The 144,179-nt window shown below is 38.8% G+C and overlaps 2 protein-coding genes across 2 annotated transcripts; one reads left to right on the top strand and one right to left on the bottom strand.

Moving 5' to 3' along the window:
• Positions 1-43,074: 43,074 nt before the first annotated feature.
• On the bottom strand, positions 43,075-116,563 carry LOC149179878 (signal peptide peptidase-like 1). The gene is made up of 3 exons (XM_089415832.1): positions 115,499-116,563; positions 90,281-90,481; positions 43,075-43,702 (listed from the first exon to the last, which is right to left on the bottom strand). Exons 1-3 carry the CDS (start codon positions 116,294-116,296, stop codon positions 43,586-43,588), a joined length of 1,116 nt encoding a protein of 371 aa, XP_089271958.1. The 5' UTR covers positions 116,297-116,563; the 3' UTR covers positions 43,075-43,585.
• LOC149179879 (uncharacterized) lies at positions 81,516-82,465 on the top strand. Its single transcript, XM_089417952.1, has 2 exons — positions 81,516-81,919; positions 82,024-82,465. Exons 1-2 carry the CDS (start codon positions 81,561-81,563, stop codon positions 82,463-82,465), a joined length of 801 nt encoding a protein of 266 aa, XP_089274078.1. The 5' UTR covers positions 81,516-81,560.
• Positions 116,564-144,179: the final 27,616 nt, after the last annotated feature.

Here is a 144,179-nt window from a genome sequence, read left to right as displayed (position 1 = left end):
AACATAAATGTTCATCCCAAAGCTTGGGATGCTTGCTGCAATAGCCCCTGAGCAACTGGATCACTGTCCTGTTGACCACCTCTGTTTGGCCATCTGTTTGTGGATGAAATGTTGTGCTCTTCTTCAATCTGGTGTCCATTAACTCCCATAGACTTGACCAAAACTTCCCAACAAATCGGGAATCTTGATTAGAGACAATAGAAGTGGGTAACCCAAAATGAACCTATACATGGTGAAATAACAACTTTATTGTTTGTTCAGTTGTAATCTGCTTGTTACAAGGTATTAAAATACACATTTTGTTGAACCTGTCCACAATAACATATAAATAGTCATGATCTTTTCTAGATTTTGGCAATCCCCCAACAAAGTCCATGGAAACACTTTCCCAAGGATGAGAAGGAACTGGAAGTGGAGTGTACAAGCCTAGTTTTCTATTGCTGGGCTTGCTTTTACCACACATGGTACACCCTTTAATATATCTAGAAATTGTTTCATGCATTCTTGGCCAATAACAAAACATTTGCAGCCGTGCAACTGTTTTACTTACACCAAAATGACCTGATATTAGAGAAGTATGTGCTTCTCGGATTATGTTAACTCTTTCAGTTTGAGGAATGCATAACTTTCCCAAATGATACAAGAGTTGGTCCTTAACATGATAATCCAATTCTTCTACTTGTTTGTCATGACTTAAAGTTGCATATACACCTTTAAAATCTACATCTTGAGCATATTTTTCAATGTAGCTTTCATGCAATACTGAGTTATGCTCAAGTATAGTAGATGCATTTATAATTGGTCTAGATAACATATCTGCAACCTTATTGTGTATGTCTTTCTTATATCTGATGACAAGATGAAACTGTTGTAGAAAACCCATCCATCTATAGTGTCTTGATTGCTGCAATTTAGTTTGTGAGTGCAAATATTGAAGTGGTTGATGATCAGTGTGTATAATTGTTTCTTTGCCCAATAGGTAATGTTTCCACTTTTTCACAATCTGTACTAATGCATACAATTCTTTATCATATGTGGGATAATTAACTACTGTAGAATTAAACGTCTCTGAATGATAAGATATGGGTTTACCATGTTGCATCAACACTGCTCCCATGGCATAGGCACTGGCATCTGTTTCAATCTCAAATGGTCTTAGGCAATGGAAATGCTAGTACTGATGCTATACTAATATTTTCTTTCAAGGTGTCGAAGGATTTTTGTTGTTTTCCTCCCCACTGAAACACCTTGTTCAATCCTGTTAAAGCATGCAAGGGAGCTGCAATCAAGGAAAAGTTAGCAATAAACTTTCTCCAATATTGTGCTGCTCCTAGGAAGCTCCTAACTTCTGTAGCAGATTCGGGTTTAGGCCGGTTCACAATGACTTCAACCTTAGAGGGATCTATCTTCAATTCACCACCCCTACAATATGACCTAAATAATTCAAATATGTTTTACCAAATTCACATTTTGATAGCTTAACATAGATATTTTCTTTTTTCAAAATATCTAGAGTCTGCTTTACATGCTTCAAATGTTCTTCCCATGTATTACTGAAAAAAAGAATGTCATCTAAATATACAATTACCAAATCATCAATAAAAGGCCTGAGTACATCATTCATAACTCTCATGAAAGTGGCAGAAGCATTAGTTAAGCCAAAAGGCATAACTAGCCATTCATACAGCCCTTGCTTTGTTTTGAAAGCAGTATTCCATGCATCTTGTTCTGCTACTCTGACCTGATGGTAGCCACTACGCAAGTCCAACTTGGAAAAGTAAACATCTTCCTTCAATTGATCCAACAGATCATCTATGCGAGAAAGAGGATAGCGATTCTTGATCGTTATTTTATTCAGTGCTCTGTAATCAATGCACATCCTCCACGAACCATCTTTCTTTCTCACCAAGACAATTGGAGATCCACAGGATGATGTGCTTGGCCTTATGAAACCCTTGTCGAGCAGATCATGTACCTTCTTCTTGATCTCTGCATTCTCTAAAGTGGATAACATGTACGTTCCGATGTTAGGCAATGGAGTATCTTGCTACAAATTAATATCATGTACAATTTCTCTTTTGGGTGGCAAACCTTTAGGTTCTTGAAATAGGATATCATATTCTGAAACAACTTTTTCTAAATCAGTTTTTTGTTTAGCATCACAGCCTTCAAATACATTGGTTTTATTAGGGGTCTTTTCCTTTACAACCATTAGTAAAAATTGCTTGCATGAATTTACGATTCTTTTCATCTACCCTGAGTTAATGATAGTGTAGTTATTTTTGAGCTGATGAGCTCTTACAATATATTTGATTCCATCTTTCATGAGTTGATACTTATTTTCAATTCTATAGAAAATGGATTTTCTATCATACAAGTAAGGACTTCCTAAAACAATACCACATATATCCAAGGGAACTATATCTAACTCAACCTCATCTACAAAAGTTGACCCAAAAGCAAACCTAAGTTTACATTGTCTAGTCACTTGTAGCTTTGCTTTATCACATACCCAACCTTATGGCTTCTTGTGAGGTGTGGTTAGTAGTCCCAACTTCTTTACAATTGCTTCAGAAATCAAGTTTACTTGTGAACCACTATCAAATAAAGTATCAATCTTTTGATGCTTGGAAATAACTCTAATATGTAAAAGCTCATGCCTTTTCCTATCGTTTTCTTCATTATCAATAGATTGTGCAGAATTACTAGTAGATGCTTCAGAATTTTTACCTTTTATACCTGCAGTTGTGATTGTTGTTTCATCACCTGAGTCTAACCCCAAATATTTTTGAATAGCAACAGTAGTCTTCTTCTTCTTGCCATCGAACTTCTTGGGTTTCAACTCCAGATGCAAAGACCAACAATGTTCATCATCATGTCCATCCTTCTTGCAGTGAGTGCATGAAGGTTTGTCTTTCTGTACAGCGTTTGTCTTTCTCTCCTTCCATTTTTGCTTCTTCTTCTCCTTGTTCTTGCTTGCAATGGGTTTTGATGATCCCCCAATCTTTGGGTTCACATTCTTGCCTCTAGCCTCTAGATGTGTAGCCTGAATGGATACCTCATCTATGCTAGTAGGGTTAAACATGAGAATGGTGTGCCTTAAATAGTTGTGTAGACCACCTATATACTTCAACAAAGTTTCAGGTGAGTCTAGAGAAATGCCTAGAATTAAAGCTCTTTTTCTAAATTCCTGGGTATAGCTTTGTACACTTTGGCCCTTTAGCTGGCGAAGAGTTTGCCAACTCATCATTGCTTGTAGCATATAAGCTAGTGGATAGATTTTTTTTTAATGGCAGAAACAAATTCACTCCAGGTAGAAAGAATTTTACCATGCTTCTTCAAATTAGCTTGTGTCCTGCCTTCCCACCACACTAGGGCAGTTCCTCCAAGGCGAACGCTGGCCAGCTGAATCTTTCTCCTTTCTAAATTGAGGTTCTGCACCCTGCAATATACATCAATCTGTCTAATCCAGTTATCTAGCTTTTTTGCATTTAATTCTCCATCATATATTGGCAAATCAAATTTTACCTCTAATTTAATCAAAGGGCTAGAAGGAGGTGTTGATAGAGCAGGCTCTTTTCCTTTCACTTTGCCTTCTGAATGGCCATCTAGAAGAGGTTCCTCTGTTCCTTTGTCTTGTTTGGAGGTTGAAGTATCTTCACTTCGACCTTTCTTAAATTCTCTATACACCTCTTCTACCATGGCTGTCATGTGGAAAGAGTCAATTTTGCGGACAAAACCGACCTCTCTAGAAGCTAAGGCTTTCTAGTGACAAACAAGACAATCAAGCACTATCTTTCCCTAAATATGCATTTAAAATAAAAGCAACCAGGTGTACAAAGCATACCTTTAGTCCAACGCTATTTGTAGCAGCCAAGCCTCTCCGATCCAGATGAGCTCCTCCTTCTCCTTGAAGCCTGCATTCACTAACAAGCAAACGATTACATAGCACCTGAATAACTCATATAATAAAACATATTCATCATAAAGACCAAGGAGTATATGAAACAAATTATATATAACAACTTGTTGAGAAAAATGAACTTAATTGTATTAATTGGAAACAAAAGAAACCATTACAACCAGTGCCTTGGTGTTGTGCAGGTCCCTCCCAGGGTCCAGCAAGAGTTCTCCTTCACTTTGATCAGCTCACCCACTTCCAAATGAAGCTAAGAAAGGACGGGAATCTCTCCTCTCAAGCTCTAAAAGGGAGTCCTAATTTCAGCAGCATCTACCCTTAGGAATGTTCAGCTTTCAACCTCTCCTCCCTCTGGCCCAATGCCTGTATTTATAATGCTTTGGAGGAAGTTAATCAGGTCCACCATCAATGGGATAAGCCCCTCTTTCAATGGGATAGCTCCCCTCTTGATGGGATAAGTTCCTCTTTCTTTGGGATGCATGAACCATCTAGAGGCACTCAATACACGTCAAACCATCTTCTAGAATGCTCTAGAATCGACCACAAGTAAATTTTTTGAAGTAAAACTTGCACCTTTTGACCTTTACAGGAGTACGCACCCACCCCTTTACAGACAGAGCGTACAAGTACGCAGGTATTATGAACTTGAGGTGCGTACACGTAGGTAAGGGTAAGAGAAACTGCGTAACCAGAGTTATATTGATTTTTTTAAGGACTTTCTCTCTTTCTTGGAGTTTGACATGAGGAGCAGAGGTATAAGACTTTCCAAGGAGGACAGTATGACAATTAATGGAGCCATACTGACTGCAAATAGTCATGGTGACAAATTTTAGTGTAACAGATTGCCCCCTAAAGTGCAAAGCCTGTAGTAGATTAGGGTTTCATATCATCTAGGAAGGGTGAAGCACTTTATCATTTCAAGGATTATCTTGTGGAGAGCGTAGTTGGAACCTGCAAATATTCAACACAAAATACATATATGAGATCATATCATCGCTGAGGTAGGCATTCCCATACTCAGATCAAAAACTTTAACTAACAAACTAACTACTGCTCTGATACAGGAATGATTTCGCGGTGCATCATAATCATAGACTCATGTAGACACAGTATGGACGCAGCCATCTGTTTATGATTAGTCTACTATATAATGAATACAAAACTCCTCGCAGCCTGGATGGTGGAAACTAGATCCAGGGTCTTCATTTCTACTTCCCGAAATAGTACGATTCTATCCATGTGAATAAATGAGTTGATGTCGAACATGGTAGAAACCACTTGATTACCAGTCAATGATGTAAACTGTTAACAAGTGTGAGAGAGACCACTAGTGATGTCAATGGTTCTCAAAGTACCCAGTACAATCCATGAGATGTGAATAGATGTGTTGATGTCGAACATATCACGGAATCCTTCGATTGAAAGTCAATGATGTAAACTATCGTCAAAGGCGAAAAACCTACCATTGATGCATGTAGATTTCAAGGTACTGACAATTCCTAGATCATCTTTCTAGATAATGTGCTGATGTCGATAGAAAGCGATCCGTTGCAAGGAAGCCCACAACACGAAATCATAGATCAAGTTGAAGAAATGTAGCTGTAAGGACTAACTCAGGGATGGTCAAGATGGATGATAGGTATTTTGATGATGAATGGTTTATTTGCAGTGACCTCTTGAACACATAACGACACAACAGATGGCTTGGTGACAATTGACCCAAAGTTAATACCCGGAAACCGGCTGAAGATTTTCAATGTGGTTTGATCAACTATTAGGCAAAGGATTTCCCAACCCAGGTGAATGAAAAAGTGTCGTGTTCAAGAGTGGTGATAAGGTTTTTCTGTGACAAAGGATAACAAATAGGCTCATTTTTCTCTCTTTTCCCCCACCATTTCTGGCAAGTACCTCTTTATTTTTTTACAAGCTTGAGGAGGATAACATTTGCTTGATTATAAGCTCATCCTTCGGATGAGTCCAACTTAGTTTAGATTCGAACCCTAAGAAGGAGTGTTCTGTTCCTGTTTGTAATCGAACAGGTCCTTTACTGTGAAATTTTAACGAGTCCAGTATAGGAGAAACTCGGCGTTTTTCAATTTTAGAGAGTCTGGAAAACTTAAGAAGACTCCAGGGTTGACCTTTTTCGTAAATTTGTGTCTCCCAAGCCCAAAAAAGTGTAAAATAATACTTGAGAGAACCGCTTGATCTTTACGACCAAGGAGTACTTTCATGATTAGTGTCCCTGACCTGAAAAGTAAAAAGCGATCAAGGACACGTCGTTTTATTTCCAATATCGAATTTGAAACGACAAAAATCCGGCAATCTTTTCATGTTTTTACGGTCAGAAAAGGGCTATAAGAGGACCGTCTTTTAATTCCGTTTTAACGAGTGTAAAAGAAACGCTCGGCAATCTTTTCATGTTTTAGGAGTCAGAAAAGGGCTTAAAGATGACTCTGATGTTTTTGTTTGTGAAAAATGACAATTTTCCCTGAAAATGCTTTATCCTGCACAAAAACCAACACATTACTCATACCTGTTGAAGATAGATAAAAATACTTTGAAAAATACCTTTTCATGGTGAAAAATAAACAAATTTACCATTTATTTACCCAAAAAAACCTATAAAAAGGGCTTTTACCAATTCATTTTTACCATTTTACTGTTGAGGAGAGAAAAAGGGCTTTTGGCAAGAAACTTCCCGTGGACATTGCAGAGAATCCGACCGTCGAAATCGAACGCCGTCTCTTTCAGGTATTCTACAACATCCTCCTCTTCATTTCCATCCATTTAGAATTCGTTTTTAGGCCCTAGATTTCATTTTTTGGAGGCTTTGGGGTTTCAAGAACCGCCTTTCGGGGTACGCAGGTGCCACACTAGGGACCCGCGTACCCCGACATTTTCTCAGTTGGGAAAATGTCGGGCGTACGCACCTTGCCTTAAGGGAACCTGCATACCAACGCTCTGTTCCTAAAGGCAGGGTGCGTACTCCGCGAAAAGAGTTTTCAAACCCCAAATTCTCTAAATTGGACCAACAATTTTTTATTTCATGGATTCTAATGGATGTTTTCTAGTGTGTAGATTGTTCACCATGCTTGATTGGCGTGAGAGAGAGCACGAAGATGCTGATTTGGCCACCATTAATCATCAACCGTCAATTGATGCTTTGAAGGCATGCGGTCTTTATAAATACTGGGCCATACCTGGCATGAGGGCCCAAGTGCGCTTTCTAGAGTGGCTGGTAGAAAGATGGAACGTTTAGGACCAGTGTTTTTATATTGGAGGGCACCAGCTCGAGATAGAGCTCGCAGATATCTACTTCCTCACTGGTTTGCCCAAGAGAGGCGAACACTTGACTCTGTTTGGAACTAGGCCGGGTGGCCAGTCCATCGCTAGTCTCCGACTAGAGTGGTGTAACACTCAGACTCAGGAGAAGGGGATAGAGATCAAAACTATATCCCGCCCTGAACTTATGGTGATTGCTTTTACAGTTACCAGACTTTGTGGGGCTGCCGCTTTACACATTGCCACTGGATCCCAGATGCGGATGGCGATTGATTGCTATCGAGGTACCATTTTCAACTGGTGTGATGCTGTGTTGGCCAATTTAAAGGGCCAACTGACTAGAGCCAAAAACGGACAGCTAAAGACTTTTGGTTATGGGCCTTTAGTTGTGAGTTTTGGCTTAGAGAGGGTTCTGATGCTGATCCCACAGCAGCTCACTGTTGAGGCTGGGCTTCCCCGAGAGCCCAAATTGATGCGATGGGTTGCGGTTATGGCCCGTCATCCTGATGAGGGCACGGAGGTTGTCCGATTTACTCTGGAGTACTTTCACTGGTTAGAGGACCAGGTCTTTTCTATACAGGATTTTCCTTATGTCGGAGTTGATTTTCGTGGAGATCCGGACATGGTTCTTCCACCGGGAGAACAATGGGATGACACAGGTAACTTCATTTTCCACAAGTTTTTTAAACTATCTATTTTTTTGTTTGTTTTTATATCGTCTCAAAATTGATAGTAATAATTTTCAAAATGCAGATGTAGGCCCACGTCGTCCAGCCAATCTCCAGCCTTTCGAGAGGAGACTACCAGTTGCAGCGGCACCGGCCCCACAGGACGAGGCCACAGAGACTTTAGCTGAGTTGGAACATGACCTAGAGCGTCTTACAGCAAATATACCGGAGACTACCATAGATGATATTCCTATCAGGCTTCAGCGCTATGTAGTCGGGGTCCCAGGACCTTTTAGGAGGTTCTTGTGTAGGGTGGCCCGTGCAGTGGTGTCATATAGAGATCATCACCAGTGACTGGATGGTCGTTTTGTAGACACATGCGACATTTTGGTTTTTTGTACTTATCATTTTTGCCGATCATAAGGTGTTTTTCAACCTATGATCGAAGACGATGTATTTTTTGACACACTCCTATCTATATATATATCATTATTACCGGCTTATCTTGTTGAACATGTGTGATGAAATGTTTTTAAATTTACATGTATGATTATTGCAAATGTCTATTTAACATTCGAGAAGCAATTGCATCTGCTAATGTATTTAAAGACCTTGGAATATGCTGATATTCAATGTAATCAAACTCACGTTCCAAGAGACGCACTCTCAAAAATAACCTTAATAACACTGGATTTCTAATGGCATACACTCTATTAAGCTATAATACAACGAGTTCAGAATCTAACCTCACTATCAAACTCCGAATCCCAAATGAAATAGATTCAGACAATAACTCAATCACTGCATTGTATTCGGCAATTTTGTTTGTTGTTTGACCGAGGCTCAGCCCATGCATAGAAACTAACTCGTCAGAGGGCGAATAGATAACCCAAGCTGCGGAAGAGATATTCTGTGTACTACGACAAGCACCATCAGCGAAACCAATGTATGTTTGGAGAGGCATCGACATCTGCAAACATCAAGAGTAAAACCAAGATAAGCAGAATAACGACAAAAAACACACTCTCTAAGCTAAGCACACTGTCTAAACTAACAAACACACCAGCTAGAAAGAAAAACTAACCTAACTAAAAATTCTCCATACCCATCATTTAAGCATAATACCTCTTTACGTAAAGTCCATTTCTGGGTTTACCCAAAGAGTCCCCGTCAAAGTCTACCAGCTCATAGGCTCCTTTTGCTAGCTTTCGCTTGACAATATAGGGCCCATGCCACATAGGAACGAATTTTCCAGCACCTAATTTATCATTAGCTTGATCATATAATAACACTAGGTCTCCTTCCGAAAAATTTCGAGGGGTCACATTTCGATCATACTGAGCTTTCATACGTTTTGCGTGAGTCTCGATCGCCAATGCGGCATCACGTCGAGTCTCATCTAATTGAGCTAAGTATAATAAGCTCTTTTCCTCTTCGGAAGTAGCTGGAAGTAACTCGATGGCCATTTTCAGTGACGGGATTTCGCATTCAATGGGTAGCATAGCTTCCAAACCATAAACTAGTTGGAAAGGAGTGAACCCTGTTGATGTTTTCACTGAGGTTCGGTACGCCCAAAGCGCTGAAAATAACATGTTGTGCCAATTTGACCGATGAATACCAATGATTCGTCGGATCATGATAACTAAAACTTTGTTGATGGACTCAACCAGACCGTTCGCTTGTGGATAATAAGGAGTTGAACTATCGTGACGCAAGCCAAGCTGGCCTGTAAGTTCTGTCATCATAACGTTTCGAAAATGGCATCCATGGTCAGTGATTATCGTTGGTGGGACACCAAACCTAGCAATTATATGATTGAATACGAAAATTGCAGCTGTCTTGCTGTCTGCCTCAAATGTAGGCATCGCCTCGGCCCACTTAGTAAAATAATCTACCGCAAGGATGATATACGCATGCCCCCCGGCCGAGTGAGGGTTACATGTAATAAAATCGATATTTGGCGAAAGGACCAATGACAATTATAGGGTGGAGAGGAGCAAGTGGAGCGCGCATCTTTCGATCAAACACCTGACAGTTGTGGCATTTTCGGACCGCAGTAATACAATCTTTAAACAAGGACGGCCAGAAGTAGCCAGCGCGCAATATCTTTTGGGCTGTGGCATACCCAGACATATGACCGCCACACGCTCCAGAGTGACAGTCATTAAGAACCCTTTTAGCCTCTTCGTGAGTTAAGCAACGTCGAAAAATAGAGTCCGCCCCACGGCGATAAAGAGTATCTCCAATAATTTTGTACTGTTGGCACTGGAATCGAATTTTCTGACGCTCCGACTTTGAAACTTCGGGCCGAAAGGATTGGGTCTAGAGATAGACGATGATATCTCCATACCACGGATCTAAAGTGCTGATTAGAAACAAAGATTCGTCCGCAATGGGCTCCTCTGCCACAGTTTCCGTGTCAGCACGCGGGAAGTCACACATTAACTCTGCAAAAACTAAAGATTTCTTAGACTTAGATTTCTCAAACTCCAAGTCGAACTCCTGCAGGATAACAATCCATTTAGATTACTTGCCCCCTAGCAATTGTTTAGTCAAAATGTAGATCATAGGGTTGCAATCCGAAATGACTGTAGTTTTACGGAGTAGAATGTAGTGACGAAAACGTTGGACAGCTTGAACGGCTGCCAATGCCAATTTCTCCACATGTGAATATTTTAGCTCAGTTGGGTTTAACGTCCGACTAAGGTAATATATCACATGTTCCGTTCCGAATTCATCTTCCTAAACTAAGACCATTCCAATGGTGGAATGAGCGGCGGCGAAGTACAAAAAGTAATCCTGGTTGTAGTTGGGAGGATGCAACAACGGTGCATGGGTCAACGCGTGTTTGAGTGCATCAAAAGATTTTTGAGCTATCTCATCCCAAGAGAATTGAGTGTTTTGTTTCAACAACCGTGTAAAACCCTTGGTAACCTCAGTGTAGTTAGGAATGAATCATCGTAAAAAGTTTGCTTTCCCCTGCAAACTTTGGAGTTGGCGAAGACTCGAAGGAGGAGGCAATTTGATGATAGCTTCTACCTTCGAGGGATCGACGCGAATGCCGGCTTTCGAAACTACAAATCCCAGTAATCGACCCACTTCTATACAGAAGACACATTTGTGTGGGTTCAACCGAATACGATAATGCCTACACCTCATGAAGATTGCTCGTAAATGGACAAGGTGGTCAACTCGATGTAATGAATGAGCGGGCAAATCATCGAGATACGGTTGTACAATGTGCTTGATGTCATGAAACGCATAAGACATCGCCCTTTGAAAAGTTGCTCCGGCATTCTTAAGCCCAAAAGGTAATTTGCAATAAGCAAATGTCCCCCATGGACAAATGAAAGCCGTTTTCGGTTGATCGGCAGGTAGAATATTGATTTGATTGTAACCAGAAAAACCGTCCATAAAGGAAAATATTTCACTGCCGGCACAATCATCAATTATTTGATCGATATAGGGCGTTGGGTAGTTGTCCTTTGGACAAGCTCGATTAATGTCCCTATAATCGATGCATATTCTTATTGTTCCCTGTTTTTTGTTAACCGGAACAATATTCGATACCCAATCCGTTAACGGGATCGGATAAATGAACCCTGCTTTCAACAGTTTCTCAACTTCTACTTTAATTGCAGCCGCTTTTCGTGGGTGAATCTGACGCAAACGTTGCCGGACGGGTTTAGCGTCCGGGTAAGTCTTGATCTCATGAACAACAATCGCGAGATCAATTCCTGGCATTTCCTCATAGGACCAGGCAAACATGTCACGAAATTCTTGAAATAGGGCCTTATATGTCTGAATTTCGTCATTTGTACACGAGGCACCTATATGAATGTTCTCAACAATTCCAGGCTTAACTGAAATGTCAATGGGAATAGTTCGAGAGATGTTTCCCAAATTCAGCTCTGAATCAGGATGTTTCATTGGATTCTAAGCTTCTTTTACATATTCAGCTATAAAGATTGATGAGAAATCATTTTCAAAACAATCATCCTCAGGTAAAAACGAAGATCTGTGATGGAGATCTTCCCATGGTAAATCGTATACACACAGGACTTCACGAAGTTGCTCGTCAGATGACACAACTTCGGGAAACGCTATTAACTCCGAGGTTGACGTGAAAAGTGATTCCTCACGGACCACATTCATTTGGTCGATTTTGGTTGAACACGGGTCGGTAAAAGACTGCACGGCTTTATAGGGAATTTCATATGGACTCAAAGGCATAGCATCACCAAATGAGTCTATCTCAGATTCAGAAGGAACGATCCAAGGATCATCATAAATAATGGTGTCTGATGTAATCATATGAATGGATGCAAATGAAGACAATGCGTTGATTGGAGGAAAAGGAAAAGTTCCCAGTAAACTGGCATCTTTAACTAATCCTACTCCAACATCCTTATAAGGGATAGTCGTTTTACCGACATGTTGAATACTCTCTGAAGAGGCTGGGTCGGATGAAAAATAAGCCAGCTGGTCTATTGTCACGATCTTTCCATTATGTGGGAACTTTATTACTCGGAAGACCGATGAAACGACCGTTGTCATAGCGTAAGACCAACTTCGACCCAAGAGAAGGTTGTAGTCTAGAGGGGCATCAACCACCTCCACATCTAGACTAACGGTTTTTCCTTCAACCCCTATAGGCAAATCCTGAAGAATGCCAAAAGGATGAAACCCACGGCCATCAAAGGCCTTAAGAATTGTCGGGGATTGATTTAGTGAAGGAGACCCAAGCGATCTCCAACACTGTATCGACATAATACACGTGGAAGCTCCCTCATCAATTACAGTCCGATGAATAGGCCTGTTTTTTACTATCACTGGGATCTGGAAAGCCATTTGATGAGGTAAACGCGGTGTACTATTTTCTAGATCAAAGATTATTAGGTTCGGGTCCTGAACATCAACAACTCCTATAGCCGACAAAAGTAATTTACGCTGTGCTGGACACGATTGCAGCACTTCCAAAGCCGACATTGCTGAGGGTGAAACAGCTAAGTCCTCAACAATGTTATAATTCCGGGCCGCTCTCGCATGTGGATTGAAAGCAGACTTTCGAAGTATACCCTTGGCGGGCGGTTTGATTACTAAGTGCGGGTTAGGCTTCTCGATCTGTAGCGGATCAGAGCCGAGAGTTGAGGTTGATGGATTAGAATGAGAAGATTCTGCTTCTTTGCCATCAACAGGACTTTTACTACCATAATCTTGTGATCGAGTCGCAATCCTTACATGAGACATCATCAATATGGGTTCTTCACTGGCACTCGAGGAAGAACCTATCATCTTACTCTCCTGCTTTGGAAATGGATCCTTCAAAACAGTAGGAGTTTGGGAACCTTTAACAATCTTCGCAACCTCTGCTCGATGAGGGCAGTCTCTTGTAAAGTGATCCTCTTCACAAATAAGACAAGGATATCGAGGTTTGCGTTTTTCGTCATTGGATTCCGCCTTTTCAGTTTTCTCCTTTGGAGTTTTGTCTGCTTTATTCTTCTTCTTGCCTTTCTTCTTTCCACCGGATTTTGATTTGGCTGTAGATGACTCTACGGCGTGAATATCGGTGGAAACCTCAGCAGAAGAATCTCCTGTCGAGGAGTCTGGTAAGGTTATAATAGGAGAAGAATTCTTTGAGGATTTCTTCTTGCTTTTAGTGTTTACCGTACCAATCATGCGATCAGCGGCATGAGACCCCGAAGGAGCAGCAGCGATTTGTTTTGACTTAGGAAGATCTGGGATCTTTTCGTGTAATGTACCTGACTGAGTATAAACTAAGTCAAGGTACTGCGCTTGAGCAATCACTTGCTCCTCAGTAGCTACTCCGGCCTTAGCTACGTCTTCAGTAATCTTCGGTAACAATGATTTAACAAACCATTCAGCTAAGATCTGGTCCGGGATAAAAACTTTCACTAACTGCCTTCGACGTCTCCATTCATGAATATGATCGGAAATATAAGTGGACGTCGATTGTTTTAATGAAGTTAGTAACTCCGTGCCATTATCATATCTGACCGGCAACTGAAAATGAGTTAAAAACGAGGTAGCTAACTGGCTAAAATTATAAAAAGAGGCCCGTGGTAACTCAATGTACCACTTGGCCGCAAGACCAATGAGAGTACGCTGGAAAAGACGTAAGCGGATCGAATCATCCGAGATGGAATTAGAGGCACACCAGAGGTGGTAAGTCATCACATGATTTGACGGGTCCTCTCCAGACTTACCTTCGAACTTGGGAATGTCACTGGGAAACTTCTTTGGCATTGGCGGCCAAAACGGAAGATAATTTATTGGATCGTTCGTTAGGCGCGACAAGTCTGGTAAATCCAAAGTTGCGATAAATGGTAACTGCCGATTAGGATCCCTAAAACTCTGGGTCACGAGACCAGTCCCAGGAGGAGGATATCCAGGATAACTAGGAATAGGAATCGTGTTCGGGATATTATATCCTCCTGGAAAACCAGGATTAACCGGACTGTACTAGGGTTGTTGTGATTGTTGATAAGTGTACCTAGGATACGGTTGATACTGGTAAACTGGCTGCTGGACAGAAGGACCGAATTGGTACTGTCCCTGGTACGGTTGATAAGTGAATTGTGGTTGACTAGTGACAACCGTACTTAAACCAGGTTGCCCTACAGGCATCTGAACCGTAGTTTGAATCGTGGATCCTGACGATGGTAAAGATGTCTGAGGAGTAGATACAGAGACAGTAGAAACCGGAGCTGTCGATACTCCAGAAGTAAGTGGGGTAGATTGAACAGATGATGCGGTAGTTGCAGCAGTCGTTAGAGATGGAGTACGAGGCGAAATAGGCCCAGACTGAGAAACTACCGAAGGTACAGAAGTTTGAATATTAGACTGGACTGGTTGCTGGGGTGAACCAAAAACTAAGGGTTGTCCAGTTTGAGATGACAACTGTACACTTGGCTGCAACACCTGTTGAATTTGCGATGGATCCCACACTATGTTCATTCCGAGGTATTGACCCATAACAAGTTGAGGATATTGAGATCCATAACCGGATTGAGGGTAGGATTGATAATTGAAAGGTACATTTCCCATACCTTGAACATAAGATTGACCTTGGGGTGGCTGGAAACCTTGACTCGAGTACTGACCTTGGGGTAGATACCCTTGAGGTAGGTACTAATACTGGGGTTGACCTTGAGGTACAAATTGATACTGAGGTTGACCTTGGGGTACATATTGAGTCTGGGATTGACCTTGAGGAATGTATTGTACCATGGGTACATACTGTCCTTGAGGTTGCCCCCCAGACACAATTTGTGTACCTTGAGGTTGCCCCCCAGACACAATTTGTGTACCTTGAGGTTGCCCCCCAGGCGTTAATTGAGGCTGCCCCCAGGCGGTAACTAGCCACCTTGAGGTTGAGAACTGGGAATTGAACCTGACATCATGTAAATGTCTCCTACGCTCAACGGTTTATTACCATTGTTTCCAGTTAATAACCCATGTTCAATGGGTTGAGGAGATGCTCCCGCAAAAGTACCAGAAAGTGACTGATACCCAGAGGGAACAGAAGGACCACTGTACAAAAAAGATTCAGGCGATTGAGTAAACATGGACGACTGACCTGACATATTTACGGGAGTATAAAGACCTCCAGGTGGATAAGGAGTACGAGGTGGTGAAAAACTTAACCCTGAGTTGTCCAAATAATTAGTTAAAGAAAGATACCAAGTAGTACTTCTAGGTGGACTGTAAAAAATGGATTCACGCTCCCTTAGATCAATAGTAGGTTGATTTTCAGGGATAGGGACACCTATTTCTTCTTCCGGAGCAAGTTCTTCAATAGCTATCAAACCAGAAGGAAGATTTTCGGTGATGACTCTTTCTACCCTAGGTGAATCAGGAGCACTAGAAGTTGGAGTAACAGGTTCAGATATCTCAGGTTCTTCGCCTATATCACTAGTAGATGAAAAACTACCAGCAAGTTTGGAAACCGAAATAGCTTCAGTATTATAACCTGTTTCTAGAATTTGGTAATCAGGATGAACTACCAACGAAGACTCTCCTTCTTCAGGTGAACCTACTTTACTGCCACTAGGAGTTACGAGGACTTTCAAACCTTCGTAATGACCCAGGACATCTTCAGGAGGTTGGCCCCGAAGTCTACGGGACTTCCTCAACAAATCGGCCATGGTTACAACCTCAGGAGACTGGCCCCAAAGTCTACGGGACTGTCTCGGTAATTCAGCCACAGTTAAAACTTTTAACTACTGCACACGCAAACAAAGTAAAATCTCAAAGCAAACCGCCTAAAGTCTCTAAAGAACCAAACAAATTCGAATCACACGCCTAAAGAATCTAGGGCGTCAAACCACACACAAATAGTAACCTTCCGGACCGAAAACACTAGTTGGTGATGAAATCCAACATCGCAGAATTCAATACAGAAGTGGCGGGTGGAACAGTTACCCCGACAACCTGCTTAATGAATAGACTGGACCAAGTTCCTCCACTTTAACCGTCTCGAGTGAAGTGAACCCCCCAGAAAATCCAAGTGAGTCTAGACGACGTCTGCTCCAGGTACAGTGGGATCTTCCCTCCACCGTCACCTTGGGTAGAACCCTAAAGATAATGGTCACTAAGGTTACCAACAACAACAAATATACCTGGGGGAACAGTCTACGATCCGATAGCACGCAAGGGCAGAGTAACAAGCTCAATCCCCTTGCCAGCTCCTTGACAATAATCCAAGGTTTACCGACAAGTGACCCCAGGCTCCTCGACAATGGTTAATCTGAGGTTTACCGTTTGTAGTACATGCATATCTAGCGTCGTTCCCAATGAAGGAGGATTGATCCCCTCACTGGTTCGGACACGATCTCGTGCTTCTCCTTTAAGAGGAGCTTTCCCAGAGCATAAATGTAACTATTGGATTTATCCTACCACAAGATGAGCTACTTGTTTGGTTTTGCTGTCTTGGAGAGTTAATTACTCTCCTACTCCAAGACACTAGCCTGATCTATACTGGTGTTTCAGAGCCCTAGTAAATAAAAAGTTACTAAGTTAATTTTACTTTAAGCGTTAATTTTATGGCTTTTCTTTAGGACAAAAGGTAGTGGAGATGAAACTGATGGTGTGTAGACTCGACTCAAATCCACTAAAAAGATGCACCTAAGATGATTTAAACTATCTTTCCTTTTCAATGAATTCCCTAGCTAAGAGAGTTGGAGAATGCAAAATTTATAAAGACAACTTTCTTGGCAATGAAAATCAAAGAAACAATCTCTTTATCTTTTCCAAAGCACACAACACATGACCACTAATTATTTGCACGAAAACTTCCTTTCTCTTTTCAAAGACTTCAAATGCTACTAAAACAAACTTTCCTCAAAAGAGATTTTTGTATTTTTTCCTATTTTAACAAAGCATGTAAAACTACTTAACAAAAATCAACTTTAAGATCTATGAAAATCTAAGAGAAATTTACCTAAAAGCAAATCTAATGAGGTAAAAGCCTACAAAATATAATTCCAGGATGTTTTACTCAGTTACAATTCAACCAAGGACTAGTTCATGCAGAATCATAAACCAATCAAAAACAAAAATGAAAAGCTTTTGTTCTTTTTCTTAAGAATGAAATTCACAGCTTTAACAAACAAGCCTTCTCGAAATTCCGCAAAGAGACAACACAAAGGTAGGTTTCTCACAAAGGTGATTTTACGAAAGGTCTAACTCCTAAGAAGACTGAAAAGACCAGGGATATCCAAGGTTTTTACAACTTCTAAAGCCAGAGTCACTACAAGACCAATGCAAAAATCAAACCTAGGGCTAGAATTTCTATGAACTTCACTAAAACCCTTGATGCTAATGAAACAAGCTTAGATGAAAACTTTTGACAGGTAACCAGTGGATCTGGGCAGCAAAAATAAACTATAAACAAAATCTAAGAGGTAAAAAGGAAAAAATGGAAAATTTCTAAACTTTTGACAGGGTACGCAGGCAGCCTGTTTGCACAGGTGAGGCCACGCTCTGTGTACAAAGCAGAAGTGCGTACAGGTACGCATTGTGCTTAACGCAGAGGGTGCGTACTGCTCTCAAAAACAAGAAAAATGAAAACTAACTCAATCCTAAGCTATTCCACCCAAATTCACAGTCAGTCAGTCAAAAACCAGAAAGAAAACAACTTTTCTCAAATCAAAGTATCAATCAAAAGAGAAATCAATCAGATCCATGGATTCCCCAGCGGATTCGCCATTTTGTCATGCGGAAAGAGTCAATTTTGCAGACAAAACCGACCTCCCTAGAAGCTAAGGCTTTCTAGTGACAAACAAGATAATCAAGCACTATCTTTCCCTAAATATGCATTTAAAATAAAAGCAACCAGGTGTACAAAGCATACCTTTAGTCCAACGCTGTTTGTAGCAGCCAAGCCTCTCCGATCCAGATGAGCTCCTCCTTCTCCTTGAAGCCTGCATTCACTAACAAGCAAACGATTACATAGCACCTGAATAACTCATATAATAAAACATATTCATCATAAAGACCAAGGAGTATATGAAACAAATTATATATTACAACTTGTTGAGAAAAATGAACTTAATTGTATTAATTGGAAACAAAAGAAACCATTACAACCAGTGCCTTGGTGTTGTGCAGGTCCCTCCCAGGGTCCAGCAAGAGTTCTCCTTTACTTTGATCAGCTCACCCACTTCCAAATGAAGCTAAGAAAGGATGGGAATCTCTCCTCTCAAGCTCTAAAAGGGAGTCCTAATTTCAGCAGCATCTACCCTTAGGAATGTTCAGCTTTCAACCTCTCCTCCCTCTGGCCCAATGCTTGTATTTATAATGCTTTGGAGGAAGTTAATCAGGTCCACCATCAATGGGATAAGCCCCTCTTTCAATGGGATAGCTCCCCTCTTGATGGGATAAGTTCCTATTTCTTTGGGATGCATGAACCATCTGGAGGCGCTCAATACACGTCAAACCATCTTCTAGAATGCTCTAGAATCGACCACAAGTAACTTTTTTGAAGTAAAACTTGCGCCTTTTGACCTTTACAGGAGTACGCACCCACCCCTTTACAGACAGAGCGTACAAGTACGCAGGTATTATGAACTTGAGGTGCGTACACGCAGGTAAGGGTAAGAGAAACTGCGTAACCAGAGTTATATTGATTTTTAAGGACTTTCTCTCTTTCTTGGAGTTTGACATGAGGAGCAGAGGTATAAGACTTGCCAAGGAGGACAGTATGACAATTGATGGAGCCATACTGACTGCAAATAGTCATGGTGACAAATTTTAGTGTAACAATGGCTCTCATGGTCATGAAACTGTCATGAACTTAAATTCCAATTCCAAGGGAATTTCTTCTGCCATTTTCCTCCTAGGATGGACTCTTCCAATTGCTGGGTTAGTCTCAACTAGTTCTCCTTCTCCTAATTTGAGCTTTGACCTAGTCACCATTCAACAATCTAGCACAAGCTTGTCTAACCTTAGCAAACCTAAAGCTTTGATACCACTTGATCTGATATATGATCTTAGACAATTATTAAGGTATTACATACTCATGTGCATGGATTTGCCTATGTTACTTTGTGCAATGGATCTATAAGATTGCAAAATACATAGACAGTGAAGCAGTAAATGAAACATAATAGACAACACACAAAAACACAAGTAGTTTAATAAGGAGTTCACCCAACACTCCTGGGCTACATCTCCTAGTCCAGCCTTCAGTGGTGACCTCTCTATTATGTCTTCAAAATAGACTTTTACAATAGTGAGCTCAATTTGAGCCTCACACAACAGATACAAAACAATAAGGCTTTACTTGGATCCCCCGAGTCTCTTCTGAGTACACAGACTCTCCTCACTAACTCTTTGTCTCTGTTGCTCTATCTTAGCACTGCTTCTGTTCCTGTTTTCTCTCTGTTTGTGGCTTTAAAGCCAATCTGCATTGTCTGTTCATTTCTCCTTCTCGGGCTCTCTGGCTTCCCGAACTTTGTCCGCTCAAATCCCTTCCTGAGCATTAGCAATCATTGATAAATGCTTTTAGGGATGGTGGCTACCTGTTCTATAACGAAATGGGTCATCGGGCCTTTGAAATCCCAAAATTGGTCATTTTCTGTTTACACAAAGAAACACTACAGAACACAGGAAAATCTGCCAAATCATTGTTCATCGGATTTGAAATATTATAAGTTTCGCCTTATAACTCCTATCAGGTCCGCCTATACACCAACATCGCATCTCCACCGTTGATTTGGGAGATCCAAATCCAATGACTAAGATCCATTTCGGTCGGCTCTTTCGTATGGGAGTTAACCGCCCGAAAAGAGTGGTTTTCTCTCTCCAGGGCCTAGACATGTGGCAACGGATGTACGGGCTCAGGCAGAGCCCAGCCAAAACCTCTTTCCGCCTTCAGTCCTCCCGAAATACCACTTGGTTTCTCTGTATTAAAGAAATACATTAATAATTGAAAAATCTCATATTATGGCTTTATCAGACTTGAAACCATATATAATAGCATTAATAAACCCCTTTCGGGTCTGGTTCATTGCATCGGTGCCTTTTCCTTTGTATTTCATTTACTTAACGAAAATGCAAAATACAAAGGAAAACCTTGTTTTCCGGATCTCAAAACATATATAATACCATTTATAATATTATCGGGTCTGGCTATCGCAGTTATGGTTGTTATCGACCCCGATCCTTTACATAGTTCCAATGCAATATTGTGATCACAATCGCATATCGCACATATCCCATGCCGATTGTAATCGCTCCACTGTGGTTTGCCGACACGATATTGCAATGCAACGTGGGCCATCGATCTGCGCGCTTGATCGACAGTCCTCATTGACCCCGTTGATCGTTGTTGCATATTTTTAATGGTCTCTGCCGATAGCCTCCCTTTGCCACCACTGTTTGCGATTCATCGATCAGATCTGGACTGTTGATTGTCCAGATCCGATGGCTCCGATTCAAAGTTACTTTAAACCATCGATACTCTATTTTTCAATGATTTCTCTTTGTTTTTGCCTCCCGATAGTGTTATCCGCCTTTTCAAGAGTTTATCCTCATGCGATAGTTTTGATCTTTTGAAAGATTTTGAAGACTTAGAGGGTTTTGGGATCCATTTTGGATCATGCATCATCTTGATATCATTCATCTCTAACTTCGAAGCAAGGTCATCCTTGCACATCTCTATGAGCCTCTCAAATCTTGTCAAAAATAGATCATCCACATAGAGCACCAAGATAAGTGAATGATTACCAACAATTACATAGTAAAAGTTGGAATCTACCTCATTCTTGGTGAAGCCCAAGCAGCAGATACCCATTAATTCTCAACTACCATGCTCTAGGTTCCCGCTTAAGACCATACAATTCCTTCTTCAACCAACATACATGAAACTCCCTCCCATGCACCTCAAATCCCTAAGGCTATTCAATATACACCTCCTCCTTAATGACCCCATTGAAGAAGGTTTTCATCACATCCATCTAATGTATACTCCACTCCATCTTTGAAGCAATGGAAATAACAACCTTGCTAGATGCATATCTGACAACAAGAGTAAATGTCTCTTCATAGTCTATCCCCTCCTAGGAGAACCCTCTTGCCATGAATCTCTCCTTATACTTCTTAATACTACCATTAGTAGTGTGTTTGATCTTATATATCCATTGATATGTCACCATTGATTTCCGCTCGTGCCTCGACACAACCTCCCAAACATCATTCTTCATGATGGAGTTGCAGTCCTCCAACATGGCATCCCTCCAAACATGTTCGTTTGTTGAAAAGTGTACCTAGGTTCAATCTTCATAATGACATGTTTAATTGTGATTTTATGTAATTGATGAAAAGAAAAAAGAAAAAAAAAAATTATTATTGTAATGCTTGTCTCATGAATTTCATGAGCAAGGAATTTTATCTTAGTGATGGCTCCCATTGTGAGCCTTTAGGATTTGTCATCTAGTCATAAAAGTCAATTTGAGTCTATGTCATGTAAGAAGGACCCTTCTTGGGCATGTTACATTTTATATGAGTCATTTAATAGGTATGAAAATCCCTCCAAGACAAGCACAAGACCTCTCCTTCATGTCGACTACAAAATAAAATAAAGATCTCCTCCAATTGACATGTCGGCTCACCCTCCAACAAGTCAAATTATTTTGATAAGGAAACAACTATAAATAGGGTTGCTCGGCATCATTTCTGAGAGATTTTTTGTCATCATACGATCTGAAGCAAAAAGGTGTGAAGTATAGCGAGGAAGCCTAAATATAAGCAAAAGGAGAAGGAAGTAGAGCGAAGTTCTAAGCTTCAGGTTTTGGGTCTGTTTTAGGGTGCTCTTGTTGTCAGACATGCGAAGAAAGAGGAGATAATCTGCTACAGTAAGGCCAAGTTCCAAGGCAACCAGATTGAAGTCTTAAGGAAGGTCGATTCAAGCTAGAAGGAGACTCCATCACAAGAGAAGTAAATCAAGGCATAAGGAAAGGTCTTATGTACAAAGTTAATATTTTTGAATTAGGATTGCAAACCTAATTCTAGGAGGTCGAAGGTTTGAAGTAGAAGAAGGTTGAAGTGGAAGAGGAGTCGAGACAAAGGAAGGAGTACAAGGTTGAATATCATCAAGGGAACTTGTGTCTTGGTCTTGGAGTGGAAAATAGGTCAAGGGTCTTGGTCTTGGTATTTGTTAATTGGAATCTCTATAAGAAGAAGAATTTGTTCGGGTTTTCCTCTCAAGAGTGAGAGCTTTTGGCCCTGGTTGATAGCCTATATTCTGTGTCTCTTGTCTCTTTATGGTTTATGCATTGGTATTTGTTTGATGAAAAAGAACACTAATAATCTAAGTAAAGGAAAATCTTAATCTAAGAAAGTAAAAAACCTTCACAAGTGGTTACTAATCAAAGAGAAATCACTTAAACTCTATGCCCTATATTTCTCAACATGGTATCAGAGCTAAGGTGACTAAGTCAAGGAAGGGCATCATATCAAGGGACACTCAAAGCCAAGATCTACAAATAAAGCATCAAGGCCCTAGATCAAATAAGTCTACAAAGAAGAATTGGGATCATCATCAAGAAAAGAAGGCCAAAACCCTACATCTACTCAAGTTGAAAAGATCTACGAATCAAATTGAAGTGTTTTGAAGATCAAAAGGTGTTGTCATCAAGGCTCTAAGGCGGTATCTTTCAAGAAAGATCCCTACCATTGAAGACATCATCATCATCAAAATATCCAAAGGACCTCCCTATTTATGGGATCAAGGATCATTATTGAATAAAACTATCTTCATCAAGGAGAAGTTTGTAATCCTCTACATCATCATCAACATGAAGGAAGCAACAAGAAGAAGGAGCATTCTATCATGTAAGTATATTTATCTGAATATGTCAAAATGTTTTTGCAAGGAAAGCAACAAATTGGTTGGGGCTTCAAACTATATTTCATGGAAGAAAATGACAAATCTGAATTGCATTGAAAAAGAGATGATGGAACATGTCAAAGGATCTATCACCAAACCAGTAGAAGAATATGCTCAAGCTCTTGTAAATTATATGAAAGGGGAAGTTAGGGCTCAAAATATTCTCATAGAATCCATCAAGGATCCCCTAATCCCATATGTATCTAAACTCAAAACTTCAAGAGAAATCTATGACAAACTGGTAGAGCTGTATTCTATAAGCATTGTTGGAGAATTGATCTCACTAGGACAAGAACTCTACAAACTGAAGATGTCAAGGGAATATGGAATAGCCTCATACTTTATGAGGAAATCTTAGATTCAAGATAAACTATAAGATATAGGATAATTCATGTGTGACATAGAAATGACTACAGTTGTATTAAATTCACTACCGAAGGAGTGGGGTAACTTTACTTCAAGTATTTATGGGAATAAAGAAGCTACTCCATTCCAAGATCTATGGTTACTGTGAAAGATTGAAGAATATAGACTAAAGGCCAAATCGATGTGGAAGAAGGTGAGCAAAATCAAGCTTATGCTGCAAGGACAAAAAGAAAGGGACAATTCGGAATGTTTGGTCCTCTTAAAAAGAAGAATAACATGGCTAAAATTCAATGCTATGGGTGTCAAGAATATGACCACTATAGGAGAGATTGTCCTAAGCTTAAGAAAGATAATAACAAAAGAAGAAGAGAAGAAGCTCACATCGTCCAGGAAGTGGAAGAAGCTGAAAAGAAGAAATCCAAAAAATAGGAAGTAAGAGATATTATTACTAAGATAGTCTTCCTCACATAAGTTATTTTCAAGTTCCTAAGTCTTCTGTTGTAAGATATGGTTATCATGATTCACTCAATAAAATAAGGGGATGCATCAAAGCATCATGGAAGCATTGAAAGCAAGATCTCGGGACATCATCATAGAGAAGCAAGAAAGATGGATAGAATCTATGGAAGTCAACAATATAGCTCTTGAGAATCTCATTGGAATCACAAGCAACAAGGTCGTCTAGTACAAGGTTCATCATACAGCTGTCAAAAGGAAACATCTATTGACAGGGATAATTAGATCCTAAGGATTCTTTGATGGAATCTTCATTGAAAGGTTCACCAATCATGAGGCGAAGCAAGTGTTTCATCAAGAATTTCAAACTTGTGGAATTCATGGGATAATGGTATGATGACATAAAAGTGAAGCAGATCAAGGATTGAAGCTCTTTCAATCAAGGAAGTTGTTGCAAGAAGTATGGATGGCCCAAAGGAAAATGAGGTATGTATGCTTACAGTCTATATTGAAGAGTCATGACATATGGTTGTAGGTAGCATGGACCAATGCTCTATCTTAAGAGCATGATAAAAAGAAAGGATATCCTCACTCAAAGAGATCCAGGAATGCATGGGTCACACATTCAGTAAATGAAATCAACATAATATGTCCTCATATTAAGTATGAGGTGGTTGACTACAATTGAGGAACTCTATTTGGAAGCTCTTGGGAATGAAATGTGTGAATAAAGGAAGGAATATATTGTGGAATATGAAACCATGGTAAAGGAAATCAGTATCCGAAAGACCAAGAATATTTGACCAGGATATCTCCATGGAAGATATGAAGACTCTAATGGAGTCTAAAAAAGAAAGAGACCCTTGACAATTCATATCTTTGGGAGATGTGTCGATATGTATGTAGGATGTTGATACAAACTAGAAGATGGCATGATGAAAGACCATCACAAAGGTAATGTTGATTTTAATGTTCATTCCTTTATTTTTGAACAAATGCATGGATGGGTTTATACAGGTTTGCTAAGGGAATATCTATGGATTTCTTCCACCATCAATGCACATGTAGTAGGATGAAAGGTCCTTAAGTAAACATGGCATGAAGAAAGCAGGATGGCATGAAGGAAGGCTAGATATGGATTGATGGATCACTTTCCGATCATGACATGACTGACTCATGGATGAAAGTGATGGATGGTCAGTACCCTATGTAGAAGTCCATAACATGAAGACTCCTAAATAATTAAAATAATCTCACGACATCGTGAGAAGGAGTTCTTCAAATAGCTAGTTATCCCATCATCTCCACCTAAGGAGCTGTTGTAGGTCCCTAATTAAGAGGGAGCCTGGAAACAAGATTCTTACATGGAAGAAACTTGGAAATTCCTAAGCCAAGAGGGAGCTTAGGTACATTCCTTCCGTGGGAAAGAGTGCATTCCTTTATTGGAATAGATATGTCCTCCCTAATTAAGAGGGAGGGATATACATCATTCTAGTCTTCACTTGGGAAGACAAAATGGAGGATCGGGTAAACATCTGGCATCTGATGCTCTTTGAGGACGTGTTAGGGCATCCAAGATAAGATTAGTTGTAGAGGACCAATATTCTTTGAGGATTGGGAATCCAAGATAAGAATATTCCTGGTGGAACACACCCTGAGAACCTGGGTGGGGTATGTTACAAGAGAGACAATGATGAGGGTGTCTATACATCATTGGTCTCGCTAGCATTAAACTCATATTTCATGGAGAGATAGAGTTGTTAGTCAAGGCCTTGTTATGTGACAATGTTGGTTGATATGATGCTAACCAGATGGGTTACCAACCTAACTCTTCTTATGAGAAATTCTTCAAATTGAGAATGACCAAGTGCCATTATGAATACCCCCCTAGTTAAGAGGGAGTGTTGAAAAGTGTAACTAGGTTCGGTCTTCATAATGACATGTGTAATTGTGATTTCATGTAATTGATGAAAAGAAGAAAAATAAAATTATTATTGTAATGCTTGTCTCATGGGTTTCATGAGCAAGGAATTTTATTTTAGTGAAGGATCTCATTTTGAGCCTTAAAGATTTGTGATCTAGTCATAAAAGTCAATTTGAGAGTATGTCATGTAAGAAGGATCCTTCTTGGGAATGTTACAATTTATATGATTCATTTAGTAGGTATGAAAAACCCTCCAAGACAAGCACAAGACCTATCCTTCATGTCGGCTACAAAATGAAATAAAGATCCCCTCCAATTGACATTCGGCTCACCCTCCAACAAGTCGACTTATTTTGATAGGGAAACAACTATAAATAGGGCTTCTCAACATCATTTCTGAGATAGATTTTTGGTCTTCATACAGTTTGAAGCAAAAAGGTGTGAAGTATAGCGAGTAAGCCTAAAGATCAACAAAAGGAGAAGGAAGTAGAGTGTAGTTTTAGGATTTAGGTTTTGGGTCTATTTTAGAGTGCTCTTTATGTCAAACATGTGAAGAAAGAGGAGATAATATGTCGCAGTAAGGCCAAGTTCCAAGGCAACCAGATTGAATTCTTAAGGAAGGCTGAGTCAAGCTAGAAGGAGACTCCATCACAAGCGAAGTAAATCAAGGCATAAGAAAAGGTCTTATGTACAAGTTAAGATTTCTGAATTAGGATTTCAAATCTAATTCTAGGAGGCCGGAGATTTGAAGCAAAAGAAGATTGAAGTGGAAGAGGAATTGAGACAAAGGAAGGAGTACAAGGGAACTTATGTCTTGGTCTTGGAGTGGTAAACAGGTCAAGGGTCTTGGTATTTGTATTCTTCAATTGGAATCCCTATAAGAGGAAGAATTTGTTCAGGTTTTCCTCTCAAAAGTGAGAGATTTTGGCCCAGTCTGATAGTCTATATTTTGTGTCTCTTGTCTCTTTATGGTTTATGCATTGGTAGTTTAATGAAAAAGAACAATAATAATATAAGTAAAGGAAGATCCTAATCTAAGAAAGTAAAAAGCATTCATAAGCAATTACTAATCAAAGAGAAATCACTTAAACTCTATGCCCTAAATTTCTCAACAGTTTCCTCCTCAAAAATGGAAGGTTCAAATTCACTAATGATTCTCATCAACGCCATGTAGCTGGAAAATATCCTTCGTGGTCTACTCTCCCTAAAGATGTTTCTAGGAACTTCCACATGCTCCTTATCATCTCTCAAGGTCTACTTAACCCATCCCGACTTCCACTCGACAAAGCTGGAAGGAAACTCTCACTCCTCATGATCAGAAGATTGAGTCCCAGTTACTAATGTTGTTGGACCTTCCTCAACCTTCCAAGCCTCTCGCTCTCAATCTTCTGTGCTTGTTGGATCTGTACCATGTGACCTCCTAAAGGTCCTACCCTCCTCAAATCTGACATCCCTACTTACGATAGTCTTCCTTTGTGTTGGAATGTAAACCCTGTGGGATTTTGAAATCCCATTTTATCCAACAAATATGCACTTCTATATTGAGGGCTCCAGCTTAGTCTTCTTCTCTAAAGGTATGTGGACATAAATTGAACTACCAAAGATGTAGAAGTGGCTCACCTCCAGTTCACTCTTGTGAAATCCTCCTCAGGAATGTTGTGCTCCAAAATCTTGTGAGGAAACCTATTCTCCAAAGAGACAGTCGTGTTGCACGCCTCTGCCCACAAAAACATAGGAAAATCTTAATCATGAATCATAGCCTTCGATACCCCAATGATGGCTTTTTTTTTCCTCTCTACAACTCCGTTATGTTGTGGATTATATTGCACTATTAGCTTCTTCTTAATCCCTACCTCCTCATATAAATTCTTAAATTCTTTATAGGTATACTCATCCACATCATCCAAACTTTGTGGCCAACTCATCCATCTATGCAGATGCTACCATAGATTCATTTCCCTTACTCTTCTTCATGTTCAAACATTGACCTACAAAGTGGCCAAACTTGTGGCATGCAAAGAATTTCACTTTGCTCGTGTCTCTCTTTTTATCAGCTTGTGAAGTAGCTACTCCACTCAGGTTTTGTTTGTCATTTTACTTACCTTGCCTTTCCTAACTAGCAAGTGCAATGTTCTCCTCATTCCTGCTCTTGCATTCTCTGCTAAACAATGACTCCTTCCCAAAATTCCTTTTAAGTGAATCATCCCATAGTTTGTCCCACTCAAGTAGGTTTCTCTCACGCTAGAACACATGTCACAAAAGTATTCCACTATTTTGTGAGCCCACTTAAGGTTATCCTTACAAACTTTTCATATAACATGGCTACCCCAATTGCTCCAAGATTATCTCAAACTTGTTGAATACTAGTGAGATATGTCACTGTAATTGATCTAGTCATCTTGGTGTTAAATTTTCCCTCAACACCATTTTCCGAAACTGGGAATCAATCTAGTATAAAATCATCAGAGCCATCCACATCTCATTAGAACTCTTATTTCCTTACATGTGAGGGATCACATGATCCTTCACCATATCCATGATGAAACATTTGTCTTTCACATCTTCAAATTATTGGCAACCAATGTTGTTGCATTTGTATGAGGTGTTACTTGAGTTTTTTCAAACTCCCAAATATTGCTCTCCATGAGAGCTAATGCTATTCTCTCCTTCCATGGACTAAAATTTGATGCCCTTTACAGTCGATATTCATACCTCAACCTGGTAGACGTCATTCTCCCAAATCAAACCCTCAACCACAAAACCCTTCAACTGAAAAAATAAAATATGTTATTGTAAACCCTTGTGCTATTGATTTCCCTCGTCACAAAGCTTAAGGTTGTTTTGATACCATGTTAACTTTTAAATACGAGGTCTGATTTATTTCACAAATCAATTATTTTATACTCCGAAATTTATTAAACCAGTTAATTAATTTTCTAAAGTGTTGAAAATAAACACATTGGTGTTATAGCATCATTTACCACCTTTGTATACTTGATGCTCTGAGTCATGGCCTTGGGCAGCCCTTTCCCTTCAGACTTGGTCCAAATATTAAAAAATATTATTTTAAATTCCATACGTGACTCTGCCCTGCAAAAAGCATGTGCACACGCGGGTTTAGCTATACCCAACCTACGTATATGATTTAAAATATGAAAAAAAATATAAAATCACTATTTTTTGGGCGGGGTTTATGGGTTACACCGGAAACCTACCTACAGGAGCCTGTGGCCTAACTGTTTCCCAACTAAAAAAATTGTTTTGAGGTCATATAAATACACCTCATGGGGAAGGCCTAAGGGGAGAGAAAGATAGGATATTGATATTATATCCAACTTGTCCCTGATCAAGTCTGATTTATCCTTGTGCCTCTTGCACTCCCAACTATAGGAAACCCCTGTTTCCTCATTGTGATGTCCATCTCCTTTATATGGCATCCATGTGTATGTGTTTGAAAGAGGATTGTTGAGGCTTGGGCTGGACGGATCCGAAGGAAGGTTTCGCTTGGAGCCGGAGAAGGATCAGGTTGTATTCTTCCATATTCTTTTGTTGTCATCAATAAAGAAGCCATGTCTTGTTCCTGATGTTTAGATCTTAATGCTTTAATTCATGTTTTATACTTATATGCTTATATGATCTAACACTTATATCATGAACATGCTTTCAATTATTGTTGTTGTATATGCTTTTCTTGAATGAGTTGCAGGTTTTAAAGCATTGGAGGAAGCAGAGGGTTTAGACCCTACGGGAACGACCTCAAACGTAGGAACTTTGAATAATACTTCTTCTTCCTACTTCAGTTGTTCAAGTATTAAGGTTTCTTGTTTGTTTGCTTCTTGTTGGTGTATGCCCTTTGCTCTGTTGGGGTGCTCAACCCATACCCTAGGGTGTATTATTCCCGTAACAGAATTGGCAACTCCGCTGGGGAATACTTCTAGTATTTCCTAGTTTGGGTTGTTTCTTGCTTGATCTGGGCTTTCTTGTTTGGTTTCCTGTCTTTCCAGTATCTTTGACTTATCTGCAACCTAGGAAAAAAGTATGATCTTCTATATCATACCTAAAAAATTTATTTTTCCTTACTGACTTTAATATACGCGATTTTTAGTTTACATAGTAGCGTATACATGCGCTTTTGTCCAAAGAAACAGAGGTATACGCGTGTTTCCTTGATAACGGTGGTGTATACATGCGGGTCTGTCACTACACAGTTGCGTATGCCTCTTTTATTTGAAGTTTCCAAATGTTGAGTCTAGTAAAGGGTTTTTCCTAATGTTTCTTGCTTCTGTTTAGTCATTGATTGTCTTGGAAAGTTCTACTTCTGGCAGATTATCAGTGTCTTGTCTCTCTTTGTGAAAAGACCTAGTCAACCTAGGGTTTTCTTTTTGGTATGGTGTTGGTTTCTGTGTTTGGGTTCAAGGTTTCTCAATGAAGTTCTTGGTTGTTCTGAGTCTTTGGAACAGAGAATTGGTTTCAATTCATTTATAACCCATCATTTGCATTACTTTGCCTTGTTCTCCTGAAAGTTGGTGTTCTTGGTTTTTTTCTTGGTTTTTGAGAAAGTTTTCTTGCAATATTGAAAAAATTTCTTGGTCTTCTTGAATTCTTTCTTGTTTCCTGGAGTTAGTGTGTTGCTCTTCAGGTCATTTCATTTGAGTTTGTAGCCTCTTGTTAATCTAAGTCTTATCATGCTTGTGATATATGTGGCTTGTGAAGTTTGAGGTTCTTTATGCTTGAATTTGATTTTGAAGCCTTTAGTAGTTTTTGTTTTCTCGAACTCTTTTGTGTCCTTAAAAAGAAAGAGATAAAAACATTTTTTTGTTGCCTTTCTTTTTTCTTTCTGGTTTTGTTTTTGGTTTCTTTAGCATTTTGAGCAAGTGTGAAGTCTTTTCATTAGGTTGAGATCCCTTGATTTTGGGAAGAGTTTGTGAGTGAATTTGTTCTTCCTTTTGTCAAGTTTGGCCTCTTTTGAGAAACACATTTACTTGTTTTTAGAGTAGTCTTTTGAATCTTTCATTAAGCATTTAGTTTGCATTAGAATAGTTGCACTGTAAGAATTTTTAGTATTTTTTTAAGATTTTGAATGTGTGAGTGTGTTTTGAAAAGAAAAAAGAAAAAAAATGCTTTCATAGTTTGTTCGTAGAACCTTGTAGAAATCTCTTTTCATCAAAAGAAAAAAGTTGCATGTGCATGTAGCAAGTTTTCTATTGATTTATTTTGCATCCATAACATCATAAAGTTGGACTTCCATCTAACCCTTGACCTAAGAAAAGACATTAAAAGCAATTGCTTAATCTAAAATGAACTAGAATATTTTGATTTGCCATAGTAACATCAACTAGTGTAGGTCATATTAGGGCCTTAAAATAGGCGAGTGGAGAGTTAACTCTCCAAGGCCACTCTAAATTTAAAACGTAGAAGTTGATTAAAAGAGTGAAATCCAATGTCGTGAAGTTGACCAGGAAAGCTCTTCTCTTCTAGGAGTTAAGCACAAGGGCGAGTGAAGGTAGGAAAGAGAGATACCCCCTCTCCGACTTGTTGGATCCCGACCAAAGATTGTTCCGCCCAGCTGCCGATACGAATTGGTGACCATAGTTGCCTTTCCTAGGGACCACATAGGTGACTTCGAAGGGGAATACCCATGGTACCTAAGGCAGACGTTGTATCACTCTCATTAGTACTTTTGGAGGGTGCCCTTGCGAAGCTTGGGTACTTGCACCGGAAAAGGATTTTGATTGGAGGTCAGCATAATTGTTTCTGTTACCTTTGCTGGTAGGCTTGGGCCGTCATTATCCCAAACTATCTTCGGAAGGTCCTTTATATCACTTTCTTGTATTTTGGTGTCTAGTCCTAATCACCTAGAGCGGAAATACCTGAAAGTAGCTTGATTGATTGTATCTTTAGGGACATTTCAGTGAGTGCTCTTTGCTCCTAGATTGCCATAACTTTATAATTTTTTGAGTCTTTACAAGTTCTCATAATAATTAAAAGTGGTTGATCAACCAGTTCGTCGGTCCAGGAGGCTTTGTGGGCTCTCACCTACGAGTGTTGAGCCTTCTTCTAGAAGGTGTAGGAGCAATTCTGCTGGTGATTTTCAATCAGTAGCAGCGAACGCATCAAAGATTGATCCTCTGCATCAAGCTATAGTTTCATAGGGTAGACCTAGTGCAAGTCATGATTTGGATAGGGATACCCCTGTCCTTTCTAGGGTCCTCTTCCAATCAGAAGACGAAGTTGAGGTTGAAGAGATTCCTGAGTCACCTGTGACTCCTTCTTCACCTCTTCCTCCTAATTATCTAAACGTTATTTTGTACGTTGGGACCCCGACTCATAGGCTGACAAGCCCTGGTTTTTATCGTCCTTTTCCTTCGATGGCCACTATTGGGAGCATGAATCCGGCTATGAGTGCTACTAGTGAGCATACTCCTCTTTCAGTTCAAGGAGGAGGTACTATTGTTATATCTATTGTCACTCCTAGTATTGCAATATTTGGCTCTACTTCCATTCCATCTTCGAGTGGGGGCAACCAAGCTTTTGCTTCCCACATTGGTTCCTTCCCCTTTGGGATGCCTTCTAGTGCAATTCCCTCGGTTCCTCTATCCATCCCATCCGTTGTTTCCACAACCATGACTTCTATGGCTAGTGGTTCAGCCTCTTTTCAGGGTTTTCCTTTTGGAAGTGGTCACATTCCTCATTCTAATCCTTCTTTAGGATCTCTTCCTTTTTCCACTCAAGGTCAAAGTTATAATCCTTTTCAAGGGTGGACTAACCCTGCTTTTAGTGGCTTAGGAACCGGGAATCAGTTTTCTTTTGGTCAACAGGGGAACATGCCTTACTCCTTCGTAAGTTCCTTTCAGGATTTTTCTCCCTTCGCTAATGCATGGAACCCTTACCAAGGGCTCTCCTCTCCTTTTAATACTTTGCTTGGGGGAAATATTCCTGGTTATGGTAACTTTTCGGCAAGAGTTGGTCAAACTCTGAATTTCTCTGGACCACAAGGTTTTCCTTACAATTCAGTTTCTTCTACGAGCAATCCTTGGCAACCTGGTGCCTCTACAAATCCAGGATATTCTTTTCAGACTATTGGGAATCCATCTCATAGTGGGTGGAATTCTCAAGCTCCTTCGTGCTTACCATTCCTGGCAACCCTAAATTTGTCAAATCTCTCAAAATTGATGAATGATCCCATCCAATATAATCCGGTGTGGCCTCTGGTTCCTACCAAACTTCCATCGGATATTCCAAAATTCGAAGGAAAGTCTGGGGAGGATCCGGCTGACCATATAACAACATTTCATTTATGGTGTTCATCTAACTCCCTAATTGACGATTCAATCAGGTTGAGATTGTTTCAGTGCACCTTAACTGGAAATGTTGCTAAATGGTATATAGAGATTAATGGGGGTACCTTTGCTTCGTTTGGTGAGTTGGCTACTATGTTTTTGAACCATTTTCAATTGCTTGTTCGATATGATGTTGGAACTGAGCTATTGGCTAGTTTCCAACAAGATACGGCAACTCACATTTCTAACCATATTTAGGAATGGTGAAGAAGGAAGAGGCTCATCAAAGCCTATATTCCTAATGAATTCCTTCTCGAATGGTTTTTAAAATCTTTACAGCCAAAAATTTCTAAGGATGTATCGCTCTCCGGAGTGTTCACCGAAGAACAGGCTATCTTTAGAGCCCAACAATTAGAACTTATATATTCTCAGTCTGGGATTCTTGAGAAGATTTTTCCTGATGCTCCTTGATCCAAGATCAATTTAGCTAAACCAAAGCCAGGTCCCCATGCCAACGGGATTGTCGGATCGATCGATAGTAGTATGGCTAACCTACTAAGTCAATTGCAACAATTGTCTTTACAAACTGCTTCTTCAATTCAGGCATCATCGTCAGTGTCTATGCCTTCTCAACCTTCAGCTATTAACGTTGTCCAATCTTCCAACCCCAAAGGAAATCAACAATATGATGGGAAGAAGAAGGGATGAGGTAAGAATAAAGATAAGGATGGGAAGGGTAATGCAAACAAACCCAGTAATAATACTGGGGAGGTAAAAAGGAGTCTAAAAATAAATTTAAGTTCCCTTGCAAATTTTGCAATGGAAACCATTTAACTCATCTTTGCCCTTAGATTCAAGATGCTTAGCACTTGTTACTACAATAGGGCTCTTCTAACTCCCAGGCAGTTCTAACTAACCCTTTTCCCCAAGGGTAGCAAATGTTTGTTGGTGCGAATGCTAGTACTAGAAACCCCACAGGGGGCAACTAGGAAGGGGAAAATCCATCAAATGTATATATGATGAGTACTCATGTCGATGTTGCTACAAGATCACATGATTATGGTGAACTAGAATCCTCTAAGGCTAAGGCCGCTCCCAATGTTTCAGAGCCGCTCCATATTGAGAGGCCCGTAGTTGAGTCTATACCTCGGATGTCGAAAGGCTCTACAAAACGTTCGACAATTAACCCTAATGCCAGGGCTTCCCAGAACTACTCCATTGTTGAAGATCTGGCCCAAAGCCCTTGTGTGATGTCTGCGTTAGAGGTACTCCAGTCATGTCCGGCACAAAGGAGTGTGCTACTCACTGCGATCGAGGCTATAGATCTGAAAAACTCTCTTATTGTTACATTTGACATGTCAAATATTAAGAAGAGACTACCTCATCACATGGCTTTCCAAATTAAATCTACATATCGAAAGATCAATATCTTTCGAACTGTAGTTGATGAGGGAGCTTCCACATGTGTCATGTCTATTGCATATTGAAAAGCTATCAACTGTTCCTTCACCTACTCTCTTGATTGCATTTGATGGTCATTCTCATAGGCCGCATGGAATTATTCCAGCCTTTCCCATCTGTGTTGGGGGCAAGGTGGTCAATATAGAGGTGGAAATAGTCGATGCAAATTTGGATTATAATCTTCTATTGGGATGAAATTGGATTTATGAAATGGATGCCATTGTATCATCATTATTTCACATCCTATGCTTTCCCCATGAAGGGAGAATTGTTATTGTTGATCAGATGGAGTATTCTCCGAAAGAATCCAATGCATCCTTTGATTCCTTTGTTCCCTTGGTGAATAATCCCAAGCAACTTGTTGAGAATTTAGGAGTTGGAATGTATTCCTCATTGATGGGTACTTTTGATCTTCCTTCTCCTATTGCTCAAATAAATTCCATTTCATCGTCCAAGACCCCTTCTCAAAGAGAGTTTTTTAGAACTCATTATTTTTTGGATCCTTGGCCCTTACCCTCTTCTACCACCACATTAGAAGCAGGGAAAGTGGGTGGAATGGCATATCCTATGTCTGCAGCTGAAATTGCTTATCAATTTATTGTCAACACTACATATTCTGATCCTACTCCTCTTTCATCAGAGGAATTGGATGGAGATGTGGCTCCGGCTTGGACTCTTGACTCTACTTCTTCTATGGACTACCTTGATATTGTTTTACCATCCGAGGAAGCAATCCTAGAAGCAATTATGGGTATAGACAGACCGTGGGATGATTTGCATCATTGGTCATATTTTCTCCCAGACTTGCGTGAAGTAGAATCAAGTTTGTCTAGTCCTTCGTTGACTGGTGATGTTCACATAGTTTTAAACCCTTTGGCTCCAGCACAGATTTTTGTCAAAGGCAAGATGTCTGTTATTTCAGAAACTATTATGGTGAACATCTCCAGGAATCCCAATATAATCGAGAATGTTTTCATCGAAGCCGAATGCTCCCCTAAAGAAATTCAAATTTATACTGAACTTTTTAAATAATGTCTTTATGTGTTTGCTTGGTCTTATGAGGAAATGCCTGGAATTGATCCATCAATAGTCCAACATGAGATCAAGACTTACACGAATGCGAAGCCCATACGGCAAAAGATTCAGCCAGTAAACCCTAGGAAAGCGACAGCTATCAAAGCCGAGGTTGAGAAGCTACTCAAGGCAGGTTTTATATACCCCATTCCATTGACTGAGTGGGTCTCGAATCCAATCTCGGTTGATAAAAAACAAGGAATGATCCATGTATGCATAGACTTTAGGGATTTAAATAAGGTTTGTCCTAAAGATAATTTCCCCACACCGTTTATTGATCAGATTATCAATGAATGTGCAGGAAATGAGATTTTCTCCTTCATGGATAGTTTCTCGAGTTATAATCAGATTACTATCCATCCTGAAGATCAACATAAGATAGCTTTTATCTGCCCCTGGGGTACTTTTGCATACAAAAAGATGCCTTTTGGCCTTAAAAATGTTGGAGCTACTTTTCAGCAGGCCATGTCCTACGCTTTCCACGATATCAAACATATCATCAAAGCTTATTTGGATGACCTAGTTGCTCGTTCTTGAAAGAGAATTGATCATCCTCATCATCTTCAATTGGTTTTTGAGCGATGTCGTTTTTACAAAATCTGGTTGAATCCAAATAAATGTGTTTTCGCTATCACATCCGGTCAATTATTGGGATTCATCGTATCTACTGAAGGGATTCGTGTAGATCCTTTCAAGGTTGAGGCAATACTTCAGTTGCCTCCCCCATCTACCATCCGTCAACTTCAAAGTCTCCAAGGAAAAGCCAATTTCTTGAGGAGATTTATCGTCAATTACGCTAAGATTACAAAGGGATTTATGTGATTGCTGAAGAAAGGAGTTCCGTTTCTATGGGATGATTTCGCTCAGCGCTCGTTCGATGCTTTAAATAAAGCATTGAACTCTGCTCCATCATTGAGTCGCCAATTTTGTTATGGGAATAATACACCCTAGGGTATGGGTTGAGCACCCCAACAGAGCAGAGGGCATACACCAACAAGAAGCAAACAAACAAGCAGCCTTAATACTTAAACTACTGAAGTAGGAAGAAGAAGTATTACCCGAAGGTCCTACGTTTGAGGTCATTCCCGTAGGGTCCAAACCCTCTGCTTCCTCCAATGCCTTAAAACCTGCAACTCATTCAAGAAAAGCATATACAACAGCAGTAATTGAAAGCATGTTCATGATATAAGTGTTAGATCATATAAGCATATAAGTATAAAACATGAAATCATACATCAATTAGATTAAAACATGAATTAAAGCATTAAGATCTAAACATCAAGAACAAGACATGGCTTCTTTATTGATGACAGCAAAAGAATGTGGAAGAATACAACCCGATCCTTCTCCAGCTCTAAGCGAAACCTTCCTCCGGATTCGTCCAGCCCAAGCCTCAACAATCCTCTTTCAAATGCATACACATGGATGCCATATAAAGGAGATGGACATCATAATGAGGAAACAGGGGTTTCCTATAGTTGGGAGTGCAGGAGGCACAGGGATAAATCAGACTTGATCAGGGACAAGTTGGATATAATATCAATATCTTATCTTTCTCTCTCCTTAGGCCTTCCCCATGAGGTGTATTTATATGACCTCAAAACAGTTTTTTTCAGTTGGGAAACAGTTAGGCCACGAGCTCCTGTAGGTAGGCTTCTAGTGTAACCCGTAAACCCCGCCCAAAAAATAGGGATTTTATATTTTTTTCATATTTTAAATCATATACGTGGGTTGTATAGTTGAACCCACATGTGCATGCGCTTTTTACAAAGCAGAGTCGCATATGGAATTTAAAATAATATTTTTTAATATTTGGACCAAGTTTGGAGGGAAAGGCTGCCCAAGGCCATGACTCAGAGCATCAAGTATACCCTTCAGCTGAAAAAATAAAATATGTTATTGTAAACCCTTGTGCTATTGATTTCCCTCATCACAAAGCTTAAGGTTGCTTTGATACCATGTTAACTTTTAAATACAAGGTCTGATTTATTTCACAAAGCAATTATTTTATACTCCAAAATTTATTAAACTAGTTAATTGATTTTCTAAAATGTTGAAAATAAACACATTGGTATTTTTAACTTTTCACAATAAATTTGTAGCGGAAAATACTCAGAAAAATCAGTCACAAATAGCACATAAATCTGCCCAATCAAATCTTCCTTCACATTAATTTATCTAGAAAATTTAGGGCCTTGACCCACAAAGAAATACATAGAAATTACCGTAATAATTAAACCTGGAAATAACCCACTAGATTCTCAACCCAAGATAAATTCGGCCTCTGGAAATTCAACCTTACTGAATAAAATAGACCCTGGAAAATCTCAACCTCTACTTTTGAATTTCAACCCCCTTGGTTGTACGGCGTGCACACTAGGAAAACTCAACCCCTTGGCTGGAAACTCGACCTCCTCCCTTGCTCCACACAACCTTGGCTATAAACTCAACCTCACTCCACAAACTTGATTTGCACAAAAAATGGCCTCCTCCTTCAAGATCTCAACCCCTCTCCAAATTCTTGCCCTCCACAAAATTCTTCTTCCAAAAAACCCTACCGCACACTTTTTCCTTTCTCTTCAGCCACTCAAGCCTCTCTTTGAGAAAATATATTTCTCAATCACAATGTTGTGTCTTCATCCCTTCCCTTAGGTTCCCTTTATAATTTCTCATGGAGTCAAATCCTTAATCTCCAAAGCAATAAAGGGTTTTCCTAACCCACTTAGAACAACGATGGAAATTACATCTAAGTCAACTAAATAATTAAATTATTTATCCTTAGAAACTTTAGCCTAATAATCAATATCAATCAATAAATTAATTAATGTATTTTTTCTAAGTTCAAACTTAAGAAAGAAATCATAGTATTTGCTCCTCTCAAACAAGCACTTAAAGAGGGCTCCCTTTCATGATAGACACTTAGCCTATGTAGAAGGTCTTTCTTTCGATACTACAAACATTAACACATTGCTCGTTCCCACCGCCCCAAGAACCCTCTTCCATCCCCTCCACTCAAGATCTAAAAGTTTGAAAAATATAGGTTGCCACCTTGAAGAGGCAAGTGAATAGGAGGATTCCTTCCATAAAATGGCTAATTGTAAGGTTTTACCCTACCTTAAGTGTTTGGTATTAATAAAGTGTGAAGTGTTTATCATATTTTTTTATGTGATTTTATAATCAGATTTGTGGTACTTAACAATTGGTATCAAATCTCTTTCCTCAACTAAAGTGGGGCATTTTTCTTTTTTTCTTTTTCTGAACATTTTCTAGGGTAAAAAGGGTGACGACATTTAAATAATTTCATGTAGCTTTCTAGGATGAATTTGCATAAACATATTGTAGATTTGAATTCCTTGCAAAAATTCACCCATAATACAAAATAAAAAATCATCCAAACTAGAGTTCGAGAGGTCAAGAAATCACTAATTTAACATCAATTATTTCAAGGCTTTTTCATGATGGCCATGAGGACGAAAAAGCTTATAACTTTTGATAGGGACCTTGGATTGCCATCATACTAACACCATTGAAAAGAGGATTTTCAACCATTCAGTTTGATGTATGATATGTTATACTTTCAATCAATAATGAGTTCAATACAACCATTGCAAATTTCACCCTTTAACCCTCGTGGAAATGTAGGTGCTAAGGTTGTTAAAAGTTACTTTCAATCAATAATGAGTTCAATACAACCATCGCAAGTTTCACCCTTTAACCCTCGTGGAAATGTAGGTGCTAAGGTTGTTAAAAGCCTTTCTAAAGGATTGGCCTCAGAGACTCCAAGTGATGCAAGCAATGATAGATCAATCATATGAGACTTATATTCTTGGGCCCTTATATAGTGACATCAAGGAAAAATATGCAAAAGACGATATGCTTGGTATGATCTTTAGGATGCTTGTACTACGTGGTATCTAGATAGTTGCCATTTTTTGGATGACAACTACTTTTATCTTCTATATTACGACTATTCTCTACCTTATATAGAGCATACCATGGAGGGACATCTGCAATTGGTCCAACATATGAATTTTCAACTTGTTTAATCCCCTATTGTAGTGTCCTATGTGCATGATTTTTCCAAGATTGATGGATCTATATACTTAGATCCAATTGATCAAGGTAGGCAACTTGGAGCACCATTTAACCCAACTATTGAGTTCGGATATCTTCCAAGGGGAGTCAACATTAGTACTTGAATATGGGACCAAATTTAAAGTGGTGCTTGGACTACTTCAACATGGTGGCTCACACTAGTACATGGCACATTGATCCTTCGACCTACTTCAACATTTGGCCAACACTTATCCATGGAACCTTGGCATATGATGATTGTACTTCTTCACAACAAACAATGAGGATGATGCTTTCCTAAAGGGGTCGAACATAGTGTACTTGGGAGGGTAATATGGGGCACCTAGGGAGGCACCCAAGGTGCATAAGGAGGTATGCAAGGGGCATAATAGTAGAATAATGAAGGTCATTCTAGGTAAGGTGGAATAGGTCCACTATATTATTAACCAAACCCGCTTTGGTAGTAAATAAATGTAATGTGGCCTCATTAAAGAAGGTCCACTAGGGAGTTGGGAGTTTGTTATAATTAGAGTTATCTTGATAATTATAAATTAAGATGGAGAATTCCTTAGATATGTGTGGAAGAATTATGTATTGAGCTTAGTTCAGTAGGAAGTTGTCTCCTTGAAGAGGTAAGTGAATAAGAGTTTATTCCTTTTGCAAAATAGTCAATTGTAAGGTGTTAACCTACCTTACAAGTTTGATATCAATGAAGTGTGGAGTATTTATAATATTTTGTATGTGATTTTATAGTTAGATTTGTGGTACTTCATATTATAGTTCTTTTTGTCGATACAAAGGATTCAATGAAGTCTATTCCCCAATGCTCAAAATGTTACATTGGTAATATCAAGTTCAATTCATTGAAGTAACTAAATTGAGGTTTATTGCTTGTCTTTTAACAATGGTCACACTTAACCTACTTGAAGCAATCTTTAAATAGGGTTGGACACCATAAACCTAGACATATGATGCTCTACATTACTTATTTCACTAAAACATGTCCCCTAACACTCCATTGTGTGCTTCCTAAATTAATTGTTCAACTATCACAAAACAAACCCTATTTGTTATTCCATCCATGCAATTTTGTATAAGCTTATGACAAATTCCAAGTGTGCAATATATCAAAGCCACGGATGTTAGCATTAAGAAACAAGTGTGATCCATCCCTACAATAAGCATTATAACAATGAATAAGAGTATTTAGAATTTGAAGTATTTGCAATGCAAAATGGGATTGTCCAAATTCTAATTCACGTGAATCACATTGAATAGAAGATGGTTGGCAAAGACATTCATAATCCCTATTAATTAATCAACTGCTTTTGGGACATATTGTATCTAAGTGCATGATGTCATCTGGTCGACTCCACACCCACTTGAAGTTGATAGAGATACCATACCTACACTATGTGCCCCTCCACGCATAATGATTTCTCACAACCCCATAACCTGCCATAGATCACAATCCAAAAGGACAATTGTGAAATGCATGTTCAAGGTGATCACTAAAAATTGCACTTAGTCCAATGTAAATTAAAAATAATTCTGGGGTTGATGAATTGCAGTTTAAAATAGTGTATAGATAAATTGCTATGCACAAGAGCCCAAGATGCGTTCGTGCAAAGAACGACTCCAAACCTCAAAGAATTTGAAGTCAAAAAAAAAGAATCTATGCAAGGTACTCGAATTATCCCATATCCATTGAAATCTGGCAAAGCAACAATCGCTCAAATTCCAATCTGCGTTGCTCAAATCAAATCATAATTCCAATGATCAAGGTCGATTCAAACACCCTTTATTACTCTTATTTTGCAATTTACGAGTGTTATGATTGCAGATTCCAATCATTCAAACAGTTATGACAAGGTTCAGATCAGGTTTCTTCCAGGAAAGCCACTAGAAGAAGGGGTGGAATAACTGCCCCTTATCCCAAGCCTTAAAAAAACCATGAGCATGCAAAAATCTAGCTATGCTGTGTGATTAATATTCACAATTAAGGTTAAGATATAACAATTGCCATCCCTGGTTGTCTATACATGCATAGAGCATTGAAACATTGGCACACTACGCTGAGACTTGGTATTCAGCTATAGAATTAGGCATACATGAGGGTGCAAGTACCATAAGCTATGGAGTTTCTGGGGCACTCCGAAACTCCATGAGGGTGCCAACTCTTACTCCACCTATCAGTAACGATGGGAGGCCTCCAAGGGTATTGCCCTTGACTCCACCCATAAGTACCAATGGAAGGCCTCCAAGGACATTGCCATTTAGACCTTGCCAAAAATAATACAGAACCGAAAGTTGGGGCTTAAGCGTTGGAATGTACTAAAGAAAGTCCATTTGCATTGTCTTGCATGTAGTAAAAAGTTTGAAACCTATGTATCGAATCGGTAGGTACTCTCACCACATCAACTATAGGATAAAATAGATGAACCAAATATAGGCTACATATTTGAGACATTTCCCGTGGAGGTATTTTTCCCTCCGAAGGAACTATTTTCTATAATGTTAAACGTCAAGAGAAACATCTTATAGTATTCATGGCTAGTTATGACAATATTTGAAACACGTCCCACATTTCAATGTATGCATGCTCCAAAATCCTAAAATGTATTTAGATTAAAATGAGACAATGGAATAGAACTTCATCTTCAAATGCTCAACATCAGAACCAGAACTATATAATGCATTTAACTTCCAAAGGCAATAATGTCATACAACTTCAATTTCAAATGCTCAACATTTACATCAAGCATTTGCTTTAGCATCCATAATCAATTGCTGGATTTCACATCATTTCAAAGCTTACTTTATGGGCTTCACATCAATTTCTGGATTTTTAGTATTTACCCATCGTTGACAATGTGGTTATGTTCATTTAGGTAAAAATATAGTCTTACCTACTTTAACGTCTATCACCATAGACAATCTGACAAAGTAAGATAAAACTAAGATAACGTTCTTTCAAACCAACAAAGAAAATGCAGTTTTAAAGTTATTGTTCTATTGAATCTCTGGATTACACATCATTACAGTACGAAGGCATGTACCTTTTTTATGTGTAAATCGATTTTAATTTGTGCTGGCTGCACAAATGATAAGTTTTAAATTTCATCAGCTGCTGTTGTGCATCATCTAAAAAGGAAAAGTCACACAACATAATCCTGAACTATGTATTAAGGGATTCTGTTTTGATGCTTTTTGAATTGAAAGAAAAAAGGTTCATTCCATTTTCTTATTTCTACATTTGCATTGTATACTGACAGTTCAATTGCTTAGTTTAGGGATATAACATGGAGCTTGGATCGCATATCATGATCCAAAAATACTTGCAAATTGGGAAATTGACATAAGAATTGATGCCTAGGTCATTGCCTATGTGAAAGGCTACTTCTGTGAAGCAAGTTACTTATGGGTGACCGAGGATTCTTACAGTGGTGCATTGGGGTGACATGGTAAAATGTGAAAAGACCCAAGGTCAAATGGAAAATACTACATTTCTTCAGACAGATATAGCACATGATGTCGTATGTCACTGAGTTTCACATTTATAGGCTGCAGGACAACATATAAACCCAGACTTCCGGCCAATTTTGATAGAACATCCAAAGCAGCCAAACCTACAAAACAAGATGCAACTATAATCTCTTCACATAGCAGTCAGACTTCCATAAGAACCACTTTCTCATTTAGAACTGGCCTTGGTCCAATCCACAGTTCTTTAAGCTCACTTCTAATCCAAGCTGTGAAGATAACTGGTCCCAGAGTTGATGGTACCTACATGCAACAAAAGCATGCCAATTTATCAGAGAGAATTGTTTAAGGTATAAATTTATGAAATGTCACAGGACTGTATTTCAAAACTGCCTTTTTTTTATGGTCATACCCACAGAACAATTCTCTAAGTCAGCACAACTAAATTCAGCTAAAGATATAAAAAACATGACAGCTAGAAACCCAAAAATTGCAAAAAAAAAAAATATAAAATGATTAGCCATAGTAATTGCGACATCAAGCATGCTTGGAAGCTCATATAAATATAGGATTTCATGTAGGTGATAACAAAGTATTATACACATAAATTTGCGGTGAATAATAAATGTTAGATACTAATAACGCTCTAGCAAGTACATAATGAGGAACCTGGAGTAGGCCACCCAGGTTACATAAGCCACCGTCTCAAGATATCATACCTCGTTGCAGTATTATATAGCAATATTATATAGCACCCTAGGTTGGTTATGGACCATGGTGGTTCAACCCAATGTTGTGAGACTCAGAATTGGAAAAAACTTGGACAGTTGGGACTTGGCAAAACTCAGTGATGCATCAAAACTTGGAGTAACTCAGCAAATCAAAAAAATCAAAATATAGAAAATTTTGTGCAGAAAAATAATTATGATGATTTTGGGCAAGTTTTTTCGAGTTACGTCCAAGTCTTGGTGACTTTCCCAAAGTTTTTAATTGTCGACAAGTTTTAGGGTGTGTTCTCTAACTAGGTATTTGTTTCAAGAACGACAGCAAAACTTGGAAAGACTTGCAAGTCTTGGCCAAGTCTCACAACTATGGTTTGACCACCTAACCAGTAATCTTTAAACCCAAGTGTTACATTGGTAACGGATGTATGAACCTCTAACATCAATGTCTACTAACATGAAGTTCCAATTATATAAATACATCAATACCAAGTTGGAGCTCGTTGTTTGCTCCTCCAAAATCCCCCCTCGAGTGAGAGCTCCAAATGCTCTAAAATAACCACCAAACTTCAAAAACTGTATTTAAGTTATTCCTGAATCTGTGTATTTGGTTTTATCCCTGTTGATAATTGGCAGCTCAGGGATGAATTTCCTTAAATAAAAACTCATTTCTGACAATTTTGGAGTGACTTTTCACAATTAAAAAGTCATGTCTAGCATCTCGAGTATGACTTTCCAAAAATAGTAAATCGTCTTAAATCAATTTGTAATCAAGTATAGTTGATGGAAAATCACTTCAATTTCCACTTAATCATCAATATTATTATTATTATTATTATCTTTTATGATGCTATAATATTATTATAAGGAAATTCAAGTCCCCTTTCCTTCATGACACTCAATCACTTCGCATCTCTCTCCTTGATGACTCACATAGCACTACGTTACACTCTCTCTTACACACTCATTAAAGGCATGTCATGAAAGATTCCTCTTACACTCTCATTAATGCATATGTTACACTCTCAACATTTAGGTCATACATTTCTCTATTAAAATGATGACACTCCTTAATGGCATAAGTTACACTTCTATAAGGCATGTGTTGCCTCTCCATAATGGCATAAGTTACTCTTCCCAAAAAGGCATGTGTTGCACCTACCTCATGGCATGTGAGTTGTACCTCCTTTATGGCATGAATTTGTTGCACCTCCTATATATATGTGTCTCATATCATCTCACCTTACTACTTGTGCGTTGTGAAAGAAGAATTCAAACTTGAGAGAGAGAGTTGGAGAGACTTGAAGAAGATTGTGAGAGAGAGACTTGGAGAGTAAGAGCAGGACTTGGTGAGCCAAGGTTGATTCAGTGTTTCAGTGTTGATTCAATTGAAGGGAAGGTTGATTCAGTGTTTGCATCTATTGCTGCTACCAGTGATATTTATGCTTCAATTTTTTCAGATTTGGGTGAACTTACTCATTCTCTTGATCTCTCATTGTACTTTGTATCTCTGTTGAGCAATTGATATCTAATAGAAGAAGAATCTGGTTGGGTTTCCCCTTGTGGGGTTTTAACTTTTTCCCTGGTCATTGGACCTAAATTCTCTCTCTCATTTTGTTCTTGGTTATCTTCTATTGTGCATTTGGTTTATGTTCTATCTACAATTGTTTAATTGATATTGCAACAGAAAGAAGTTTTGTAATAAGTAATTGTTACAACATAGAACATTAGAATTTCAACAATTCCTGCGCCTCAAAGTTCTACTAGTGATAGCCCAGAATCTCTTATTTTTTACAATTCAAGTGTCACTCAACTTGGAAGACCCTATCAACTTGAAGAGGATTGTGAGAGCGAGACTTAGAGAGCAAGAGCAGGCCTTGGTGAGGCAAGGTTGATTCAGTGTTCCAGTGTTGATTCAATTGAAGGGAAGGTTGATTCAGTGTTTGCATTTGCTGCTGCTACCAGTGATATTTATGCTTCAGCTTTTTCAGATTTGGGTGAACTTACTCATTCTCTTGATCTCTCAATGTACTTTGTATCTCTATTGAACAATTGATATCTAATAGAAGAAGAATTTGGTTGGGTTTTCCCCTTGTGGGGTTTTGCCCTGGTCATTGACCTAAATTCTCTGTCTCATTTTGTTCTCAGTTATCTTCTATTGTGCATTTGGTTTATGTTCTATCTACAATTGTTTAACTAATATTGCAGCAGAAAGAAGTTTTGTAATAAGTAATTGTTACAACATAGAACATCAGAATTTCAACAATTCTTGCGCCTCAAAGTTTTACTAGTGATAGACCAGAATCTCTTATTTCTGACAATTCAAGTGTCACTCAACTTGGAAGTCCTTATCAAATATTATTGGTCCGCTTGTTACCACTCATATTGTGTATGAGAGGTTACACCATCACACATTTCAGAACTTTGCAAGATGATCGCTTCACGAGATGTGACTTGACTTGTAGATAGTACTTCCATTTGGTTGCTTGAGTATTTTGGAATTGATAATGCTAATTTCTCCCTTGTGTGATGAGTGGTCAGGTCTCATCCATTTGTTCTCTTTTTATGGTGGCATATCTATGGGATGGATCAATATGCTAGTGTTGTTCTTGGTATATTGTTAGCATGTATAAAGTCCCACACCTTGACTTATGTATGTTGGTTTTGACCCCACAAGGGGTTGGATGATGGTGATAGAAGGCATTGACATGGCACTACATTGTCTTTGGAGCATCCTAAAGACTAAATATGGTGATACTATATCATTGATGTCACTAGGATGGTGTGCTCCATTTGGTCCCTTTGTGTTATGTTCACCACATGACTAGCTAGACATGTATTAATGTGATACTTGGACTTGGGGATGTGTTGGAGGGTTCTAGCATACATTTCACTTTATTAGTGCATGCCTAGGTTAAGTGCTCACCTCTAACACATATGTGGAGGCAAGGTATATTATTATGTTATGCAGGGTCTGGCCCTTCACACAATCGTCGAGTTAGGAGTTGTAGCATGAGGAGGAATGACACATGTTGAGGCAAGGCATATTTTATTTATGGAGCCACCCTTGATTATTATAGGACCACCTTTTATTATGGAGCCATGGATTGTCATACCCACATATCATGGGAGTGGTGCTGGCATTATGGAGGCATTTTTCTTCACCAAAGCCAAGTATATGGGTTGGCTTTTCACCAGTTCGCGCAAGCCATCCCCTTTGCATACAGTGTAATTTAGATATGAAAGTCAATTCATACAAGTTTAATTATGTCATTCCCTTTGTTGACTATGTCGCATTGAGTAGTTTGGAGATGCTTTTGGAGGAGGTTGTGCCATCATTATGAAAGGTGTGTAAGTTGATGCATTTAATTAATGGTGTTGTTTCCATTGAAGCCAAATTGTGGTCTGTTGCATGAGCTAATTTCGTTGACTTCCTCATTCATGTATCTAGTTCCTTGACTCATGACATAACCACTGCATCTAGCTTAAAATCGATTAGGTAGTTAGTTATCCCTTATGACATTCCACTTCATTTTCTAGATGGGTCGATCCATCATATGGAGCTTTAATTACAAGTTTTTGTGATATATTTGGTGGTACATTTCACCTTGAATGACCACACATACCACATGTGGTGATTGGTTGCATATTTATTAAGGGTTGCTAGAGGAGGAACCTACCTTTGAGGAGTTTGAGAGCACACTTTGGAGTTTGTTGACATGTTCAACCACTTTAGAGAAGACATGTAACTAACCACTCGTTATTTTATTATTGTTTGACTTGTCTCATGAGTTGGTTGGGTAAGAGAAGATTATTCAATTGTTTTTATCTACTAGTGATCTTCTTGCTACAGCTTGTTCATATTTGGGTGAACTTACTCATTCTCTTGATCTCTCATTGTACTTTGTATCTCTGCTGAACAATTGATTTCTAATAGAAGAAGAATCTGGTTGAGTTTTCCCCTTGTGGCTTTGGCCCTGGTCATTGGACCTAAATTCTCTGCCTCATTTTGTTCTTGGTTGTCTTCTATTATGCATTTGATTTATGTTCTATCTACAATTGTTTATCTAATATTGCAGCATAAAGAAGTTTTGTAATAAGTGATTGTTACAACATAGAACATCAGAATTTCAACATGGTATCAAAGCTTTGGTGAAGACAAACTCAAGAAGACAAGTGTTGTTCCAGCCCATTTTTTGCTATAATATCTCTTTCTGTCCAATCTATTTACAACCCATTTTCTGCTAAAATATCAATTGTTGTCCACTCTACTTACAACCCATTTTCTGTTGAATATCACTTGTTGTTCCTTTTGCTTGTTGTTCATTTTCAGATGAAATTTTTATTGCTAAAATTTTATTGCTGAAATTTTACTGTTGAAATTTTGCTATTGAAATTTTACTGCTACCGTTCTTCTAAGATTTCAAGGAACCCAAGATATGATAGTAATTTTGCATATAGTAATTAAAGGGTTGCATATGTTTAATAATTGTGGTTTTGGTACGTGTTGATGGATGCAAAAATAAAGAGTAGTTTTACTCTTGTTTATGCATGTGCAAGAAAATGTTGCCTTGAAAAGAAGTATAATGCATAGAAGGTTATGAAAGAATAATTGGTAGAAATTGAATGTTGGAGATAGGGGGATTTTGACTCTTTCACATTATATGAGAAAGATCATAATCTTATAGGTTATGGCAATTTTGATAGTAGAGTTTACAAACAATAGTGGTTGTAGGTAAGAATCATGACTTTTGCAAATGATGGAATGATAGTTTTCTAAACTAACATCTTTTGCAGCGATAAAAGATGGATTATAACTAATATCATTGCAGGCAATGAAATCAATATGTATAATTATTATTACATGCCTTCACTCTGAGATCAAGATTTGAAGATCTTTATAAAATGAATGGAAGACCTATCCATGCATAGATTCATGATAAGTAATCATCAATATAAACGGTGGCACCAAAAGTTCACCCATCTTCACTATAAAGCATTACCTCATGTGAGAATGATGGTTTCTAAAATCCCTGAAGATTAGAGTGAATCATGATGGAGTTTGCCAAGTGGTGTTCAAGAAGATGCATTTCTTTTGCCAATGACATATGACTGATGGACAGTGTTAACTTATAGAGGCCAGATCAAGAGGGAGCTAACAGCTTCCTTCACTCATTAAGGGATTTTTGAGGTCTAAAATGGGCCTCCTAAGGAAATTATAAAATAATAGTGGAAATAATAAAATAAATTACATTACATCATCAAATTTTAGTGGGAAAAAAAGCAAAAAGTATTTTTTCAACTCGTATTTTCAACTTATCTCTCTATGGGTTTACTCAAATTTCGAGCAGAAACACTTGTTGGATGCAGAATTTTATTCCTCATCCAAGGAGTACTCATGTTCCATACTTTTGATGGACCCGGCTACACGAAAAATGAAAAATACATGAAAAACGTGATTGCAATCACGTTTTTTCATTTATTTATCATTTTTCGTGTAGTAGGGTACATTGAAAGTATGCAACATGGGTACTCCTTGGATAAGGAATAAGATTTTTTATCCAATGAATACTCCAGCTTGAAATTTGAGTAAAACTTTAAGGAGATAAGTTGAAAATACGAGTTGAAAAAATAGTTTTATTATTTTATTATTTTTTAATCTTTTTACTTTTTTACCCCAAAAATGGTGAATCATCCTCCATGGTTGGCATCATCATCTTGAATCCTATTGGTTCTTATAAAGTTTATTTTGGTTGTACATTTTTCTTAGGAGGCCCATTTTAAACCTCAAAACTCGACTAATGCCCCATTAAAAAATAATTATTTTCAAGTCTTGTGTTGTTTCTTTGTGTCGATATTCTTGTTCAGATTTATCTTTATAGATCATTGGTTATTCTTCCTGCATGAGTGTTTGAATTATTCTTTCACTAACTTCTTGATGAAAATGTGATCAAGAAAAGCAGATGTTGAAGATCAACAGGGTGCAGAATACCGCAAGAAGAGTAAACTCCAAGAGGAAGTTGGTGCAAGGATAATTAAGGAGCCACTCTCACATCTAAAAAAGAATGAAAGACCTGCATAATCACCAGGTATAATTTCATTATGTTTATTTACTTTGCTACTACTGATCTTGCTCTTGTTTTGGGATCAACAGGTACATTTGATGAATGTGAGAACTAAGTCCTTTATATCGAGATTGAGGAAGATGTCGAGCCATCCCATGACTTGAGTGGACATGAAGTGGACAAGAACTCAAGACTTCTACAAGGAAGCTGGAATCAAGAAAGAGACCACCGTATTATATAACCCAAAACAAAATGGGTACTTAAGGATCTTTGACTGCCCTGTCTACTTTCATGTGCCAAAGGAAAAGAGTACCAAGTTGGAAGCTTCAAGTAAGAAAGGTATGATTGTTGGCTATCATGAAAATTCTAAAGCTTACAGAATATATGTAATTGGACAAAGAAATATATAGTTTAGCAGGGATGTAACATTTGATGAAGATGCAACTCTTGAAAAGGCAAGAGACACTCCTCTTCCTCCTACTAATGTTGATAGTCAAGATGATGCATTTGAGATACAAGAAAATCCTGAGCTTGAAATTGATCCTATTGATGAACCCATGGAGCCCATGGATCCTTTGGATCCTCCTCCATGTGATCCTCCTGCTAAAAGGAGACCTTTATGGCTTCGTGACACCCTTCAAGATGCTGATAAACATGTTGCTCCTAGAGGAACCTTTAGAGAAAGCAAGAAACCATGTCGATTCCAAGGATATGTTGTAGCCATGAGCAACATTATTCAAGCTTAACCATGCACTTTTGAAGAAGCTGTGAAGGCTCAAGTGTGGAAAGATGCAATGGCTGAAGAATATGAGTCCATCATTCATAATGATGTATGGGAAGTGGTTCCAAGACCCCAAGGTAAATATGTTGTGTCTTCTAAATGGCTATATAAAATTAAACATGGCATTGATGGCAGTATTGAAAAATATAAAGCTAGATTTGTGGCCAAAGGGTTCTCTCAAAAAGAGGGAATAAACTATGATGAAATCTTTGCACTTGTTTCCCGTTATACAACCATCTGATCTATTGTGGCTCTAGTTGCTAGCCAAGGATGGTCCCTTCACCAAATGGATGTGAAGATTGTTTTTCTGCATGGCTTCCTCAAGGAAGAAGTATTTGTGGAGCAACCACAAGGCTTTGAAGTACATGACCGGAAAACTCATGTGTGTAGATGATCCAGGTGGATGTTGGTGGCCAACCACCAACCCATTTGGACCCTCACAACTGTCTCTTTCAGTCTTTTCAGTTTCCTTAATTGTAGCACAGTTTACTATTTTTAGCAGTTTTTCGGGTCCTGAACTTCCGGAGCCGTTTTGAGGCCCTAAACGACGTTTTTTTGGGATTCTGGGGCAACATGGGTCATAGACCAATGTTGCCTCCCAAAGTGGTAGTACTCGGATAGATCTTTCTAACGAGCTATCGTGCGCGTCAAACGGAGATCGTATGCCAAAGTTACGACCCCGGGAAATTGATGTACCAATTTACCCAAACGGGGCCCACAATTTGGCGTTTCATCTTCTAGGGTTAGGTTTCGGGATGTGAAGGGTTTTCCATTGTTTCTCAACAATAAATAGGCCTTCGAGCCTCATTGTAATACAGTTCGAAACAGTTCAGAGGCATGTAGCCGCACATCTCTTCTCAGAGATAGCTACCATCGCCCTAGCTGGTTTATTTCCATTTCTGGTTGTAAGCATACTTCAGTATTTTCCATTAATGAAATGAAGGATTATTTCCGCTGCATCTCTGTATTTATGGTTCTTGCATCTCTGTATTTATGGTTATCTCTGTAATCTATTGCGTTCCTGTTTAAATCCGGATCAGTGGTATCAGAGCGGTCTGCTTTTTCTCTGTTTTTCTTTGCATGTCCCCAACGAGGTCGGGATATAAGGAGTTAGGGCTTGAACTGGTCAAACCTTTGCAAGACCAGCCTCGCAAATCCCGACGGCCTCCCATGGCGGATGAAAAGAAAGACGAGGGGGCAGGAGATCCTATCAAAATCTTGCTCGAAGAAGCGCTTGAGCGGCAAAGGAACGCGATGATGGATAGCTTTGCGCAGATCCTTCAGCGGCTACCTAGGGGCGACGCATCGGCTTCCAACAGCGACTCTGGAAACGCCACGCCGTTTAAGGTACAAGTTAATTTTGAAATCCCCATCTTCGAGGGTCAAATAGACGCAGATGCCGTAGATAAATGGTTAAATCTGCTAGATGGGTATTTTTCTGTTCATGAATTTTCAAGTCGGGAAAAGATTGTTTTCGCTCTTCTCAAAGCAGCACCCCACGTCAAGGACTGGTGGGAAACCTACTGCGAGCAGAAGGATGAAAGTACAGGCTCACTATTTTCAGCCGCACCCACTTGGAATGACTTCCGGGATGCCATCAAGGAGCAGTATTACCCTGTCGGAAGCTATGAGGACAAATACATCAAATGGACCACATTGCGGCAGGGACGAGACCAAGATGTGCCGGAGTTCACAAACATTTTTCATACCCTTCGCACACAGTTGGGTATCAAAGATTCTGAGTTGCATCTGGTACTCAAATACCGCGGGTGCCTACACAGATACATCCAGGAAGAGATGGTCTTCTTGAACATCTCCTCACTCGGCACAGCATACCGATACGCTGTCAAAATCGAGCAAAAGTTCAAACAGAAGAAGCGAGACTTTGGATCTGCAAATCCGAAGCCCAAAGGACAAAGCCAAGGCGGGGTGACCCAAGACAACCCGTCGAAGCCGCAAGAAAAGAACAACACCATGAAGCCGAAGAAGGACACAGGAAAGTGGTGTGAGTTCCACAAGAGTCCCACTCATAACACAAGTGAGTGTCGGACCAAGCAGTCATTGGTGGCTGAGTTGAAGGCTTCCGAATCAGATGCTTGTTCCGACCCTGAGCCAGAACCCGACAAGGGGAATGGCAAAGGGAAGCAGATCATTGATGCAGATCCCAGTGCCACTGTTGCCACCGCCAAGATCAAGAAAAATGAGCCCGAAGATCCAGAGGAGGGGGAGCGTCTTTTCCACTCACAGATGTGGGTGAAGGGTTCACCGCTGCGATTCATTGTTGACAGTGGTAGCCAAAAGAACCTAGTTTCAGCAGAGGTCGTGAAGCAGTTGGGCCTACCGACTACACCACACCCACAGCCGTATAGTATCGGGTGGCTTCATGAAGGACGAGATCTCAAAGTTCGCCAACAGTGCCGCCTTCCCTACAGCATCAAGCCCTTCACAGACGAGGTATTGTGTGATGTTACACCTCTGGATGTTTGCGATGTATTACTAGGCCAGCCATACTTATGGAGGCGACATGCTGTGTATGAGTCAAGGCCTCGTGCTGTCATTATTTCTTTGAATAATTCATTATACAGGATACCGGAGGTAGCCCCACCTACCGCCACATCGTTGATTACTACCAAGAAAGGCAGCAAGCTCATATCACAGACCAGGAAATTCATCTGTCTGGTTCACTCCAAAAATAAGGGGAAGATCGTTGCTACATCCGTGACCCCTGCAAAGGGTTCCTACACGCAGCAGCAGCAGCAAAGGGATACGGTCATGACAGAACACAGGAACAACTTCTCCTCATCCACAGGGGTTCCACACAAGTTTCATGTGGGTGACAAAGTTTGGTTACATCTGCAGAGAGAACGCCTTACCAGAACCCATCAGAAACTCAGGCAACTCCGACATGATCCGTACACCAATACCAAGGCTACGGGCAACAATGCTTCGAAGCACAACGTTCCTCCATTCCTTGGCTTGCACCGAGTGTTCAATGTGGACCGTCGTCGACCATGCTTCCCACCATCACTGGACACATCAGAGATTGCAGGACAAGTTCAGCAGATGGAGGAACTCAACGCAATGGGGACCATTGCTTCCTAAGGGGGGAGGAATGATCCAGGTGGATGTTGGTGGCCAACCACCAACCCATTTGGACCCTCACAACTGTCTCTTTCAGTCTTTTCAGTTTCCTTAATTGTAGCACAGTTTACTATTTTTAGCAGTTTTTCGGGTCCTGAACTTCCGGAGCCGTTTTGAGGCCCTAAACGACGTTTTTTTGGGATTCTGGGGCAACATGGGTCATAGACCAATGTTGCCTCCCAAAGTGGTAGTACTCGGATAGATCTTTCTAACGAGCTATCGTGCGCGTCAAACGGAGATCGTATGCCAAAGTTACGACCCCGGGAAATTGATGTACCAATTTACCCAAACGGGGCCCACAATTTGGCGTTTCATCTTCTAGGGTTAGGTTTCGGGATGTGAAGGGTTTTCCATTGTTTCTCAACAATAAATAGGCCTTCGAGCCTCATTGTAATACAGTTCGAAACAGTTCAGAGGCATGTAGCCGCACATCTCTTCTCAGAGATAGCTACCATCGCCCTAGCTGGTTTATTTCCATTTCTGGTTGTAAGCATACTTCAGTATTTTCCATTAATGAAATGAAGGATTATTTCCGCTGCATCTCTGTATTTATGGTTCTTGCATCTCTGTATTTATGGTTATCTCTGTAATCTATTGCGTTCCTGTTTAAATCCGGATCAGTAGACTGAAGAAATCCCTCTAAGGTTTGAAGCAAGCTCCAAGAGTTTGGTATGCCCACATTGATAGCTTCTTGATGAAGCTTGGTTTTACTAGAAGAAATGTTGTTCCAAATCTCTACTTTAAAATGGTCTAAGGTATGCCTTTGATTTTGGTATTATATATTGATGACTTATTCTTGATAAGTGGAGAACCCCTTACCCTCCAATGTAAGAGGGAGTTAGCTTCTGAATTTGAAATGAAAGATCTTCATTTGATGCATTACTTTTTGGCTTTTTAAGTATGGCAGAAACCTAGTAAGATTTTGCTTTCTCAAGGAAAATATGTTGTCAAGCTGCTAGAAAAATTTGGTACGACAGAATGTAAATCTATGAATACTCCAATGGAGATGAACTTCAAGAAGTTGTGTAGTGAAGTTGCAAGTCCTGATTTGGAAAATCCTTTTGAGTATTGACAACTAATTGGGGCACTAATGTTCTTAGTGAACATTAGACCAGACATATGTTTTGTGGTGAATACTCTAAGCTAATATATGATTAAACCATCACATGCACACTGGATTGCTACAAAGCATGTGCTGAGATACCTAAATGGGACCATCAATCTTGGATTGAAACATATTGTTGGAGATGTAAGACTACATGGCTACTCTGATGTTGATTTGGTTGGTAACTCTACTAATAGAAAAAGCACATTTGGATGTTGCTATAGCTTGATATCTGCCATGATATCTTGGATGAGCAAAAAAAAAAAGTCAGTAGCCCTTAGCACGGCTAAAGCCGAGCACATTGCTGCTAGCATGGCTAGATGTGAGGCAGTATGGCTGAGAAAGCTCTTTGGAGACTTGTTTGAGCATGTGCTAGATACAACAGTAATATACTGTGACAATAGGAGGGATTCAACTTGCAGAAAATCTCGTGTACCATGACAAGTCCAAGCACATTGAGATCCAATATCATTATATTCAGGATATGGTGCGGAGAGGAGCAGTGAGGCTCCATCATATTGTGACTGATGATTAGCTAGCTGACATACTTACCAACCCTTTGCCGAAAGGGAAGTTCTTGGTTTTCAGAGAGCATCTTGAACTGAAAGATGTGACTCTTCCTAGAGAGGGTGGTCATGGATGATGAGTCTTGGTTGTGCAAGATCTTTGTCATGTATTGACAAGTGGATCCCGCCAAGAAGAGATGAGACTAGGTTGTGCGAGATCCTTGTCATGTGTTGACAAGTCGATCCCCCCAAGCAATGATGACACTTGGTTGTGCGAGATCCTTGTCAAGTGGGTTATCCCCCAAAGCAGAGATATGACTTAGTTGTGTGAGATCCTTGACAAGTGAGTTATCCCCCCAAGCAAAGATATGACTTGATTGTGTGAGATCCTTGACAAGTGGGTTATCCCTCCAAGCAAAGATGTGACTTGGTTGTGCGAGATACTTGTCAAGTGGGTTATCCCCCCAAGCAAAGATGTGATTTGGTTGTGCGAGATCCTTGACAAGTGGGTTATCCCCCCAAGCAGAGATGTGACTTGGTTGTGCAAGATCCTTAACAAGAGGGTTATCCCCCCAAGCAGAGATGAGACTTGGTTGTGCGAGATCCTTGTCATATGTTGGCAAGTGGCAATCCCCCCAAGTGAATATAGGGTGATAGATTAATCTCCCCTATTGTTCGTGGATATAGGGTGGTAGTCGAAGCTCCCCTATGATGATTCTTCTTCATTAGAGTGAGACATCATTGTTCCAGATGATACAAAGCAGAGATGAACAGAGATGAGCAGAGAAAGCAAAGATCTTTTGTTGCAGAAATAAATTCCTCCCTAGCTGAGAGGGAGTGTTGAAAATTTGGCAGCTCAGGGATGAATTTTTGAAAAAAGAATTTCTAAAAATAGAAAGTCTAAAATTAGAAAGTCTCAAGATAGTAAATCACCTTGCATCAATTGGTAATCAAGTATTGTTGATGGAAAATCCCTTCTAATTATCAATCAATCCTAATAGTTCAATTTCGAATCAATCATCAATATTATTATTATTATTATTAAAAAGAAATTCAAGTCACTCAGTCATGGCTCTCAATAATGTTCTCTTACACTCTCTTACACTAAATAAAAGTATGTCATACAAGACTCTGCTTACGTACTCTTTAATGCATATGTTACACTCTCTCTTAAAAGCATAAGTTACAAAGGCATGCATACCTTCTTAATGGCATGAGTTACACTCCTCTTGGCATGCAAGTTATTACTCCTTTATGGCATGGATTCGTTGCTCCTCCTATATATATGTGCCTCATTCTTTCTCCCCTCAGTACTTGTGCATTGTGAAAGAAGAATTCGAACTTGAGATAGAGTTGGAGAGAGTTGAAGAAGATTGTGAGAGAGAGAGACTTGAAGAGTAAGAGCAGAACTTGGTGATCCAAGGTTGACACAATGCTTCAGTGTTTCAGTGTTGATTCTGTTAAAGGGAAGGTTGATTCAGTGTGTGCATATGTTGTTGCTAAAAGTGATCTTCTTGCTACAGCTTGTTCAGATTTGGGTGAACTTACTCATTCTCTTGATCTCTCATTGTACTATGTATCTCTGCTGAACAATTGATTTCTAATAGAAGAATCTGGTTGGGTTTTTCCCTGGTCATTGGACCTAAATTCTTTGTCTCATTTTGTTCTTGGTTGTCTTCTATTGTGCATTTGATTTATGTTTTATCTACAATTGCTTATCTAATAAGTGATTGTTACGGCATAGAACATTTGAATTTCAAACACATGCACAAGGTCCAAAAATGCGGAAATGTATGACTTATGGTTGCATGCCACTCCATGCTTAAAAGGTGCTTTTCCTAAAACAAATTTGTGAGGAGATCTGTTTTGTATGTACAAAGTGCAGTTGATTGCTTCATCCCACAATTTGGAAGGAAGGGACCTTGCATGCAACATGCAACTAGCCGTCTCTTTCAAGGAATCTAACCATTAAAAATAAAAAGTAATCCATGGAATAACTTTCATTTATTGTCTACAAAGGGGAATATTGAATATTTAAAAGCCCAAATAAAACAACCCTCTTATTTATTTGTTTAAAGGTTTATCTAACATCAGTTTGAGGGGTCTGAAAGTCTTTTCACGAATCAGAATTTTATTTACAGCAACATCTTCCAAGATTGGTGAGGCCCCTAACCTAGGGTTTCATGAAAGGTTATTTCTAATCTCTTCAAAGCCCTAGTTATATTTCTGAAGAAATTTCATTGCATATATTTAATATTTAGAAGCATTTATAGTTGCCATCAATGATGCAAAAGGTTTCATCTTCATTAAGGCACTTTCTATTTTTAACCCCTTGGGGATTGGACCCCCAAATTCATCCAAGTTTCGATTAGATTGTTGTAATTTACTGTTTTCTTGCATATTATTCTTTGTTGGACTGTATTTTCACTCCTATCTCACTCCGCTAGCTCAAACTCCCAAGGATCCATCATTCTAGTGTGTTTCCACACTCCTAGATTGCTTTAAAGACACTCCAAATTTGTTTTTTCTGCATTATTTTGCAGATCTGGAAGTGTAGGGAAACAACACGTTTGTCCCAATCAGGTCACAAGTCAGGTGGCAATCAAAGATCAATCACCTCACTTGAGTTTTGTGCCTTTCCCTCATCTCAGGATTCAAGGTAACCTTTATTTCAGTGTTTTGAGTGATTTTTCCTTTCTGGTTTATATTTTCTATTGCAGCATACTATATACCAGTGTTCCATGGGGACGCGTCCCCCAGGGTGGGGGATGCACCCCGGCACTCCCCCACGCTCTGGGGACGGGGAAACTCCTGGGGAAACGTTTCCTCCACATCCCCTTTTTGGGAAACTTCGGGTGGACATTTTTCTAGCGATGAACGCAACTACTTTGCAGGGGGGACGCAAGGGAGACGCCATTTTTTTGTCTAATAATTTTTATAAAACATTAAAAAAATGAAACTATATTAAAACTTAAAACTTGTTAAAACTTAATTTATTTATTTTAAATAAATAAATTATATTATATTAAAATTTAAAACTTAAAAAAAAATTAAAAAACTTAAAGTATATTAAAACTTAAAACTTAGTATCTATTAATACTATTTAGTACTTTTTGAGAAATTTACTAGTATTTCATTGCTCAATGCCTTCTATGTTTATTTTCAGTTTAGTATTCTATGGCTATTTTAGACTTCAACATAATGTCATTATCATTGTCATATGATGAATTTACTTTTTATCATTTTTGAAAATTTGATGTGGATTGCATAATTTCAATTGTCAAACGATGAATTTATTAATTTAATTTAGATGTACCTTGCATCATGCCAAATGATGAATTTAGATGGAACATTGCATGATGTCAAATGATGAATTCAATTTAGGAATCTATTTTTAGATTTACAATGCAGAAATGTCAAATGATAATTCATTAATGATAATAGTCTAATATGTAATGATGAACATATTTAGTCTTTAGATGTACATTTCATAATTATTAAGATTTTTTATTTAGTTACTGATATATTTTTCAGATTTTATTTTTTTATTTTTATGTATTAAATTTTTAATAATTTACAATTTTTATGACTCTGATGTACCCCTGTTTCCCTGAAAATTCCCTACATTTTGGGGTTGCTTATATACGCCCCCTTGTGCATATGTCCACTCCCGCATTTCCCCATCCTGGAAACTCGGTGGAACATTGTTATATGCCACACTAGGCATTTGTTGTCATTTTAACTCATAACCTTTATCATAGTAAGTGTTTATGGGCACTAGTCATCTAAGATCATTAGTAAATTGTGTACAAATTGGGATCCCCCCACCCCCTAGAAGTTGGCATAAAGTGAAAGGAGAGTGTGCTAAGGTGACAGTGGGTGCATCTTCTATGTGCTTACAATTTAGCACAATGACAAGTGTTGATGTTTGTAGCTCGAGCAAGTACTTCTACACGGGCTTAAGTGTCTAAGGGACTCTAGGCAAGTAGAACTTGCAGAAAGTTTCCTTAGGACATGTAATATTCTAGGGATATTTTTTCCCTAAGGTTGTTATTCATGACTAGGGTTACAATAATTCAACAACAATATTCATTTATTCAACAGGACAGCATTGCAATGGCATAAGATTTCCCAGTGATAAATACCACTAGCAACCATATTATTCTTTCATAAGAGTAGATTCTTTCAACTATTAAAAAAATCATTCTGATTTCAAGATCAGTACCCAGTGTGGTGAAAACACTGAAAGGGGCGTGAATAAGTATTTCTTATTATAATTAGTATTTATAAATTTTTGGAGCATCAACAATGAGCATAAAACATCAACACATAAAAGAATCAGTGCACCAAAGATTTTTAGGTGGAAACCCTTTTGGGAGAAAAGCCACCGAAAGCTTTTCTAATAATTTTATGAGTACATAATATAATTTAGCTCCAACTGAAAGGGAAGCCCCAATTCCCCAGTACTCTAGAAAAGCATTCTATTTACCATCTCCAACTGGAAGGACGCTCCAACGCCCTAGTTTTATCAGTTTCTACTGGTAGGATGCTCCAACACCCTTGCAAGCTTCGACTTGCCCTAGCACCACCCTGCCACCCTGAAGTGTTTACAGTCTTCAACCTGAAGGTGACCTCAATCACCTGCCTTGCACCACCCAACTGCCCTAAAAATGATAATTGAATAAACAACTCGGCTCTCGTACCAGGGATAATGACCCAAATACAAAACCATACGTCTGTGAAAGATATAACAATGAAGCCCTTAATAGATGATCTTCAAACTGTTGTACAATGATATGGACTTATTTTGGCTGTTGCAAAATTGACATGACAGTGAAATCTTTTCTGTAGACTTCTTCAATTGTCAGACTAGTTGTTACAGTATACTTCTTCTACAGTGACAATGAGAAACCCATACAACTGATCAATTATACTTCTAATTCAGTGAGACTTCAACAATGAAACTTTCAATGTTGTTCAAACCAGACTTCTTCAAAATTATGTGACTTGTAAATTAAATATGGATTCTTGTACCTCTAATGTCTTTGATATAAGAGTGTCAGAACTTTAACAAACTGTAGAGATTGCCACCCTGAAGGTGCTATGCCTATGCCTCAGTAGCTTCCTTTGACTAATGCTCTTCAAGTTGATGTTGTAACAATGATTACAGGCCCTTATTCTTGTAAACCCTAGCTAGTAAGCTTATCAAGAACTTCAAACCAACAACCTTGCCAATGCCAACCAACCTTGAGATCTGTGCATACACAACAAGAGATGACACACGAGGCTTCTTTCCACACTAGTGCAACCTTATTCTTTAGATCTGGTTAGTATTGAAAGGCTTTACTGAGATGACTAAGTGTTGTCCAAATCAACAGAGAGCATGAAGGTCGAAACCTTGTGGTAGAGGGCCAAGTAGTCATAGGAAAGCTCACAGGACAAACATTTCATAAACAACAAGACCACAGGACTTCAAGCATTCATCCATAGCAAGAGACATCAAGGAAAAATAAGAGACATACCACTGCAACTGCTTCAGTATCCACACTAGGCCGAAATATCACAAGTTATAGAGCCACATGGTTTACAACATAAGTCACAACTTATTGAAGCAATTTTTCACACTGCTTGTAACTTAAAACACTCCTTGGATATAGATCGGACTTGCTCAAATTATACACAGGAGTCTGCCCTAATAAAAGGTCGAACCATACCACAGTATACAATAATTTGGATGTGTGTATGTGCCCAAAACTGCTTGTAGTACCCCAGTGAAACTCTTTTGGTTCAAAATTTTAGCCTCCAATAGTTAAGAGAATGATGAATATGCTTTAGTGTTGTTCCAGAATTTGTTTTTAAGAGAGTCGAAAAGGTCCTAGCACCGGCAAAAATAAAAACACAAAAGCCATGCCATACAAATCTTAAAACCTTCTCAAGTAACCTCATCCTGTGCACATCCAGCAATTCTTGAGCAGTGAGAATTTCAGAAGTTAGTGATCCACGTCACAGAAATTCAACAAATAGTTACAAGTCTGGATGCAGAGGAATAGTTGCACTCTTGTCACTTCTAGTAGCAGTTACAGCACCCAAAGGCAGTCTGTAAGCTGAAGTAGATCCGGTATTAGTATGTAATTCATTAGTAGAATGCAATTCCAAATCAAAATATGACACTTCATGCACTTCAATAGGTGTACAATCCGTCTACAAAGGTAAGCTTTCATTTACAGGCTTTTCACCACTAATATTATCCTTTGCAATGACATTAGTTCCTATGGCTTGGTATGGAAAGGATTCTGTCCTACGGGCCATACTTTCTATATCAGTGTCAAGTTCACCATTTGCATCATTGAATCTTGTGTCTAGAGAAAATTCCCCATTAATCAGTGCTACAATATGGTCCCTGTTGTCTCCAGATAGAGTGGTCCTGACATCAGTTGTAGTCCTTTTTCAAAAGAAGCTCCAAGACTATAGTTCTTAGGATCACCATAATTTGAAGTGCCTGCAAATGCAGCTAAAGAAATGCCAATACCTTCAACCGACAAAACAAGCTCTCCCTGAACAGAAGCCACAAATGTAGTAGCAGTTTCTGTAGGTGTGTCCAAGGGTTTTGAGCTTGATTTTTCCTGGTCCTCCATGCGACTCAATTTCCTCAAAAATCTGATTCTTGTCATCAACACCACCAACAACCTTTGACTTGCCATCAATACTATTAGCTCCCTCTGACTTGTCATTAATAGCATGTTGGTCACCAGGTTGCTCATCTATTTCTTCATCTAATAAAATATTATATGGTTCCATATCACGACCAACACCCACTGCAACCTATAGATCTTCCTCTGACAAATTCATAGTAGACCCTGTAATACTCTTAGTGGAAATGTCAGTATCACTATCTGATGTCTTTGTGCTTGCTACCACTAAGATTGAGCTATACAGTGACAAACCACTGCAAGAGGTGTCTGGAGAGTCCTTGCAGACACTACTGCCTTTACCTTCCTTTATACCAGGCATATCTGAAATTTGAATGACGTTGCTATCAGAATGAGTGTCCCCTTCCTTGAGATGACCATTCTGTTGTTTTCTTTCAGCACCATTACCACTAGGTATGGTTTCGTCTTTAGGATTTTTATTCTGTTTAGGAGGATATAGCCATGACCACTTTTCCCGGTATGCCTTTATCCTTGCTTCAACTTCTTTTGTACTTTGTTTTTCTGTTTTGGGCTCACCATCAGTATCACTTGATTTTTTTCTTGCAGCTAGCCCAAAAATCATTCCATTTCCTTATACCTGCTTTTTGTTGTGTGCTCTTATCATCAGGTTCAAGAGATTGATCCTCTTCATTTTCATTAGGTGTTGCAGCCTTTCTATCCAACTTATCTAAATTCTTTAAGGGCCATTATGTTCCAACATTGCATTTTTTTATAGTTTTTGCTTGTTGCTCTTCCAGACAATAGCTTCCTCCGAGACTCTACATACTTCTCAGCAAAAAATACTTCCAACTGTCCCATCTTCGAACAACCTCCAAGCTAGCAGGAGAGCCAGCATTGATACCATTGTAATATTCTAGGTAGATTTTTGCCCGAGGGTTGTTATTCTTGACTATGGGTTACAATAATTCAACAGCAGTATTCATTTATTCAACAAGCACAAGATTTCCCAGTAATAAATACCACTAGCAACCATATAATTATTTCATAATAGTAGATTCTTTTAACCATTAAAAAAATCATCCTGATTTCAAGATCAGTACCCAGTTCACCAAATACTTCTACTGTGATTATACTAAGTGAACTAAGATCTGGAAACATCGCAGTGCCTGTAATAATAATTCACTGTGGGTAAAATCAGAGATTAAAACTCGTGCTATACAAACCCTAACTAGATGTTGTAGGGAAAATCATTGTCCAGCCACACGAGAGGGTCTGCATATGGTCGAAATGCCTTGACAGATGTCACAGTAAGCCTTGCTGGATGCCCTAGCCAAGATTGTTGACTGTGCGTTAACTGATCTTTGACCAGTCACAGAGAGTCTTGATTGGGATGAAATGCCTAGTGTGAATGCCCTAGCTGACCTGAGTGATCATGACATTTCCTGCAGTGATATCGTTCTTCACATCTGGTATCGAACCAACTGTAGGCCACAACTGCCTTGACTTACACTACACGACTCAAGTTGTAGTAATCGACTAGATTTCAAAAATGGTTGCGTGCCTCCTTAAATGACTCACAGCTTCAACTAATTAACAATAATGTTCTTTTGATACAACTCGTTAATTGGGACAGGGACTCGGGGGTTTCAAAACTACCATCGCCGTCTATTAACCAATTCAATACAGTTTTTTGTTGCAGTGCCATTGTCTTAGGGAAATTAACACATTGTTCTACCACTCAAAATTGATTGCAGAAAACTCACTCGCAGATTTGGTTTTGTTGTTCCTGAAAAGGGCCTATTGAACAACGAAAACACTAGAGAAACACTTCCTTCTTTCTCACCAAGTAGAACTATAATTGCTCAAGGGAAAATGTCTGCCTCAAAGAGCTCGGATTACCAACCCTAGATGGTTTCAGTGCCTCAGATCCCAGCCTATGCTATAATGAACTCGATTACTTCAGGAGAAGAGTTAACTATCTCAAAAAGGTGATGTTTAAGCTTCCAGAGGGCTCAACCTACTTCCAATAATTACTCCTTCCTTAGGTTTATCTTGTTGACTCAGAACCTCAAACCGATCATGAATTAACCTCAGAGATTTCATGGTATGCAACCAGATCACAAACAGAAGAAAAGATAGATCCACAACTTGAAAATTAGCCTCTTCGACGGGGTAACCTCCTTTACATCACATAAATGAACAATTCTTGGATGATACAAACGATAAGACCTCCTTTCTATATATAGGAGTCTAAGGGATCACAATATAATCAAAGCCTCATAACAATAATAATGTAAGAGCACAACAATAACAATAGTGGGCTTCTATGCGGCACAACAATAACAATAAGGGGGCTACACTAGTACTATAGGGACCTAACATGCCCCTCCTTCACAAAAGTGTTGTCCTCAACGCTTGAGTAGTTTCGGATGCTTCTGTATAAAATTCTCATCCTCCCATGTGGAATCTTCAGCGGGTAAGTTCTTCCACTTAATGAGATACTCTGAAATTGATCGATTTCGTAGCTGTCGGGTTCTTGTTTTCGTGACTGCTTCAAGCTCCAATATGATTTTTCTTTCCTTGTTAAGTTTTGGCAATATTGTTTGAACTGGGATCTTGTCACCAATAACCTTCTTTAAGCATGAAACATGGAAAACTGGGTGTACTCAAGAAGATGCAGGAAGCTCCAATTTGTATGCCATAGTACTAATCTTTTGCAACACCTTGTAAGGACCATAGTACTTGGGTGATAATTTATTATCCTTCTTAGCTTGCTTGAGGGACATTTGTTTGTATGGTTGTAGCCGTAAAAATACCCAGTCACCTACGTCAAAACTTCTTTCACTGCAATGTTGATATGCTTGTTGTTTCATTTGATTTTGCGCTAGAGTGAAGTTATCCTTTAAGAGTTGGAGAACTTGTTGTTGATGCTGATGTGATCTTCCACTGCTTGAACCTTAGAACTTTTTCTTAAATATGATGTGATGGACGTTGGATGATATCAATAAAGTGCCAAATGGGGTCATTTTTGTTGCAGTATGGAAAGTAGTGTTATACCACCATTCAACCAGAGGTAACCACTTGACCCATTGTGTTTGTTTATCAGATACAAAGCAACGAAGATATCCTTTCAAACATTTGTTCACTATCTCAGTTTGTCTGTCAAATTGGGGATGATATGATGAGCTATGAGCTAATTGAGTAGCAAGACAAGAAAATAATTTCATCCAAAAATTTCCAATGAAAATGGGATCTTTGTCACTTATAATAATCTTTGTGTTTCCATGTAGCTTTTGAATTGTATCCATACATGCAATAACAGCTGTACTGGATTTAAAAGGATGGGATAATGCACAAAAGTGTGCATAATTGGTAAGTCTATCAACTACCGCCATGATGACACTGTTTCCTTCGAACTTGGGTAAACCTGTGATAAAATCCATTGAAACCTCCTCCAAACGCTGACTTGGAACGACTAAAGGTTGTAACAAACCGGGGGTCTTGATTGTTTCAACTTTATTTTGTTGGCAAACCAAACATTCTGCCACAAACTTTGAATATTAGATTTAAGGCCATCCCAAAAAAACTCCTTGACCCTATGGTATGTTTTCAAAAATCCTGAGTGCCCAACTAAAGGAGAGGTGTGCAATTCTAAAAGAATCTTTTGTTTGAGTTAAGAATTCTTACATAGATATAAGTGATCTTTGTACCATAATGAGTCATTTTTCCAGATAAATGTATTTGATGTATTGGGATCTTGTTGCAACTTTTGAATGAGTGTCCACACCTCTTTGTCATTCTTCCATTCCTCCCTTGCTTTAGTTATCCAATCAGGTTGGATAATCGAAATGGCATAGAGCAATGCTTCCACATCCTCATCCCTTCTTGAGAGTGCATCTGCAACAACATTTTGCTTCCCTTTTTTGTAGATGATTTCAAAGTCATAACCCAACATCTTAGTGACCCATTTTTGCTGCTCTTTTGAAGATAATCTTTGTTCCAAAAAGTATTTAAGACTATCATGATCCATTTTTACCTTGAAGTGTCTTCCCATTAGGTAAGGGCGCCATTGCTTCAGGGCATGTAGTATTGCCAACATTTCCTTCTCATAAATAGGTTTGTGTAAATACTTTCCCTTGATTGGACGAATTTCAAAAGCAATGGGTCTTCCTTCTTGCATTAAAACAACACCAATTCCATTTCCTAAGGCATCACATTCCACCATAAAGGTTTTTGTGAAGTCTAGAGTAGCTAAAACTGGAGCTTGGCACATTGCCTCTTTAAGATGTTCAAAGGACTTAGTTTCTTCTAGAGTCCAAAAAATGCATCTTTCTTCAATAATGTTGTTAAAAGTGCTACTATTTTCCCATAATTCTTAACAAATTTGCGATAATACCTTGTCAACCCGAGAAATCCTCAAAGATGCTTTAGGGTTGTGGAAATTTTCCATTCCTTGATGGCTTTAATTTTGTTAGCATCTACCTTAACGCCCTCATGAGATACAATATGACCCAAATATTCCACCTTTTGTACCCCAAAGAAACATTTGGAGGTTTTTGCATACAATTGTTTCTCCTCCACTAGTTTGAGTACCCTATCAACATGTTGAACATGATCCTTCAAGACTTATTGTAGATTAGTTTATCATCAAAAAATACTAACACAAATTTTTTAAAGAAGGGTTTGAAAATGGTATTCATCAAAGCTTGAAATGTGGAAGGTGCATTAGTAAGGCCAAAAGGCATGGCCAAAAATTCATAATGACCTTCATGAGTTCTGAATGTTGTTTTCAGAATATCTTTAGACTTCATTCTAATTTGATGATATCTTGAACCAAGTTCCATCTTGGCAAAGTAAATTTCTCCATGTAATTCATCCAACAATTCATCAATGACAAGAATGGGAAATTTATCTTTAATAGTGAGCTTGTTGAGCTCCCTATACTCTAGACACATACGTCATGATCCATCCTCCTTGTGTACCAATACTACTCGAGTAGAGAAAGAACATGGCTATGTTGAATGATACCTGCCTCTAAAATTTCTGCAACCATACGTTCAATTTCACTCTTTTGGGCATAGGGATATCTATAAGGTCTGATGTTTGGAGGAATGCTTCCTAGGATTAAGTGAATAGCATGATCATGATCACGAATAGGTGGGAAGCCTTTGGCAGTCTCAAATACTTTGGAATGATTGTCCATGATTCTTTGGAGATCTGGAGAAATAGATGATTTCGATGTTTGAACATCTAGTGAGCATAATTGAGCAACTATGTCACGTTCTTCTTTCTTCAAAAGCTTTGTCATGCCATTACCACTGATTATCTTCCTCGATTTCCCTGTGATGCCCCTTAATTCAATTTCCTTTCCTTCCCATGAAAATTTCAAGAAGGGTTCTTGAAAAATAAAAGTTATAGTCCCCAAAAACAACATCATCACCACCCATTGAAATGGAAAGCATTTGACTATTCAATACATATTCCCCCATGGTTAAATTGATATTATGACACTTCCCTGAGCAATATATAGTTCCTCCATTTGCAACCATCACTTGACACTCTTGTGCTGGATATAGAAAGCAATTCAATACCTTGGCAATCTTACAATGAATAAAATTGTGGGTACTACCAAAATCGATCAGCACTATTACCTTTTTCTTCTTGATAAATCCTTCTATCTTGAGAGTTTGAGGAGTGATAATCCCTGCAAATGCATTACAAGATATGTTCGGATTCATTTCTTCTTTCTTTGGGGTTGGTTCTTGGTGTATATCCTCTTCTTTTGATGTTTCTAGTTCATTTTCTTCCTTCTCTTCACAATCTATGTAAAATAATTTCTCTTTGGCACACTTATGACCCTTAGTGTATTTGTCATCACAACCGTAACAAAGCATTTTTGCTCTTTTTTCCTCCAATTGTTGTCGTGTCAACCTTGTAGGTTGTGGGAGGCTAGGAGCAACAACACTTCCATCTTTATAGTTGTGACTAATAGACTTCCTTGTTGCCATAATTTTGCTTTCAACTTTTCTTGCCATCTTGAATGTCTTCTCCAATGAATCAAGTTCCCAAAGGCGAACCTCATGTTGGATGTTATCCTTTAAAGTCCCTATGAAAACATCAATCATATTTTCTTTTGGAATATCATTTATCTCGATATTCAATCTTTGGAAGTCCTCAATGTGCTCTGCCATTCAACACTTTTGTTTGAGACTTATCAATTGGCTAAAGAAGGTATTTCTCTTTGTATCCTCATAATGTGATATCAATTCTTCCGCAAAATTGTCCAAGTAACAATTCATTTATGAGAACAAAGTCATCTATACCAAACAAACTGATTTTGTTCTAAATATAAAGATGCAATGTGTACCTTTTGTGTGTGCAGTACATCATGTAGATCAAAGAATTGCTTCATTTATAGTATCCATGTTACCAGATCCTTACCATCAAATTTCCTCATATCTATATTTGGAATGTGGTGGGTCTTAAACTCAATGATAGAGTCTCTGAAATCATATTTCATATTCATTTTGTCCTCATCCTAATTTTCATGGAGTACCTTGTCACCACTAGGAAGCATTTCTTGTAACAACTTTGTCAAACCTTCCATGTCTATTTCTAAACCATTCTTCAAATCTTCAATGTTGTCTTTCATTTTTGCTTCTATACCATCCATCTTAGCTTCCAATTCATTTTTGGTTACTCTTTGTGAGAGCGAAATTTGTTGCACTTGGTCTCGTAATTTTGATATATCATGTTGCAATTCTTCCTCTTCTTCATGCGTCATAGTAGAGCTTTCTAATTGTTTACTAGGTGTATACATTTTTTTTGTTTCGAAGCATTTTGGAATCAAATAACAATATCTATGCTTCATTATGCCCTTTGAATCGCTTCAAGCTGTTTTTTCAAACAAAAGTTGTGCAAAATAAAAATAAAAATAAAAAATACACATTTTTCTTGCTTTTTAGGAGCTCGATATTGAAACTATTGCATCTCTATAATTCTGACTCTCCAAGGTCTGAAATTCCATCCTACGGTAGCCCTCTGAGTCTTCTTTCCAATGCCACAAGTCAGATCGAGATTGGATTCTTCAAGATAAAGTTATGCACAATCTCCCACGATGACCTGATTATGAACTGGTTCCATAGAGAGAACTTCTACGGAATGCCATGTGTCACTGTTTCAACCTTCGGCCTTGAAAATGATACACGAAAACCTACAGTTCATGCACTTTCAGTCACTTTTTACAAAATTCAAATTCGATACTTGTAGACAAAATTATGAGGATTTTCCCTAGGTCACTTGTTTGAGACTGAATTCTGGAGCCTACAAAAACCCTAACTTCTTCGGACCATATCTCTTAAAATATAGCGACCAAAGATTTCAAATTTCTACATGAAATTCACCAAGAATTCGGCTCCACGTGGTCGAAATTTCAGCGTCTGAAACCTCGTAGAAAAAAAATTATAGCGAAAATGCCAAGATGTCATATTTGAAGCAGTGAAACCCTAGAATCCAAAGCTCTGATACCAAATGTTATGCACCCAAATCACAAACAAAAGAAAAGATAGATCAACGACTTGAAAATTGGCTTCTTCGAGGGGGCAACCTCCTTTACATCACATAAATGAACAATTCTTTGATGATACAAATGATAAGACCTCCTTTGTATATATAGGAGTCTAAGGGGTCACAATATAATCAAAGCTTACATAACAATAATAATGTAAGAGCACAACAATAACAATAGTGCACTTCTATGAGGCACAACAATAACAATATCGGGGCAACATGGGCATAGCGATAACAATAAGGGGGCTACACTAGTATTATAGGGACCTAACATTTCATCCAACTTCAGGAACCTTGATTTGATTTGCTACTCCTTAGAGGAATCCGTGTGCCAAAAAATAGTAGAAAGAGGAAATAAATCTAATTAGGGTGGAATCTTTCACCACTGAAATTAGAAGAGAGGAGACTAGGTAGGGCGCAATCACCTCCACCGAAACTAGTCCAAAAAGAGGTCTTAAACCCTCAGAGCCTTAGGCTCAAAGAAGAACAGAGATAAAATGATCCACTCCACTGATGCCTCAAGTGCTTCTAAGCCTCTTGTATTTATAGATTTCCATGAGGGGGGTTTTCTCTTTAATTAATTGAGTGATGTTCACACCAAGCCCCCACTTTGGGCTTTTTTTCCCCAGCTACCCCAAAACTTGCCCAACCTTGGGTATTTTGGGTTTTTCCCCTTTATCAAGGACTATAGCCTACGGGGATCGATAGGCTACTTCGTCCCTTGGGCTAATTAATCCCTCGGGAGCATTACAAGGCACTTGCTCGAGTATGATTAAGTTGTTATTGTAACTTAGCCTAAGACTAACTTAGGAAAATGACATAATTAATTATGTTGGATATTGAGCGAAAGAAACTTAAGAAAAGTAAAATATTTACTTTAGTGATCATGTTTTAATCTCAACCATTGATCTCAAGTGAAGCGAGATCTATTCCCAATTGTTAATCACTTTGTAGATTACGGATAAGGATTTAGCTCAATGTAAACTTATAAGAGGAAAGCTAAGGAGAGGAGAAAGACACATCATATATCAATACAAAACATTGACAAAGGCATCTCAATGGTAAGAGGAGGCCTTCCATTCTAGTGTACCAAGTCTAAGAAAAGTGGAAAAGTGCAGCTTAGGAGATCCAGATCAGCGAAGGGGATCAAGGATAGATCTATGGCCTAATCAGCTAAATCAAATATGTTGTAACTGTAATTTTCTCAGGTGGGTAATTATCCCAATATGGGAGCAATGTTGCATGAAGCAAGGAAGAAGTGAGGACGTTTTTGGAAGCAAAGTGTAGAAAGCGTCATTTTCCACAAATCTAGGAAGTGAAGCGTCTCAAAAACATTTATATATATATATATATATATATATATATATATATATATTTGCATTTATATTAAAAAAACATCCAAAATACCAAATTAGTTGTAGAAGATATGAAAACATGCATATTTGTACATAAATCAAGATATAAATGGCATCCATTGTACATCAATGATTAATTATTCGAGCATCAACCATCTCGAATCTAGATTCCTCTCCTCTTGTCTATCCTTTGCCTCTACTTTGATTCTCTAGCGATACTGGTCAACATTGCCCAATTTTGATCAAAACAACCTAATCCAAGCCTTATAGTATGGTAGAGAAAGCTTATCATGCCTAATCAATGATTTTGACTTGAGTGAAGGGTACAGTTTTGCTAAGGCCATCACAAAGGAGTTCAACAATCAACACCACCAACACAAAGGCACATATATTAAAAAAACATCCAAAATACCAAATTAGTTGTAGAAGATATGAAAACATGCATATTTGTACATAAATCAAGATAGAAATGGCATCCATTGTACATCAATGATTAATTATTCGAGCATCAACCATCTCGAATCCAGATTCCTCTCCTCTTGTCTATCCTTTGCCTCTACTTTGATTCTCTAGCGATACTAGTCAACATTGCCCAATTTTGATCAAAACAGCCTAATCCAAGCCTTATAGTATGGTAGAGAAAGCTTATCATGCCTAATCAATGATTTTGACTTGAGTGAAGGGTACATTTTTGCTAAGGCCATCACAAAGGAGTTCAACAATCAACACCACCAACACAAAGGCACATATAGGGCCTGGTGCTCTTGATTTGTTAATTTTAGTTAACAATGGTATGTTCTATGCTTAGCACAATTTACTTCAATGTTCCTTAGCAGCCCAATAACAATTTCCAATTTCCAATAGCAATCACAATAATCACATTGACAGTAAAAGCAGATAGAACATGAAACAAAATGCAAAAGACAAGCCAAGATAAGAGGACACCAAATTTGGCGGATGTCAGGAAAAAACTCCAATGTGGGGAAAACCCTTTGATTGAATCATCTTATTATTATATCAAATGTTCACCAGAGAGAGTACAAAAGTCAATTTGACTTGCCAATTCAAAGTCAAAATAGCCCTGTAAATTTCTGCAGTCAAACTTCAACCCTAACCAGAAAAGTCAACGCTGGTCAAAGCAGCAATAGAATGTCCTCAAAATAGCTCAATCTTCCCCAGTCAAACTCAGCTTGATCAAGAGGCCAGAGTCAGCCCAAAATAGTGACAAAGTCAATGGTCAAACTTGGTCAAACTGTTGTCTGAAATTTGCGGTCAACCTTCAATTTTGGTCTACGGTCAAAGTGTCAAAGTGCTCAGAATGCCTCGATTTCTGTGCCAAAATAAGCAGCCTACTGAGACAAAAATAAACCCAAAAAAATCTAAGTCAAATGATGCTTGGAAGGTCATGGTCAACGTTGGTCAACACAGGTCAAACTGCAGAATTTTTGTGATTTTCCGCCCTATAATTTTGTTCTCCTTGTGCCACACGTGGGAGAGAGAGAATGCCCAATGATGTACGAACCAATGAGGGAAGGAGAGAGAATGTGTGAGAGATGAAGATGCCAAATGAGGTGGGAGGACACTTGTATTTATACAAGTCAATGAGGGTGAAGAGTCATGTCTATTGGGCTTCATGAGCCTACATGATGATGTGGCCGACCTGAACAAATTGTACATGAGTGGGCATAAATTCAAAATCATAATTCTTCTTGTCCAAATGAGATGATCTTTATATCAATCTTGGTCCTCCCGAAAAGAGGAATCTAATGCAATTGTCATTTCCATCAAGAGAGCTATCCCAAGGTGGAATTTGGCCCTAGTTGTCAATTTTAACACTCCCTCTCAACTAGGGAGAATTTCATCTGTCAATCCATCCATCATCATCGATCATCCTGACATCATGAACCATATTTGTATCTCATCTCTGCTCTGCTAAACATTGATATGAATAATGAAGAAGAATCGATCGAGAGTGAGTCACAAGACCTTACCACTCTCCACTGACAAAAGCCAGTCCAAAGGTAGAACCTCAATTAAACTTGATCCCAGATCAAGTGGTTGAACACCATGCATCCTAGACATAGGGAGTACGGCAGTACACGATGCGTCCATCGGTAGTGTTATGGTCCCTATCCACTTTTCCCAACTCATTGGCTAGATGAGAGGTACTTCCCATGAGTCCTGGACTACATGGGTAGGATGTATGTTGGGGCATCTGCGGGAAGGTGAACCACTCATCCTGCTCATATGCCATAGGAGAAGGTGAACCATGCATCCTATGCATATGTCAATTGTAGGGGAAGGTGAACCACTCACCCTACACACATGTCAACCATCATGGGTTATCACAGGGGAAGGTGAACCACTCACCCTGTATACATCGCACCAATAGGGGAAGGTGAACCACTCACCCTATGGTCGCTCAAAGCTCCAAGAAGTACCCCAAGCCCCCAAGAGCTCCCAGAGCTCAATGTCCAACTCAAGCTAGACCCTCTTGGGAGGGTCTTTGCATGACTCCAAGTCTCTCTCGGAAGGTTAAGAATTTGACCTTCCCCAAGGGCTTCGTGAGGATATCTACGACCTACTCATCAATCCTGATGTGTTGGAGCCTTATTGCTCCCCAATGTACCATATCCAGGATAAAGTGGTACCCGATAGCAATTTGCTTGGAGCAGTCATGGAACATGGGATTCTCTGAAAGGCAAATCCCACTCTGGTTATCGCAAAAGATCACGGTGGTATCCAACACGTGCTCAAATAGCCCACTGAAGAGATCCCTCCACCAAACAGTGTCACAACAGACCATACTAGCTGAAATGTATTCGACCTTGGCGGTGCTTAGAGCAACCGATTTCTGCTTCCTGCTCATCCAAGAAATTGAAGCAGACCCCAATGAGAAGAAACATCCAGACTTAATTTTACGATCCACCACACTACCAGCCCAGTCATCATTATTATATCCATATAGCCTCAAATTCCCAGCAGTGTATCTCAGCCCATAGTTGATTGTGCCACAGAGATATCTTAAGAGATTCTTAGCAACAATCCAATGTAGGTGATGAGGCTCAACCATAAATTGATTCAACATATTCACAACGAAGTATATGTTCGGATAGGAGTTTACCAAGAACATTAGGCCCCCACAAGTTGTCGATACTAGGAAGGGTTTGCCAATTCAAGCCCAGCAGCACTTCCACATAGCTTCTTGAAGTTGAGTTCCATCAAAGTAGAAACAGACTTGCAATCGACCATCCCACCTCTCTAGCAACTTCACAATGTATTTTCCTTGAGAAAGGAAAATCTCGCCTTGCTTTTACCAGGCCTCCAAACCTAGGAAGTAGTGCATCAATCCTAGGTCTTTCATCTCAAACTCGAAAGTCAACTCCCTCTTGCATTGATAAATGAGAAGGTCGACACCTGTCAAAAGGAGATCATCAACATAAAGGACCAAAATGAGAGGCATGTCCTTTTCAACCTTAGGATCAGGATCGCTCCTTATAGATCCCAACTTCATAAGGTAGCTATCAATCATCTCATACCAAGCCCTAGGGGCTTGTTTCAACCCATAGAGGGCTTTCTTCAACCTGCATACATGTGTCCTTCTATCTTGTACTTCAAACCCCTGAGGTTGTTCCAAGTAGACTTCCTCCTTAAGCGAACCATGCAAGAAAGCAGTCTTAACATCCATTTGATGTAAGCTCCATCCTTGAGGGGCAGCGAGAGAAATAATAGGTCGGATAGTGGTATATCGAGCAACAAGTGCAAATATCTCGTCATAGTCCACTCCTTTTTGAGAGAAGCCTCAAGCAATGAACCTGGCCTTATATTTTTCAGCACTCCCATCACTCCGTGTTTAATTTTGTATAGCCATTTTGACGTGAATACAGACTTGTCCTTAGGTCTAGGCACCACTTCCTAGATATCATTCTTCATGATAGATTCATATTCCTCATTCATCGCGTCCTTCCAGACTTGGTGCTTTACGACTTCTTCGAACGTACATGGCTCAGTTTGAACAATAGTACTCATAATAGCTAAGTACCCTTGATACCTGTTCGGCTTCTTACTTTTGCAAAATGTCCCTCTTGGAGCAATATGTTTTTTAGCATCTTCGAGAGTATCTTTGAGCCACAAAGGTCTTTTTCTTGAGGTGGATCAATGGGATCCATCATGCCTTCAACATTGAGCATAGGCTCATCTGTCGAAGGTTCATCTTGTTTTTCCACAGCATCATCATTGTCCTTCCTTGGGATAGGGAAATCTTTGGCTTTCCCAAGGGCAGTGTCTTCATCAAAGGTGACATCATGGCTTACTTCCACATCTCTTTGACCAGGCACATAGATTCTATATGCCTTTGAATTTTCACTGTAGCCAACAAATGTACCTTTCTTCCCAGATGCTTCCAACTTGTTTCTTTTCTCTTTAGGCACATGAAAATACATGGGACAACCAAATATTCTTAAATGAGAAACATCAGGTTTCTTACCATTGAAAACTTCTTTAGGTGTCTTGGAATCCAATGCTTGATGCGGGCTCCTATTTTGAACATACATAGCAGTGTTGGCAGCTTCTCCCCATAAGAACTTTGGTAGACCTTAATCATGGAGCATGGCACAGGTGGCTTCCATGATTGTTCGGTTCTTCCTCTCAGCAACTCCATTTTGCTTAGGAGTGTATGGGACAGTTGTCTCCCTCTTAATGCCAGCTTCTCTGCAAAAGTCATTGAATTCATTTGATTCATATTCAGTGCCATTGTCGGTCCTCAATATCTTGATTTTCTTCCCTGTTTGATTTTCTTCCCTGTTTTCTTGTAGATGAATGGTTTGACCTTGGTTCAAGTGAAGAGTGACAATACCTTATCCCTTTCACTGGGTAGGTGGCATTATCTCCAAGTATGATCTCCAAATTAGTCTTTTTTTCAACCAAATTTGAGAGGGCCTCCTTGTACCCAGTGAAGTGCCTTGAGGTTCCACTATCAATCAACCAATGATCCAAAGTATCTAGAGGAGAGGTAGTAAATAGAGCAGAAATAAGATAAAACTCCTTTCGTTTTTCTACAACATTACTTTCCTCATACCTAGAATTTCTCGTCCTTTTGGGAGGTCGACCATTTCCATATAAAGCAGTGGAAGCATTCCTCTTTCCTTTATTGTTGAACCTGTTGTTCCTTTGATTGTCATTGCCTTTGAAATTGTTGTTGTTGTTGTCGTCATCCCTTGGAGTATTCTTCTTGTGAGGACACTCTCTAGCATAGTGGTCGAACCTGTTACAATTGTAGCACCTTCATTTTCTTCCTTCTTTGAATCCCTTGTTGAATCCTTGACCCTATCTCCTTGGACCAACATTATTTTTCCTCTTTGCATGAGCGGAGAAAGCAGTAGGTTCATTTCCATTTGAGGGCTTGTCTCTCTCCATCATCCTCGTCTCCTCTTGAGTGCATCGAGCCAATAATTCATCGAAACCAGGTATCCTTTCTTATACTTCGTCTTCACAGCAGCAGGTGCATTTGAAGGAGGCTCCACCACTTTTCCCTGCACATAGTCCATTGCAGCATGCTCTTCCAAAGCCAAGTCCAAAGTCATCTTCCACGCATGATAGTTTGATTTGTCTTTGAGCTTATCCAAAATTTTGAGGTAAGACGTAGAAGCCATTGAGGCTTGTCCAATAGTTTTTCCAACAGATCTTTCTTAGTGATTGTTTTTCTCTCTGTTGCTTGGGCTTTGTCTTCACCTATGCTCTGATACCATGTTAATTTTAGTTAAAAATGGTATGTTATATGCTTAGCACAATTACTTCAAGGTCCTTTAGCTGCCCAATGACAATTTCCAATTTAGTTTTCCAATAACAATCATAAATCACATTGATAGTAACTATAGATAGAACATGAATAATAAAACGCAGAAGACAAGCGAAGACAAGAGGACACCAGATTTGGCGGATGCCAAGGAAAAACCCCAAGATGAGGAAAACCCTTTGATCAATTCTTCTTAGTATTATATCAAATGTTCAACAAAGAGAGTACAAAAAGTCAAAATTGACTTGCCAAATCAAAGTCAAAACAGCCCTGTCAAATCTACAGTGAAATTCAGCACCAGCCAAAAAGTCAAAGACAGTCGACGCAGTAGCAAAACTTCCCCTTTGAAGCTCAGTCAAAGGCAATCAAACTCGGCCTCCAGCAGTGGTCAAAGTCAGCCCAAAACAGTCATAAAATTTGAGGTCAAACTTGGTCAATATGAAGTCAACCTTGTGGTCAACGCAGGTCAAACAACGCAAAAAAATCTTGATTTTTGTGCCAATCAATGTGGCCTGGTCAAACAAAGTCAAACCCTCCAAAATCACAATCAAACTTGGTCAAACAATCTTTGGTCAACACTAGTCAAACTTCAATCAACTTCTGAAATTTTTGGCCCTGTAATTTTGTCTGAAATTCATCCTCCTTGCCACATGTGTGAGAGAAAGAATATGCCCAATAGTTGTACAAACCAATGAGAGGAGAGAGAAGAATGTGTGAGTGATGATGATGCCAAATGAGGTGAGAGGTCACTTGTATTTATACAAGTCGTTGAGGATGAAATAACATGTCTTGGGCTTCATGAGCCTACATGATGATGTGGCCGACCTTGACAATTTACACGTGTCGGCATAAATTCAAAAACACATTTCTGCTTGTCCAAATTTGATGATCGTTAGGTCAATTTTGGTCCTTTCAAAAAAAGGAATTCAATGTGATCATCACCTCCATCAAATGAGTTGTCCAAAATGGAATTTGGCCCTAGTTGCCAATTTTAACAGGTTGTCTACAAGGTATGTCCTTTTACGATTATTCTTATCTTGGATCTTCGATCCTGAGTCCTCAAAAAATATCAGTGCTCTTCGACCACTCTTCTCTTGGATACTTGTCACATCCTCAAAGAGTGTCGGTACCTCTCCTTTCTTAGATGTTTTATCCTCAAGGGAGCTACAGATGCTTATCCAATCCTCCGCCATTCTCTCTTCATCACCTGAAGAAGAGAATGCACATGTGATGTCCAACATCACTCCCTCTCAACCAAAGAGGACGTCAAGAATAGAACCTTGCTCCTATACAAGGAGAGTGCTTTACTCCCTCTCAAAATCAGAGGAGGATCTAGACTTCCTTTCTATTTGGGAAGTCACCATCACAAGCCTTACAGCCAGTGAAACAGGAATCGCCGATTCTGGCGATTAATCGCGAGTATGAATCGGCTCGGCGGCAAAAAGTTCCGACTTGAAACTCTGCGAGTCAACTCGCGTTGACCGAGTTTAACTCGTGGTCAACGCGAGTTTGACTCGCGATTCCTGCGATTTACGCGACTCTGCGTTTTTTTGGCGAGTCCCGCCAATTTTGCATAGGGTTTTCGGTTCCGGTTTGTGACTGACGCGTTTATAACGTGCGTCGTGAACGGTTTAACGGTGATACTGATGCGCTGTTTCATTGGTTTGCTGTTGCGCGGCAAGGATATTCTGGTGATTCACAGTCCCGACTCCCGAGTCCGCAGTCTTCAGTCGACAGACTCGACACCGCAGCGCCACAGAGCAGCATTCGAAGCCGCAGAGCCTGCGTGAGCCTTCAGCGGCCAGCCTTGACGTAACAAAGAGGTAGCAGTTAGCAACTTAGCACTTATCTTTTGTTCAGCGAGCTTCAAAGGACTGTTTCGGGTTTCCTATATCAAGCCTTTTATTGCCATTGTGATTGGTTACGCCTCCTGTCATGAACCGCGTCTTACTCGTCAAAAACAAAAACAGAAAACTCTGGACCTGTGCACCTTTCGAAACACTACGAAACCTGTCTAACCACGTATGAAGTATTGAAATGGGTCTAAGCTCAGGTTTGATTCAGGCCAAGTAATCACGTATAATGTACTGAAACCTGTCTAAGCTCGGGTTTTATTTACACTAACCAAGCTCCATGCATTTCTCAAATCATATTCGACATATGTAATCTACAATGTTGCAAACTGGAGAGATATACAACGCTTGCCGAGCATATTGCGACGTAAATTACAAATGTGTAATTTGACATAAGTAATCTACAGCTCCAAGGCATAAATGCTTTCCCAATAGAAGCATATGTGACGTAAATTACAAATGTGTAATTTGACATAAGTAATCTACAGCTCCAAGGCATAAATGCTTTCCCAATAGAAGCATATGCTTTCTTTTTTTTGTAGGGATTGGCAACTTTGACTAAATCCTCTGTTTTGATTAGGTGTGGTGCTTGATGCCTCGGCTTAGCGTTTTATGTGATTTGGTAACATGGAGTGGTTGGAATTAGTAAATGGTGGATATGCAAGGGTTATAGGTCTAACTATAGATGTCAGAGTTATAGATATGAGTGTTTTGTCCATATGTCAAAGTTAGAGGTATGGGTGATTAGTCTAATTTCTTCCAAAACTGTATGTGCCTTATGATAGAGAGATGGCTGCCCAAAGGTAACAACACTTGGATATGCTGTAATTTTCTTTGGACGTTACCTGATGGCAGGAACTGGCAGCATCAATCCCTGTGTTTTCTTTTGGGGGCAGACCAAATTGATGGCATTGGTCCAGCAGAAAGGAAAAAGAGGGGTTCTTAATTCAATTGGTTTTATTCTTCAATCAGTTTTAGATTCCCAATGCCTCCTAATGCCCCTAGTAGAAGGGAGTGCCATTAAAAATAAGAAAATAAAAGTGATTGGAACTTGGAAGTTGGTCCAAGAAGCACATGTGGATGCAGCTGGAGGATTAGGTACCTGAGCTGAAGGGTATCCTTTAAAAATTAAGACTTGCACCAGACTTTAAAAACCCTCACTGCCAAGATAGATCATCATCAATCTTTTAAAGCCCACGACCAGACAAGAAAAAATATTTATTTCAGGCCCTTTGTTATTAAATTTCAGATGTGATAATCCTTAGAATAATAGTTTCAGATCTGGGGTGTTAGGCCCTTTTGAAAGCTTATGAGTCATGACCAACCTCAGAGCTCTGTTGTGCTCCATTGAATAAAACCAGGGTTCTGCTGCCTGCATGTTTTCTGGTTTTATTGAAATTTGAAAGGCAACATTTCTATATGTATTATGTTCACTGACATCTGTCTTCATTTAATTTTTTAAATTTCTAGCATATTTTAAATTTTTGGATAATTTTTAAATTTGATTTTTTGTTGTCTTTCACAGGAGCCACAAATTAAATAGAAGCCAGACTCCAAATCTTAACAGAAGCCACAAATTAAACACAAGTTCAAAGCAACAACAATGCCGAGAGAGCGGGACTTTGCTTGGGCTTATTGTGACAAGATTCCCGGAAAATCCTTGCTCCTTTGTAAATTTTGCAAAAAGGAATGCAGTGGAGGCATTTATAGATTCAAGTTCCACCTTGCAAAAATACCTGGCCATGATATAGGTATTTGCGGCAACGTTGACGAGAATGTCCAATACCAAGCAGCCTTGGCCCTTGATATGTTAGAGCAACATAATGCCAAGAAAGCAAAGCAAAATGCTGAAATAGGAAATGTTGGAGTTGATACCTTTTCTGCCACTAGCCCCATGTCACCTCAATCTGTTGAATCCTCAATGTCGTTCCCAAGTTTTCCACACATGCCTCCAAGGCCAAGTCAAACTCAAAGCCATGCCAGTCCTTCAACTCCTTCCTTCAACACTGGAGGTGGAAACATAAACACCTTTTTTGCTCCCCGCACAAAACCCGGTTCCCAACCTACCTTGGATGGCACTGGTTGGAAAAAAAATATCCATAGTCAGGGAAGGAAGGCCATTGCTAACTTTTGGTACTATTCTGACATACCTTTCCACTGTGCCAGAAGTCCTTATTGGCAAGCTATGATTGATTCAATTGCTGCTGCAGGTCCAGGGTTCAAAGCCCCTACATCAGAGAGCCTTAGGACAGATATGTTGTTAGAGAGTGTTGAAGATGTCATGCTTGTGCTAGCTGAGTTTCGTTCATCATGGGTAGAAACAGGGTGCACCATCATGAGTGATGGATGGACAGATCAGAGGAATAGAACTTTAATAAATTTCCTTGTATCTTGTCCCGCAGGCACAATGTTTCTCAAGTCAGTGGATGCTTCAGATAAGGTTAAGACTGCCCAACTTATCTGTGAAATGATGGAGGAAGTCGTTCAAGAAGTGGGAGAAGAAAATGTTGTACAAATTGTCACCGATAATGCAGCGAATTATATGGCTGCTGGTAGACTTTTTTAGATGAGGCACCCCACTATTTTTTGGACCTCTTGTGCTGCCCATTGCATAGATTTAATGCTTGAGGACATTGGTAAGCTTCATTGGATACATGAGGTTGTGGAGAAGGCAAAATCCATAACCAAATACCTATACAACCACACTATTGTCCTAAACACTATGAGAATATACACTGAAGGTAAAGAAATTGTTCGACCTGCAGTGACTAGATTTGCAACAAATTTCATATCTTTGCAATCTGTGGTTGAGCAAAAGATAAATCTGAAGAGGATGTTCTTGGGACCTGAGTGGATGGGATCTAAACATTCCAAGACCCCTGAAGGCATCGAAATTGCTGCACTTGTGTTTAATGATGGCTTCTGGAAAGATGCTGAAGAGATTATTGCTGTGACGGAGTCCCTTGTTAGAGTTCTCAGGTACTTTTAGTCTTTTAACTTTTTCATTTTTTAAATTTCATTTCAAGCTTCTTTTTATTTACAATGTTTCATATTTCTTTAAATTTGAATGCTTGAACTTTCAGGATGGTTGATGGTGACAAACCCGCTATGGGTTACATTTATGAGGCGATGGATCTCGCAAAGGAGGCCATCAAAAGAAGATATGGGGATGATGAGACAAAGTATATGCCTCTTTGGGACATTATAGATGCACGTTGGGATAGGCAATTGCATTCCCCCTTACATGCTGCTGGGTACTTCTTAAACCCACAATATTTTTATGATAAGAGCAAATTTAATGAGGATGGGGAGGTTGGCAGAGGACTTATGACATGCTTGGAAAGGTGCTTCCCTGATCCAGAACAACAAAGTCGTGTCTTTTCCCAACTACAAGATTATAGGGCACCATCTAAATTGTTTGCCTATACCAGTGCTATAAGACAAAGGTCAAAGATGTTGCCAGGTACCCAGCTTGAAGGCTTCATCAATTCATTAAATTTGTTTAAACTTTATTTTGTATGTTAAATGTTTTATTAAATTTTCTTTTCTTTTTAAGTTTTTACTATTTATTAATTTGGTACTTCTAGTCTTCTACTCACAAACCCTTACCACTTGCTAGGTCTTTGGTGGCAAAACTTTGGTAGTGATACACCAGATTTGAAGAGATTTGCCATTCGAATCTTAAACCAAGCATGCAGTGCTTCAGGTTGTGAACGCAACTGGAGCATGTTTGAGAAAATACATTCTAAGAAGCGCAACCGATTGAATGACCTTGTATTTGTCCATTACAATCTACGACTTCGCAACAAACAAATACAAGGTGAGATTCGAGAGCTTGAATTTGAAAGTTTCATAATCTAGTTCGTACTTTAAAAGTTTAAAGTTCAAACTTCAAAGTGAAATCTTAATTCACATTTCAATGTCTCATGATAATGACAGGTATGGATCATTCACCAATCGACCTTGAAGAGTTAGATTTGCAAGCTACAAATGCGGCAGAATGGGTTCAATTAGATGAGCCTCCTCTTTTCAGCCTTCATGACTTGGAGAACTTTGAGAGTCAAGCAAGCGAAGGAGTGGAAGGAATCGCTTCTAGTTCTCACTCTTAAGAGTCTTAGACTCTTAGTTGCTGATTTTTTTCTGATTAGTATGCAGTTTTTAACTTTTTTGTAAACTTTTAGAAGCATATGCTTCTAAGGACTCAAGACTCAGTGCTTTGGATCATGTGTGGACTCATAACATATATGAGATACTTATTTATTCATGATATTTTGGACATCTATTGATATTATGCATTGTTTGGACATACCTTTACCCAATATTAATGAAAAATGGTTTTTTTAATTCAATATATGTGTATATTTTTATTTAATGAATTTGCCGATTTTTTCCCGATTTTTTCCCGATCCGATTAAAACTCTTCGCTCTTTTGCCTCGCCGATTTATTGCCGATTCCGAGTCTGGTAACATTGCTTACAGCTTATCTTCATAAGAGTGTCAGCTACTAGTTCTTCATAGTTGCCCGACTCCCTCTTTCTTCTACATCATCGAGCTTTCCTTTCTTTCAAGGTATCATGGAGCCCCCATCTCTCTTCAATCTTGTGATAGGTTTCAGGCCAATCTTCTTGCTCATTACTTTCTTCTTTGATATGAAGGCATTACATTGGGCATTCACAAACTTCAAGTTGATCATAGCTTCTTGAAAGTGATCTTGCTTTGACCTCCAAGTTATCTCCTTGCACTACTACCTTTTAATCCCAAGATGTCCATATCTTGACTTCACAGTTGTCAGGTACCAAATATCGAGCTTTCCTCAATATCCTTCATCTATACAGTTGAACTTGCCTCAACTGCCATCATATATTCTTACAACATTCTTTCAGGTAGCAAACTAATATGTTAACCAGATAACTAATCATAATGAAAATCAGTCTTCCCTCATCATGATGACCTTCTTGTTCCATCAACATCTTCATGGTCCATCTCCATATGACTTTTCCTTCATACATCAGAGTGTCCAAGCATCGAACTTGATTACCACGTTACAATTTTTCCTTCCGGAGACTATATTGGATGTTAATAATTATTATATATATTCTAGAGAAAGTCTTAAATTATTTATACATCCTTAAGTAAGTCAAATCTTATCCTTTTCAACCATCATATATCCATATCCCTAAGCATATTTTATAACCAACTTTCTTTCCATAAGATTCTACACATATGAATCCTATCCAAAGTTTTATGTCTAGCATTCATTCCTATGCTTTCATCTGATCATCTAGCTATTCATATATCTCACAAAGAGCCTACATCCTGACCCATTGCATTCTTTCATCCCTTTACCAATATTGATTCCACATTACATGGAATGTCTACTAACCTTTGTCATAGTGCTTCTTCCAAGAACCTTTCATAATTATGATTCTTCTGGGATCATAATGATCCACCTAAGCAAGATGATTTCTACTAACTTAATGTTAGATAATGCCTAGATGATCAATATGCAAAATGGTCTATCTATCCATCTATCTAGATGATCTCTACAAAGCAACTTAATCATGTAAATTCTAGACATGCTACTATCATACGCTTCTACGATGCTATGCAAAACATATTATCCTAAAAGAAATATTAACCTTCATCAAGAACTTGACAGTCACTGAACCTTCTTTAGTAGTAAAGATCCTTCACTTCTTCCTTCTTTGCCTTCTTCTCAGGTTCTCCCACTACTTTGGCTACATGAGCTTCACTCATTTCCTTTCTCTCGTCGTTCTGTAGGGCTTCAATAGTCCCTCTTAAAGTGTCCAAACTCATTGCACTTAAAGCATTGAACCTTGGACATATCTTTCTTTTTGGACTTTCCAAACTTTCCCTTCTTTAGCTTCTTGACTCGGGCTAGAAAGGCTTGAGACTGCTCATTTGATCCAATGTCATCTTTGACCTTGATCCTTGATTCTTCCAATATGCACTGAGCCCACAACTCATCAAAGGGAGTTGAATCCTTCTTGGAGTAGATGATTGTTGCAAAGTTGCTCCATTCTGGTGGCAATGCATTTAGTACACAAATGGTTACTTCAGAATTAGTAATAGGTTCCCCAAGTCCTTGCAGATGGTCTCTTAGTTGAGAGACTCTCATGAGAAAGGATGCCACATCCTCATCCTTTGATTTCTTCATTCTATACAACTTGTTCCTCAATGACATCTTTTGTCCTGTTGTACTTACCGAGTACAAATTCACTAGCTTGTCATACATAGCCTTGGAAGTCTTCAAATTTGCAACAAATGGAACAAGAGAATCTTTAATGGATTCCACTATGATCCTCTGTGCCCTTATTTCCCCTTTCTTGTATTTTTCTAGTTCTTGTGTCTTATCTTTCTCAAGTTCAATAATTTCCCCAGTAACATATCCCATTACTTCTTGTTCTGTGAATATCAAGTCAATTCTTTTCTTCCATGCTAGATAGTTTGATGCCCCAACGAGCTTATTGCTCTCCTTGCAGAAAGAACCCATATGACTTGAAGATTCAGACATAATGTAATAATACGATACTTACTTGAGATTAAGATTCTTCTTGTTGATGTCTTCAATCTTCCTGATACCTTCAAGATCTTTGAAGTGTCCTTGATAATAGCTTATCAAGTCCCTTTATGCTTTCTTCAAAGATGCCTTCCAAAGAGAGATCAACACTCTTCTTGAAGTATTTCTTTCAGATCTTCCTTTGATGCAAGCTTGACATAGACTTGATCTCCTTTGATGTAGAAACCCACCTTCTTGAGTCTTGAGCCTTTTCTTGAGTTTCCTTTTCTCTTCCCCTTGACAAGCAATTCCTTCTAGTGTCCTTTCAGTTGCCTTCCTTGTTTACCTTAGCTCTAATACCATGTTGGAAAACGGAAAGTGGCGGCTATTAATCTTATTTTCCTTAACCTTGATATTTGCTTGTGAATCTTATTTATCTTATTTATGTTCTTCAGTGTGATCTTTTTCATCAAACAATATCAAGAACAGTAATAGCAACAATAGAGGACACAATTATTAGGCTCTCAACCAAAAGCAAAACCACTCCAAGGGGAAACCTGAAAACTCTTCTCTTCTTAGAATCTGCTTCAAATGAGATACAAAGACCCAAACCCTAGACCAAGTCCTTCTCCTAGTACCAAGTTAGCCCTTCTTCAAGTCCTTCCTTGATTTTGCACCAAACTGCTACACACTACAACTTCGACCTGCCAACTTCGATACTGCTACTTAGCCTGCAACTTCAACCCTGCAATTTCGATCTTGCAGCTTCCAAGGAAACCCTAGATCAGCCTCCTCTTGAGACCTTCCTAGAGCAAGACAACTCCTCCTAAGGTCAACGAGGTCTAGATAAAGTATCCTTCCTTCCAGCTACAAGATGTTGCACTTCGTCCTACTACAACTCGGTCTTGCAATTTCAGCCTCTTCTTGCAGCCCAAAAACCCTAGAATTTCGCACGTGTGAGAGAGATAGAGCCCAAAACAAGATATTTTCATCCTTCTTCCTTCTCCCAAACCTTCACTCTCCCTTTTCTGCTTCTCCCAGCTACAGATTGAACTTCTTCTTGATAGATCGAACTTATGAAGTGAGTCTGTCCCAAATGAGGTCGAACTGCTTCTTTATATATCCTTCTCAAGGGTTCGAATTCCATCTTTTAGGCCGACTTGATGTTCCCAGGGCCGACTTGTAATTTTGGATCTTTCAGGACTTTCTATACTAAAAAATAATTTGTTTTACAATCACACTTTGCCCGAAAGCGTCTTATAAATAATGATGTTCACTCTTTTGACTCATGACAATAAATATCAAGGCCTAACAAACCCTAGAAGCACGACGAACATGCTTTTACCGTGAAGACCATCAATAATGAGCATGAAACCCATGTTTTAATAATAATAACTTTTTCTTTTCTTTTCTTGTTTGTTACATAGGATACATATTGAAATGAGTAAAACAACAATTATTAAGACTGAAACTAGTTACATTTCTCAACCAAGTCCTACTAGAACACTCCAACCTCTAGTTAACAAGCTACCCTATAATTGCCTTGAAAACCTACAGCCAAAATATTCTTGACAGCACATAGACATGAGCTGTCTACAGACTAAAATCCCTAATTATTAGCTATTACATTTATGTATTGGAGGATAACACTCCAATACAATGGGTGGAATGACAGTAACTATAAAACGTTATTTAATTTCCTTGTCTCTTGACTCAAGGAACAATGTTTCTTGAATTTATTGATAACTCAATCATGTGAAGAATGCCCAAATGCTATGTTACAGAAAATGCTATGGAACATTGTCGGCTATACCATATGATATTTCCAAATAAAGTACTAAAATGCCCTCAAAATGTTGCTGGCCTTACCATCAAGCATTTACATATTTGGAAACACTGCACAATTGGACTGGAGGCAATTCCAAGGCATTTCAGCAATTTTCAGTGACATTTCAGGTACCCTTTTGGAAGTTTTCGGGCCCACCCAGACACCCATGAGGGGCATAGACACCATTAGAAAATATCACCCTATTCATGTTGATGACCCCTTAAGACAAAACAGAGAGGGAATTGAACTCAAAGGAGGTTGTCACCTTGATAACTACTTGTCATTAAATTTTTATCTTAGCTTTTCTATCCCTTTACTTAAATTTTTAACATTACCTTTAATTGTTTCAGGATCTTTAGAGTGGTTCCAACCTCATTGGACTTCATGTAGAGAAGGTAGAATTTCATATCCCATTCAGAAATCAGCAGACTGCACAATTCTCAGGATTTCAGGGTTGGTAAGATTGTAGTGTTTCCATTGGATTTTATCATGTATGAGGGTATGGAATTGGCATTAGCCAAGACCACCAAGCGATGGGATTTTGCATCATGTAATCATCTATAAGAGATAACATAGAGATGGATTTCCTTCTAAAATCATAAATGTCATTTAAGTGTATCATTGTTGTTTTCTTGCTTAATTTCTTGCAAGAAAATGTGTTATTTATCAAAAAAAACTATATGTCGATGGTTTTTGCAATTTTTATATACCACATTTCCCCTAGGTAACCATTTTGGGAGGGGTCACATTTTCTTGTTTTGGAAACTTGTACACATTTCCACGTTGATTACCTCAAAGACAAAACAAAGAGGGGATTGAGCTCTAAGGAGTTTGTCACCTTGGTAATTACTGGTCATATTAAATTTTAATCTTACCATTTCTATCCTTTCACTTAATTTTTTAACATTACCATTAATTGTTTCAGGATGTTTAGAGTGGTCCCAACCTCAATGGACTTAATATAGACAAAGTAGAATTTCATATCCCATTCAGAAATCAGCATACTTAACAATTCTCAGGATTTCAGGGTTGGCATGATTGTGGTGTTTCCACTAGATTTTATCATAAGGGTATGGAATTGGCATTAGTCAAGGCCACCAAGCTTGGGATTTTGTATGATGTAATCATCTATAAGACATAATATAGAGATGGGTTTCCTTCAAAATGTCATTTAAGTGTATCATTGTTGTTTTCTTGCTTATTTTCTTGCAAGATAATGTGTTATTTATCAAAAAAAAACTATATGTCTATAGTTTTTGTAATTTTTATATACCACATTTCCCCTAGGTAGCCATTTGGGGGGGGGGGGCTCACATCTTCTAGTGTTCTTGTTTTGGAAACTTGTACACATTTCCACGTTTTGTGGAACTTAGCCCTAATGCTTTGTGACCTGACAATCAACTGAGTTGGACGTGGGCAAGAAGCATGTCTAAATATTGAAAGATTAATTGGTTAGGTATGCAATGGAACATGTCTCAACTTATTGCAGCACAAGAAGACCACTTGAGCTCCATGCTGTTGGAAATTGACATTCTAGTGGCAGCTATGTGCATGACCTTGAAGGCTCTAAATTTTCAATGGCAGTAGAGTAGCTCCAACCTCATTGAACTTCATATAGAGAAACTAGAATTTCATATCCCATTCAGAAATCAGCAGACTTAACAATTCTCAGGATTTCAGGGTTGGCAAAATTGTAGTGTTTCCAACTGGATTTTATCATGTATGAGGGTATGGAATTGGCATTAGTCAAGACCACCAAGCTATGGGATTTTGCATCATGTAATCATCTATAAGAGATAATATAGAGAAGGGTTTCCTTCTAAAATGTCATTTAAGTGTATCATTTGTTGTTTTCTTGCTTATTTTCTTGCAAGATAATGTGTTATTTATCAAAAAAAAAATGATAGTCTTTGTAATTTTTATATACCACATTTCCCCTAGGTAGCTATTTTTGGGGGCGATCACATTTCCTAGTGTTATTGTTTTGGAAACTTGTACACATTTCCATGTTTTGTGGAACTTAGCCCTAATGCTTTGTGACCTGACAATCCACTAAGTTGGACATGAGCAAGAAGCATTCTAAATCTTGAAAGATTAATTGTTTAGGTACACAATGGAACATGTCTCGACTTATTGCAGCACAAGAAGATCACTTGAGCTCCATGCTGTTGGAAATTGACATTCTAGTGGCAGCTATGTGCATGACCTTGAAGGCTCTAATTTTTAAATGACAGTAGGATGAAGTTAAATCGACAAAAATGGACCTTAAACAAAAGTTTTGTACCGTTTCTTGGGTCAAACTTCTCAGTCCATTCATCATTGCAGTTACACAATCTGAGAAACATCCAAACACCTCAAGTCTCTAAACAAAGAATCTGGTGTAAACTCATTGACTCCAGACGACAGCAATACTAGAGGTGGGCATCAGAAATACAATGTAACAGCCAATGGGAAAATATGTTTTATACACGAAATCAAATGCAATCAGAGTATTTTCTAATGTTAGAACCCTGGAAAATTATGGAAGATGGACTCGTTCATTTTTATTAAAGGTCAAAATACTGATTATATTGATAGTGCAAGGCATTTCCAAATATCTCTTAATTGGAGACAGAATACACTTTCTATTAATAGGTGTCCAAAGGTACACAAATGCATTCATACATGAAAGAAGGAATTCCGTGAACTATTCAATACTTCCTAACAACTATAACCCATTCCAAAAATTAAAAAATGCCATTTCATCTAAGGATACTAAAAAGCAAATGGAAGAAATAAGTGAGTGAACTGACAAAAAAAGTTAAAACAGGTTCCCAATAAGGTATTCTCAAAGGGAATCTATGCAAGTTCATTTGTATTCTCAAAGTAGACAATGACATGAAAACTTTCTAGTTTGTAAACTGAGGAATACCAAAGCACAATGAAGATGCCAAAGAAATATATTTTTAACTTGCAAGTTATCCAATTTAAAGTGCATGATGCTAATCAATACCAAATACAGAAGTGCGGGCTGTGGTAATCGTGTCAAGATTCCTGCAGCAAGAGCAGCAATCAGACCAGTCGCATATCCTGAAAGTGCATGCCAAACATACTTGCAGCCCCTCATAACAGGCAATTTTGTATCATCGCCAAGATCCCTGTTCTTTCGATAATCAAAACAGAGCACTAAAGCGAGGAGCATCCCTGGAATTGCCTGCATTGTGATACAATATAGAGTTTAAACAATGAATGGGTGGATGTGAATAAGATGCTCACTATATATGAGTCCTCACTTTTAAAAAACCGTGACATCCATAGCAGTACTATTCATAAGAACATTTGTACAAAAAATAAACTAAATAAAGCATTCAAACAAAATGGTATCATCCCACTAAAAATGCACCAACTATAACAACAGTCTGCTGATGGTTTAAACAAATTAGAGATGTTAAACAGTTAATACTGACAGGGCTAATGACAGGTTAAGAGAAAAGACTTCATTCTGGAGTAACAATGAAGTAAAGTAACTCTCTTTATTGGAGATCTCATACACAAAGTTTGGTGTACCTGAACAGGTATTGAAGATCTTATAAACAAAGTTTGATGTACCCAAACAGACCCAAAATGTATCTCATGTATGCAGTTAATCTCTTACAAGCATCCTATGTCCATTGATCAAGTCACTGTAATACTAAAATAGTAAACAGTTACATCATGGCCAAATATGACATGTTAGGTTCCTGAACAAATACCGTCTGATAAACACAGCTGGAATATGCTTTTATACTGAAATCTACTTGATGAAACATCTAAAAGCTTAAACCACCTGACTGCTATATCTTTATAAATTATTCCAAACAAAAATATAGACAAAAACACAAACAGATAATTGTTATGAAATACCTGAAATCTGAATTTTGGAATAAAACGTCGAATATTTGACAACAAAGAAGAACAACATTCAAATATTTGTGGAAAACCCTCAAAGCAGAGCCTTTATTAATATGAAAAAAAAAATGCTTCAACAATATATAGGATAAAATGGCTTTTCCTGCCAATGGGCGATTGGCTCACTGGTGCGGTGAACAAGTGTTATGCTGTCCACCAGGGTTCCATTCTCACTTTGATCTAAAGGGATGAGATCAGGTGCATGTCCTGAACAATTTTGGCAAAATAAATACCCCTCACAGTTCACACCTTACGCCAATGAAAATCTGCTCCATGGTGCAGCCACTCAAGGCACATTTTTTGAAGCATTACCACAAAATGCTTTCCTTGATAGGTTTGGATGTGAATCCATGCCTGTCCAAGAGGAATATGGACACTGCACTTGACCTAGGAATCTGTTTCTCACAGATTACCCACAAGAAAACATTCCCAAATATACTTTCCTATCAGGCATAATAGCCCGTCTAAAGCTTTCAGGCACATCTTTGCTCACTTGTCTTTTGCATGTCGGATAACCAACTTTACACTAAACTTTATTTTGTTAAAATTTCAAATTAATGCCACTAATTTTTGCTACACTAAAGCTGCCATTCAACCTTAAATTTCTCTTAAAACCTAGTAGGCTCTTCTCACTCCAAACTGAATTTTCTTAAATCCATGCAGCCTATAGACATGTGGCATGAATAGTTCAACGACATGTGAGGCTTTGTCAGTAGCACCCTGGAAATAAAATAGACATGTTTAGTCAATCAGTCGGCCATAACAAAGATGGAGATTTTCCCTCTGGCCTGAGGCAAACTGCTAAAGACAATGTTAATGGATTCTCACTTTTTATTTGGAATGGGCAAGGCATACATTAGTCCTGGACTTCTCACAGTCTCTGTTTTATTCCTCTGATAAGTCTCACATGAAGCAACAAAGATTTTTCACCTCTTCTTAGAGACCATTCTAAAAGAAATTACTCCTGTTGTTATATGTCTTAAAGAAGCCAGTGTGACCAGCAGCATGTGAGGAATGGCATTCTGCTAAGACCTTCGCTTTGATTTGGAACTAGGTACAAGGTATACATGATATGTCAATAAGTGTAACTCGTGTAGGAACTTCTTACACATGTAAGGTGTGAAGTGTGAGAAGTGGTCCAAGACAACTTTTGGTGACCACCTAGTAAAACTGGGAAATAATACCATCTTGTAATTTCACTTAGTAGATAAAAGTGAAAGATCAATTTCACTAGATCTCCTAACTCTTAATTATCTAAATGAAATATTCTAGAGATTTTCGGAATATTAGTGAGTTGGATTTGATCTAATCTTAGCTGTACATATCATTGTTGAGAAAAGATGGTTGCTCAGATTAAGGAGATTAATTGCTAAGATTGGGAAGATTAATTGTCTCACTCAGAGCATAAATAGAACAAGATAAGAGAAGTTGTATACACACATTTTTGGACATCAAAAAGACTCAGGAGATCAGAGAAAGATCAGCTGAGCAGATTGAAAGCACAGGAGAGGAGCCAAGGTCATATCAGAATCCAGATTGAACAGTGTTGTACAGAAATTCAGTAAAGTGTGGGTCTGAGTATCCAGCAAGCAGATAGAACAGATCTGAGTTACCAGCAAGCAGATCTAGAGCAGATCTGAGTGTCCAGGAAGCTGAAAACCTCAGTTTTGACGTGTCCTTGTAAGATTTGATCATTAATGATAAGCTGATTTGAAGGACAGAATTCTGTGTGTACTTGAAAAGTTATTTTGCTTCCACTGTTTATGTTTTCCAGTTATATGTGTTACTGTTGCATGTTCAGAATTTTTATTCTGTTATTAGAGTAATTCAAGATCTGAGTTACTTGAGAAAGAAACACAGGACAGTTGTCATCTTCAATTAGAAAAATTTTACATGGTATGAGAGGCTCATCTCTAATTGAGATCCTCAAGGGTTTACAACAGTAGATCAACTACCAGAATCAAAGACCAGCGGTGAGAGGGTTTCATTATTGTTGCCTGAAGGACTAACCACTCTTGCGGGTATATTTTTTTGTTTTATTTTCAGATCTGAAAAGTTTGTAAAATAGATCTCAGAGATGGCAGCAGCAAGTCTCAGATTTGAGGACAAATTAGATGGTGCCTCCAGATACTTGTCATCAAAATCCAAGGTAACACGGTTTTTGGAAGAAAACAATCTCTAAGATATCGTCAAGGATGTTATAATTCCATCTACAGATCTGCATGAATTGGCAGCACATAAAAAGAAGGAAGTGAATGCCAAAATTACTTCAAGAAAGGGTCACCAAACCCTGCCTCAGGAAAAATGACGAACTCTGCCTCAGGAAGGTCAAACTGTTTCACGGACAGTCCACCGAAAATCTGCCTCAGAATATATTCGGCTCTGCGGCTTTGTGACCCTGCAACCCTGCGGCTCTGCAGCCCTGGGCCCAGATTTCTTAAGCAATGTCGTCTAGCCAGAAAACCACAGAAACTGTCCTCAGGGATGTCCGAATTTTGCCTCAGGAAACCATCAAACTTCTGCCTCAGAGAAGTTTAAAATTTCTTCCTTATAATTGCCACGAATTCTGTTGTGTTTTTCAGATAATTGAATCCCACAATTCCCAAACCAGAATGGAAGATAAATTAGAATTTTACTAAGTTACTACCTAGGGTAGAATCTTTCACCGCCGACATTAGTAGGGGAAAAGGGATCTTAAAACCCTCAAAGCCACGGTTCAAAACAAACAGATGTATTTGATCCAATTTGATGATGCCAATTCAATTCCAGCTCTCCTCTATTTATAGATTTTTCCATGGACTCCCAAATGTGAGGGGTTGTGAGTGCAACCCCCAATTTTGGAGTTTTTAGCCCCAGCCGACCCAACTATTTCACAATGTTGCCCCAACATTGAAAAAATTGGGTTTGTACCCCTTTATCAAGACTATAGCCTACGGGGTCAGATAGGCTATTCCATCCCCCTTTAATCAATCAATTTGAAGAGGACATTATAGTCCCCTCTTCCCAAAATAGCTTGCCCTCAAGCAATTGCAAGTTCGGAGGCTGCAAAATTTGTCCTCCTAATTTCAAGAATGAGGACCTCTCAAATGATTCATATCTCTTCCTTTGATCACTTCCAATCCATCGATATTCATTCCAAACAAGTGATGTAATAGTCCCTGGCTCTTCTCCATATTCACTGCCACCATGAGTATTTGCAACTGCAAAAGCCGCCCTTAAATGCCTTGAAATGACTGTGCAACCCACACTAAAGTTTGGGGTGATGTTGATATTAAAGCTCAGATTAAGAGTGCCACCTTTTCCTAAATAGGGCAGGTCATACTGTGACTTCTATTGAGCAAATAATGCCCCCAAATACTCTTTATGAAGTTCCAACATATCAACATAAGGTCCTCCCATGTAATTCCTTACTATCTAAGGATCACTCAAGCCTGCAACCATTTGTGTAGCATATTCAGCCACTGTCCTTTTCAAATACTGAAGCTACAGCCTACAACAGTTCAACTGACATTTGAAGTCTAGTTCTAATTTCCTTTATTTTTACACTTTGAATGTCATATGTCAGCATTGATTCTGAAAGAGCTGATAAATTTGAATTTGTCGTGGATTTTGAAGATTTGGAAAAACCCTGAACTGGGTGGATGTTGCTCATATTACTAATTTCTCAAGATTGTTCAATCTTGCAAGTGGGAAATTTCTATCTATTGATGATTTACCATTAAGTGCAACAAGGCCAGTAAATGAAACACTGTTACCAGTCTTGCCTGTTCCTGTGAATGTTGGAAAGTCAGTGGCCAAACCATTAGAAGAGACGAATTTTCTCTTTGAAGATTGCATATTTTCCCTTGGGGAAGAAGCTCTTAATAAAGCTGAAGAATTATCACTGTCATGAAGACTATTGCTATTGCTCAATGAATTTGTTGTTGGGGATACAGTAGTGGATGTTTTTACTTTCGTGATATTTAATGCTTTGAAGGAGTTCTCCCGAGAAAAGATAGGCTTTGCATTTGAAATTAAAGAGCCTGAATATCCATTGGAAGCTTGAAAGGCCAACTTTTCCATTGGAGGTCCCACTTCAAAACCCTCTTCCTGCCTTTTTGGTAGACACTTGAGAGCTCAGAGTATCTTTAATTGCTCTCTGTCTATCAGGTCCTAACTTCATTTTGTCCAATTTAGCTGAAAGCCTAGAGTGTGATGTACCATAGTTATGTTTCCTGTTGGTCAAGCATGTCAGCTTCAACACCATTCTCAAGTTCGGAGGTGTCTCAACTCTCTTGGTACTTGCATTCTGCTGCAACTTGCAGCCTTCACACAACCAATCACCTTCAGGAACCTCATCTAACATACTTGGCCTACAATAAATGTGTTCAGCATCTTTCTTACAGATGTTACAGATCACGAGCATTTCTTCATAACCTATACCCCAACAAATATCGCATACTTTAACATCATCCCCCATTGGAAGAGGTCCACAAGATTTTTCGAGGAGTGATTGGCATAAAAGTGAATCTTTTGAACAGCTGGCCATTTCAGCGGGGTCAACATTTATGTTTGCTTTATCAAAATCTCCTTCCAATTTCATTTCTGCATCATGAGAAGTGTCTTCCTTAACAACTATTTTTACTTTCTCCCCAGGTTTTAGTTGAAGATCTGGGCCCACTTCAACAGGGACATGGTTTATGTAATTTCCAGATTCAAAACATATACCTGGCACACCTGATATGGCTTGAAACCCAGAAGAAAAATTACTTTTAACACATTCATCTCTATGATAATCTGGACCCTTGGGAAGGACTTCTAGCGGAACAAGTGCAACATCTTTAGCCTCCTCCAGAGTACTAATGGGGTTTTTGGTTGAAGAGATTTCTATAGGTTCTGGTGAACATGTCAAAACGAAATCCTCCTCCTGCTGACAACTTGAGAGTGCTTCAATCTCCTTGGTAGTTACAATGCATTGGCTTGCATTTGTTGCTTCAGAAAATTGTCCTGGTGATATTGAAAGGGGGAATGAAGAAAATGCTTCTTGTGAAATATTTTATTCACCAGTGTGTTTGTTTGAAGGTTCCCCCTTATGCAGGGAACCGGAGGAAGGATGGTCCGAAGGGCCATACTCAACAACCATATCCACATGTTCTACACCAACCAAAGACAAACTATATCCTGGAGAAGAATGGTTGCAATATCCATCTGCAAGTTGTTTCAATAGCATTTGTAGATGTCCTAACCTTAATGTTAGTATTGTGCAAAAGAAATTCATCCTTGCTACAATCCACCATATCATCAATCTTACCAAATGCCTCCTACCCAGAATGCATTTTTCCAAGTAATGCACTAGTGGTCACATCCTCAGTATCAACCATGCTGGGCAAACCACTCATTCCCTCTGCTAATGTAATATTTGTTTCTGTGTGTGATTCGGTATATGTTGCTGCCCAATTGCCTGTATTTTCTAGTTTAGTGGGATTCTTTATTATATCTTTAGCATTGCATAAATCCCCATTCAAGTGAATTCCTATCATTCCTGCACTTACATTTGCAGGAAAATGCAAATCTGAATCGAAACCATTGAAGTATTTTAATAACACAGATGCAGTTACTCCTGGCAAATCCTTTGATCGAGTTTTTTCATTAGCAATTTCATTTTCTACACTTATTAGTGCCATATTACATATGACCAGGCTCCTTTTATTCGAGGATGTCTCAACACTATCAAAATCTCTAGAGTCTGTTAGGGTCCTATGTCTAGGAATCTTGTTCATGTTAGCCTTTCTATTTATCTAAGGTTAATTTGTAAATATTAGTCATGATGACTTGACTATTACGGTTTAAAGAGGTTTAGATTTAGATCAAGTGTTATGTAAAGTTGTTTATTTTTGCTAAAGGTCCAAATGTCTAAAGTCATGAGGTCTCCTTATTAAAGGGTAATCATAAGTTTTGATCATATCATAAAAATCCTTGGTTATTATAGGGTAGTCACCATCCTTGGTCATCATAAGTGTTAGTTTTTGGTAGCATTGGAAGTGCTCTAGCCTTGAAAATTGGTGGAGAGGCCAAGGCACATGAGTTCTAAAGAACCCAGAAACTGTTTGGTGAAATTCTACCCGGATTGTATTTTATTAAAATAGTTAATATTTTTAAAGGAGTTCCTAAATCTAAACTTGGGGAAATTAAAATATTAATGTGTATTAATCAAAATATGGGTGAGAATAATCTAGAAGGCAGATCAAGTCATGTTTTAATCTTCGTCGTTGATTAGAGACTTAATCTCGGTCGTTGAAGACTCAACGAGAAAAGTATAAGATGGAGGCTTGGGGTTCATTTGGAAACACACACGGAGAGAACGAATTGATCTGGAGTTTGATTTCTGGGGCTAGGAAGCTGAGAAATTTGAACTAGGTGATAATTCAGCAGCAGAGGGGCAGAGAGAATCCGGGAGAAGGACTTTCCAGAGAATACTGACAAAGAGGCAGAGAGAGCTTGCAAAGAGGCAGCGCAGTAGCCAAGAGAGCTGACGTTGGGCCAGTCTGGGCCCACACAGCCTTGACGCAGAGCTAGAAGGCCAGTGCAGAGGGCAAAGTTGTCTGTCATGCAGAAGCCGGAACTGTCGAGAACTGCCGGAACAGCCGGGATAGCTGATGCAGAGCGCAGAAGAGGTGATGCAGGGCTGACGCAAGGCCTACGCATGGCCAGCGCAGAAGTACCCGAGGTTAGCCAGTGTTGTTGCCGGATTAGCTGGAATTCTACCGGGTGAAGTGAGGTAAAACTCACTCAGATTTTCCGCCAGTATTTTCTCTGTAAAGGATTGCTAGATGAGCATCCTAGATTTGTATTCAAATATTTCTCCTGCATAATAATAAACCCTCAGAATTGCTGCACCGGTTTTCCCGCATTGGGTTTTTCTGGGGACTATTGTGTCCAAAAATAAGTGTGTCCTATGTATCTTGTTCTTTGCTCTGTTTTTTGTTTCATGAGATCAAATATTTAATTAGTGTAGGCTGCAGAAGTAATTTGCTTCAGTATTCAGAAGAATAACTTGATTAATGTAATTTAAAAAATCAAGTAGGTGAAGTAGATTCAAATTTTTTACAGTAGGGGTTCCTTCAGTGTAGGAATTTTCACATGGTATCAGAACATTGATTTTGAAACACGTAGAGCAGATCCAGTGCTGAGCAGTGAGGCCAAAAGCTGCACTTACCAGCAATTCGAGTTCCCTTGAAGGGATTGCGCAGTCCTTGCCCGGAAGCAGATCCAAGGAAACCTCTCTTTGAGTGAGATGACGCAGAGGTATGATTTCCAGTTCGTGAGTTTGCAAAGGCAGAGGGAGTGACGCAGAGCCTCAGCGCAGTGCTTGAAGGGCACAGTTTCTGTCGAGCAGAAATCCACTGGAAAAGAACGAAGACACGTAAAATGGGAATTTTCTCCTCGGAGAACTTTTTGCCAAAAAAGTTCGAATTTCTCACGTGCTGGGCAACTGAGCAGTACTAAAGCAGTGACTAAAGGAGTCAATTTGTCAGTGGGGTGAGATGGCATCGCATGGGCTCAGAGATCAGGACAAGTTGGACAGAGCCTCCAACTATGTCATATGGAAGACCAAAATATTAGTTGTTCTGGAGGAATATGATCTAGAGGCCTACATCAAAAGTGTTGTAGTTGTTCCTGCTGACAACGATCAAAAGAAGAAGTACAAGGCCAAGCAGGTGAAGGCAAAGAGGCTCATTCTCAATGGAGTTCGAGATCATGTGGTCTCACACTTGCAGGGCAAGGATACAACCCGGGAGATGTGGGAAGCCTTGTCATCATTGTATGAAGGCTCTTCTGAACAGCGGAAGATGTATTTAAAGCAAAAGTTGCAACAAACCTTGATGCAGAAAGGAGAAGGGGTGAACCTCTATCTTCAACATCTTCAGGACACCAGAGACCAACTTGCTGCAGTGGGGTCCACTCCTCAGCCAACTGCGATGGTGAGGATAGCCTTGAATGGAGTCTCGAATGAATGGAAAGTTTTCATCCAAAGCATATTGGGGCGGCTCTTCAACAGGAGGAGTTAAGGAGGGACCTAGTGAAGGTCAACCTCAATGGCAGCAGTGGGAGTGGCACAAAGACGAAGGAGGAGGAGGAAAACACAGCTCTAGCATCGAAGGGACAGCAGAAGCCGAAGCGAAAGAATGACATTTCGAAGGTGAAATGTTTCAGATGTGGCGAGATGGGTCACTTTGCATCTCAATGTCCTTTGAAGCAAAAGGATAAGGACGAGAAGCATGATCCAAAGGTTGCAGCCGCGAAGATAGACGAGGAAGAGTATGCCATGAGTGCCCACGCATCTCCAGGAGGGAGATGGGGCAATATTGAGCTGTAGTCGGGAGGACTACATGTGGGCAGGATCCTTAAGGACTCTTGGATCAATTCCTTGCTACGGGAGCCCAAGATTCAACAGTAGTGAGATGGAATTAGTGTCAGAGATGCAATGGAGTGTTTAGAGGACATATGCAGTGGCTTGGGACCATAGACTGATCAACGCAGAGTAAGGTTGGCAGCAGTGCAGTTGGCACGGTGCAAAAGTCAGCAGCAGCACAAAAGATTCAGAGGATCAACAACAGTTAACTTCAGCCAATTTTGGATGTTTTTCAGTTGCTTTTCTCAGCCATTGAATTGCAGTACAGATGCAGTGTTAGCAGTGGCAGTGCTAGTAGCATAGCAGATGCAGCATTTGAGAGGGAGTTATAGTAAAAATACAGCAGTGGCAGTGGCAGTGTCATGGGCGGCAATACATTGGCAGCAATAGCATAGTGTTGGTGGCAGCAGCAGTGCAGAAAGGAGGTGCTTCAGAAACAGAGCAGCATATAGGTGGATATTATTGCTAGAGCACTTTCCTCGCTAAGAGGGAGTGTTAGCTTTTGGTAGCATCAGAAGTGCTCTAGCCTTGAAAATTGGTGGAGAGGCTAAGGCACATGAGTTCTAAGGAACTCAAAAACCATTTGGTGAAATTCCACCCGGATTGTATTTTATTAAAATAATTAATATTTTTAATGGAATTCCTAAGTCTAAACTTAAGGAAATTAAAATATTAATGGGTATTAATCAAAATATGGGTGAGAATGCTCTAGAAGGCGAATCAAGTCGTGTTTTAATCTTAGTCGTTGATTAGAGACTTAATCTCAGTCGTTGAAGACTCAACAGGAAAAGTATAAGATGGAGGCTTGGGGTTCATTTGGAAACACACACGGAGAGAACGAATTGATTTGGAGTTCGATTTCTGGGGCTAGGAAGCTGAGAAATTCGAACTAGGTGATCATTCAGGAATCAGCAGTAGAGGGGCAGAGACAATCTGGGTGAAGGACTTTCCGGATAATACTAACAGAGAGGCGAAGAGAGCTTGCAAAGAGGCAATGCAATAGCCAGGAGAGCTGACGTTGGGCCAGTCTGGGCCCATGCAGCCTTGACGTAGAGCTAGAAAGGCCAGCGCAGAGGGGAAAGTTGCCTGTCATGCAAAATCCAGAACTATCGGGAACTGTCGGAACAATCGAGATCACTGACGCAGAGGGCAGAAGAGGTTACGCAGGGATAACACAGGGCCTACGCAAGGCCAGCGCAAAAGTAGTCGGGGTTAGCCAGTCTTGTTGCCGGATCAGCCAGAATTCTGCCAGGTGAAGTGAGGTAAAACTCACTCAGATTTTCCGCCAGTATTTTCTCTGTAAAGGATTGCTAGATGAGCATCCTAGATTTGTATTCAAATATTTCTCCTACATAATAATAAACCCTCAGAACTGTTGCACCGGTTTTCCTGCATTGGGTTTTTCCGGGGACTATTGTGTCCAAAAACAAGTGTCCTATGTATCTTGTTCTTTGCTCTGTTTTTTGTTTCGTAAGATCAAATATTTAGTTAGTGCAGGCTGCAGAAATAATTTGCTTCAGTATTCAGAAGAATAACTTGATGAATGTAATTTAAAAAATAAAGTAGGTGAAGTAGATTCAAATTTGTTGCAGTAGGGATTCCTTCAGTGTAGGAATTTTCACAATAAGTTGGTCACCTAAGTTTAGAGGTTAAGTCTACACCAAAGCAATCATGAGATGGATTATGCACAGAATCGAAGGCTGTGGTGAGTTAGTTTGAATGTCATTTCAATGACAGGTTATGATCTCAGCAGGAAGATAACGGTCAGAAGGGCAGTCCTTTCCTTTTCCCAAGCACTGCGTTTTCAAGAGGTGTTGCGCATTCATAATTTCATTTCCATTCACGATTATTGCCATCATTTCCGCTCCAAGTTCTTTTGCAAGATTATTTGAACTTTCCACATTGCTCAGTTCTTCTCCATTTTCATCAGAAGTCGTGGTTTGCTCGTTTTGGTTCGCTGCGAAAGAGAGGTAGGGGCGCTACAAATCCACATAGCACTGCAATTCTCGCATACCAGTGGTCGACCTTTCTTCACAAGTGCAAATCCAAGTCTAACTTTGTTCCTCAGTCCTAAATGAATCCTCAAATCGCATGTAGGAGCTAGAAAAAACCGTAAAAAGCTTGCAAGAGATAAATTCATCGTTGTTTCCTTTTTGAAATCGCTGCGTTTCTGCCTTTTGCACTGTGTTTTTATCCTAGTCGCTGCAATTTCACATAGTGGTCTATATTTCGCATTTGTCGTTGCCAAATCCATGTTTTTCTCTGTGTAGCCTCCACATGCAATGTATGCCATGCTCTTAAAACTAAATTGAAGCTTCTTGCCTTAGTGTTTATGCTTAAAAGTCTTAAAAACCCAAATATCTTGAGCGTTGTGTTTCTGCCTTTCTGCGTTGCAACTGTCCCATTAAGTTTCTCTGTCAACTGTTGTGAATTTGCAAGTTTTAGGGTTTTCCTGAGAAAGTTTACAGTGTCTAGTCTTCTGTGTAATGCTTGTTGTCTCTTAAGTCATCATCAGAGGTTTAAAATATCATAACTCCTCCACTATTACACACAACAAATTGCTTATAATCCTAAACTATTTACTGTTGCAAGAGCAAAATCATGTCAACTCCAGAAGACAAGAAGCACAAGGGAGGTGCCATTGTTCGATTTGAGCCACAAGATGTCACAGTTATCAATGCAGACCCAGCCATCAAAATGGCTTTTGAGCAGGTGGGGTGTATGAGGTTTTGTGAAAAGATTCAGGGGTATCATTTACAATTGACTAAGGAGTTTGCCAAGGGTTTTGATGGTTTGCAAGAAAAGGTGGGGACACTTACTTTTCTAGTCACAACCCAATCAATAGCTGAGGCCACTAAGATCCCTTTGAATGGTGAGGAATGGTTTAAGGGTATGGAGTTTGATCTGGTTCATTTCAAAGATTTTCTCAAACCAAAATACAAGAAAGGGTATGGGTCTGTTGTTCCAAGAAGCTATCTACAAGACCACCATAGTAAACTATTGGAGGTGATTCAAAGGTATTTCACATGTGAAGGGAGGTTCTAGTAAAGTTTATCACTATCATATTAGGCTCCTAATGCATTTTACAAGTAAAAAACCTTTGAATCTTCCTTATTACTTGTTTAGGAGTCTTTGTAAAATGGCTGATAGAGTTCAAGCCAAAGGGAGTCCTATTGAACCTAGTTTGTTTCATTTCTCATTAATTAAACTGTTGGTGATAAAGGAGCTTGAAAAGAAGGAGCAGTCATGGCAGGACTTTTTGGTTTCTTCAAGGTGGGTAGCACAATCTTCTAACAACCAGAGGACCAAGAAAGATACCCCATCAGTTGTAATCAAAGAGGCCTCACCTGCAGCAGCTAGCTCGGTCAAAAAGCCTTTGAATAAGAACAAATCAGTTGATAAAAGGAGTGCTAAGAAGCTTCACTTCTCACCTGAGGTAGAAACAGTGGTTAGGGTACCGAGAACAAGAGCTTCAACCAAGAGATTGCTTGTAGATCCAACACCTACACCTGTTCAAGTTGTTGAATCAGAAAGTGCACATGGAGAAATAGAAGTTGATGAAAGGGATCAGAAAATCAAAGACTTGCAAGATCAGTTAGACAAGGCTCATCTGACAATAGCATATTTGCAGCAAGAAAATAGAGAACTTAGGCATAAAGTATCACAAGAAGTTGTTCAGCCCAGTGAAGGAGAACCATCAAGGAAAACATCGGTACATGTTGATAAAGGCAAAAGCAAACAGGTCATTGATGTTGAAGAGATAAAGGAGACAGTTGAACAATCAAGGAGACCTAGAACTAGGTCTGCTGCCAAGGTGCAAATGCAAATAAAGGAGACTATTCATCCAGAATAGAGGGTGGTGTTTGATGAGCAGAAAGAGTTTGAAAAACTATTGGAACAACTTGAAGGAGTTCAATAGCAGGTAGATCAGCTTGCAGAAAAAGATCACAGGGATAAGTTGTATTTGTTTAAGCAGTTAGAAGTTGTTGAACCTGTCCTTGACAAAGCTAAATACAAGTTGAAGTGGACCTTGCCTCTGCATAGGAAAGTGAAAAGTTTGTATGTACAGAATTTGGTGTTAAAAAGAAGACTCAGATTGGTAAAGCAGAAGCTCACTGAGGCCAAGGAATCTGGAAGAAAGAGGAAGAGGGGCAAATTGGATATTCTAGTAGAGGCTAGTACAAAGGTAAATCTTCATCAGGAGGATACCACTCAGCTCCAAAGTTTGTCATTTTGCTAAAGATATCCGGAATAAGTCAGTTTTGGTGAATCTTGCAAAACACAGCAAGGACTTGCTACACTTTTTATGTAGTCTTTGATGCTGATAAGATAGTGGAATTTTGAAGTTTTGATTGTCATGAGAGGAGTTATATGAATGTCACAACACTTATATTGAAGCCTCCAGCATTTATACCACAAGAAAGTCATCATATGTTCAGAATTTTGAAGGCGCTGCGAAAGGTGACAGTTTTATTGTGAAAGTGGGGGTTAGTCAATAAGGAGGTTTGCAAGCACTATGAAGCTTATCTCAGAGGTTTAGTACCATCACAGAGACATTTTAAAGACACCCATTTGCTCCATTTTGTCAGAGGATGGCTGCAACCATACAAAACATGGAGGGCTACTTCAACTTGCTGCGAAATTGGTTGATGCACTGTGAAACTGGACAGTCAGCACCATTTCATTTCATATTTCAATTTTTTGGTTTCTAGAAGTAGTTTGGATCATGTGGATAGGTGGCATATGTCTTAGGAGGTGTAGTTAATGTTTATTTACAAATATTCCAAGTTGGTGATGTTTTAGGCATAGATTGGTTGCAAGTAAAACCACTCCTATTTTTAAGTATATGCACCAAAATTTCGATGTATCTAGTTAGAAGTTTGTTTTGTTCAATAATTTTGACCACCTAGAGTGGGAGATCGAACCTCATGATGTATATAGAGATAAAAACATAGTAAATGGTTTTGTTGGTCAGATTAGAGAGAAACAAACTTTTGTGCACTATATTTTCTGAAAAGTTTGCCAGTGAATGAATGAAAGACAGAAGGTGATTTGCAGGGATTCTTGTGTCAGATCTTGATGATGTGTGCTTCTTTATTCTTGTAAGTTTATCTTATGTGTTTACATCTCTTGAATGTATGTCTTCTTGCTTGGAAAAACCAGATGTTTAACTCAAAATTCATCTTAATGGTGCTCTGATTTAGTTTTTGCCAAGTGATCTATGTTTTTCCTCTTAAAACAACATTTAGAATTCATCTATAGTTTTGATGCTCTATGTGTTGTCTTCCACCTTTCTTACACTCACCCTCCCACAGCAATTTAACTTGATTTCATCACCAAGACTGCCTACCTTGCCCCTGTGGAGAAACCCCTTTCTCTCTTCATCATATCACTGGACAAAAAATAAATTTGACATGACTCCATGCCCAATGGATCTGTCTCTTTTCTCATCAACGGACCTTTGAAACATAGACCTTATTTAACATTATACCTAGCCTAATATCATATCAGTTGAGCAACCTAAGTGAGAGAGCCCTCTCCAAGGCTAGAAGGGCTAGATTCTGGCCTAGAAGTGGTTTGTGGTTACCTCTAAAATTTCTCTCTTCAGCCTAGGGAAATTTATAGAGTACTAGCAGAGTCCACATTATTTACATCATTTGGTTCGACTGAAGGTAACTCCCATTCAGCCCCTACCTAATCCTTCATATTCTCCTCATGACAACATAGATCGATATCTCCATGATGGAGTTTACCCACTAATATTAAAACATCGAAAACTTTGTTAGTGGAGCATTTCTCATGACTTTCTTCTCACTGCATTCCAGAGTAAGGGATCCCTTCCTTAAAACTTGATTGAGATATTTTTGTACCCTCTATGAGCTTTTCATTGCTTGTTAACTTTCTTTCTTCAAAATTATAGTTACTTTGGGTCACAGATAACTTTGCCAAATTGCCAATCCCATATACTGATGCTCTAACATGATTTATAACAGCTTCTTTCAAACCACTAGCAGGGGCACTAGAGTCGTATAATGATGATCCAATAGGGGTTAGATTACTAGTGCCAAAAGCTGAGGGGTACTTCTCATAATGTCTTTTCTCATCATTTGTTTGAGCTGCAATGGAAGGTGTTGATGTGAAATCACCAACAGCAAGTCCAGTAAGGCCCTTATTATCAACACTAAAAGTTGATGTATGGTGATCATGACCAATAATCCCAAACTTGTTTTGAACCTCATCAATATTGTTTTTGAGTTGCCCATACCACCAAGTTCAAAAGATTGATGTCCTTTATTCTTTGCCTCTTCAAGTTGTGTTCCTTCCAAAGAACTTTGGAGCTCCCTAATTTCCCACATTAGATTCTCTTCATAAGGGATTTCAGAAGTTGTAACCCTTAAAACTTTGTTCAGACAACGTGCAACAACAAGCTTTACCTTTCCATCTTTATGCCTCCACAGCTTGTATTCACCCACATTAGTCATAGTTGGAACCATAGCTGCTAGATTCAACGGTGAAGGTGGTTGTCCCACCATTCGTAGTTTCCATTTCACCTCTTCCAACGAACTAAGAAGGACATCTTTGGATGGAGAAGAGAGTTGATCTCCTAGTCTAAAAAGCTCTTCTTCCTTCATTCTTCCCATTGTATTGTTGTTTTGATTTGTAAGAGTGTTGGTTCCTCGGTACTAAGGGTTGTAAGAGGCGATTTCAAAAAAAAATTCTCCCGCGCTTGACTGGTTCTGCTCCCCAGGCTCTGCCTGGCAGGCTGCCGCCAGTTGTTGCCTTCCTCTCTCCTGCGTGTTGCACTTCCACCCTCGGGCCTCCTGGCCGGTCCTACGCTGGGGCCCATTCTCTACCCTTGCCCTTTTGAGCTGGCTTCTCAATCTTGAATGGCTGGGAACCCCCCCCCCCCTCCAGATCCAGAGAACCACGAAGAACTCTTCGCTTCCCTGATCCCTGACAATGCCTCTTCAAGAACTCGCCCCTCTGTCTCTAAGTTCATCAAGAAATTGGATGAAATCCCCGAGGTATCTCTCCCTCCATCCTTGCCAAGGAAATCAGCAATCACCCTCGCTGAAAGAGGTCTCATAGGACAGTTCACTGGCCTTTGGCCTTCTCCAAGATCAGTCCAAAAATGGGTGGAGCGCAACTGGAACGCAATGACCCAAGGGAAAATAGCCATCAGATTTTGTGGAAGGGGCTATTATACATTCATCTTCGAAACAAAAGAGGACAGGAATCTCATATTCAGAAACGGCCCCTACTTCATGGACTCAAGAGGCCTCTATCTGAACAGATGGACACCAGACTTCGATCCGGAAATGGACATCCCAAACGCAGTTCCGGTTTGGGTCCGCCTCCCACACCTGCCGCTCCATTGTTGGGGGGACGAATCAGTAAAGGCAATAGGGAATGCAGTCGGCAAATATATCGACAGATCTGAGCCAAGGGAGAACATGCATGCGTGCGCCAGGATTTGCGTAGAAGTAGATCTTGGGAAAGGCCTGCCAGAAGCCATCAAGATCAAGGTCGACCAATGGACGCACATCCAACAGCTGGACTACGAGCAACTGCCCTTCAAATGCAAGGTATGTCACGAATATGGACATTTTGCAAATAGATGTAGCAAATCAAAATTAAATGAATCCACTGAAAATGAAGAATCTCCGGACGGCCACTGGGAACAAGTAAAAAAGAAAAAATCTTCTCCCTCTCAAGGCCCTAGCTCTAAGCTGAGGGCTGGGGACAAAAATATCTCTTTCTTCCACAACAACATAAAGCTCAGGCGCGCCGAAAATCAGATAGATAAAATAGAGGCAGAAGGGAAAGAGTATAGCGACCAAGATGAAATTAAGGAGGCGGCTTTCAATCACTTTAAATCTCTTCTAGCAGCAGTCCCCCAGCAGTCGGACAGCTCTGATTTTCTCAGCGCAGTAGAGAACAAAATCTCAGACTCTCAAAACAGAGATCTGGATCAGGAGGTCACAGAAGAGGAAATCAGAGCGGCAACCTTTAGTATGCAACAGGACAAGGCCCCGGGCCCTGATGGATTTACGGTGGCCTTTTACCGAAACCATTGGGACACAATCAAAAAAGACTTTGTGCGGATGGTCAAAAACGTTTTTAAAAATCACAAGATGGGAGAAAACACAAAATCCTCACATCTTGCTCTCATCCCTAAGGACGTTAACCCTCGTTCTTTTGACCGCTTCCGGCCAATTTCCCTCTGTAATGTTTCCTACAAGATTGTAACCAAAATTCTTGCCAATAGGCTCAAAAAGCTCCTTCCTCATTTAATCTCAGAGAACCAAGGGGGATTTGTTCCCCACAGGCAAATCACAGATAATGTCATACTTATTCAAGAGGCAATTCATAGCAGCATCAGCAGGAAGGAACGAGGAATGATAATCAAACTCGACATGGCAAACGCTTTCGATAGAGTCGACCACCACTTCCTAACAGCAGTTCTCAAAAATTTCGGGATTTCAAAAAACTTTATAAGCATCATCTCTGGATGTATCTCCAATCCTTGGACTGCTCCTCTGATTAATGGCCGCCCAAGCAGGTATTTTAGAAGCACCAGGGGATTGAGGCAAGGCTGCCCTCTCTCTCCTTTCTTATACATCATTATGGCGGAAACTCTGAGTATTCACTTAGAAAAACTCCGCAAGCAAAAAGAGATCACTGGAATTGGTATAGAAAGAGGGACTAAAGAGATTAATCATTCGCTCTTTGCGGATGATACCCTTCTCATTGGGGGAGCCTCAAGCTTAATGGCAAAAAGATTCAAGAAAGTCTTGGATGCCTTCCTAGCTGCCTCTGGAGGGATGCTGAATAACAAAAAATGCAAGATCTACACCTGGAATGTCTCTGACCAAATCAGGCAAAGAATCTCTTTGATTCTGGACATTCCAGTGCAAAGGAATTGGAGTTACTTCTCTTATCTAGGTCTGCCTTTAGCCAAAGAAACAGTCAAGGCTGAGATCTGGGCCAAACACATAGAAAAGATGAGAGGTCTCCTTCAAAGTTGGGGAGTTTCTTGGCTAAATCTGGCTGGTAGAACGACCCTTATAAAGGCTATCCTCTCCACTCTCCCCATCTACCAATATGCGGTCACTTTGGCTCCCGCTAGTACACATAAGCACATGGAACTATTAATGAGAAGTTTCCTCTGGCAGGGGGGAAAGCAAGAATCTAAGAAATTTAGCCTTGTCAAATGGGATCAAGTCATCCTTCCCTATGACAAAGGTGGGCTAGCCATTAAAATTCCGAGCCTCTCCAACCGGGCTATGGGTGGAAGTATTGAAAAGGAAATACCTGAATGGACCAAATTCTAATCTACTTTCCGAAACAATAGCTGAAAGATCTTGCACCCCTGTTTGGAAGCTCATTAAAAAAGTCCTTCCACAGTTCAGAGAGAACATTTCCAAAGTACCTAGAAGCGGCAAGGAGGTCAATATTTGGACTGATAGAATCATGGGCGCCAGACCAAGAAACCACCTCCAAAATCTCAGGCCTCTGCACATTTGGATGGAAGCTAAAAACTTAACCTCCTTGTACGATATTTCAATATGGGATCAAAACACCTGGCAGGGCTGGAAGGACCTTCAAATTCCCAATGAACTCAGAGATCTATGGCTCAATCTTAAGGTCTCCCTCACAGGCGCTGCACCCACCAACAGAGGGGCTGAAGATAGGTATATATGGGACCCATGCGGTGGGAAATTCACTGTCAAAGATGGTTACAAATTTCTCCAGGCATCCACTTCGACAGCCAAATGGAACCTCTTCACAACTGTTTGGAAATCAGAATGCATACCAAAGGTCAAACATTTCAATTGGACTCTCCTCAAAGGAAAGGTGCTTACAGCTGAAAATCTAAGGAAAAGAGGGATCTTGGGGCCATCAATATGTTGCTTCTGTCGCGCTGAGGAGGAGAGTAGCCACCACCTATTCTTCCACTGCCCCCTCGCTCAAAGCTGTTGGACTCAGATAGTCAGACCAATGAAAATTGAAGAGACTTTTGATCAACTATCCTCCCTTCAAAAAAATTGGGTAAAATGTTATCCTTTTCCTAAGAAAGGTAAAAACAACATCATCCGTATGTGGAAATGCATCCCAGCTACCCTTAGTTGGCAAATCTGGTTAGCTAGGAATAACTGTATTTTCAATGACAAGAAGCCCAATCCTGCCCGCATACTGGCAAAAACAACAGTGCTCATATCTGAAACAATAAGTGCAAACTTGGTCGCTCCTCCAGACCAATCAAGCTGGCACAAAGAAGAGATGGAATGGTATAACAAATTCTGCATCAACCACAGCAACAAACAACTAGCACACCCCAAAGCATGCACGAGAAGAATACACTGGAAGCTCAGAGGCACAAAGGAAGAAGTAAGTCAATGGATCCTAGATCAGAATCGCCCTACTTTGCATTTCGACGGGGCCTCCAAAAATAACCCGGGGGAAGCTGGAGCAGGGGGTATCATAAAGGACAGCCAAGGCAAAACTCTTGTAAGCTACGAATGGGGATTGGGCCAAATGTCTAACAACTTGGCAGAAGCTTACAGCCTCTACTTAGGCACCATCATTCTGAACCGGCTGAGAATTAGGAATCCAATTATAGTGGGAGACTCGGCCATTGTCATTGCAGCTATGGTGTCGGGAACAGAATTTAAAAAAGAGGCCCTTAATAATGTAAAGCTCAGGATTGAGGATAACGTCAAAAAAATGGGGGACACGACCTTCAAACATGTCCTAAGAGACAACAACACAGAAGCGGATCACTATGCCACTAAGGCATCCAACAGACAGATCGGCCAAGTTAAGGAAAATGACTCCATATATGAAAAACCAATCCCGTAGTCGGCTTAACTGCCTGTCAAACTCTCTGACCAGTCATACCAGCATACACCCGACCTTCTGTCTAATCATTCCCCACCCTCCTTCTTGTGATCTCTGGCCAAACTCAGTCAAGTCGCACGCTGCCTGCCATGCTTTGAATTTCGATCCCCCCTTCTCCATGTCCACCACTCATTATTTTTGGATCGATCACAGGATCTCGATCTCCCAGTTTTCTCGTGACTCTCCCACGCAGAATTTAGGTAGGAGTCTTTTCAAGATCTCCTTAGACTGCTGCAAAGATTTTAAGCCTGTTGCTAATCCTAGCCAGACCATTGAGTTCATGTCGCACTCTCGGCCCGCTCACCCTCCCACTCCGCTCTATATATCCATCAACCCTTCTCTCTACGAGCACATCAGAAACACGTCCCTATACTCGCAGGAGAGTAAAGGTCCTATATCTGGCAATCAGCTCAAGAAGTTCTGCATCAAGAGAGGCCGCCATCCGTTCAACACTGTTGTGAGATCGTTCTCCAAAGCTTCCAGGGGCGTTAGCAATCTCCAAGCTCGGAAGACCGCCTTCAGCTCGGCTGCTCCTCTCCTCCACGATAGTTTGGTAAATCTCTGTGCCTGGTCTTTCATTTTAAGCGTGATTTCTCCCCTGTTCTGCTCCCTCTTCTTGGCATTTTCCCCCTTTTTTTCAGGTCTCCCTTTCCTTCTTCTCCACCCCAGTTCCTTCTCCCTGTTCCCGCACTGCATCCCCTTCCCCAACAGCTCCCTAGAAATGGCTGAGATCCCGGAAAACAGAGTGCATGCTGAGGCTCCGGAAAATCGAGAGCAGCCCGAGAATCCTCTGGACAGAGTGATTGCAAACAGCAACTGCTCGCTGTGTAAAGCCCATTGCTTTATGATAGCAAGGTTTGTCAAACATTTCAACGAGCTCAAAGAGGACTTTCAGGCAGATAGCAGATCAAAGAGAAAGAAACTGGAAAAACAAAAAGCAGAGATAGAAAGCCTAAAGGAAAAATGCAAACACATGGAGGAGGCAATCGCCCACATCAAATCCATCACTCAGAGTATGCAAGCTGAGACTTCAACCAGAGCAAGCGTTAAGAAAGAACCCCAGATTGATGACTCTGTCAATCAGCTCTAGTAATCTGACTAATGACTAGCAAATTTTGTCTTCTCGCAGGTCTGTTTGTAAGGCTATACAGTCGTTTTCTTTTCCAATCTGTACTACTCAAGTTTGCCTATAAGAAGTCAGGGTCTGCGAACCCATTTTGGACTTCTCTTTATCTATTTCCATCCACTTATGTAACAGGACTTGGCTCCAAGCAGTTTTATAATATATAAGTACCCAATCATGTTAAAAAAGAGTGTTGGTTCCTCACCCAAATAATCTAGATTACATTGTTAATCCTTAGGCTGACAAGATGCACAACTCTAATACTATTATACTATCCTAGGGCAATTTAGGGTTTTATTTCTATCTAGGGTTTATGTTATCAAATAGCAGTGGACATAAACAATAGAATTCTTTAATGAAAAAAATGTATATGAGATCTAAGAACATATAATCCTTCAATGAAAATAGCACTAATCTAGGGCTTATTGTCCACTGTGTTGAGAATATATTCAATCAACAATCAAATTACTATAGTTTGCAACCCCACAATGAGTAAAACAATACTACACAAAATTTAGAGAACCTATCACTAGTTGTTGTCTACACGGTTTGGTCTTGTTGTCTCAGAGATGCCACGAAATGCCTCAAGAAAATGGTCGAGTTGCCTCTGGAGAATTACCAAACTATGTCTCAAGGGTGGCCAAATTGTTCAGCAAATGGTCACCAAACCCTGCCTCATGAAGGCTAAACTGCCGCAGGAAGGTCGAAGACCGTCAAATTGCCTCAAGGACAATCCACTAAAAATTTGCCCTAGATTAGATTCGACCCTGCGGCCCCAATTTCTTAACCACTGTCGTTTGCCCAGAAAACCACCGAAACTATCCTCAGAGATGCCCGAAATTTCCCTCAAGAAACCACTGAACTTCTGCCTCGGAGATGTTCGAATTTATTCCTTAAAAGTGTCACTAATCCTGTTGTGTTTACCAAATAGTTGAATCCCACAATTTTCAGACCAGAACAGAAGATAAATGAGAATTTTACTAGCTAGGGTGGAATCTTTCACTGCCGAAATTAGTAGGGGAAAAGGGGTCTTAATACCCTTAGAGCCACAGTTCTAAAAAAAATAGGATGTATTTGATCCAATTCCAACTCTCCTCTATTTACAGATTTTTCCATGGGCTCCAAAATGTGAGGGGTTGTGAGTGCTACCCCCAATTTTGGGGTTTTTAGCCCCAGCTGACCCAACTTTTGCACAATCTTGCGCCAACATTGAAAAATTGGGATTTTACTCCTTTATCAAGACTATAGCCTACAGGGTCAGAACGGCTATTTCGTCCCCCCTTAATCAATCAATTGGAAGAGGACATTACATCAACCAACAAAAATTGAGCATGATGACTTGGGGTGGACGGACTTGGATCCACAATCAACACCAAGCACTAGTAGTGTTGTTCATATCCCTGCAAAATCAAGGCAAAGGCCAAAGGAGGAGGCAAAGGGTGCTACAAATGATGAGGACCCCAGTATATGGGAGGAGTTTGATGATAATATGGGAGGAGTTTGATGATATGTAGCTATTTTTTGTAGGTTGTAGCTTGTAGCTTGATGTTTTTGGGCTCTAGAGACCATTTAGAGCCTCAATGTTTATGTATTTCGTGTCAAATATATATTGCATTTGGTGCCATTATCCCCCTTACATGCTATATACGTGAAAAAACTTTGCATAATTAGTGCCTAATAGTTTGGATTTAGATGGTACAACCAAAAGCCTAAAGTTGAAAATCTGATGTTCTGTGCTGAAACAATTAATTATCTCAAAAACTTCTAAGTTCTTTCTGCTGCAATATTAATTAAGCAATTGTAATACTTGTAGAACTAGAAATATAGTGTTATCGTGATGCCAGTTGTTGTTGCAAGATCTATTGTCATGGTATCAGCTACTAGGACATGTCTACTAGCATGTCTTGCAGCATTTGGCTTAAAACTCATTATGTTGTTGTTATTGCGCAACAAGCTGCTCTATCAAGAGTCGGCTATGTTGACGTTGTTTCTCATGGATTTCCTCTGCTAAGAATTGAGCAAAGGGATACTTGTGGAGATATTGTGTTATTGCAATGGTAGTTGTCGTTGCAGTATACAGTGTTGTGTGGTGATTAGCTACTCGAACATGCCTAGCTTGGCTTGCATCATTTGGCTTGAAAGCCATTATGTTGTTGTTATTGCATGAAAAGCTGCTCTATCAAGCGTTGGCTCTGTTGATGTTGTTGCTCTTAAATTTGCTCTGCTAAGAACTAAGGAAGGGTGGATTGTTGAGAATCATCCGAGCTTTTTGGATGAGTGATGAGGAGTCATGGGGCAATACAAAATATAATCTATGTCAATCCAGAATTGGAATATAGCAAATATAGGGTAGCAGTGATGGTATGGGACCCATAAGTAAAAAATATACAAGTAGTTGAATTGACGATGTCACGAGTCTGATCTACAATACAATTTTTTTTCCAATAGCACGTGTGTAGGAACTCTCGGTACACTTGTCATTGAGAGAAGAACTCGTGGCACCATGAGTCACTAACAAGTAGGAATCACGGCTATAGGAAAATTGTAGAATATTGCAAAAAAATGTGAGAATGCAAAAAAAATGAGGGAAAAATCCGAACAGTAATGGATTACCTATGAACTAGTGGCCTGAAAACATAAAAGGGAAGTGTGAAGGTGCCCATAAATCACCTGAACCACCTGGAGTGGACAGTTCAAGAAGAATTTCAAGCACAAAAGATCCCTAAAAAGCTAAAACTTCAAAACACTAAATAAGATTTAATCTTTAGACTCTAATACCAACAGATACGATGCAAAATAATCACATATAAAGAAGAAAACCATAGGGCAAGTATGCGAGCATACGAGGAGATTATCAAACTATACACACCTCTGTACTCTGTATTAGTTGTATTGGGTATTTCCTTTTAGATAAATACAGAATTGATGGAGAGTGATTATCTTTGATGAACCCTGTTAGTGTTAAAATTTCAAACAGACAAAAAAGTGAGTGATCATCCTTGACAAAATCACCAACCAAATGTGCATAAGTACAATTAAGTAGGTGAACTCAAAATCTTTAGTAAAAAGGAAATAAAATACAACTGTAATAGATCCACTAGGAACTAAGTTTCATCAATCAACTTGTATATAATTTAGACTTTTCAAGTCAAGGAGAGAGCTACGTAGAGGTGGATGTGTGTGAGAAAACAGTGGAATACACCTATCTTGTGATATTTCGGTATAACTTCTACAACAATGAAACCTCCTCTCTTGTGTTATCTCACGTTGAAATCTCCTCTCCTCTTGTGTTATCTCACATTGAAATCTCCTCTCCTCTTTTGTTATCTCACATTGGTTGTGAGAGCCGGCCCGCCAATGCATATAAGTCCCAACATACCATAATCCTTATGACAGTCACAAGAGCGTGGTATTTCCAACTGAAATAATGGTTGATTGTTTGCAGGCTGATTATGCTTGTTTGCTTGCCCTGTCTTCCCTCCTTATTCTGTGGGACATGTTGTGTGGGAATAGTTTCTACTTGTACAAAATCTCCACTCCTCTCCTATCCTCTATTATGTGGAGGAAGACAGAAAAATCCACCTACTTGTGTCATAAGACCAGCAGCAAGCCTCTTGAATTATTATTACTACCATGCCTCCAACTTTGCACTCACATCGCACAATTTCAACCTTTTCTCGTCGATGTTGGTTAAGATATCTCCGTATCTTTTGCAATTAAGCGAAATTATGATCAGGCACCAGACATCGTGTGCACTGTTCATGTTACTGCAATAATTTTTGGCCTGTGTTGATTTCAAGATTCATTTGGCAGATTAACATAAACAAATTTTCCCACAAGTTTTCAAGGAAAAGAAGCAAACTAACCATGTCACCAAGACCCAGCATCATAAATTCTGCTCTGGAGCCGTCCCCAACTGGACCGCCCAACAAACTTCTGGGGAAAACAAGCTTCACGGGCAGCTCCAGCTTCCTGGATATGGACTGCAACCCGGGAAGATTCAGAGAATTGGCCACAGTATGGGCCGGGTTCGAGGCCTGCTGAGTTGCAACCGAAACCATAACATTGGCCCCAAAGAAATGCTCAGAGAAGAAAACCCAAAAGATGTCATACACAAACAAGCAAACTAGCAGCAGAGCACAGATCTTAATGTTGGGAAGCCTGACGTGGCTGACGAAGGCAATGCAAATAGAAATCCCCAATAGATTGTTCAACAGCCAGTGCCCCGATACAAGCCATCCGATAACCAGAGCCGAACTCGTCAATACCAATATGCATTGTGTTCTGGTGAAGCAATAAGAACAGCAGCGCGCAATTATTGGATCCATGAAACCCAACTGAGAGTTGATGTAGCACATGTAAGGAGTCAAGCAGAATGTGAGAGCCGAAGCTGAAGCTATGCAGGTGAAAGCTGTGATGATATTGGACATGGAAGAAAAGAGATAAAACATGAGAATGAGGGTGAAGGAGCTGGCAATGGGTATCATCACAGCCTGGGAGCTGTCCAGAGTGATCGAGGCTTCCGAGAAATCCCGGTGGCGCTCCATCTCTTTTTCATAATTCAGCGCCCTGTAAGCTGATCCATATACTACAAATAGAGCTGTGGAAATCAAAACAAGGTAAGCAGGCTCTGCGAGGGATGCTAGTTTCCATATGGGCTCCATTTTCTTGTAGTTAATGGAAGGGTGTTTGTGGCTGTGTTGAATCTCGTTTTCTTCTTTGGGTCATTGGAAGCTGAATCCTGGATTCGCCATTGATGAGCTACTCTGCAACTCGGTTGATTCTTTGTTTCTGTTCTTGGCGAAAGGCAGGGGACATTTGGTGCTCAAAAACAGTAAGAAATACGGGTAGGTGGTCGGTTACATATGGATGATGAGAATCGCGATTAGGCATTTGTTGTCTCCCCGCACGCGTGGACTTTGTTGAAAAAGGAAAAGGCCAGGCCTTGGCTTGCCCGGAAAATCATCATGCCGGAAATTCCGAACGAATTTGTAGCCTCATTAAACTATTCTAAAGGAAAAGGGAGACTACCGTCATGATAAATACTTCTGCGTTAGAAACGCTTGAATTGATGGATCGGTGGACGGATTAAGTTGGCATGATCCCACAATAAATCTAGTTATTCATTCACTGTGGTTTCCTAAGTAGAAAGTATTATATCGTTTAGGAATGTATATGGCCAGTATTATAATGTTTAACAATTACACATTTTCAACCAGGGAAACTGTGTACTGGTATTTGTTTTTTATTATTATTTTAAATTATGAAAAATTATGGCCATTGTGTTAATTGAGAAAAATGCTAGACACTGTGTAATTAATTTTATCAGCACAATTCTCATTAACTTTTTAATATTAAATAGTGATATTAATAAATATGTTATTTTAAATATATATATATAATTTTAATTAAATAAATAATTATATTTAAATGACATTATTAGATTTATAACATGCATGGTATTATGCATTCAGTTTTATTTTTGATTGTGTATTAATTTATTTTTTACCAAAAAATTTGTTTGATGATGATGATGATGATGGTTAACGTTCACTGAGACCAAATTGGTCTATCGAACCTATAATTTTCTTAGTTTTTAATTGTCTAGCTCCTCGTCTTTCTTGGCGAGATTGGTGTTGTAGCTTTCTTTTTTTTCTCTACGATCTTCCAACTTCCTTTATCTTGCATCTCCTTCATCTCTTCTGGTTCTTGGGACATTGGTCTCTTAGCTTCGCAATCTATTGTGTTCGTCCTTTTGAAGATAGTCAGAGAAGAAGTTTGGTCTAGGAGATCTGATTTGATGTTAAATGAAAATTTATTTTGTGCGGTATTCGAATCCTCATAACTATTAATGCTTGAGGGGTCATCGAGTTCACTTTTTCGTTGTTGGGCAGGGCTTTCTCCTTGCTTGTCTTGAGAGTTGTTTCTTTCTTGCCCGCTTTTTTGTGATTTAGAGCTTTCTCTAGAGTATTCTTCTTTGATGACAAAGTAGTATTCTTTTTGTGCTCCTTCCCACCATGTAGATCTGTGGTGGTTTTTTCTAACAGAATTTTTCTGGGAGGCTTTTGGGCAATTTTTGGCTAGATGGTTTGTCTCAAAGTAGGATCAACATCTGAAGATGACACTTTCATATTCGAGTTTCTGGTTCCACACATAGTCTTTACTTGTTAGGTTTATTTTAGCTAGGAGTCTGGCGCTGAAGTCCATTTCCACACAAATGCCTGCATAGGTGGTTCTGGCATATTCCTCTATTTCTGGGCACCTGCAGTAAAATTTCCCAATTGCATTTCCAATGGCTTTTAGCAAGGAGAGATTCCAAAGATGCAAGTGTAGGCTTGGTAATCTCACCCAAACTGGTGTTGAGGTTATGACTGTTGTTGAGGGATCGAATGATGGGTTCCATGGCTTCATGAATAGGCCTGAGTTTTCCCAAAACCAAGGGCTGGAATCTAGAATACATTGTCTGCGTTTAGGATTTTCAAAATCTACTATAAAGAAACCCCTAGCACAGGGGTAGATATTAATTTCATCAAAAATGACAGACTTCCATACCTCCGAGTTCCAATTGTGGAGAGCTGCTAGTCGTGGCCAAAAACCATTGAACTGGCAGATTATGGCACTTTCGAAAAACTTCAAAGCCTCATCGAGTGAGGCCTGGACCACCTGGACAGTGGGAGCTGGGGCTTCACTGACGATATGGGTAGGAGCTTTCCCTCCAGAAGCGGACGGAACTGAGCCAGCAACTATTTTCATGAAGCTGAGAGCCATATTTTACTTGCCCATAGAACCCGGCGGCAGAGAAATAAGGCAGAAGATTAGATATGTATATATTATCCATAATTTGACATTAAGAACTTATTTTTTAATTATTTATTATTATTATTTAAATTTATTTATTTGTAAGGTGATTGGTTAAGGTCTTATTATGGGTTGTTTAGTAACTTCAATTTCTGTTAGTTACTAATTTTTTGTTCTTATTTTATTTAACTTTTTTATTTCTATTTTTTTCCATTTTTCTATTATTTCCATTTTCATGGATTATAATTTTTCCCATGTCTCCAATTTAAAATGACTTATTATTATATTAAAAAGATATTTTAATCAATTTAATTATAAAATATATATATATATAACACATAAGAAGGAAACATATATATTAAAGTTAATATAAACCATATTAGTTAATCATATTTTTTGTGATAACATTTAACAACACATTAATTTTTTTTATCAGTTTTAGTTTAATTAAATTATATTTAAGCTAAGCGACAGGTACTAGCTACTATGTAGCTCTTGTTTTATTTGCATATGATAAATTTAGTTATAGTTAATTTTGTATTTTTAATTAATTAAATAATTATATTTAAATGACATTATTTTAGATGCATATGATAAGTTTAGTTATAGTTAATGTCTTTTTGTTTCATGATAAGAGTAATGTTTTGTATGTAATCCGACCATAAACCTACCTCCACACAAAGATTTGATTGCAAAAATTTATAGAGGTGTATAGACTCTATTCCCTAGGCATTTGAAGCTATAACTTCTTATGATGAAGCACAAGTTCTGATCATTAAGCTCACTCAATTTGTACATTAAAATTGTTTTATCAAATATTTGTGTTATTAATATTTTAAGGTTACTTATTTATTATAGAGTCTTTTGTAAATTTTGCAATTAAATGAATAATTTTTTATTTTTTTTTTTCTTTAAATTAGTTCATCCTAGGATGATGAAAGCTCCAATCTTAGATGGAAAAACAATATGCTCAAAATTATGCAAAGTCTTATCAAGTCGAAACGCCTTATCTCTTCAATTAAATCTTACCTTTAAACCTTCTCAATAAAAATTGAATGTATGACCTCATAAAAACAAAACCCTACGCATCCCATTAATCTATACCTCATAAATAATCAAATAAATAATTAAAATTAAATAAAATTACTTTACCTATACAACTTAATTCTATACCCATAAATAATCAAATAAATAATTAAAATTAATTAAAATTACTTTACCCATACAACTTAATTAATTAACAAACAGTATCTTTTATAATTATAAAAACATATTCATTTTAAAAACTAATAATATCATCCATGTCATGGAGTTACACCTTCAATCAAGTGAGTAATTATATTTAAGTGAAATTGCTTTACCTATACATAATAAATCTAATGAATATGTATATTATATCATCCCTGTCGTGGAGTTACATCTTCAATCAAGTGAGTAATTATAGTTTAAGTGAGATTGCTTTACATATAGTGAATGAAAAATGAGTAATATCAATGTGTTTTTTTTCCAATCAGCAAATACGCGTATTACATCAATTTTGAAAGTTGATAGCATTATTAATGTCTTGGTTTTTTTTATGGTTTTTATTATGCATTTTCGATTGACAAATTAATAATAATAATAATATTTATTTTTAAGGTCATAGCTAACTCAGACATCAAATTGGTGTATGAGACTTTTTTTGTTTGTGGGACAAGGGACCTATCTCCGCACAGCGATTTGACTGCTAAGTCTATGAAGGCATACATACTCTAACCCCCTTTGGTTTTGAACCTGTGAAGTCTTAGGAGGAAACACATGCTCTTAACCATTAGGCCCACTCACGCTGTATGGTCCACTCAAGCTATATACTCAAGTGAAATTGCTTTACCTACACATAATAACCTGTTTAAAAAAAATAATTAAATTAATGTTTTTTTGGGAAACTATCAAATATTTGTATTAAAGTACGGTATCCATTTTCAAAGATGAAAGAGGAAACTATCAAATATTTGTACTAAAATATGGTATCTAATTTCAAATAGGAAAGCAATTATTTATCAAAGTTTAAGTTGATAGCATTTAACATAATGTAACATAATTAAATTGTTTTTGAAATGGCATTCATCCACATTTATATATAAAAATTAAGTGAAAACAATTTAATCATGTTAGGTATGTGAATTAGATTTGAGCATATAAATAGCACAATGTTTTTTGAGAATTTGAAGATTTAATTAAGACTAAGAAGTAGTAGGTCCAAAGTCATTCTCCAAATTATATTTATCATAATGTCATTCATTACTTTAGTCATTTGGTTTAGGTTGGACTTAGAATATTATGAAGACGTGAATTAATTTTTGCATTAATGTCACTTTGTTTATGAGATTTCTGTACTAATCATTTGGACACATATTCAATAGGTCAAGTTGGTTTCTTCACCTTCGCGCCTAATAGCATATTATAAGTTGCATCCACAATGTTGTGGGAAAAGGCAAAGAATTGAACTAAGTGATGAAACATTGTGTATTGTGTACCTTCAAGTTCAACATGCGAAGGTTTTTAGTCTTTTCACATTGACATGTTCTAAGTTTATTGATTGTTAACCTCTTTCCTTCTCTTTTTTGTGGCTCTAGTTCTCCCAACAAGTCAATTCTTATTTCATCGAGATAGATATAATTTAACTTTGAATATATCACGTGTTAAGAGGGATCAAATCCCTCAAGGTGCAAACCTTTCCTCGAGCTTCTTCCATTTTAAATAATATTTCACCTCGAGGGACTTAATCCCTCTCCACATGGTAGATCCAAAGTTAAGATAAAATTATGTTGGTTCTATATGTGTGTGTGTGTGTGCACGCATTTGTGTGTTACTTTAAACTTCATGTCGAGCAACACAACACTAAATTGTTTTAACCAAGATCTATCTTAACTCTTGATATATCAAGCACCAAGAGGGATCAAATCCTTCAAGGAGAAAACGTTTTCTCAAATTTTTTAATCTAAAAAATGTTTTTACCTTGAGGGTTTGATCTCCCCTCCATGTATGATAGATATGGAGTTAAGATGGATTTACATTGGTTATGTATGTGTGTGTGTGTAATTACATATCTTCCTCCTACTGAGCAACACACCATGTGCATGCCACATGTCAACTCCAAGTTGAGTATCTCAATCATGGTGAGCAATATTTCATCTTATTTATGGAGGACATTGAATTTTTTTTGTTATTAATATTTTTTTAAATATCACATGTTAATTCCATACTAAGCATCAAAGGAATTACACATCTCCTTCATATTAGGAAATATAAAATGCTTGCTTTCAATTACTTTATATATCAAAAGTTAAAATAAAAATATTTTATTTAATGTAGATATTGAAATATTTTATTTAAGGTGGACATTGAGATTTTTTTTTGTTATTAATATTATTTTCAAATGTTATATGTCAACTTCATATTGATCATAAAAGGAATTACACATCTTTTTTGTTAATAATTGGAGCAAGCACAAACGAGACAAAATATGGTAAAAAAGGCTTTATACCATTCTCAACCCATTGTATTGATCTCGTGATATGAATTTATAGTACATCATATTGACAATTCTAAATCGAGATCTCACTAACAACTCATTGTTGGATCATGGCAACACCTCATCAAGGATAAGGTGTATAACTCATATCAATGTGGTCTCAAACATTGTGGTGTATAGGGACTCACAGTTTAACATTCCTCCCCTCAATCACAAGTTTGATTAATTATACCAATGATTGTATCATCTTCAATATGAAATTTTTGAACTAAGCTTCGATGAAGATATGCCTAAAATATTGTTAATTCATCTAGAAGTGAACAATTTCCATGTCTGAACATTTCCATTCTTTCTGACTATCATTGATTTTGAGGGGACTAGTTGTTATGTTGATTGAATTTTTTATTGACTGATAAGACTTTGAATCTTGAAACCTGACTATCATCATTATTATCTAGTATTCCCCCCTATCAGGTGCAAGGTGAGAATTTTGTTGAAAGGATCCAAGCTAGAACTTTGGATTCTTCTATTCTTTAATTATTCATTGTTGAAAGTATCCAAATCAAAACTTTGGATTCTTTATGTGGTGGTCTTGTTGGTTGACCACTAGTTGTTGTAACTTCATTTCGTGGTTTTTATGGTTTACCACTAAACATCTTTACTCTGTCAATTTACTCTCCCCTAAAGGTGTAGCAAAGTTTTTTTTCCTTTCATTGTGCTCCCCGCTTTAGGTGTGGAGTGATTTGGATTGGATCAATATATTACTTATCATCCATCTTCAAGATTTTAAGAGTGGAAAATGTCGAGGAATCATCTCATAGGATCATTTCTACTAGTGGGACCCAATTTGGAAAATTGAGGTGTGAAACCTTCTAAGATGAGTTTGAGGCATTAAATTGTGTTTTTCAGGGATAAAACTTTGTTTCTTCCATGCAACACCTTTTCGCACTATTTACACACATATACCTTTCCAACAATGCAAGAATCACCTTAGAGTATGTGTGCAAAATTTATGCCACTCAAAAGTTGACCTTCCTGTTTTGACCACCATAATTCGAAAGGATGTCATGTCAATGATCATTCTTCATGGAAAAGGGGCTAGCCCCTTTATCAGGATGTGCTATAATCAATTCACTAGGAGGAAAAGTAGTTCCATTCTATTTGGGTGCACTTTATTCCATATATAAGCGGAGTAGCCAAGAGTGGATAGGGAGAGATAAAATAGAGATCATTTGTGAACTATAATAGCCCACAAGCCATTGGAATCACTTCTTTGTATTTGCATCCATTTTCCGTTCAAAGAACGAGAGCAAAACAACCTCACCTTCTAACTAGATTTTCTCCCGAAAGAGTTTCCCACACTATATTTTGTGTTAATTTATGGTTTGTGAGTTTATTTTCGCATTCTTTATTTTATGCATAATTCTAATTTGCATGCATACACAATAAACAATAATTTACAGATCCAAAAGCATAAGGAGAAATAAACCCTTGTAGTGTAGATTTCATATTTTTTAATATATTTTATGTTGCGACGAATTTTCCAATGAAATATCCACATAAATTTACAGATCATGGAGAGTATCAATCTTTGACTTCAAATAACATACATAATTGGATATGAGTCATGCCCAAAATCATTTCTTTTGTCATTTCTTCTTTTTTTGTATCTTTACCTTTATCTTGACTAGGTGGTAAAATGTATACATATACATCTTCTTTACTTATTAATTCCACCTCCTGGAATCGATCCATCCATAATTAATTGTTTTATTAACCTATTTATTCTTTATACATTTTTCATATTAGATGATTTGTCTTCCCACAATAAAGATAAGAATGGCCATGAAAATTCTCCATATTACCAACTCTTTGACCATGTTGGCACTTATTAAAAAGGTTTTACATCATCAAGAAATCATGTGCTCATAAATTGAATTGGGTTGGAGTAATTTAGAATATGTAAGTTGTTTCCTTTGTAATATCCCAAGTAATGTCAATTCTGATTGAATGATAATTCTTTCCAAGGTCTAACAGACATCCTAAACAGATCGTTCTAAAACTATTGATGTTGTTCCTTTGATTCTTCAAATTTGTTGTTGTTGTTGCTTTCATTTCATGCTTGTGACTCACCTTCACTCAATGTTTCCTTCATTAATTGACTACATGGTTCTATCTCAATCATATTTTTTGTTTCCTTCTTATTAATCCCAAATTCCTTTTCAGCATCAACCATGTACATTATATCTTGTGCATCACAACTCACATCAACATTTTGCATGATTTCATCCATATCACATGTTGCATCAAACTTATAGATAAGATCCTCTATATCATATGTTGCATCAATATTCTCTAGTAGCTCCTTTGTATCACAACTTACATCAACCTTTTGGATGTGTTCATTTGTATCACAAGTTGTATTAGATTTTTGTATGAGATCCCATGTGTCACAAATTGCATCAACCTTAGTTGCAGATGTTACATCAAGCATGCCATCAATTTGATCTTGCCTTTCTCTTAATTTAATTGGAAGTGCATCAATCAATTGATCATTCACATTTATTTAATCTTGAATATTTATGCAATTCATTTCTATGATCTTTTAATTCTTGGATTTCTTGAGATGTGTATTGCAAATGCTTTCCTACTTTTCCCATTTGTTATTTTTCACTTGATATGCTCGCTTGTCACACTCGATTACACTCACTCTTGTGTATCACGCTTACTTGATTTTATGTCACCTTAGGGTGTTGAGTACTATCGATCATGCACCCTATGTGATTTTTATAATGACTTGATTTTTTACCTATTTATTTAACTTCACGTATGTCATAATTGATTTTTGACTTGGAAAAACATTATTGTCTTAAAAGAGTTTACAACTTTACCCTTGTATAATTCAACGCTCAAATTCTACAATTTATCCTTCAACTTTTACAATTCAATGCTTCAAAAGGTTGTTGTCTTTGTCATTTTGACAATGCTCAACAAGGAACTTTTGTTGTCCTCGTGCTATGAATGTTGAATATGATTTCAATACCTTGTTTCTCCATGTGCATTGTGATAAATTTCAATTAAATGTGAAATCTAGACACAAAATAAAGTGTCACGCATCCAAAAATCATACACAACCACAAATGATCTTAGAACCCCTTATTCCATTTTAGGGTGGTCTAGGAAAAGAAGCAAAAATATCATTGTATTCTCACATTCTCTCCGTAATAATGTTTACACAGATACAAATAGAAGCCTTTCAATGTTCTCCTTCCTTTTCAACATGGAAATTCTACTTTTGAGGTTTCAATAAACCTCTTTCGCTTCTATACTCAAGGGTTTACTTAAGAAATGAGTGCCTTATAACCTTCCCAAAAAATTAGTTCACCGCCAACTTAATTCCTTAAAAAAATTGGACTTCCCTCACTTTGCATTCAAAAAGTGAGTGCTTTTTCACCACTTAATTCTTTTGTCTTTAAAAATTGGAAAATCCACCTACAATGCACCACCCTTTTGTGTTTTATAAAAAATTTCAAATACAAACTAAAAATAATTAGTATTTCCACATGTGGGATATAAAATGACCAAGAATTACTTCCCATCAAAGTCATTGTCTTTGCTTTCAAAGTGATTTTTTCTACGCATGACGGTTCTTTTGACTATTGCAAAATGTGTGGGCCACTAAGCTAACCAGTCCCTATGGAGATGTGATTGAGCATTGGTTTGACAGTTTTTTGGATCGAGTCTTATGAAAATAGTGGAACCTTGTAGATGAAATGATCATATCGTTGGAAACTAGTTTGCTACCCTCATGTCAAGAAACTCTCGATCTAACAAATAAGAAAGCCATGACCAACAAATATGGAATAAAGGGTGGATTTTTTTTCCTTTTGTGTGAGCAGTCAATGGAAGGGAAGTACAGGGGAGATCCTCACTAGGAGTATGTGAATGCAATATTCTTTAATGGTAGAGACAAGACAAAATTATGGCAGAGACACTTCTAGGACAATGGGGAATGACTATAGATATGGCAATTCTTATAGTCGATACTTAAGAACAAACATATCAGGTCTTAATATAACTCTTTTCAACTTTTGGGGAAAACTTCACTTGATAACTCAATATTTGATTAAAGGGCATCAATCTGATCATGAATAAGAGACATAGCTATTATTTCAATTAAAGGTCCAAACCATACTAAGTGGCAACCAATGACTTGAAGTCACATCTATTGATCAAGAAACTACAATCGTTGATGATGTGGTTCCTTCAAACTGGAATATTGGTTATACATTCGAAGAAGATCCAATTTGATGTAGGTACCCTGCTTTTTGAGGCTATGATAGATTCTTTTTCATTGATGATTTTTAGGATTTCATGGCCTCCTTTTATTCATTGTTCTAACCTTCAAAATAATTGCAAGATCTACAAACATTGGTTTGATGTGAATCGTATGCTACATGACATAATACCATATGAGATTCACCCCAGCATTATAGGAGGATTATTCACCAGCAAGAGAAGTAGAGGCAACCTATGGGTTGATCTTCAATAAAGAAACTAGAACTGACACCCTTTAGAACAAACCTCTAGGACCATGAATCCTTTAATGCAAAAACTCAGGGTATACAAAACCTTGCTCAAAAGAAAATCAACAAGGGCCATAATTGTTAGCCATAGATAGCTACATTTGTAAAAAACACAAAGAATGGGAGTTGAAAAATATTGTAGAGCTCAAAAAATTGCACAAGGGGACACCCAATCTTGTTAGCAATGTTGGATTGTGGCTTTGTTCTATTTTCTACAACAGATCTCGGGAGGAAAACACTCTATATTGTGATAAATATTCTTAAACACTTTTGTGGACCAACTCAAATTCAAATCTCGCACATTCTTAAATCAAATATCACCCCAATCAAAATCTTAGAATGAATCTCATTTTACAATGGATCTCAAACATAAATTCAACGATTGTTTGCAGTGTGGCTTCTTCATGTCTATCTTAGCAACATCAACCACCTCAACTTAGTCTTCACGTCTCATGGAGAAATACCATAGCTCTGATAATATTAAGCTCTCATAATTTTGTTGGCTCTAATATTATCGACCACTTAACCATGACTTTCGTATTATCACCATTTCTTTACCATGGCTCAGATACCATGTTAATAATTGGAGCAAGCACAAATAAAACAAATTATGGTGAAAAAGGCTTTATGTCGTTTTCAACCTATTGTAGTGACATGATGATATGAATTTATAGTACATCAAACTAATAATTCTAGATCCACATCTCATTGATGACCCATCAGTGGATCATGACAACACCTCATCAAGGCTAGGGTTTACAACTAATATCAAAGTGGTCTCGGATTTTGTAATTTTCTAAAGACTCACAGTCTAACATTTCTCATATTAGGTTGTAAAAAAGACCTCTCAACATAATAAAAGGTACAAGAACTAAGAACAAACAATTCCCTTTAAAAAAAAGGAAACATCATTACTACAACATTAACAAATTATTAGAAAAAACAAAAAAAAAAAAAAAAAAACTTATAAATACAAATTTTGATACTAAATATGCAATATAGAAAAAAGCAATGCTAACAAATTGCTAACTATTCATTCAATATAGTAAAAAGCAATGGTAATCCATTCAATATAGTAGAAAGCAATGCTAACAAATTGCTAACTATACATTCAATATAGTAAAAAGCAATGGTAATCCATTCAATATAGTAAAGCAATGTTGTCAAATTGATAATATGATGTGCCTTCTAATTAAAATATCAAATATCTAGCTAATTTCTTAACCCTATATGGATAAGCACAATTGTCCACATCCCTCCTTAAAATTATTATGTAAGCAATGGTAATCCATTCAATATAGTAGAAAGCAATGTTGTCAAATTGATAATATGGTGTGCCTTCTAATTAAAATATCAAATATTTAGCTAATTTTTTAATTAGTTCAGCCTATATGGATAAACACAATAGTCCACATCCCTCCTTAAAATTATTATGTGATTATTAATCCTTGGCAAAGGCATTATAGGGACTATAGTGATCAATTTACAATTACTATAATCCCTTTGACAAGGACTAATAATCACATTTTAAATTTAAGGACGAACATGGACAATTATGCTTATCCATATAGGGTGAACTAATAAAAAAATTAGTTGAATATTTAATATTTTAAATTACTATGCACACCCTATTAACAAGGTGACATCATTGATTGAATGGATTATCATTGCTTTTTAACTATATTGGATGAATAGTTAGCAAATTTGTCAGCATTGCTTTTTATTATATTGCATTTTTAGTATCAATATTTGTATTTATAATTTTTTTTCTTCTAATAATTTGTTAATGTTGTTACTATATTTGAAGTCTTATGGTAGGTGTCACTTCTCCCAATGCATTTATTTCCCTTAAAAATCTTAATTTAACCTAACTTTTAATGTTTGATATAGTTATGCAACTGTTTCATTCCTTCAAATACTAAGCAAATTTGCATAGTGTGCAATCATAATGGAAAAAATGTCATATAGAATAATCACATAGAAATAAAAAAGTTTAGCATTGCCATGTGCTAACACTTTATCCCTCATAAACTTATCCTCCTTACTGCGTCACCACCTCATCTGCTTCACCATATCATTTCCTCATCAACTTTAACATAAGTTACAAAAAGAGGGTAGCAGTGCTTACATTACAAATAGAGACCATCTTAGTTCCTTCCTTTGGTTGGCTTGAGCTCATTTCCAAAGTGACTAAACAGAAAGAGAGACGAAGAATTTAACCAAAGCATGGTGTAGTTTCTTGGATAGATTACTTTCGGAAGAAATGGGCAATGTGGAGGAAATATTAGCCATATTTGTAGGGCGTGAGCTATTCTTCAGAGCCTCCTTACTTATTTATTGTAGCTATGAGATGATCTTCTTTTGGAACAAAATACAATATATGTTGCAGCTAAGGTAGAAACCATTTTTACACTCAAGTCTAAACAAGAATAGTAATCAAATACAGGGCATGGGTAGTCAATATCTTTAGTCCTCATACAATAGTAGTGATCATTAGGATTAGTAAGCCGAGTCAAGGTATGTCCTTGCCTCATATGCACATTTAAATGCAAGGTTTGGAATGTAATCCATTATCTAACAGTGAAAACAAACTTAGATTAGACAAGATCACAAAAAATATTGAAAGCCCGTATACTCAAGTGTTAAATCAACTAAATATAGCCAAATAGTAGTTGTTCCATATACACAACTAGATGACCTTGTTACAAAGTTACCTAAAGACCTAAAGAACTTGAGGAAGTATGAATTTCTAATACTATATGCGAGACAATGATTTTCAATGGATTGTTTTCTTTCAAAGATGTTAGTGATCATCATGGCCCTCAAGAAAAATTTCATGAAAAAGATGTTCCCCGAAAATCAGGTTAATAGTCCACATTTCTAGTGAAAGAATAAGCATGGAAACATTTGTTATTGCTACTAAGATATCATATCTCTTAGATAAAATTGTCTTGGGTAGAAAGAAGACAATTGAAGTGGCATGTCACATATATCTAGAAATCATATATGATATTGTATGTAAACCATTTAATGAGTCCACTCTTTCCATTTTAATGTTATTTTTCCATGGTGATTCCTAAATCAAATTAGTAGCGAATGTCTGAAAAATACTTTATAAGATCGTTAATGAAATACAATGACTTTGAAAGTTTTTTATGTATAAGTTTCATGTTGCAAGTTATCTATATCAAGTATTATGTGCTTAGATGTAAATCATTTATACAAACCAAGGCAGTACTCCAAACAATAAGACAAGAATGATATTATATATAGGGTCCAACTAACTTCATAGAAATTGAAAAATATCACACAAAACCAATTTTTTTACAAGTCTATATAATATATTAGTTATGTTGATTGTCCTTCCCTGGAGCACCAAATGTGGTTGTAGAGGACACAATATAGTCGGTTCAAATCCAATACTAAGGCACTTCTAAGTTGAAGCATAACGCAAATTCTAAAAAACAAAAAAATGGGTGCATGCCCATAACACTTAGAAAGAAGCAACAAACCCTCATTCCTTGGACACATACAAGAGATATTAAAGTTTGTGGAATACCTGATGTATCAAACTCATAGTATCAATAAAGAAATTGAATGTCCTCATAAAGTAATATTCTCGCCATTTGATCATCTGTATGCCATGATTGATCTCTTATTTAGCTTCACACTTGGCACTATACTTAATAACACTCTAATTGAGGATAATTATAGCAAATGCATCAGGGAAATTGAACTTGATAGCACCCCCTACATATAAACTCACTAACCAATTTAGCATTTGCTACTTTGGGGTTAGATAGCCCATCATGCATGCCAGAGTTTCCTCACCAAGATACATTGTTGTGCTTCTAAAGGGGCCCAACTGCAAGACATAAAGAAATTATTCAATAAATGGCTTATCTTAAAATAATCTCCATTTTAAGCTCAAAACAAAGAAGAACAAATCAATACAACTTGATTGCAGAAACCTAGTTGACTACATGTATTGCATACGTTGTTTAAGGAAAAATCCAAATTATACAAAAGACAAATTGATAATCAATGATTCATCTACCTTTCGGGAACATTTTTAAAATATCCATATATAATGTGAACGCATTGTCGGAGATGAACACATTATCTAGTGGAATTCTTTCACCAAAGAATGTTGAGATAAAGCATATTTTGGTAATAATTTAACAGATCAACGATATGATTATTTTTATTGTGCCTAACAGATGTACAAATGTACCATCTCAAGATCTACCTATGAATATTGTAACTACAATATTTATGTACATTGCACTAAAAAGACAAAATTCTAAAAACAAGAGTAGAGTTACAACAAGCAGGATGTAGTCTAGTTGGTTCTCCAATTTAGTTAATCTCCAACGGAATCCAATTCCGCACATAGAATGACTCGGGTCCTCATGCAACTTAGCAATTAGATAACACACGTCATATGCAAAGGCCACTAGATTTTTTTTTCAATATTTGAACAAATCAAATTGAAGAAAGAACTATGATCCCTAAAACATTAAAGCATTGTATGTACATGTTGTAATAAGGTGCTTCTCTTAAATAGGAAGGTGCTTCACAAAAGAATCATATGTTGCATGTAGGAGTGTGATATTAAAGAAAATAAGCCATGATATAATCTTGAAGCTAGACACTTGGTTGCAAATATAGGAGACATGCTCAAGGTAAACCATAGAAAATACAATTGCCAAAGAAAGGTTGTAGAAGCAGGACACATAGAATTGATGCAAGGGTTATAAAATTACCAAATGAGATGGACCGTTCCTTAAGGGTCATAAAGCTTTTGGTGGGGCCTACCTAGAATTTGCTTTGTCGAATGTTCAAGAATAGAGTGTTTTTTAGGATAATGACAACACATAAACAATGCCTTCAATAACAGGTATGGTGGAAAGGTCTATAGGTTGCACAAACAAATGCTTCAACCCGTTGGATACCTATTTTTGTGGCGGGGACATTACTACTTATAATATAACTTGTTTCTCTTACCATGTGTTCAAATAACATATTATGTGATTATTTCTCTTAGCATATATTCAAATAACCTAAGTAAAAGTTGTGTGATGTTATTTGTTTTAGCAATTATACTTACAAGTCCCAACTCAACATATCAATTATATGTTATCAAAATTTTATATGAGTAAGAAGGTTACTTTATTTCTTGGATGAGGAGTCTCAAACACAACTTCCATTGTTACTCTTCTAGTACCATCTATACCCAAAAACACTTCCACCCCACATCACAAGTTGGTTGTTATTATAATCAAACAATTAATATGGTTATATAAATTATTGAAATAAATAATAAATTAGATTAAATTATTTTATACATAAGATCTAAGTGATAATTATATGTCTATATTACAATGGCCTATATTATAATGTATTTTGATGTTAACATTTTTTATTATGAGAAAAACAAAACAAAAAAAATCAATGTTTTTATTTTCATGAATTATGTTATAGATTACACTGAAGTAAAACAAATAAACAAACTCCATTGAAACAACAACAACAAATAAAGAAACTCCATTGAGGTACCCATTAAACCGAAACAACAACAAATAATTAAACATTATTGAAGTACCCATTTAATTACACATATGTTGTAGTGGTATAACAAACTATAACTTAGTTACTTGATAACAGTAGGTATTGTTAAGATGGTTTCATGGTTCAACTCATAAGCTTGTATTCTAAGCATCCTTGGGTATGTTGAACATCCTAAATCACCATAGATCAAACTTCAATGTAACATACCTCTATGACACACTAAAAAAAATATATTGGTATATTTAGTAATCAATTCTCCATTTGGATAACACATATTACTATAATATCGACATAATCATTATTCATATTTCCTCTAGAATGTAGAGTTAAAGGTTGAGTTCTCACTCTTATCCCAAAACTGCTTATTTTATGATTGCAAATACTTTATAAGTGGAATATCGCATGCTTACACCATAAGCATTTATATCTCGAATTAATTACAAGCTTCCATATAATTCTTACGGAATAAATTAGACTTATGATCCTCCTTTATGATTCTCTTTTTAATGTGGTAGCAATCTATACATATATATTTATTTTTGTTCCATCACTAATTTATGCAAGGGTTATTGTTTTGTGTATATATTTATATAAAGGTTAGGGACTCCACCATTTTTCTTCCTTAATCCAAGCATGTAAAGGTTAGCCTCATACTTATCCTTCCGTTGTAGATCTTGGCATAAAACCTTCATTTGAAATGTTCTAACAACTTGGTGGGTCATGCCTTGCTTTACTATGCACCTGAGATGGTGCATCACTATATTATTGGGACCATTGTTTGGCCACGTGGTTAGTTTGATTGAGCCATGAATAGGCTCCCCACCTGCCTTCACATGTCCAACCATGGAAACGTGTACCATTTAACCAACAATTGGTAAATCAACGGTGGAAATATTGAGGGTTTCTATTAGGCAAAAAAAGGTTTGTTCTCTAATTCAATTCAATGAAATGATATTTTAAGGTCCATGAGACTAAAAATAGTCTATGAGACCATTAGTTCCCCGTTTTTCGCTTTTTGCAATTCAATCCTTTTACAATTCAAATTGATGATGAGTTGGCCCAACCTTCCAACAATCCCTCGCTAAAAAGACAATGCCAAGAAATCGATGCTAACATGTTCTCATAACTATCTCTGATGTCTTTGAATGCATCACATTCTAAAATGAAATGTTTTTCTGATTCCACAGCCCCAAACGTGCAAAATGTACACACCCGTTCTTCCCAAGCTTCTTTAGGCCTTTTCCACCGTCCTGTTTCACACCAAAGTTGATGTGATTTGGTCCTTAATTAAGCAATAAGAACCTTTTCCCTCCACGAAATGCTAGCTCCAATGAAATCTTTTTGTTGTAGATCACACGTAAGGTTGAATTCCTCATTGTAATATTTCTTCTTTCTACCCAACTCTTTTCCCCATACCTTTTTACGAAACTTCTCCATAAAAAATACTTTAGCTCCTTGCTATTTGTGGGACAGGCATTGAGGTAGATATTCCATTTTTGCATCCATGTGTAGTTTTGATTCATCCATGTTTTCTTTATTTCACTCATGCCTTCATTGAAGATAACATTAGGCCATGTACCTACTCCCATTTTCTCAATTCTTTTTAGATATTGTATGAGACGCACCATAGCAATTGCTTCAATGAGAGTTACTCCTGTTTCACTCAACATTATCTCATAAGGTACTGAACTTTTTATTTTGAATTTGCACTTATGTGGCAAGAGTGTCACTCAACTTTTTTCTACTACCAGGTTTGGATTTTACACATTTCTACTTCCATTAACAGTAGTAACTTCTACTCCTTCTACGTGTCACCTTGTATAAAATTAGTGGAGGCACATTTCGACTCTGCATAGCAGAATTGGTAAGACTGGGGTTGTAGATTTACACTTGGCCTTCTGCATTTCAATCTTTCTTTGGTTCTTGGGGTATAATGCTTAATATAATACATTTTCCTTTTTGTGACATAGGTTGATAGGGAGAAATTCTCCCAGAGATGCAAATAATTTCCTATAAACTCCCTCGCTATAGTCTACATTTCTCATTGCTTGCCCCCCCTTCAGGTATTCTTTCCTTATCATTATTATTTCTATAATTTTTTGTAAGGGTTTTACATTGTTGTAGGGTTTTAATTTGACATGTTCCCCTTTTTTATACAGTCATCTTGTGAGGGACAACGTCTATCCCTTGTTCTTTTGACTAGGGCAAATCTTCTTAGGGTAAGTTCGTTTCATTCTCAAATTCTTCAAGCATTTTTAATTTATAATTTCATATCTAAATATCTCACAAACTAGGGTTTTAAGGGTATGACCCTGGCACACCACTATCATGTTTTTGGTGTAGGAATTGGTCATGACTGTGTAATCTTATGACATGAATGTCTTTCCTTATTAAATATTTGGTTTATTCTTAAGGGTTTTTATCCCTTTTTCGAATTAATACTCTCACCCTTACTAAAAATGTACTAACAAAGTACTCCTTTGCTTATCTTGTAGATAGATCACACAAGTATGGGAGTAACTATTTTCTAGGTAGTTTTTTCCCTTCCACACATTATTTTGTCATTCTTTAGTAGTGTGATAATTTACACTATAATACCCCTCATGTTTCCTTTTTACTCGGCTTTTTTTTATGGCCATGTCATAGGTACACTTAGTCAATGGAGTCGCATAGGCATTGCTCTATTCCATTTTTTGGATTTCCTCTTATACCCGTGATTTAATTTGACTTTATTCTTATAGGTTGTCACACTTTCTTTATGGCTACTTATCAAGAATCTACTTTGTAATTTTATTTCCTTGGTTCCTCAATAGAGGACACAATGTGAGTGTTATATTTTTGTGCTAATCATTAATAGCATTGCTTTGTTTCTTCCCTAAGAGGGTTTTTAATTTTCAAAGGTAATATGTCACTTAGTTGGTTTAGATATTGTTCAAAGGTTGAGAGCCTGTATTTTTATTTTTTTTCAATGAATGGGTCCATCTTGACCTATTTTATATTAACATTTTGGAATTTTATGTGAATATAATATTTGGTTGGATTGTATTTATATAGGGTCTGATGAGCCCCAAATTTGGTAACTTGTTGGGCTCATTTGGCCTAATTATCCTTGTTCAATCCTTCATTTTTCATAGCTTATGCATTATTTTTCAATATGTTTATGTCATTTATACGAATAAGGGTAGTCACTCTTCCTAGGTGGCTAATACGTGCTCATTTCAGGTTTTTTGACACATGTTGGAGCAAAACCGAGCAATCATGGGCTGGAAGATAACCAAGCTTGGGGTGAGGATTTGTAGGGGGATTGTCTATGGCATTAAATAGCCTTCCTCGGGATCTTCACCCCCAACTCCGAGCTCCAAAGGCCACCAAAACTGGATCTAGAAGGCAGCCAAGCAGATTTTGGAAGCAACTGTCTACTCACAGTTTGGGCAGCCAAGTCCCATAGATTTAGGAGGCCAGCTAGGGCCCTCGTGGTGTATAAATGTTAAGGCCTCAGCCTTCGTGAGGGACTTTTGGAAACTCTTGCATACTTTGCACTACAGTGCTGCTAGCTTCATTTTGTTCTCTTGTAGCCATTTTTGGCATAACTCTTGACTTATGATCATGTTTTGATAATGAGAAGCAGTCCGATTTGATACCAACTCTGAGTTTTCTATAGGAGCCATAGCTCTCGGGGTTGGGCCCAACCTGAGAGCCTAGGGCTTCCTTCTTTGTACTGTTACCTTTTCTTTATGCATCGTGATTTTCCTTTTATGCATTTGAAACGTGTTTCTGTTGAGCAGATTTAGTTGTGTTGGTTAAATAGGTCACTGGTTATAAATAGAATTGCTTCAGATGTTTAGAATAGATTGGTAGGATAATAACAGATAAAGCTCCAAGAAAAGGGTCAACAACACTCTCAGTTTCACCTCATCCTTATTGGATCAGGGGCTGGAATTGCAGAAACAGTGCTACCCCAACAAAAACACTAGTTTGCTTGACCATGCAATCCTTGGTGTACTGTTTTCATTTGTAGAAGTTAGTTATGAGTTCAGATCTCTGAAATGTTTCTTTGCTTGAGTGATGTACATGGTTCTCTTTACAAATAAAGCTGTTGTTCATTTGTTTCATTGACAGTTAGAGTAGATTAGCTAAGACTTTGATTGTGTGCAGGACTTTGTTGATTCGGTTAAATGTACACCATGCAGGGCATCTCTACCACTCTCTCATCCACCTAAGCCTCGTCCAAGCCAGCTGCTCCATCTCCTAGTTAGGTTCCTCATCTCACACCTGTCCTTTTTCCCACATAACCCTACCTTCTTGCTCCATCATTGTCTTAGCCCTCTTTAAGCCAATTCAGCCTTCTACACCCTCTCACCACTCCATCCACCAGTCCCTGGGTCACACCAGGCCCCTATCCTACCTCCCTATCCATTCATGCATCTTCCCTCACTCACCCATCCTCTAAGATCCACTTTTTAAACATCCTGTAGAAATTTCTGAACATCCTGTAGAAATCTCTGAACATCCTGTAGAACCCCTGCAGACTTCCTGTAGAAGCTCAAAAATGAGGTTTCTTGATAGCCAAACTTTGTGAAACTCTCTGGAAGAGTGTTAGGGACTCCTTATACCCTCTCTGAACCTTCCCAACCTTTTCCAAGCATTTCTCCTCCTTGATCCACCCCTGCACAATAAGAAGCCAGTTAAAAGCACATGCATGATAATTCTGATAACTTATTCAAAAATACAAAAAAATGTTTTCTTCAGATAAAGATAGTCTAGACACATGTATTTTACCTTCATAGAAGTAATGGCATCTTTTTTAGTAGTTTGCATTCTCTCCTCTGCATCAGTAGGACTAGCTGGTAGAATTAGGGTTTGCTAGGGTTCGTGTTTTCCTTCAGTTTTTCAATCTCTTTTTGCAAATAGATTAGGTTCCTTCAAGTTAGCTTTCATCCATCAATTAAAAAGCTTCTTCTAAGAGCTCATAGAAGTTGGCTTAAGCTCGTAGCGGACTTGTGCTAGCTGACCAAGTGACAGTTGTGGCAAGAGCTAGTACTTGTGCATACAGCACCGTCGCTTCCAAGTTTGTTACGAACTATCGGGTTGATAAAAGTAAAGACGGGAGTCCCAGGAGTTGCAGCATTATTGCTGCAATACTGGAGCCCACCATATTTTTGGCGCCGTTGCCGGGGAAGCATCAGAGTATTGGTGATTGTTGCTTTTCTTCTATTTTCCTACTCTTGCCTTCTGCAAAATAGTTTATTTCATTTCCATTCTGCAATTTCATTTCCGCAAAAGTAAAGTGTATATTCCCTGCTTTCATAGATTAGCATTTCAATTCAGCAAGCGTAGACTAGCATTTCATTCCTGCAATTTCATTTGAGCAGAATAGATTAGTCCTTTCATGCTTTCATTTCAATTCCGCATTTCCATTCCAACAAGATAGATTAGTTGCAGTTCAATCTATTTTAGTTTTGTAGGTACCAGAAGAAAAAACAAAAGAAATCAAAAGTCTTTCCATTTCATGCCTCGTAGGAATAGAGATATAACCAACAAATTCTTACCCAACACCCCCACCACTTCACTAAGTCACCCTTCTCTCTTCTTTGGTGACAGTGATCCGGAAGAACCTATAGGTGAGCCTCCTGAGATATACGAAGATCCTATAACAGAAGAAGAGTTAGAGAACACTCCATCTGAAGCCATGGCTGAAAACCGAAACAGTAGAAGAGAAGATGAGAGAATAGAAGGTGCCTTTCCCATCCGAGAGACCAATGGAGACATGAAAATGAAAAACATAAGCCCCTCCTCTTTACCTGACTTCCATGGATTGACTATTGAAGACCTTGATACCTTCCTGTTTGAGTTTGCTGTCCTTTGTCGAACCTATGACTATACAGAAGATGAGCAAAAATTGAAACTCTTTCCCTCTACCCTCAAGGATGCAGCATTACGCTGGTTCATGGGGTTACTTGGAAATAGTATCACCACTTGGGCTCAGATGCAGCAAGCTTTCAATACCAAATATCGGGACTACTGTAGGTCTAAGGAAGCCAAGGGAGAAATCTTTCGGATGACCATGGGAAACGATGAGTCTTTAGAAGATTACGAGGAAAGGTTCCAGCTTAGCTATAAACGGGCCAGGTGCACACTTGACCCCGAATCTCTAAAGCTGGTCCTGCTCCGAGGAGTCCCTGAAGATCTTCTAGATACCCTTCACATGCTAGCTGGAGGAGATATTTACCAACTACCTTATGAGGATATAAAGACTGTGTTTAGAAACCACTCTAGGGTAGCCCGAAAAAGAGGTAGGGGAAACCCACTTTCAGCTAGTACTACTTTCTCCAAGCATGAGTTTGCTAATCAGCTGGAGGACCTCAAAAGTGAGGTGAGACAGACCATTGCCATGCAACTAGATACCTTCCGAATCCAGCAGAAGAAAGAGGAAGCTGAGAGGGCTTTGGCCATCTTCTGTCCCAGGTGTACAAGGAAGCACCCTAAGAACGAGTGTCCATTACACTCAGTAGAGGTATGTTTCGTTTGTGAGGAGGACCACCCCACAAACCAATGCCCAACCTTACCTGGATTTAAGGCCATATACCAAGGGACTGAGGCACCCACCGAACCTCTCTACTTCCTCAACCAAAGGAGGCCGCATGGACCTAGACCTTACCAGCAGGGGATGCAAGGGACATCCCAAGCTTATTATAGCCCCAACCAATCTGCTCCTATGCCTTCTTTGGGTCCCCCTGCTCATCCTTCCTGGTCTGTACCTCCTCCATGGTCTTAACCACCTCAATACCATACTAAACCCACTACTCATTCGTTTCACTCACATGTCCAGCCACAGCCTCAGTGGAATGTACCTCAACCGGGGTGGAGGCCCCAATACAACACTCCTCCCGCCATTTTGCCTCCACCACCGGCTCAACCACAACCATTACCTCCTGCTCCTCCAAGACAACCCCAAATGCCTGCTCAACTGAACCTGAACCCCAACAACCGACAGGCCCAGCAGGTATATACTGGGGAAACAACATGCCCTACCTATGTTGTGGAAATCCAGGAGATCAACCTGCGATCCGGGAAGACTCTTCCGGATCGCCAACCTCCTCCCCCAGAGGACGAGGAAGATAAATAGGAAAGTGAACCCAAAGCCATTCCACCCTTTCCTGAGAGACTAACAGTAACCACACAACCCGACCCAGAAGAGAATGAGCTTCTGGGAGAACTCAAACAGTTGTGTGTGAGAATACCACTTCTCCAAGCCATCAAAGATGTACCGATATACAACAAATTGGTTAAGGAAAAGTGTTTCAGGCACCCAGGCAGGCGAAAAAGAGATGCCTCAACTATCAATGTCATAGGACAACTGTCTGATCTTATGTTGGGGCAAGTAATCTGTCCAAAGTATTTGGATCCTGGGAGTCCTGTAGTTGATGTCCACATCAATGGCACCATCATACCCCACACCTTGATTGATTTAGGGGCTACCATTAATGTGATGACCAGGGACACCATGCTCAAACTCAACCTTCAGGGTTCCTTAAGGAAGACCTCGACAGTCCTGCAGTTGGCAGATCGCTCCACCGTGACTCCCGAAGGGATTGTGGAGGATGTCTTGGTCTCTGTTGACTCTTGGGAGTATCCTGCAGACTTCTTGGTCCTTCAACCAAAGGCAAAGCTTACTGGATACCCCCTTATTTTGGGAAGGCCTTGGTTAGCCACTGTGGATGCTTACATAAGTTGCCGAGCAGGAAACATGACCATCAAAAATGGTCCTATGTCCAAGCAGCTAGTCCTATACCCTCCTGCCCAATCTCTGCTAGAGCATGACTTACCACTTTGGTTGGAAGAAGGAGAAGAGGATGAGGTATACTCTGCACCCTTGTGCTCCTTAAAAACCACCAGTGGAGGTCCTCAAACCGAGGATGATTTGATTGAGACCTTGATTCAGAATCCGCCTCCCAGTGCATTGTCCTTAGAGAAATTGGTAGAGAATACTCAAGCCAGCACCTTAGTGGACTTCTGTGTGACTAATCCAACCTCTCCCAGAGTTAAAAATGTGGAGTTTGGCCCTGAGAGAACGTTAAAGATCAGCTCCTCCCTATCTCCTTCCCAGGAAAAGGAGCTGTATAGCCTGTTGGCCAGTCATATAGATGCTTTTGCTTGGAGCTATAAGGAGATGAAAGGAGTCCATCCTTCGATCTGTACCCATCACATCTACATTAAAGAAGATTGTAAACTAGTCAGACAACCTCAGAGGAGAATGAATCCAACCCTTAAGGACATTGTCAAAGAAGAATTGCAAAAATTGTTGGATGCAGGATTCATCTACCCCATCTTGGACAGCGAGTGGGTTTCCCCTCTGGTGTTGGTACCCAAGAAAAATGGTAAGTGGAGAATCTGTGTGTACTACAGAGAACTGAACAAAGCCACTAAGAAAGACCTCTTCCCTATGCCTTTCATAGATCAAGTGTTGGATGGAATGGCGGGAAAGAAGTTTTTCTCTTTCCTAGATGGGTTCAGTGGGTATAACCAGATCCAAATCAGCCCGGAGGACCAAGATAAGACCACCTTCACTTGTCCTTGGGGTACCTTTGCTTACCGAGTCCTTCCCTTTGGGCTATGCAACGCTCCTACCACTTTCCAAAGAGCAGTATTGAGCATCTTTTCTGAGCTGGTCCATGATTCGGTGGAAATCTATATGGATGACTTCACTCCTTATGGGTCCAACTTCCAGGAAGCATTGTCCAATCTGGGAAAAGTTCTAACCAAGTGCATTGAGATGAACCTATCCCTTAGTCCTGAAAAATGTGAATTCCTGATGACTGAAGGGACCGTGCTAGGACATACCATTTCTCGCCAAGGATTACAGGTGGATCCTAATAAAATTGCTCTCATCAAAAAGGTTCCACCTCCTCAGAAGGTAAGAGATGTTCGGAGTTTCTTAGGCTTAGCAGGATATTATAGAAGATTCATTAAAGACTTTAGTAAGCTAGCCTCGCCATTATTTGGCCTCTTAGCAAAAGATGTTGAGTTCAAATGGACAGACGACTGTCAGAGGGCTCTGAATGAATTAAAGGATAAGTTGGTGTCCGCCCCGATCTTGGGAGGTCCAAACTGGGCCCTACCTTTCCACATCCACACTAATGCCTCGAACAAAGCCATAGGGGTAGCCTTAGGATAGGTTGAACAAAAACTCCCATATGCCATATACTTTGTCAGCAAAAACTTATCCAAGGCAGAAATGAATTATACTGTAACTGAGAAAGAGTTCTTGGTCGTGGTCCATTCCCTGAACAAGTTCCGACACTACATCACTGGCTATCAAACATTTGTACATACTGATCATGCTGCAATTATATATTTAATGAATAAACCTGATGTGAATGCTCATATTATTAGATGGTTACTTTTGTTGCAATAGTTTTATTTGACTATCGTTGACAAAATAGATAAAGAAAATGTTGTTGTTGACTTCTTGTCTAGACTGGATTTACCCGCAGGTGAAGATGGAACAGTGGATGACCAGATGCCAGATGAACATCTGTTTGCTATCTCAGTACTCTCTCCATGGTTTGCTGATATAGCCAACTACCTGGTCTCAGCACAGTTCCCTCCGCATTTATCCTCAAAAGAGAAGAGCAAAATCGTGAGGAAAAGTGCCTCATTCACTTGGATCGGGGGTAACCTGTTCAAACTTGGCCCCAATCAGATCTTAAGGCGTTGTGTAAGGGAGGAGGAAGTCTTTGACATCCTCCTAACCTATCATGATGGGCCTTGTGGAGGACATTTTGCAGCCAAGAGGACTACCTTCAAAATTCTACAGGCAGGGTACTATTGGCCCACGCTTCATCAAGATGTCAGAAGATATATCAGCCAATGTGACCGATGCCAAAGGATGGGGAAGCCGACTCCAAGGGATGAAATGCCTCTCCAACCTCAAGTGACTCTTGAACCATTTGAGAAGTGGGGTATGGATTTTGTGGGTCCTATCAACCCTCCTTCAAGGCAAAGGTCTTACATCATTATGTGCACAGACTATCTGACAAAGTGGGCGGAAACCAAGGCAATCAAAGTAGCGACAGAAGAAAAGGTGGCTGAGTTTTTAAGAGAAAACATCTTCTACAAATTTGGCTACCCAAGAGAGTTAGTCACCAATCAAGGAAGCCAGTTCACCTCCAACTTAATTGAAGACTTGCTCGCTCATCACAAGATCAAGCATAGGACTTCTACCCCATATCATCCTCAAGCAAATGGGCAGGTGGAGGTCACTAATAGAGCATTAGAAGGGATTTTGACTAAGGTGGTGAGCAGTAGCAGAAAGGATTGGGCAGATCGCCTGGTTGAGGCCACTTGGGCTTACAACACCACCTGGAAGACCACAACCGGCTTCACACCTTATGAGCTGGTCTATGGGAAGAAAGCTTTGCTGTCAATCGAGTTCGAGTACAACACATTGAGGATGGCAGCTCAGCTGGACCTAGACCTCAGCCATGCTCAACAAGAAAGGTTATTGCAGCTGAATGGGTTAGATGAACACCGAATGCAGGCCCTCCTTCACTCAGAAGTGGTTCAACTTCAGAGGAAGATATGGCACGACCGACACCTCAATGACAAACAATTCCAGCCGGGAGATTGGGCGCTGCTGTATGATTCTAGACATAAGGATTTCAAGGGGAAGCTGAGGACAAGATGGCTAGGACCATATGTAGTGGAGAAGTGTAATGACAATGGTTCTGTCCTTATTCGGACCATTGATGAAGAAGCCATCCCCATGCTCGTCAATGGGCATCGACTAAAGATCTACAGGAAACCTCTTTCGAGGCAAGAGTTCATCAAAACTGTGGAAAAATCAGTGCTGGTCATAGAGAAGGGTTCTACCTCTATTTTGGGCATACCTTGAGCATCATAAAAAAAAAAAAAAATGCAAATAAAAAAGATCCTTGGGTGAAAACCTTTCTGAGGCACCCAAGGCAGATGGTAGGGGTGAAAACCTCATTGAGGCGCCCCTGCTGTCTCTCTGAAAAAGAATTGGAATAAAAAGATCCTTGGGTGAAAACCTCTCTAAGGCGCCCAAGGCAGATAGTAGGGGTGAAAACCTCATTGAGGCGCCCCTGCTGTCTCTTAAAAAAAAGGAAAAAAGAGAGAGAAAAAGAAAAAGAAAAAGAGAAAGAGGCAGAAACAGAAAAAATAGGCTTAATCTTTGGAAATTGTTGCAGGTTGCAGGGATTCAATGCAAAAAGGAGGCCTCTCAACTCAAGGACAAGGGTCCCTACCAAGCTACCAGGCAACCTCACAAACACTCCCTCCATGAACACTCATCTCTTCCAAGGTTTGGACGCAATCTGGTCATAGTTTAGCCTTCTACAGGAAGCTACAGGACTTTCTACAGGAAGTTCTATATTTCTACAGGAAACATCCTGTAAAGCCTTTGGGCGGGCCAGGACCAATCATCAAGAATAATTGGAGCTTGAAGTCCGTTGAGGAGGCATGCAACCACTCTTTTCTTCCATCCTCCACTTATTTCACCTCTTTTCACCACCATTGCTACCATACGGTCAAAATATACCTGCACAGTCATACCAGAACTTTGTTTTCTCAGATAAAAGAATTTTTTTTTTTTTGGGAAATAAACGCATGCAGAGGCTCGCATACTTTACCTGTCAAGACAATCTCAGGACCCTGCACCTGTGAATGTGACTCAATTATTTCGGCATGCACCCCAGGAGGACAAACAGCTACAGGATGTCCTACAGGAATCATGTAGCCGCTGATCCGGCTAGAGCACATACCATGGAGACACCCGTAGCTCATGAAGCCGGTGCATGCAGCATTCACCGCTAGGAAACAGGGTCTCAAGGTCTCGTAACCAGCCGCAACCAATGAAGAGGAGCTCCAGTGCCTGTGCACGAAGCAGCAGCAAGCAGATCCATCATTCCTCGTCCTGAAGCCTGAGAAAACTCACGTCCACAGCCGCACAGGTAAGTGCCTAACCTTATTTCGTCAAATTACATAAGCTATACTCTAAATGTGCATGAATGTGAGAATGAATGGATTGAACAAGTCGGGTAGCCATTCAACTGGCCA

Source organism: Pinus tabuliformis, chromosome 3_2 (assembly GCF_031772625.1).
Source record: "Pinus tabuliformis cultivar Carrire ecotype Pingquan chromosome 3_2, CPIR1, whole genome shotgun sequence".
NCBI lineage: Eukaryota > Viridiplantae > Streptophyta > Pinopsida > Pinales > Pinaceae > Pinus > Pinus tabuliformis.
Note: the sequence above shows the minus strand (reverse complement) of the source record. Positions and strands in the feature narration are given on the sequence as shown.

Bases quoted from the DNA above. Each gene is read 5' to 3' on its own strand.
- LOC149179879 (XM_089417952.1), top strand. From the start codon at position 81,561: ATGCTTGAGGACATTGGTAAGCTTCATTGGATACATGAGGTTGTGGAG. The intron at 81,920-82,023 runs GTACTTTTAGTC...TTGAACTTTCAG, and splicing joins TCCCTTGTTAGAGTTCTCAG to GATGGTTGATGGTGACAAAC.
- LOC149179878 (XM_089415832.1), bottom strand. From the start codon at position 116,296: ATGGAGCCCATATGGAAACTAGCATCCCTCGCAGAGCCTGCTTACCTT. The intron at 90,482-115,498 runs GTTAGTTTGCTT...ATCACAATGCAG, and splicing joins TGCTGGGTCTTGGTGACATG to GCAATTCCAGGGATGCTCCT. The intron at 43,703-90,280 runs GTATTGATTAGC...TGTTGCATGTAG, and splicing joins AGCCCGCACTTCTGTATTTG to GTACCATCAACTCTGGGACC.